This window comes from Pseudopodoces humilis, chromosome 1 (genome assembly GCF_049639895.1).
Source record: "Pseudopodoces humilis isolate 2021_Gansu_Grassland_sample_001 chromosome 1, ASM4963989v1, whole genome shotgun sequence".
Classification (NCBI taxonomy): domain Eukaryota; kingdom Metazoa; phylum Chordata; class Aves; order Passeriformes; family Paridae; genus Pseudopodoces; species Pseudopodoces humilis.
Genome location: NC_142200.1, coordinates 6,457,867 through 6,602,045, shown reverse-complemented (window position 1 = coordinate 6,602,045; position 144,179 = coordinate 6,457,867). Strand labels below are relative to the sequence as shown.

General features: G+C 37.8%; 1 protein-coding gene across 2 annotated transcripts; it reads left to right on the top strand.

Moving 5' to 3' along the window:
• Nucleotides 1-41,062: 41,062 nt before the first annotated feature.
• KHDRBS3 (KH RNA binding domain containing, signal transduction associated 3) lies at nucleotides 41,063-131,055 on the top strand. Of its 2 annotated transcripts, none has more exons than XM_088066058.1 (11): nucleotides 41,063-41,550; nucleotides 66,750-66,868; nucleotides 77,026-77,142; nucleotides 79,202-79,348; nucleotides 85,512-85,651; nucleotides 95,867-96,059; nucleotides 107,940-108,022; nucleotides 123,295-123,353; nucleotides 126,637-126,786; nucleotides 128,165-128,221; nucleotides 130,321-131,055. In XM_088066058.1, exons 1-9 carry the CDS (start codon nucleotides 41,463-41,465, stop codon nucleotides 126,726-126,728), a joined length of 1,038 nt encoding a protein of 345 aa, XP_087922184.1. In that variant the 5' UTR covers nucleotides 41,063-41,462; the 3' UTR covers nucleotides 126,729-126,786; nucleotides 128,165-128,221; nucleotides 130,321-131,055. The 2 variants fall into 2 exon arrangements, with proteins under 2 accessions (XP_087922184.1, XP_005516948.2); XM_005516891.3 differs by having other exon boundaries at nucleotides 126,637-127,746.
• Nucleotides 131,056-144,179: the final 13,124 nt, after the last annotated feature.

Below are 144,179 nucleotides of genomic sequence, written 5' to 3'. Positions count from 1 at the left end.
TGTTTTACCAGGATTCCTGTGATAGGAATTACATGGCCTTTGTGTAGTGTAAAAGTCACAAGAAGGGAGGAATTGTGAAAATAACAAAGAGCTTTTAACTGCAAGCTGAAAATAGAAACCACAGCACTTGACAATCTTTTGAGCAGAAGGGCTTTTTGAAAAAGAGCAGTTTGTAAAGGGAGAAACAGAGGTCAAGAGACAAAGAACAGGTCTGTGTTACAGGGAAAGAAGCTGAAAAGTGAAGGTACTGAACTGCAAAGCAAACAGCAAAGGAATTTACTGACTTTACAAATCATGCACCAGAAGCCCTGCAGAGAAGTTACATTATTTCCTTTTCTCTTGGCCTTTTTTTTTGAGGGGGGGAAAGGAGAATATACATTTCAGAGCAGTGCAGTACGCTGATAGCCACATTCCGCTATTTAAAATTACTCTTTATACCCCTCACTTATTTTCCTTATCATGATTGAGGAGGGTGCTTAAATATGCAGTGAATCCTTTAGCAATCAGCTGAATGACATGTTTAAATTTTGGCAACTATTAAAATACCTAAGTGAAATGGGGCCTTAAATGAGATTTGGTATGTGACTGAGATAGGCCTTACACAGATATGCAGAGATGACATGTAATGGTCACATCCATTTTTGAAATATTAATATACCTCCATGGATTTCAAAGTCACAATGATTTATGCTGCTAAAGACTTGTCTCACTGTATATATCATATCTAAAAACTGTGGGTGTGGGTTGTTAAATAAATACCACTTTTCAGATGAATGAAACACTATGTCAGACAGTATAAAAGCAAAGCTTTTCAAAGAATATTCTGTGACAAGGTCCAGAACAGAAGGTTTAGAGCAAGCTAAGTTAATTTTTAAATTATTAATAAGGAAATTTACACTTTCCCTTGATTTTTTGAAGGGCTAGACACCATTCCTGTCACATGCTGTTGAAATTGAAACATGTCATAATTGAGAAATGCAATATTCCATCAAAGTATAAGAGAAACTGAATAAGGGTCAAGAAATAAAGTCAATCAAAGCAACTATCTATAATGCTGAATTTGTGTTGTTTTCTGCTTAGCACAGATCCATTCTTAATTGGTCTTATTATTAAAACGTATGACTAATAATAACTTAGATTTATAGAAACTTGGAATAACTTGGATGGGTAAAGACCTTGGGATGTCTCCAGCCCAGTTTCCAGCAGTGTCAGTTATGGGGTCAGTCCAGGTTGCTTTGGGTTTTATCCAATTGTGTCTTAAAACCCTCCAAGGATGGAGATGGCACAGCCTTTCTGACTGGGCAGAAGCTCCAGATGGACCATCTCAGTGGTCAATGCTTGCTGTCTTTCTTGCACTGGACTGTGGAAAACTGGGTATGCACTGTCCTAAATGCTTCACAGATTCCTCTGGTATTTGATTTATAACAGCTCAATATTGGGTTTTTTTTTACCACTGACTGTTGAGGTACCATGGTGTAGCTGGTTCCCCCAGGGCTGGCAGCAGGGAGCAGGGTGGGCTGCCCCACAAGGTGGCCAGGGCAGGGCCTCACAAGGCAGATCCTGCCCTCCAGCCCTAGGTAAGAGCACCAGATATCTCTGTGGGCCTGGGGATAGAGATGGGGATGGGTTTGGACAAGGCCAGGCCATTCATCTGTGGCTCAGGAACAGCAGCTGCCACAGCCAAGCAATGCAGGGCTGCATCCAGCACAGCCACAGTGAGGCAGGCACTGAGGACCAGAGCTGTGGGGCATGGCAACTCCCCTGGGCCAGAAGTCAGCCCAAGACAAGGTCTGCCCACGGTGATCCCAGCAGGTTCTCCCCACAGTCACCCAAGGGAAGGGGCTACCAAGGGAAAGGGCCACTCCTGTCCTCACTGGTGCTGAAATGGTCCCCAGCCCTGGCTCTTAAAGACTCATAGGTTGGGTTTTGTCAAAAAAGACAGAAATTTGCCTGCTTAGAAGAATGTCTGTGAAATAAAATCTACATAAAACAAGGTATTAATTTCTTTCAAGTATGATTCCTCAGATGAGAGAGGCAAGGTCCCATGAGAAGGTAAACAGACTTCTACTCATTCAGTTCTCCAATCTGGTGGAGAGATTTAACACCCTGAGGAAGAAGTTTCAGCCTTATGAAAACCAAGGATGCATGCTTTACTCTGGACTCTGTGCTACTGACCACTTGTGAAGTTCAGAGCACACACCGTCACTATTTTGGATATTTTTCCAGCAGAATGGGAACATTCTTTCTTCATGCTGGAAGTGTAGGATCTGTCCATATCAACATAATACAACAGTATTTTCCACATGAGGATGTCACCCCACAGATGATGATGCTCCACACTGCACCCCTTGACGTTTTTATCTCCAGACAGTGAGTTGTAGAAAAACAAGTGTAGAAGCAATAGCAGACCCTCTAGGTCATTCCTCCTGGGAAAGACACACCAGCAAGTCTGGCTTTCATCACTCACAAGCTGGTTGAAGCTTTAACAAAGAGTAAGATCACTTTGTTCATGGATAAACACAACACTTTGGGTAAAAGTTGTCAAGGGAAATCCTGTTTTACCTCTTCAGTCACACTTTCATGGAGATTCAGTATGTGTGTGGCTAATGGATGTGCAGATTACCTTTTGAAAGGTTTTTCATAAGATTTCCATAACATTCCATAACATTATTAAGGAAACCATGTTGTCAAGTGACACTAATCCAAGTTTTTGGACTGAAGCTGCTAAAATAGTAAGAAATCACACATTGCAGGACTTAGCAGTGGGAGGCCCTTAGATCCTAAGTCAATATCTAAGTCAATAATTCTTAAAAGTAAACAGAACATTTGGAGTGGGGGGATAAGACAGAGATTGTAAGGAACTAAACTTGGAAAAGTGCATTAATACACAATTAATTGAGAAGACAATTCCCTGTATCCTTTCCAGGTATCAGGAATTATCATGACCCCTACAGCTGTGAAGAGCTTATGAGTTAACTGACCACTGCTCCCTCCTGTACACCTTCTCACAGTTGGCTGTTCAGGTTTGGTGACAGCATTTGGAACCAACCTCCCTGCTTCTCTTCAAAAAAATTGCAACTAAAGTATTCTACGTCCCTCATGTTTGGTCATAAATAGGCCCCACACTGGACTCCTTCAATTAGGCTGCCAGTGTCAAAACTCAAGTAATCTGAGGCCCTTACCACTCATGGGATAATATCCTCCTGTCTCAGCTTCCCAGAGAAAAATCAATGTTATAAAGAATCACATCGATGTTTCGTCCACAAATAAGCCTTTTGAGCAGAAAAATGCTTGTTTCTAGCTAAACTAGTCCAGTTGGTGTTCAAGGTTACTCACCTCCTCCCCAGACCCTGAATCCCCAGACATGATTCATTTGCCATTTCCTCAGCAGACTGAAATAACAGCTTCTTTACTATTAAGCACAAATATCTCAAAAATCAACAACAAAATCAGAGAGCATCAGTAGGTTTCTCTTGTCCCACAAAGGGTTCCTCCTATCTGAGTTATTGGATTATTATCTGGATTTCTCAAAAGCATTTCTATTCATCTACCAATTCCCCCTGTATTCTCCGAAGATTTAAACTCCACACTTTTCACCTCACACCTTCAGGTATATTCTGAGAGTGAATGCAATATGCACAGCACAGTCTGCATGTGTAACTGTTACAAATCAATATGAAATAGTCATACTTAAATAAACAGAATTAAAAGCTCAATTGAAACTGCACCATCATAATCAGCAACAAATTTAGATGAGAATTCATACTATGTTCTACATGAAATATGGGTATCATAACAGCTGAGCTATTTCCAGATGTCTTTCAGTCTGATAAATAATAACATGCTATTCAGAAACACAGAATCAACCCCTTCAGCCCTCCTAACAATGTGCGAACAAATTTCTCTTTGTTCGGTATCTCATTATACCTATTTTTCTGTAGATAATTTTAGTCCTAAACATTCTCTGTGATTGCTGTTTACATTGTGCTTCTGCACCTCAAAGTGACTATGGAGCTCCATAGGCATTGCATGCCAGTGCTTTCATATCAAATAAGCTCAGTTTAAAACCCAAGGCTTTTCTCCTTTCACTACTTCCAGCTCTACAAAGTCAAGCCAGTGCCCACACTGTGATATCCAGAACCGGGGTTTTCCAGTTAGAGCCACACAGACGACTTCACCAAGGGTCTGGAGGTTGTGTTTCAGGGCCATGTTTGCTCCAGTGTTTTCTTAAACATCCAGTGTTCCTGACTCCCAAAGCCATCTCCCCAAGAGCCAGCTCTCATATCTGAACTCACTGGATACACACAGCTCAGATGTTTGTTTTTATCCTGTGTCAATGCTGGCAATAAAGGTGGTGTCCCATTTTTATCCATATTGTCTTCAGGTCATGTTCCAGCATCTCCACATGATGCCAATCTCCACCCCTACAAGGACATTTTCTGTAGAGAAGTTTTTCCTTGGTGTAACTTCGGGGATGAGCAAATGGCAATAGGGTTATGGAGGTGTTATTGAATTGTTACTGCTGGCAATAAAGTGCCAGCCGAGCACAGCACAGTGTGACTGCCATATTCCAAACTGAGTTACCACCACTGACAGCTATGAGTACATATCTTTGTGCTGATAAAGTGATCACACTTGACTCAAAGGCCCTGGAACACTGTGTATTTGGGATGATATGTTACAGCCTTTATAGCTACTAATCACAGGAGAAACGTGATTTGCTATAACTTCTTTTAATGCAGACATCTGGATGATACAAGCTAACTGCACTCAGAAAATCTTACAGAAACTTAAATTCTGATCCAAAGTTTTGCAATAACCATGAATACCTACAGCAATGGCTTGAGCTCCCTAATCTTTATTACATGTGTAGTGCACCACTGTGGTAGAATAGTATACTTTATAGTAATTTGTTTTTCAGCACTGAAAATTTAAATATTGTTAACCTCCCTTTAGATTTGATGTAAATTTAACTTGCTTATATAGCAAACTGCAATCTTTCCCTGGATAGATTCTGCATTCCTCTTCTGTCTTGACCTTTGAAAATCTTCCCCATGACTACCAGTCAAAACATTCTAAACATCAGAAATTCTTTCAGATCTTGCTGGAAGATTAATCATTCTGTGTTCCAAAATATTCAGTTGAGAGCCTTTTAGTTAGTTAATTTCCTCAAATCTCACTCGAATAGTATCTAAGTACTAAAAATTGACAGGAATGATTAGTGGCAGTACCCTGCAATTGCCATTGAAAAGGATGTGAATACTTCCTAACCAAAGATATTCATTCCCTGAAGTGTACTTTTTGCTTCCTAAGCTAGCTCCAAAAAGAGACTCCTATGCCTGGAAACCAATATATGATATTTAGAACCTGATTCTCCCTAGGCAAAATACTGAACTCTTTCCTGTGTGTCTGAACTCCGGGTATGAGACACAGAGAATCACATACCACAAAATGAGACCAGGGGCAGCAACTGTGCTGAGCAGAAAGCTGACAGGACCATTTATGCCCACAGTGCAGCCACCTAGGAGCTATCATTAAAAAAATGAAAAAAAAATAAAAGAATAACTGTGGACATAGCTTTAAAACAAAACACCTCTGCTCTGGCTCCTTACACAGACTAGGTTCTTTTGAGGAATGCTGAGATTCACAGATAATCCAAGTATAGGAGCAGACAGGTTTAAGAAAGAGCTGTCAAGCTCTATCCAGAAGCTCTCCCAAAGCACACTGGCAATTAGCACAGACACATTCCAAACAACTTGTTGAAGTCAAGCCTCACCATACCCACAAATATGGGATGAAAGTGTGTGTGTGTGTTTGCAGAGGGGGTTCATGCTGACCTTAAGCCCCTGCTCCTTCATCTGTTTAATGGAAGGTAGAAAGATATAAGGTAGATAAAAAGTAATCAAAAAGGGGCTCTGGGATTTGCTGTCCTAACATGACACACCCACTCATGCAGGGGCACACAAGTCCAAGAGATCACTATTCCCACAGGTCTGATTTCTCATTTCTACTGCACTGGAAACACACATGTCCAAGGAAATGCTCTGAATTTAGAGCAGAGCGAGACAAGTCTTCAACTGCAGGTTCATGTAAGTGCTCATCCCCCCAGCACTGCACTTTTCCACAGAAAGTTATTTTATTTGTAATTCCCTTGTATATCAAAAATCACGTCTGTTATAATTCCTCCTTGGAAAGTACCTGCAGGGTCATTCAAGATGAGAGACACTTCAGAAAAAACATTAATTATCTAGGTGATATCAGAATTTATCTTTTTGCAAAGTGTATAACTAATGTCTTTCTAGTAGCTTTCCCTAACTTTATGTTTTTGCTTCCAGTAATTGGTATCTCTCTTGGGATTCATCACCACCAGATGGGTGACCATATGGATAGGGACACTTGTTTATAAACCCTGTTATATATGCACCTACAAGGCTACCTAAGGAAAAGAAACTTCCTCTAGATTTTATTAGGAAGACAGACATTAAAGTATTGTCATTCCATATTGGTAGAAATTACGTTTTTCAATAGGAGTTAGAGAAAAACTTGGGCTTTGGTTAGTTTTTGGAGGGTTTTTATAATAACTTCTTAAAGAAAATGAGGATTTAAATTAATGTAAAAAATTACTTGTGCAACTGCATCACTTTTTCTTCTCCAAAGAAAGAGCACACAGAATGGTGAAAGGAAAAAAAAAAATGGGTTTTGCAAGAAGGCTGACTCTAACAAAGAATAGTGTGTTTGACTATTGGTGGGCGCCCCAGAAATACCAGCTGGAAAACCAGCAAAGGAAACCTGCATTTTAAATCCCACCAGGAAGAAAAAGGGGTCTGGATTCTGATCTATTCCATTAGAAAATATTAAGAAAAAGTTTAGTAGCTCTAAGTTAACAGCCATCTGCACTCACACCAGTGTAATTAAGATCAGCCCCTGCCCTGGAAGCTGTAGTAAAACTAATAATGTTAGAATAGCATTTTAGGCTAATGATAATTTACATTACTTAATTTGCCATCTACCTAAAGTCATTTAATCCACCAGAAAAATTAATTCACTGTTAAAAGACCTCTTATATCCCATTGACTTCAGTGGACATCAGATAAACCTTTGTAAGTTCACAGCAGTTTTCAAAGGGAAATGATGATAAGTAGCAGGACAGTTTAACACTGGTGAACTGAGCAGTACAAACACTGGCACAGGCTGCCCAGGGCAGCTGTGGAGTCACCATCCCTGGAGGTATTTAACAGATGTGTAGATGTGGCACCTGGGGACAGGGTTTAGTGCTGGGTTAATGGCTGGATTTGATGATATCAGAGGTATTTTCCAACCTGCAAGAGAAACACGATGAAATATTTTACGCCAAATAATTTTTATATAATTCCTATAAGCCAACAAAAGAGTTTTTTCTAACATGAAGTTAATAATTGCCTTACAAACACATACAACAAATGCTATTGCACAGTTTTGCATTCCTGTGTGTGACATTGACTCTGTGTTGATACACCAGATGAGGAAACCTTGTAAAACCATCAACCCAAGTAACAAAACATCTATTCATATTTTTTCTGCAAGCATTAAACAGTCTGATGCCAGGGTTGGACTGAAGGACTGAAACATGACCATGTGGCACATGCAATAAAAGGCAGAGTTATACCTACCCATTCCCATGCCATAGCAGGCCTGCTATGATCCTCCCTAGGCATCATTGTCAAACCTCAAAGATCTCATCCAGCATCTCTTAGCCCAGGTCTTCCAGGCTGAACATCCTACTGGGCCCTTCTGGGAGCTTGTTTCTCTTCCCAGTTAATAGACAAAGGAAAAAAAAAAAAAAAAAAAAAAAGGGGTTTCTAGTCCTCATCAGGACATGAGGTGAAACATGAGCAGAGTCTGAAAGTTAATACAGAAGCTGGGAACACACAACTCAGATTGTTTAGGTTTTTTTGTTTAGTTTTGTTTTGTGCTTTCAGATATAGCTCAAGAAACTGCTTGATTTGTGTTTAGCCTCCACAGCCACTTGAAAGTGAGGTTATAGCAAAGCTGAGATAACATTTTCAGATTGTTGGCTTCAGCAACACAGCACTGCAGGGAGTTTTCACAAAGCAGCTCACCTTCAAAGCCCAGTGTGCAGGAATGCCTTACTTCCCCTTTGAAGCCCTGAAAGGGAAAAAACTAGTTGGTGTGAGACAGGGAAAGAATTCTTCTGTGCTGCGATTCTCCACTTTATTTATCTGAAATTCTGCTTTACTTTGATATCAGTTAAGTTAACTCAGCTGTGAGGTTAAATTTAGGTAGAAGGTTTGCATTGGCACTCCTCCCTTTCTGTATAATCCCCCAGTAATGCTCACAGCAAATGTAGCAGCAGGCTGGGTACCCAAGAACTGATTTCTCACAACTGTCTAAAAGATACACACTTTCAATGACAGAGCAGCACAGAAAGTGTTTTCTAAGGTCAAAGGTTTCTTCCTGTTTACCTAATAGCCACATTACTGTAGCTTTCCTGTAGAATTTATGGCTGTGTCTGCACAGTGCATTAAACAGTGCCAGGAAACATCCCCAGACATGGATATTCAATTGTGCTGTTAAATCACTCAGATGGTCCCTGGGGCTGTTTTGGTCCATGCCAACCAGCAGTCCCCTGAACATTTTGTGAGTTAGCACAGCCCAGGGATCACTTCTAAGACGAAGTTTGGATGTAGTCACCCTGGTTTGGAAGCCACAAAGGTTCATCAGGATAATTACTTTAGGGGCAGATGATGGTCTTGGTTACTTTTGACTTTTTAGTATAGCAATAGTCTTTGATTTTGTTGTATGAAAATGTTCATACCAAGAAAGAGATGCTTAGAAAAGAGTAGAATTTATAGCCATCACAGACCATAAAAATCACATTTCTGTTGTAGTAGGCAGCAGTGCATGTTATTAAGGCAGTTTATAAAAATAATGATAGGATGTAGGGGATGAAGACAATTCCAGACAAGATGGATCCAACAGGTCAAATATACTGTGAGGGTGACCGAGCACTGGCACAGGTTGCTGAGGGAGTTTGTCTCCATCCTTGCAGATATTCAAAAGCCATCTGGATGTAGTCCTGAGCAAATGACTCTAGATGGCCCTGCTTGACCTCCAGAGGTCCCTTCCAGCCTCAACCATTCACTGATTCTATGATTCAAATAAAGACAAATAATTTTAATTTCTTCTAATTTAATTGTGTCAAAGGCCACAAAGAAGATGAAGGAAAATATCCTTCCTTCTGGACTGTATGGCAACAGAACTGGATATTTTACTGTGACTGCATAAGGCTTAGGCAACAGAGAGCTTGATCCATGGAAATCCTCTACTCCTGGGTATGCTGCATTACAATGGGCAGGAAAAGAGGAAAAGAGACTGGTGGCCAGGTGAGCTAAGAGAGTAGAACAAAGAAGAAAAAACAGCTTTGCCACTTTTCCCTTTTGTTGATAAAACATCAAACATCAGTACTGACTAACTCCATCTGGAATGTGACATTTCCCTTTAAAGGCAGAATGTATTACATTACAAAAGGTAATGAATCGTTCAGCTTCTGCCTGGAATGGGAAAAGAACAAGGAATAAAAAAAGAAAACTTCTTTGTCTTGAATTGACAAGCATGTTATTAAAGCTATTTATTCTGCAAACATGCCTCCAGAAGTAAGTTGTCATCTTGTCATCTGAAAGGACTGCAGAGGCCAATGAGTAGGGTGGACATCTGACCACTAGAAACAGGGCTGAGATCACTGCACTCACTTTTGAACCACAGGTTGCAGCATAAAAGGTCTCACATCCAATAATTCATCAGTTTTATAAAGTCAGAAACATGGCCACATTTGTGGTCCTATTTACTGAATATACTTGAGCATCAAAGTACTGAAAAATCAACTTTTAGGCAAAATCTGTAAGAGAAACATTTCAAATATGTCTTGATATTTCACAGCTGGAAGAGGATTATTGGCCCCTAACCTCTCAAATCTCAGAGGGCTGAGAGTTTGGAAGACATATCTATATCACCTCCTTCTAATAGCAACTGCACCACGTTATTCCATCTAAATAATCCACATTTTGGACTAAATACATCAATTTTTTTGATAATTAAATTGAAATATTTTGACCTTGGACAATTCAGCAATTGAAGGTACTAGGCAGAGTAACAGCTTGTGAAATGACTGGTGTCAGAGAAATTTGAGCTAGATCAGGGTGGAGGGGGGTGGAAAGGTGTTGGCAAGTGAAACAGAAGTGGAAGGAGTAAATCCAAATGGGGCTCAGACCAACTGGTACCCACCACTGAGGCACCTCAGGCAAAGCAGATTTCTCCTCCTAACCTTGAACTCACTGTGCATACCTAAAATTTCCCTGGCAAATAGGGTAGGTCCCTATCTTTATTTCTACCTGGGCTGGAAGGTGAAAAGACTAAGAAAGTAGGTTTGCAGTGTCCTGATGATCCCATCCAGTCTGTCCAGAGTCACATGATCATAATTCCAACCACTGTCTGGAAGTTTAACATAATCTGCAGATTCTGTTTATATTTGCAGTGATACCTGATGGCACTACCAATATTTTCTGTATAATTTATCACCTAGTAGATTCCTCTAAGGCAGCAGACTGCACTAGCAGATAAAAGGCTTTCCATCCTTATTGGTGGCATAGATAATCCTTGGAGAAGTACAGCTTCTTTAAAACCACTGTGCCTGAGCAGCACCTTGGACCAGGGTCACATTTTGTAAGTTTCCAAAGTTTCCAACCACTTGTATTGAAGATAAAGTGCAGCTGCTCCTGCATCTTTAAAAAGACAAGAGTGAATCATCATCACATGAGCTCTTTGATGGACTGTAGGGGCTTTTCCTAAAGAGGACTTCGGGCTCTACTTTCCAAATAGAAACTCTCTAAAACACCTTTATTGGGACTGCTCATTTCTGGACAACAGTGAAGGTTGGAGAAGCATCGAGATGCTCTGAGCTCTGACAGGGTAGAGTTGATGCAATACCTCATGATAATTAGGAGTGACCTACCTATGATTACATGTTTTCGTTGCATCTTACATCCATGGAGATCTTGCATGTCACTAATTCAGAAGAAAAATGTTCAGTTCTCCATCGTAGAGAGGTTTTCTTCAAGCACAACAGAAGGAAAAAAAGAGAGAGGAGAAGGAAGAAAGCTGTACCTCTTGCTGAAATGAAACCTCATCCATCCTCTGAGTGCACATTCCTAACTTGTTTTCTTTGCCTAAATCTCTCTTTACATCACATGAAAAGGGAAACCTCTGAGGTCTGGATGCAGTCCCAGGCATCAGGGAACTCCACTTGTAGGTACTTAAGTTGTACACTGAATTAATTCAACAAGAGTCAATAGTGCAAAAAATCTCAATGCCCAATAACCACAGGTCAAACCACAGTAAACAGATCTGAGCTCTGCTGCACTTTCCTAATGACCCTCTGGCTAAGTTAAATTTTCTTCTTCATTGCTCAAAGACAGTGAGTAATGCAGAGAAAGTGATATATCTTGGCATGTGGAAAACACTTTGGAAATCCCCCAAGAAATGGGTATTTCTTTGTGTAAGTGAAAACTATTCTCACCACTGTTTGAAAAATAGGCCTTTGTGTCAATCTGACTGATATCATGAAAACAGATATTACAAGTAGATAATTTAACCTTTCAGTAACTCAGTATTTAGAATTTTTATTCTTGTCATTAATAATGTTGGGATCATTGTTAGTCCAGAATCTTACTTAGTTTTGTGCCATTAGGATTAAGTCAGACTGGAATTAGTTTGTTTTTTTTTTAATATGTGTTAAATGGTAGTTGTTGCTCTTAGACAAATCCTAATGGACAAGCAATAAGAGGTGAGTGCCAGTGCCCTCACAAGTGCAATTACTAATGGGAAAGATTGGAGAGCTGAATGGGATTAAGAAGCAGTGTGTGAAAGCAGAAGAGAGGATTTTGAAAATAAACATATTATTTCAGCATTAGTCATCAATATGCATAATTTAGAGCTAATCAATAGTGGTAATTACAACTCCTTACTGACCTAACCATTATCAGATGGCAATATTATATAAATATCCATGTTATTAGAATGGATTGCCACCATTATCCACAGCTGTATTAATTTTTATAGTGACATAATGGTCAGAATCCTTTTCATTCATGCATGGCATATTAAAATTTTAGTTTTGGTACAAAGAAATCTGCACCATCCATCTTAACATAATTCAGCTGCTGATGATTTTTCTGATTACTTAACCCGAAAGAATTATTCCCACTGAACTTCCATTTTCTCTCCTCTAGTCACAATCTGCATTTCAGAATAGCAGGACAAGCACTGGGAGGTGTCAAGCATTTATAATTTGACTTCAGTGAAAGTTACAGATGCTTGATACTTTTCAGGTCATGAACCACCGTCTGCTTCTCCAGCTCCAGGAACACTAATGCTGTCCATTGTAATTTGAGTTCACTTTCAAATCATGGACTTGATTGTCAATTGCTGGAGTTAATGGCTGTCTTGCCATTCATCCCACACAGGCAAGAGAGAGCTGCATGCAAAGCATAACAGATTTATTTTTATTTTTTTTTTTTGCATTATTTCATTGAGTATTCCATGAGGGAACTAAGTAATAATAGAACAGATTTTATACACAAGTCATAAAATTATTTTGGCAATAGCATGGGGCTGCACTTCATATCCAGCTCCCAGTAATTCAGAAACACTCTTGTGGTAAGATTTGGTTTGGCTTTGCCCCAAGGTCAAGGATTCAGGTAAACAACAAAGTATTCATTTACCGACAAAACAAAATTAAATACTTCAGTAAATAATTACTTAGTTGAATTATTCAGTAAAACCATCCATAAAAAATATAAGATTTTGGCATAAAAATTAGATTAAAATCTGAAAAGAGATAAATATATAAAGAAATTATTCCAGGGCTCACATATGGCCATGTGTTTCTGTGCATACAGATTAGATGGTATAATGGAGAGGGTCGTATTAATTTCAGATGTTTATCTCTAGGGTGTACAGTACTTCTGCTAAGCATTTTTTAGGCAAAAATACAGTGCACTGACGTTTCAGCAAGGGTAAGATCTGATGCACCACTATTTCTCAGCTGATCTATGTTTACACAACAGTTCTGAAACTTTCCAAATGGGCTGACCATCCAAGGAGTGGAGTCTGTGAGTCCCACTGTGAATGAAGAGGCACTGAGCACATTGCAGTTGCCCAGAATTGCACAACAAAATCTTCTAACTTCACTGAAACTGAAGCTTCATGCAAAAAAAAAAATGTGACTGAGAAAATGTTGACATCTGGTAGCCATAAACCACTGTGCTCTGCAAAGCAGAGATATGAAGCAGAAGGAGAAAGGTAAATTAAATGTCTTGCATGATGTTACAAATGAAAAATAGTTTCATTAAAAGCTAAGCATTAAGGAAATCTCAGTGCTGAGGTGACAAAGACAGTGTACTACTGTCAAGACCACTGCAAGTTCACAGCTCTCTATTTATTGTATTTTTGGAAGGATTTTGATCTTGAGAGAGATCTTCATCACTTATAAATGAACTAGTCATTAGTAGTCTGCTATGTATCTCCAGAGAGCTATCACAGCTCTCATTAACTGCTGTATCTAAACAACTGAAATCTCCTGTTGCAGTGGCACGTGTTTTCAAGTCTGAATCCTTACCCACTACCATCTCCTATCTCAGAGAAGAAGAATAAAGCCTAAATAAATTAGGGTAAACCACAAATATTTCAGTACTGCCTCAGTTAGTGTTTAGGATATATACAAGACATATTGAACTTAACCATTCAGACTCAAAGATTCCCTCAAGAAAATAAGGCAAAAAGTAAAGGACCATCATGATTTTTTCTTCTGAACTGACAGAACTGAGTTTTTTCCACAAATTGTTGGTGACCTACTTTGTATCAGTCATTTGCTAGCTATGAATGTGATCATTAAGGTCAGAAAAGAGAACTGTAATAAGAAAATTTTTATACAAAACCAATGTGGACAACTATGGAATTCTATCAAGAAAAGCAGCTGTGTTGCTTGTTTTCTCTTTGTCACAGTTTCCTAGAGGAAAAAAAAAATCCAGAAATGAGTTTTCACCTAATTCTCAGTTTCCACATTGCCCTTTGCATGATTCTTTGTCCTAGAGTGTGTGTGAAAACACTCAATGTACTTAATAAATGAAATAATTTTGCTTCTCTCAGTTGTACTATCATGCTTTATTTTAGTTAGAAATTTAAACTATATCCATACTGAGTTAGAGAACAGGTCCAGACTGCTGAGTCCTGTCTGCAAGTGGCCAGTAGATGCTGTTTATAGAGAGGTATAAAATAAGACTAAGATCCAACTGTGTTTTCCCTCAAACACATTCCCAGTTTCCAGCAAAAATATAATGTGTTGCTTTGTACTCATCTTTTTTCCCCAATTTCTTCCCTTCCTGCTAACTTGAAGGATTTTATGAAGCACTATAACTACACAATCACTGTCCTCTTTTATGGGCACAGACAACATTTCCCCCCCACCCCCCTCTTTTATTACATTTATAGTCTTTGCCTGCCAAGATACTTTTTATGGCAGTGGAAATGATTGCCTCACCCTTGATAAAGTCTGGAGTATCCCTTGGTGCTCTGTATAACTTGTCACAGTGCTCTCAACAACAGCTCCTCGTGTGCTTCTGAGTGACTGACACTTGTACCAACTCCCCTGATGTGCTTCCTGACACAGGCAGAGAATATTCTTCTTTACAGCATCTCCCACACAGGGCTCTGCACCCGCTCTTTCCAATGTCTGCTCTTGCTTTCTTCGCTTGTCTTAACTCCTGGGCTTTTGCCTTTGGAGACAATGAAAATTTATATGTTTGCTTTGCACAGTAACTACACAAACAATGTAAAGGAAATCATTTCCTTTGCTGCCTCACATTTCTTTTGAGAGTGTTGTGTGAGAGGTATATCCCCAACCCTTTTTTTAATGTAATCAGAAACCAGGTAAGTTTACCTCATGGTACCTTGTACAGAGCAGCCTGCATTGTTGCAAGCTCTTGGCTTTCCATTCAGCACAGCCTTGTTACCTGGTTCATCTGCATTTCGACTCACAGAGGATTACAAGCGTACTTTCTGTACTGAAATGTGGGACCTAAAGGCAATAAAAGACCAGGCAACAGTATAAAATTGATTCTTCTTCAGAGATCTAAATGGGAAAGAATTATTGAAGATACTTTTAGGGCCCCTTGCTGAATCATCAAACTATTTTGCAGTGGTAATTGAGACAGCATATAAATACTGCATATATATCTCTTCAGGCCCTCTTCATAGAACAGTTGTATTCCATTAAAGTGCTTTTCTTATACAGGTTAATCTCTCAAAATAAAAGTGGAAAATGCAGCAACAAAACAAGATGATATTTTCACTACTCAATAAACCTCTCTTTCCTTGTCTGTAAATAAATGATTCCCAGAGGCACCCTCTCCAGGGCTCCTGAAAACTCAAAAGGGCAAGGAAAGGAATTAAAAAAATATCACAGACTGCGCCTCACAGCGTTTATGAAAATAAACAAACAAACAAACAAACCAACCAGCACATCAAAGGCTGTCCTGCTTTATCCTGAATTTACATGGTATGAAAGTTAAATCAGATTTGGGTCCAGTCTGCCTGGGAGAGAACACTCCTTGTACCCACCCCCACTGATTGACATAAATGTGAAAACAACCTCCCCATTGATATGAAGCAGGAAAGCTGAGGCTTTTTTGAAAATGAGAATGACAAATCAGGCTTAATGATCAGGACGAATCCTAAATATGAAGAAGGCATAGAATAAGTGCATTATGACCCATTGTAATTTTTTGCACATCCTTAATTTTCTTTTTTCTTGTCCTGTGATTTTTTTTTCCCAGTTCCAGAACTATATCTACAGCAACTGAACAGCATCTGATTTATTTTGGATACTAAGACAGTGTAACTACCAGAGACAAAAATACATTCTCATTACAGCTGCACACATAGGAAGGTATTTCAACACTCAGAGTTGGATTGATTTCACATTATATGTTAAAAAATACAAACATCTCTCCTAAAGGAAGTGAATTCCTGCAGTTAATGGTTAGATTCCAGTAACAGGGTGCTTAGATAAATTGCTTTAATTCATAATATATCTAATTAAATGCCATTCTGTTGTGACACCTTTGTCCTTCTCTCCCTGTCCCAAACTGGTGTACTGGGTATTTTTCCAGACAACTGTTTCTTGCTCAAGAATTTCTTCATGGGCCTTCTATTTCCTCTCAAAAAGAGTGTTTGAAGGAGTTCATAAAATGCTTTGGGATATTTGAGGGATGAGAAGAACCATATAAATCTTAGTTCTTATTAAAAGAGCACTGAATGAGTTGTCTGGAGTATGTGGTTTGGATCTTCATTGTAAATCATAGAAACCTGCATTACTGGTCTGCTTTACTGTAGATGAAACAAGTGTTGGATGACACCTTGTATTTCACCAGCTGCTTTCCTGCAATTTTTCAAAGAAAGTAACACAATATATGGTCCACCTGCTGTGAGAACATCTGAAATACCACAGACAGTAAAAAGCCTCTGAGTAAAGTTCTTCCAGAGAGTGTTTTTGTTGATATGCTTTATGGCATATACATATACCTTACATATAACATATACATAACATATACCTTACTCAGTTTTCAGACAGTATCTCTAGTTTCCCATGAAAAAGAACTATGCTTATATCATTATTAACTTTTTTTTATGTGAATGGGAATTCAATGAGAATATTATTTTAAAATGTTCTTTTCCTTTTGTTTTAGGCTTCTGGATTTTTAAAAATTTTAATTTAGATTTCCACAAAGGATCAATCAACCCATTATTTACTCATTGCTATCAAATACAAATTTAGGTACTGCAAGAGTCCTAACAAAGGATTAATTTTGTATCCTTCACCTACGTAAATAAATTGTCAGATGTTGATGGAACTAATTACGAGAACATTGCTTTCTGCTTTCATCAGGACTTCAAGGCCTGATTGAAGCATGGTCAATACACACCACTGTCTTCCAATAACTTTTTTATTTCAGATCTTGATTTAAAAAGTAGTGTCCTCTTTGAAGAGTGTGAAAGAACTTTATAAGAATTAATTCCTGTAGTGACCTGGAAGGGGGCTACAGCCAGTTGCAGCAAGGCTTGCTGGTTCATGTGATAGATCCTCATCAGCCACGTTATTCATAACCCACACAATTCTCATCATTAAATTCAACTCAATTCTCTACAAACACTCTGTGCCTTTGATTTATACTCAGTTCCTTCAGACCCACAAAGCAGACACTAATTGTGCTGTATGTACACAGTGGAATGGGACCTTAAGGGATAGGTTTTTAGTAACTCATACGACACCTTCCTAGTTAGTGTAGTGTAGCAGGATCCTATTTAAGATTGCTTTGTTTAATTATTTAAGAGCCATTATGGTAACTGGATATATTCTAACTGTAATTTATTAACTCATACACTTGAATTATCCAAGTCTCTACATCCACTTCACAGAATTACAGAGGAACTAGAATAAGATAATGGTATTGAAACGCTACAAAATATTCCCTCTGCTGAGAAGCAGAGAAGCTCTCTTATCTCTTGTAGCAAAGGGGTTCATAAGCTTTTTAAAACTATGCACTAAGACTACAAGAATCATTTTATACTAGCAGAAGATGTTCATATAGACACTATTAAGAAAATGTGTGCATTTTCTAAATATGCATATATATATATAAATAAATACCTACACATATATATGCATACGTAGGTAAGTCTGCAATCTAATACTTCAATTTGCTTCCCTATTTTTGTGTAAAAAAATGATACTGCATCAATCTGTTAATTCCTCTTTCTCTGCTCTTCTGGATATGCCTTTTCTTCATGCTCTGATCCTTGTCTCTTTCCACCTTGTGCTTTCTCCTTTCTCTACATTTTATCTAATGTAAGTTTGAATGTTGTGTTAAAAGTTTCCTCACTCACTGTAAACACTGCCCGTTCCCCTGCATCTTCTTCAGCACTATCCTCTGTGCATACTGCTTTTCTGCCTTCTGCCTGCCTACATGGAACATCCTTTTCCTCTGGAAAATGACTGCTCTGGGAGCAGCACCTTGAGAGTGCTCTGATATAGTGTCTGCTCTTGCCATCAGCAGCTGCCTTTTCTTCTTGTCATTTGGGCACTTTTGAGAAGAGCTGTCATTTGCAAAAAGAATAGAGACATACAGAGCAGCAGAAAGAGGAAAAAACATCTAGACTTAATCATGTGATCAGCCAGCCCCCTGAAAGCCATAGCAGGTACTCACAGACCTGTAAGCAGGGAACTGCTTAGAAAGGAAAGTTTTCAGCACTCTGGGTTCTTGTTTACATCAGTCTCTTCAACAGAATATTGCTTTAGTTTCAGCATGTATCTTTCTTAACCCGAGATGCTTCCCACAATTCTGCTGTACTCCAGACAACAGGTCATAAACATCAGGAATGTGAAGCAGAGTTACTATCCAGTCCTGGGTTGGAGCATCCCTGCTGCTCAAATATACTGGCATAGGACAGAAAGCTGACAACAGTAATTCTACAGAGCTTTTGAGCCAGGAGAAGAGGATTGCAAATAATTACTGCCTTGGAGGTTCAGATGTTCTAGAGCAAAAAGGGGGAAAACTCATAATTTACCTGGACTGGCCACTTTTGCAATAAAAAACTAATTTGCTCTAAATTAAGAGCCTGCCAAAACTGGAAAGTTAGACAGGCATGCCTGAGAAAGATTATTAACAGATACAGAATGCTTTCCTGTGTTATCACTAATGCACAATATCCCTCTTACACTTAACCTTTATGTGCTACCAAAGGCCAGCATCAAGATTGTCCTTCCAGCACATGCCTGTTACTGAAAGCTTTTAATATCCTACTCCCATCTCCATCAAAGCCAAGATATCAGGAACATAGAAAGATTTAACTACTTATTAAACAGTGTTATCATGTCAGGCAATATGTTCTTTTCTACAGGGCACTAGCAAATTGAATGTGCAAGAGAGACAAAGTGTCTAACAAAGAGAAAGCTGCTGCAGGACAAGCATTGCCTCTCCTCTCCCAAGTAACTCAACTAGCAAGGAAATGTTACAGAGTACAAACCAGAGCAGACCAATGACAGGAAATGAGGCAGTGGAAAATCACAGAAATAAAGGTGTAGAAAGAAATTTGCGAACATGGACCATTTTGTTTTGGTTTTAGTTTTTGTTTGTTTGTTAGTCTGGGTTTTTGTTTGTTTGTTTAATTGCTTGGGTTTTTTTTAGTTTTTTTCCTTTAGGTTTTTTTTTTTTTTTAGTTTTTTAATATTGCATCAATAGTAAACAAAAACTGCTTAGAATCATAGATTCAGAGAACAGTTTGGGTTGGAAGGGATCTTAAAAATCATCCAGTTCCCACCCTTCTGCAGTGGGTAGGGATGCCACACATTAAATCAGGTTTCTTAGGGCCCCATCAAAACAGGCTTGAGCCCCATGCAAAGTTACTTGTTGGATCCAGCTTAGGATCTAATTGATTTGATTACCAGGCTCAAGATGACCTTGACCCTCCCTTCGTCTTTTTCTGCAATGTGGACTTGGAAAACCAGGTCTCACTGTCATGTTTCACATAACCATTGCCCAAACATGGGGCGCACCAGACCAGGTACAGAACGCAGCTGAAATCAGGCCCTGAGGCAGTCACTGCTATCACAGAATCCCAGAATATCCTGAGCTGGAAGGGACCAACAAGGATTAGGGAGTCCAACTCCTGCCCGTGCACAGGACACCCCAAGAGTCACACCATGTGCCTAAGAGCATTTTCTAAGTGCTCATTGAACTCTCTCAGGCTTGGTGCTGTGACCACTTCCCTGGACAGCCTGTTCCAGTTCCCAACCACCCTCTGGGGGATGAACCTTTTCCTGCTATCAAACCTAAAGCTTCCCTGGCACAGCTTCAGGCCATTCCCATGGTTCCTGTCACTGTCACCTGTCCCTTCCTTTTCCCCTCATGAGGAAGTTGTAACTGCAATGAGGTCTCCTCTCAGTCTCCTCCAGGCTGAACAGACCAAGTGACCTCAGTCACTGCTGGTATGGATTCCCTTCAAGGCCCTTTGCCATCTTTGCAGCCCTCCTTTGGACACTCTCCAATAGCTTTATATCCTTATATGTTTAAGAGCATGAAATAAATAATTATATAACAACAGATATTTAACATTGTGGGAAAACTGTCATCAGGGATGGTTCCAGTGGAAGAAAACACAACAGAGAGCTCTCCCCTGGCAATATTCACATATCTTTATTGTGCAGCACAGATGCATGCACACATACTGACACAGAGAGGTCAGAATGAGCCTGTATCCAGCTAAACTCCCCCACAGCTTCAGCACACTAACACCTGCACTGTCTGAGGACACAAAACAGTTCAAGCAGTCCAGGAATCCTACATTCCCATGCTGGTAACTCTCATCTGCCTCTGAAACTGCTGCTGATACAGATTCACACTACCTGACATTTGTTTCCTGTCTTTAAAGCTGTGTCTAAATCCATAATTACCAGTTGATGCATAGTCATGAATCATACAGACAAAAGCCACCAGCAATTCCAGGCTCTTCAGTTTCTGAAAACCAACCTGAGACATGTTACAACCTACAACATCTCTCCTCTCCTCTGCAAACCTCTGCTAATTGGAGAACACAGGAGCTTGGCCACATTTTTGGACAGAATTCCATCCAGGAGAAAAAATATGCAGCCAATGATGTATGGGTGCATGGCAGCCATGAGTTTTAGACTTATATTTCAAAATGGTTACCTAAAATCAGTAACTATTTAAGACAAATGTTACCTGTAACTTTTATAGACATTCGGGGCAGGCATTTTCTCATGGTCATATGAGATCCCAGGTGCAGTACTAAGGTGAGAAAGAAAAACAATATCAAAGAAACCCCCAAAAACTTCACCCCCAAAGAGAAATTCGCTTTCATTTCCATGGAAAACTAAAATATTAATATAAAAAAAATCAGAATTAATTATCTTGCTTATTTCACTTTCAAAAAAGGTAATTTTTTCAGTCAGCAAAACAGGCATTTAATTATGCTTTGCAATTCACATACAATTGAATAAAATACATAGAAAAAAGGCATAACTGCCTCAACTCATTATGCACTATTGTTTGAATGAATACAGCTTGCCCCCATAGCCCCTTCACAGTGACTTTCCACAAATCATCTCTCTGAGGGCTGAGGGGTTGAGTGGGCTTTGTGCAGACAGGTCAAGTGGACCTGTCTGTTCTTGGAGAGTCATAAACAACACAAAAATCTAGTGCATGTAATTAAGCTAAAGGATAGAGATTCATTAAATCATTTCCACCAAATGACGAGAAGTTCCCAGCAATCAGATTGCTCAGGATGCTGCAAAAGGAATTGCTCTGGATGCAAATTTTTTTTTGAGGAATAGAATGCTTTGTGCATCTTCCTTCAGAATCATGTCAAGGCAGAATGAGAAGAAAACAATATATTGAAGTTTCCAGTCTGAGTCTCAATTACTGCAACTGTAGTAAAATAATCATATAAAAAATTAAGAAAAAAGCATCCTGCAGAAGCAGGTAGGGAGGTTCCTGCAGCTCGTTGAACACAATAAAAGGAGGGTACATGTGTGCATTTCGTATTCAAAATACAAAAGAAACAATACCATTTATTTCAGCCGTAACTAAGCTGTAAAATGTGAAGGCGTCGGGGATGAATGAGCGAGGAAGCCACCGGGAGGCACTATTGCCACTCAGCAAGTGCGTGATCAAAGCCTCTCCCGCTGCTGCGGGTCCTTGGTCATCAGCGAAGCAGCCTCGTGTGCAGGTCACCTTAGGAGCCACAGCATCACTGTGCAGAAAATACACCTCGAATGGTGCTGAAAATGTTTGCAATAAAAGTGATGTGTGACTTCTACTAGTTACCAGAGACTAAAGTGGTTGTGGTTTTTGCTGTTGTTCTTTTGTTTGTTTTTGTTTGTTTTTTTGTTTTATTGTACAGCATCATCTAACCTTATCCTGAATAAAAAAGAGGGCTGTCATGAACAAGCCGAAGTCTTAAGGAATTATGAACGAACTTCTTTGTAAATTAGAAATCTAGGAATGTCAGCAGAATGAATACTTACCTTTCAAATCTTCAAATTGCTATGCAAAAAAGGAAAATGAAAGTAATGATAATATGACTCTCCTTGCAGTTGAAAAAACCCTTTAATTTTGCGTTTTATTAATTTTATACTATATCAGCCACTTTGATTTTAATCTCAGAAGAAAATAACAAAGCTGAGTGCAGTACAGATGAAAAATAAGAAACCACAGAAGCCTGTTCTTATACTGACACTCATCAGAATAAAAGTCCACAAAATCCAACTTCCTTTTTCTTCCATGTACAATTAAATAAAGTCTTCTTTTCCATGTAATTAACAATTCTTTGGCAACTTAGAGAATATTGCACATATTTTAAAACCCTGCATTCAGATATTTCGAAGGAACTTCGTAAAAAAATTTGACCTTCACTTATGAAGCATCACAGTAAAAGAAGGGTTTACCTATTATAGTTGTCTTATGCATTTACTGTATTTTTAAATGTTGCCATAATCTAGAAAAAAAACGTATTATTTAGGATTTTTGTCCTTTTATAATGAAAATAGCATATGAAAATTCCATTTAAAATAATGCTTTATGATGTCTATTGATTCATACATACAAGAGTTTAATTCCTGAATCAGATAACACATATAAAATTTTCCTTTTCTGCTGTTCTCCACAATATTTCAGATGCAGGACATTTCCCCATTTTCACCTCAAGGTAGAAACACACCTTTAATTATTGATAAATGTGATATCAGCTGCCTTGACTGCCCAACAACAATAAACACAGAAAGATTGGCTGATAGCATTAAGTATAGAAATACAATGCCAAGAACCCAAAGTGAACAATTTTAAGGCACACTGTACTTTGAATTATTTAATTCACCACACAGAACTCATTCAGGGTTTTTCAACTGAAGCTCCTCCTAAGTGCAGAGGTGTAATGTTAAAGTGAGTTTGGTAGGTTAATCCATGAAAATATCAGATTTTATCTGGCAAATTTGCCTGTGCCAAGAGCGTGTGCTCAGGCAGCTGGAAACAGCTGGCTTAAATTTACTTCTACTCAAAGCAAGAAGAATGAAAATCAGCTCCAGGTTTGATAGCTGTGCTCCTGAGAGTGTGTCACCTGAGATGGTGTCTGTGAGCACAAACTGGAGTCAATGACACTAAATAGCTTTGATTTTATGGCACAACCACACACCTGGCTTGTGCTCTGCTGTGTGACAACGCAGCAGAGTTAGCCCAGGTCAGATAAGGATGGGCACCAGACGAAGGTGGTTTACTCTGTGGGGTGCCAAATGAAAGCTAATTGCTGCTCTGTCATAGTTTACCTTTGCACAATTTTCTGTGCCTTGGATCCTCATCTCCAAAAGATTAATTCTCCAATTATCATAGTATTGTACAGATAATTCAATTTATGACTGCATGCTCTTCAATAATGTTGTAATAAGCCTCATATAAAATACTTGAGAGAGGTCTTTAAAGCTATCCTCTACGTAAGCTGGGCAGGCAGAAGTTACATGCCTCAAGCACAAGATAACCAGCAGCTTCAAGAAGAGCAAAAATATCTGCTTATTTCAGGTACTTATTTAGTTCTTATTGCTGGACAAAGGAAACAAAGAATAATCATTTAGTTCTACTCCAGAGAGAGAGGAAAAAAAATGCTAAGTTCAAGAATGTATTCACTAAAGAGTGGTGAGGCATTGGAACAGGCTGCCCATGGAAATGGTGGAATCATCATCCCTGGAAATGTTCAAAAAACATTTAGATGTAGCACTTGGGGACATGGTTTAGTGCTGGACCTGGCAGTGCTGGGTTAATGGTTGAACTTGATGATCTCAGAGGTCTTTTCCAACCTTCAGAACATAATGAATCTGTGAAAATATTCTGCCTGTTCTCTTCTACCTTTATTAAAAACACTTATGAAATTATAGTCAAGCTAAATGTGGGATTCAGACCCACTTGTCTTTATGGGGGATTTCAACTTCACAGATAAAATTGGGAATATCATCCTGCTGTGACAAGCTGACAGATATTGAAAATTCTTGAAGTTTGTAGGAGATAACTTCTTGTCACAGGTACTCAGTGAGTCAGCCAGGAAAGATGCCCTCCTAGATCTGTTGTTTGTGAATAGAGAAGGATTCATGTGGGATGTAAGTGGCTGTATTGGCCACAGAGATCACAACCATGATTCTGTTTAAAATTTTCAGTGCAATGAGAAAAAGGGACAGGAGAATTGTTACCCTGGACTTCGGGAGAGAAAACTCAAAGCTATTCACAAGCTATTTTACAGATTATCCTGGGAATCTGCTTTTGAAGACTTGGAAGTCCTCAAGTGCTGGTCAGTCTTCAAGAAAAATCTTTTGGAAGCACAGAGGTTGACAATTCCACTGTCTTAAGTCAAGCAAGTGGGAAAGAAATCCAGCTTGGCTGAACTCCTCATGGGGCTCAGGAGGGAAAACATAACTGTATGATCTTGTAAGTGAGCTCAGGCTTTTCAGGAAGAATACAGTTTTGTATACTGTCCATCACAGCATCTTCTGGAGAAGTTGTCCATCTATGGAAAGATCAGGTACATGGAGCACTGTGTGAAGAATTGGCTGAAGGACAGAGTTCCAAAGGTTGTCATTAATGGTGTTCCTCTGGGTTTGTTTCTAGGGCCAGTCCTGTTCAATGTATTTTTCAACAACCTGGATGAAGTTGGATGCACCATTAGCAAGTTGCTGAGGATACCAAAATGGGAGGTGTAGTTTGCTTTTTTGAGAGACAAAAAGCCTTATAGAGGAAACTAGACAGATAGGGGATATGGTTAACAGGATGAAATTTAAAAGCTGAAACTGTGGATTCAGTACCTAGAGTGCTGCAGTGCCCTGCAAAATCTAAATAGGGAGAGCAGCGGTTGTAGATCAGCCCTGCAGACATGGATCAGCTCTCCAGGAGCCAGCAGTGAGCCCTGGCAGCCCAGAGGGCAAATCCCATCCCGGAGTGCATTAAACACAGCATGTCCAGGCAGGAAAAGAGAGGATTATCCTGCTGTGCTCAGCGTTGGAGCCCTGAGTACAGGGCTGGGACCCACCAGGTGAGGATGTGAAGGTTCACAGCTGTATCCAGAGGGAAACAAAGATGGTGACAAGGCTGGAAGTCATGTCCTGTGAGGAGCACCTGGGGGCTCTGGGCTTGTCTGGTCTGGAGAGGAGGAGGCTGAGGGGCAACTTCATTGCTCTATAACAGCTTCCTGAGCGGGGAAGGGGAGAGGGGCTGAGCTCTTCTCTTTGGGATCCAGTGATAGAACATGTTGGAATGGTTCAGAACCATTTTTGGGAGGTGTAGACTGGGCATTTGTAAGCATTTCTTTACTGAGAGAGTGGTCAAACAGCGGAAGAGGCTTCCTAGAGATGTGATTGATACTCCAGGCCTGTCAGTTACATCAAAACACTTTAACTTTTATCATCCCTGAACTGGTCAGGCAGTTGGATTAGACAGTCTTGTAAGTCACTCCAACAGAAATAGTCTATTTTGTTTAGTTCTATTCTTGTGACTTGCAGACAGTGATTAGAAATCAGTTCTGCCCCCACACTGCTCATTGTGCTGAGAGCCCCCAAGTTCGCTCAGGAACCTGTGACAAGCTGTATGTGTGCTTCCATCCCTGTGCTAATGAGAGTTAAGAGTATTACAGAATACATTGTAAAAGCTGCCCTTTCCAACGTTGATGTCAGAAGTAACCTGCAGGTAGGAAATAGTTTCATTTGTTTTATTAAACAATTTAGTTGTTCACTTAGCCTAAGCCTTCTGGTGTTACAGGTAACCAGAACAGGATTCTTGAACCAGTTGCACCCAGTACATCATCAGAGAACCTTTAGACGATCATATTTCCAATGTTGTTCTTACAAATTAGGCCATCCAGGGCAGATAGTTACAGAAAAATCTGAAATTTTACCAAATGAAACTCACCATTATTTGGAAGATTAATTTGTACAGGACTGATGATTATTTGCCCTTTTTCTTTTTCTCTAAAGGATTGTTTCTACAAATTGGTACAAATTCTACAAATTCTACAAATTGTTTCTGGTGGGAGCTGGTGGGAGTAGAAAGCTATAAACGACTCCTGATGGGTTGTGAACTGAATAGAATAGTCATAATAATTAATAACTTAGTTATATTCACTACAATGTCATGACCTGGCAGAAACTTTAATCTATAATTAATTCTAGTCCTCATTTTGGATAGGCTTTTGTTTTAGAAAAAGGAATGACAGTATTTTTGCTTATCTATTTAACTGCTAACATGAGTAAAATTTTGGGTTTGATATGCAACAATAAAAACTCAGATGCATGAGCCCTGAAAATTACCTTAAAACTAACTAAAGATTTTCTTGCTTTTACCAAGGTACAAAATTAGAATCTTTTTAATATAAAAATAAGTTTAGAAAATATGTACTTGCATACACATACTGTCTGGAAATTGCTGTCCATTTTTTCCACATGAACAATGAAGCTGTTAGAGGTAAAAGATAGGCTTGGAGGACATTTGTTTTAAAATTTACTCCATGGAGAGTTCCTGGATTTATATGCTTTTATATGGGAAAGGGCAAAACAAAAACAATGTTGAAAACTAGGTTATATAAATAGAGCATGCACCTAGTTACATACTATAAATCAGATGAGCATTTTTAACTGGGGGAAGGAGACACAAGAACAATGAAGAAATATAGATGTTCCTAAACCCTAAGGTGATGTAATTCTGTTGTTCTGGACACACCAGAAATGCACATAGACATTGAGCTTGCTTCTCAATGAGAACTGAGAAATGTGGGAAGGCATCCCAAGGGGCTCCATTAGGTTCCCTAAGTTTAATAAAATCAAAAGTACTCTTCAGTACAATGCTTTTTCCTAGCGTCTTTTCTCAAATAAAATGAATTATGCACAAAGAATGTTTATTTCAATTTGGGTGCTTTGGAATTTCTGTTATAATAAACATGGCTCTGAGGACTTCTCTGTAAATGCTTTTCCTGTTTATTTATATCATTTTTATCAATTATGTCAATCCCAACATCTTATCTCCCTCCTAAAAAACCCCACAAACCCAAAGATTATTAAGTTGTAGGTGCTGACATGTTTAAGTTGCCACCTCTCTGCATCTTTCCATCTACAGAATAAATGGAATCAGAAAGTTTACATTCCTGCAGGATTGATATTTTTTTTTTTTTACATTCATTATATACTTAGAAAATGGATTCTCTGGCTGTTTAAGCTAATTTTATAACTAAATTAGCTGTAGGATTTAGGAATAGTCATGCACAATTAAAAAGAAAAGTGCAAATAAAAAAAACAACCTGAGGATATTTTTATGGTAACTCCATTCTTTACACAAATATGGCTTTTTTTTTTTTTTTTTTTTTTTTTTTTTTTTTTTTTTTGCTTTTTCCCCCAAACGGATGTAATTCTGTCTTTCTGTCTTCTTCTCCTCACAGCCCAAAGCACGAGCTCTGTCAGGATCCAGAAAATATGTACAGCAGTGCCTAAGACTCAGACACCCAGCCTGGAAATCGTCTTCTGAGAATAGTCAGGAGACATACTCAGAAGGACAAAAGCTGCCAAAACACATTTGTAACTTTTTTCTTTATAAAAACTGAGCTGCAGCAGTATCTGTCATTATATTAGCCCAGTAGCTGCAATATTTACCCAGAAACTGTTGAGAACTAACTTGTATTCTTTGGGAAGATTTTCCTCTCTTGGAAAGCTACCCTAGTCAGCAATTCACTCTTTCACATCCATTCTCCTCTTGCCATTTGAATCTTTCCTCCTTTTCAACATAGGCAAACCCTTTGAATGTACCCACAGGCTACCAAGTTTCGCATTCAATAGATATTGAATTCAAACAGGAAATAATCTTGAGGGCGAGACTCCAGAACTCCACACTCTAAATTCAAGACATTAAACACTGGTGTCAAAGGATTTCTGATTGGGTGTTAAACTCAGGTTATTTTGCACAAGAGCATCACAATGCTTTTAGCACAATTTTTTTTCTATTTTTTAGATTAGACATCATCCCTCATAACTGGTTTTGACTCTGGACCCTGAGAAGGTTATCTAGGATGTCCTTTACAGAATTCTGTATGGTGCCTGTATCGCGGAAAGGACAGAAGAAATTAACTTCTCCCACATTCAGAGTTTTCCACTGGAAACTGCTGAGGTACCAGCACTGCCCTAGTGAATCTGATTGTCTCCTCAAGGGAAATAGTTCTTCCTGGAGCAATACAGAGAAGGCATATGGTAGGCTCTGGCTTCCATTTCTTGGGACCAGCCACCTAAAAAAAAAAAAATTACAAAAAAATCACTGCAGTCCTTTATCCATCTGTCTTTAGTGTGCTGGTGTGAGACAGTTTCACTCCAAGTTGCTCATACTGAAGGAGTCCTACTTAACTGAAGCACTGCCATAGAAAACAGCTGAGCAGATCAGCTCTTTTGCAGGTTAACTTTGCTCACTGAAGCAGATGATAGTCATCCACAGACTTATACAATCTTAAAAAAAGCAGGAAGACACAGAAGGTTCATTTCAGCTAAAATTTTGGTGGCTCTCTGCTCCCATTATAAATGTGCTCATTAGAGTCCATCATAAGAGGCCTTCACATATGTTTGAAGTTAAACACCTACACAACCTTTTGCACAACAAGGTCATAGATATTACCAGTTATGCTGGTATTTATTTTTATCTGCTCTCATCCTAGTTTGTTTATAAGAGGTTACCAAAGAACTGTAATGTCATTAAATACCATCCAGACATGAAAAGCTTGGTGAAGAACTTCAATCCCTACAGAAAAAAAATATATGGCTAAGCCACAAAGGAACGAGTATTTACATTTTTTAAACATTTTTTAAATCACTATCCTTACAGAGTAGACAATCTGTGAAAACAAATAATCTTATGATAGATTTCTTTGGGGTTAACATCAAGGAAACATCATGTTTTCATTGGATACATCTCAGCCATTTAGAGAAGAATAAATATTGTCTGAAATCAATATATTTGTATCTTTAACCAAGATGAGAAATCCCAATCATTCCAATCATTTTTGTCTGTAAAAGGAGATGGTGTTTCTCAGAGACTTTCCATAAAATACAAAGAAATTCTCCATGGATGGGAAAGGTTCAATTCAGTTGTGTAAGCAATCTAGTGCTACTAAATGCTAAGGTGTAGACAGGTAGATAGGCACAAGAGACAGAGATATCTATATATGTATATATGCACCCTAGGGAACACATATGAGTTATATGTATATATTCTATACAGCTGGAGGTCAGGCGTGCTATTCCAGATTTGTCATGTAACATCAGACATGTGTTTGACCTCCCTGCCAAGTGAATGTTGTCTCACCTTTGTGCTGAAGAAGAGCTCAATCCTTGCTGTGCACTCGGTGCTGAAGCACAGCTGGTGACCTCGCTGCCCACCTTTACTGATGGTCAGTAATTCAAACAAAGAAGCCAGAACTACACCCATGATTGTCAGCAATTCTTACTTGCCCTCTAGTCTTTCTCCTTCACCTCTACAAGATGTGTTAAGATCTAAGCTAGAGGTAATGATTTTTCATATGTGAAATTTAAGCTATACATTTTTATTTCTCAGACATAGTTCATGCAAAACCCAGTTTAGAAATGAGTGTTTTGATTCAAACATTCATTAGTAGGTTTAGATTGACAGCAAAAATAATTCACTGAGAGTTTCTAAAAAAAAAGTCACACAATTTTGGTGACCCTGTTATAAAATGTAAGAGATCACAGTTTCACAAAGTAAATAGCAAATCTCATTTTGCTAGAAATTCTCCTCTGTTCAGATTCAACACACTAAAACTGTTCTCCAGTGGTAGAGCAACACCTGCCTGCAGGGGAGCATTGCAGAAAACTGACTTCTACAATGTACTGAAACTACACCCTGCAGACAACAGAGGGGTATAAACCAAAGCTGTATCACCCCACTGAATATTGAAATAATGGGAAAAATTGAGATTCCAACTACTACTACCAAAAAAAAAAATAAATAAAACCACCCCAAAACAGAAACAAAAAAAAAAACAAACCAAAACCCACAAAACCTACAAAAATCCCAAATGAAACAAAAAGCTCCAAAACCAAAAAAACCAAAAACAAACCCCCAAAAAATCCCAAAATCCACCAAACACCCAAAAAAGCCATCTATCTTAACAAAAGCTTGACAAATTATTTTTTGCATATTGCTGTCAGACCTTATTGTCAAGGAAATAAAGGAACCCAAACCAAATGGTCCTATATTATGCTAAAAAAAAACATGTCTTCTTTGCAGAAAGAAATCAAAACACAGGGCCTAAACCAATCAGATAGCTCAGACCAAATGGACCACAAAGGTATGGACCCTTATTGTACTATAATGCTTCCTCGCTCATGCCACAGTCTTTAACTGTAAGGCAGTTTTACCACACACTACCAACTCTTCATCAATTTTTTTCCCAGGGTGTTAATAAGGATTAATTAGCAAAATAACTATTTGCAGTAGAACTACATTTCCCAGAGTGGTTTTCTTTTGCAAAGCATTTATTTTTCAATACCTGTCAAGATCCATATAACAGAGAACCTTCTTCTTGAACCTTTGTCAGGGAATGGATTTTAAGACCCAATTGAATCAGTCAATACCATTGGTATTGTAGAGTTGTTCTCAATTTAGGATTTTCAGGTATTTGTAAATGAAGACAAAAGATTAAGTTTTTACAGGGGCCTTATCTTGTCTCAGCTTACTCCACTGTTGCATCTGTACAATGTTTTATATTCTGACTACTTCATAACAAAAGTTAAAAGAGAAACACAATTTTCTAAGAATTTCCTCAGCCCAGAAAGTATTAAATGATATTTGGCATAGGAAACATCTAGGATTATATTGCGAGATTTTTGGGAGGGGCTTAAAAAGTTTTAAAACACATGAAGAGTTTTTTAATATGAGACAATATTATTTTTCACATTTTTAATGCATATTACCTTTCATTTCTTCCAAGATTTCTTATATTGGAGCTAATGGCCCTTTTGGTGGGTTGGTTCTAAGACTCGGGAGAAGCAGAAATGGATTCAAAATTTCAGGGCTTCTTTTTCTCTCAATTTGGATAAAGAAATACATTATAAATAGCAATAGCTCTGTGTGAGGCCTTAGGGTTTTGTGGGTCTTAAGGGTGGACATTAATGGCTTTTTTTAAACCATGTTAGAAATTATTCCAGTAAAGACTCCTGCTGTGTCAGCAGATCTGGATAAAAGTAATCAGTACAAAATGATGTATGGGCTTCTTTTCTTTAATAAAAAACCCATACTAAACCAAACCAAACAAACCCCCAAAAGAAAACACAAGTTGAGAGCTCAATGTAAATAAGGAAAAGCTAGCTCCTACTGCCACGAATGAGAAGTTTAGGTTGCTTAAAGAATCACCAGCAAGGGATCAGCAAAAGCAGGTTTGATATAAATTTGCAAAAGCATGACAAAGTTTGATGGCAAGGTTCACTCTAGTACTGACTATATAAATAAAGCCCACAAATAAAAAATGGTTGAGGAGTAACCTACAAAAACTTTTGCTGAGACCAGGGACATAAATGGGTAAGTAGGGAAAAGAGTAAAGGACGCAACAGGTTAACAGAGATACCCAAGGTTCTGAGTGGCCCTTGCCAAGCTTATCCTCAGACTGGATCAGCAGTTTAGGTCTAATGGATTTAACACAGTAATACCACAGAAAACATTTTCCATATACAGGGAGGAGCACTACAGTGGCTGATGAATTTAGGCTTTTATCTTTTGTTAAATATAAGAAAGGGTAACTGGGCACTTCAATAGATACTAAGTCTGAAAAATATCACATTATCGTTCACATTCTTTAGGTTGGGTGAATATTATCAAGCAAGATACACTGTGCATAAAATCACCCTGCATAACCTGACCAAGTGGGATAAACTTTATTGTGTTACAGCTGCAGGGCAGAAGCTCAGCTCCTGCAGCGGAGCTCTCTCCTGGAGCACTCCAGTGCCTTACATCAAAGCAGGTGTCTGAAGGTGCAAGAGAAGGCCATCACTGGGGGCATTATATCTGAGTTTTGGCAAGGCAGTTCAGCAGATATTAGTGTTCCCTGGACTCTTTCCTTGGGCAAACTGTTGGATTAGATGATCTTGTGGGGTCTGTTTCACTCTCCTTTTCTTTGGTTCTGTATCATGTAGGTCACTGTAAGATTGCGCTGTCATGAAAAAAATATTCACGTAGATATTTTTCCTCCCTGTAAAGGACAACATCTGGCAAAGCAATGTTTTATAAAGCTGCACTTGACCACTAATCTGTTAAGGACATTTGAATAGTCTTCCATATTGAAAAACCAGTAAAGACTTTAACACTGCTGTAGATAAATACCATAAATCTTGAAATGAAAGCATATGTTTCTTTCACACATTCCCACTTTTTGCTTCAATTTTTCCCACCCTACCTGAAGTGTTCTTACTGAAATTAGATCTGTAACTAGTATAAAATTATAGTTGTTCTATTTCTGTGATATTAAAAAAAAAATAGAAATGTATCTGGTTATACTTAGCATTGTATATTTTTAGTAATGTTTCCAAATCTTGCTGTGGAAATCTAATGCAATACAGAACATAACAGATCACATCATTATACTTATAGCTATAACATAAGCAATCAGGAATAAAACAAATCAAACAACAAACAATAATGGATATTAAAATCTAATTATTTGTGTCATTTTGAGCATAGTATTTGTTTTATAATACAACTGAGAATATGGCACATTTGTGTAACACATTCTGTTTATTGAAAAACAAATCCAAGATGAGATAATTTTAAATGCATATGGTATCATGGGAACAGGAGATTTGTGGCAAAACACCAGGAAAAAAAATCACAGTAATGAATGAAAAAATCAGTAGCTGAGAAACTTACAGCAAGGGACTCATTTCTTCTTTAGGATTGTTATGCTAATTTTTGGGACTTGCTGGAGCAGCAAAGTAGAGATTTTAGGATGAAGGCATCAATTACCAAATACTAATGCTATAAAGATATCATTAGCTTCTCAAGGTAATTTCAAAAACCCACTCATACCCTACTTTTCAAGCACTGCACTTTTACTTGAACTCTGTAATTGGTAAAACTCTTCAAAAGTCAATAAAACTTAACAGTTTCCTTAAGAAAACAAAAGTGGTTTCCTTGGGAAATGTTATGTACTAATCCCCCACTAATTTGAAAAAATATAATAAACTATCTAGAGGCCCCTAAATAAGACCCAGAATTGAGATATTAAACTACTGTTGTATTATTTTTAAGGAAGTGTGTGCTTGGATACATTTCAAGCCTTACTAAGCACTTCTTACCTGAGTTTACCTTTCTGGCTGTTCACTGCCAAAATAAGGCAATGCACGAATAAAATTCAAACTATTGATTTTTAGTAACTTATTTTGACAACAATGTATTTCTCAATATAAGTCAGATAACTGCATTAAGTCAGAATCCCAAATTATTAGGGGAAATGATGGGGTGAGGGGGGGGACACTGCACCTAATGAAAATATTCTAGCAGGAAAGCAAAGATATATTTTTGCCTTAACATTTCACTTTATACATTGATCTTTAATGAAATAGTCTTGCTATAATGAAATAGTCCTGCTTCTTACTTTCCCTCATTTTGTGAAAACTTAATACATAGATGGAAGTGCTGTGATACTTCCAAATGTATGGTCAGGACTATTTTCTTTCCATTTGAGTTCTAAATTAAAAATCTGAAGTCAGGCCATTATCACCCATTGAATTCCCAGGCATAGTTTATAGAAACAGGTGTTCAGGGGTTTTGCTGGTTTTTGTTTGTTTTGTTTTGTTTTTCCAGGGACTTCTCCTTCTCTTCTCACAGCTACATTTCCTTTAACATCCCCCAACGCAACAGCTCTCCCAACTCTTCTTACAGTATCTTGCAAAGCCAGCTCTTCTTAGGGTGTCCTGTGCAGGGCCAGGAGTTGGGCTCAATGATGTATTTGGGTCCCTTCCAACTCTGAATATTCTATGATTCTGTCTATGAACTGTCTAAAGCTAAAGAACTACTAACTTAAATACAGAAGACATAGTTTGCTTACTGCAAAAATTTAAAGTCAACTTAAGTAAATAAACATTTTATTTCAAAATATAGGAGCAAAACAAAATTATTAGAAGTTTCAATAGAAACTCTAAAGAAATTCTAAAGAACTCTAAACTTAAGTAACAGATTTAAATAACAGATTTCTTGTGAGATAAAATCCATAAATATAGAATATGACAAAACTCTGCCTTTCTACCCAAGATATTTTTTAAAATTATTAGCAATTACCAATGTATATACAGCTGAAATATTTTTAAAAACAATTGTTTTGCATATAGCATCTACCTGGCTTAGTGATATTAAAAAATTAGGTCATGACATACACATGCAACAGTCAGATCAACATTGTGGAGATGGTGTTGATGGGTAGGTTGACAGAATTGGCCTTAGAAAGCAGATATATTTTGTGTTATAAGTGCAAATGACATGGTTTGGAGCTGGACATAAAAACACAACAGCCTTCTCAGCAATTGCTGCTGAGCAAACCTCTGATGGCAAAGGCTGATGATTCTCTTTCTGGTCCTTAAGTCTTTGCATCACAAAAGATACCAGGAGCAGGATGCTGAGAACATTTTGCACTGCTTGATCCTTCCACTGTATCCTGGCAGAGTGTATAAAATCCACATTTCACAGACTGATGTGCATGTGTGCTTTGAGAGGGAGCTAAGTCTTGCTCTCTTACATGGTGAGTTTCTCTTCCACCTGTTGCCTTGTAGAAGGTACAGAAGGAGCATGGTTCCATTTCCAAACAGAAAATGCTTTATGTCTTTTTTGTTTATTTTTCCACCCCCTGATGCTTCCTTTGGGGCTCTCCCACAGCTGCTGCATTGCTTCATAATCTCACTTCAAGTATGCAGACTCTTGAAGGTCACTACAAAGCAGCATTACTTTTGTACTCTCTTTGGTCTCAACATAGTCTGTGAAGTTTTCATGAACTATGTTTTGGTTCACCCTCCAGCTTTTCGAATAAGACTTTTATTCCAGGAGAAAAATGGACATTTTACTGCTATCCCTCCTCCCTCTTAAGAGAAGCTTAAGAAATGCTTTTTATAAGACTGCTTTTTCACTACTCTGTAAAGTTAAAGTTTAAAAACAAATGCAATAAACCACCATCACCAAATGGCCTCTATTATATAATAACTTTAGTTTACTCTGACTCTCTGAGGATCTGGGCACTCTGAACAATGTTATTTTCTGATATATTATCAGAAGAAAAGAAACTGTGGTTTTCATGCAGAATAATGAAAGAAATAGGCCATGGGTAAATCAGAAATGAAATATTGCAGAAAATAGTGGTATATAGAAGATATTAATGCAGCAGATTTATTTCAGGGTTGGAGTAGCTAATATTCTTCACCTCGGTTCCATGAGGTAATAAGGAAAAAGGCATTGATATTTTCAAAGCTCAAGTATCCAGTAAACTTGTGCAAGCAGACAGGAAAATACCGATTGTAATTTTGAATTGAGTTCTGTTTCTTTTCCAAGGAAACATCACCATACAAAGATAAATGTTGGGAAACACATCACGGTCTTACCAAGACAATGGATAACTTATGGCTGATGAAGCCTTGGTAGTTAGGAAAGACAGTCTGTGAGAGACAAGCTTTTAATGGATTGAATATAAGAAAAAAATAGCAACAAACAATTTCACCCTGTAAAAAGCTGTCTTAAGAACAAAAGAGAACATTCATTAGCACACAACACAATGTGCTAAAAGATGTGAAAGCAGGAAGAGGACAGGTATAACAGAGATAAGGGTATACTGGATTTGACATCACCCACGTTCAGAGCAATAAAAGAAGTATGTGGGAGGACCAGATGCATCAAGGTTTGTAATCCACATTGATTGTCCCAGCACCAGAGAAGGCAGTCACAAAGTGCTCAAAGCAAACCACTTCTGTAAGCATACTAGGCAGGAATATAGGAAATTAGAGTGTACAATTTTGCAAAAGCTCCTAGCAGAGAAATTTAGCAATAGTATAACATTCCTTTATGGCTACAGTATAAAATCAAGGAAGAGTACTAAAAAAGTATTTATATTCAAATATGACACAAGAGAAAAAAACTATCTAGAAAAAGTGTTTTTTTGCCATGATAATGTTGAAATCTTTTCCATCATTAGAACTATAGGAAGTGTGTATTTGCAAGTACATAATAGAAAATGACAAAATCTAGTTTTTTAACAAATACTTGTACAAAGCAACAAGTTTTAAAATCATTTAACATCATCAATCAAAACCTTGTTCAAAACAAGATTAGAAAAGACCCTTTTGATATGACAAAATGCTTCAGAGCAGAGAATACAAAGTTCATCAAGATGCTTCCAGGCACATCATATGACCAAGGCACATGTGTGTGCAGCTCCAGGACTATTTGCACTGCTACAACTGCCATTAGCAAAATATCTAGGGGGAAAAAAACCCCCTTCAGATGATGGCATACTTGAATATAATGACAAAGGTGGTGAGCTCACCGCTCAATGTATGACTCAATTACTGCACTAGAAATTGTAGAGACTGCTCTGATACAGTGTGTTAGCCTTTAAGACCTAGAAAGAAAGTGACCTGCTCCAGACAATATAATCGTTTTGCTATACAGGTCTCATACATTCTGTGTACTGTGTTCTACATTAACTTGGCTGATTACCTTGATTAGGTCCAAAAAAAGCCTAAGCTTTGAGTTCAAAGGCAAAATGAGTTCATGAGGCAAAATTTGTAAAATGTATAAAAGAGAAAGATGTGAATTTTTAGAGAAAACTCTTGAAAACAATTTGTAATGGATGTTTTGATATGACTACACTCTTATTTGTTTTTTTTATATTTTAAAACACATGCAAGCTTAAACTTTTTTTTTTTAAATTAAATTAAAAAAAAAAGAAAAAAGACACAGGGATATTGGAGAAAGGAGTGCAGTGGTACTTTCGTCACGCCTAATAGAAATTGGCAAGTTACACACCGTAATATTAAGGAAGCCAGAACCCTCTTAGCAACATGCTAGTCAGGACTGTGGTGAGTCACATCAATCACTAAATGTGGTATTTGTGACACACTATTTCCCCAAACAGACCATGCTTCTATAGGTCTTCAGCTGTGTGCATTTTAGTGAGTTGAAGTCTCAAATAAATAATGATTCTGTAACAGTCTGCTGTGGTCTAAGATTTAAATCAGGAATCCAGGAGTTAATCAGAGGCAAGAACCACATCAGAGGTATGTAAAATCTATCACAGAATTGGAAATGACCCCAGCAGGGTGACAGCCCATGAGTGCAGTGCCTTCTGTATCTGGAGTGAGTGTGCCTTGTAGTAGATCCCACCCACATCCCAACCACAAGGTTGGTCTTCCCTAAATTACTGTCTCCTCTGTTTGGTTTTTCTCCTGTGACAAGTGTTCCATCTATTCAATGATCACACCAAGCTGTAACTGACTGTGGTGTGCTTGTATCCCACAGAGCCAACCCTGTCCTGGGCTGCATCCAAAGCCCCGTGGGCAGCAGAGAGGTGATTCCAATCCTCTGCCTGGCTCTCATGAGACCCCACCTGCAGTGCTGCATCCAGCTCTCGGGTCCTCAGGACAGGAAAGAAATGGATCTATTGGAGCAGGTCCAGAGTAGCCCAGAAAGATGGTCAGAGGTCTGGAACACCTTCCCTGTGAAGACAGGCTGAGTGGGTTGGTACAGTCCAGCCTGCAGATGAGATGGCTCTGGGGAGACCTTATAGCAGCATTTTGGTACTTAAAGGGGGGTTATAAGAAAGATCAGAATAAACATTTTGGCAGGAGCTGTTGAGACAAGGGGTAATGGTTTTTCGGTAAAAGACAGTAGACTCAGACTAAAGAAATTCTTTACAAAGAGCGTGGTGAAACACTAGACCAGGCTGCCCAGAGAGGTGATAGATGCCCCATCCCTGAAAACATTCAAGGCCAGTTTTGATGGGGCTCCCAGCAACCTGATCTAGTTGAAGATGTCCCTTGCTCATTGCAGGAGCAGAGTTGGACTAGATAACCCCTCCAACCCAAAGCATTCAATGATACCATGGAAATGACAAATTTTTAGCTGTACTTGCAATATTTGGAACAAAGACTTAATGGTGAAATTACTGCTTGTAATCACTGCTTGTTATATTGATCCAACAAATAAAGAAAATTTAAGTTGATTAATTTGTACAGAATCCATATTCCAGAGAGAGGACACAGTTCAGTTTCTGCCTCTTTACACATGATCCCCTCACATCCTGTTGGTATAAGAAAGTGCATCTCACTCCTGAGAGTGATGATACCAACACATACTGATGTTTCTAGCACATATAAGTATTAATTTTGGCACCTACAATTTTAGCTTATAGATAGGCAGGCACACTGTCAGGTCAGATAACTGGTGCTTAAAAAGGAGCAATAGATATTAGTCTGACATGGTTCCTGACTGATGTCTCCTACCAAACTAACTCCCTGAGACTACCACATGCATTAAACAGCAAAGCAGATGTTTGTACAGTTTGAGAGAAAACACATTTAAGTCATGAGTTATAAAAGTTTGGACTCGTGGCTTTTCAATATTCATGAATCCTAAAGCTAATACTTACCAGGCAGGTCCTTGAGAAAGCTGCTTTTCAAGCTTTGCATACATTTCAGCAGGAAGAAAGCAATCAATCCGTAAAATGGTGTTTCCTGCCTTTCCTGGACAGTAAAAGTGATTCTCAGCAGGCTTTTCCCAGCTAACCGCATCCTGGGCTGCTTTCTAGGGCCCAAGGCTCTTAATTTCCCATCCTTTCTGCCCTCGTTGTATTTTATTGCATCCTAGTGAATTTCACTGAAGAAAACAATATCCTGCACTTGTTGTGTGCAGGTTTGAGTTTGAACGATAGGGTACAATGTGGATCATTTTATAATTCCTATATTATTATAGACCTAGAGAGAACCAAGTCTCTAAGTCTTTCTCTGTTGAAAGACAGAGGGAATTGGTATAATTTGGGAAGAAATACTGTGGTTTCTTGAAACAACAAATGTTTATTTAATCAGTTACCAGGGAGAACATGACTCTTTCCAAGAAAGGTGCATTGTGTTTTACACAATTTGTAATAACATAGCTACCCTTCTATCTGAGGTCCTGCACACTTTAGTATGACTTTAAGTACATTTAGGCTTAACTGGCAAAATACAGATTTTTTTGATCCAGGTCACTCAATAAAGATTAGACTCCTACATATTGTTCTGTGTCAGAGTTGTATGTGCCTGCCTGTTTCACAACAGATGGCTGCATTTCAGTGCTTTTATATAGAAGACGTATATGGAAGGTTGAAAAAAACATTCATTTTAATTCAACTTCTTCCAGCTGCTTGTATGCTTTAGTTGTATCCATCGAGCTTGATGTCATGCAAGTGAATTTTTTTAATAGAATTTTGCATTTTTTTTTCTGTTCATTCTGGATTAAGATTTATTTGGAATGGTTGTACAGAAAGTGTAAATCGAGCATGTTTCATGTTGGAATGTACCAGACACTGTTTCATGGGGTATTGCAATCTGTGAAATACAACAAAGAATAAAATACCTTAAAATATAGTCCTTTGGTTTTCGGGGTGAAAGAGCACTTGCAGTTCTGAGAAGGGAACCTTAACCTCTGCTTCCAAGCACTCACTTTGAGTGACCATTTCTCATGCTGGTTTACCTTTTCAGAGCATTTTTCCTCCCTGTATTGCAAGGATATGAGTAAGATGCATTGCAGATTTTTTTTTTTTCATGAAATACAGAAGTAAACATATGATTATTCAATTCACAGATATAAGAATATTTTCAGTGGTCTTTTAAGTCTAGATCATCAAAGTTCCTTATCGGCTTTTCCAGTAAGCATAGATTTAAAATGCTACTTTATGGGTTTGGCTTCAGTGATTTAGTAATTTTCCTCTGCTTTGCCCTTGTGCTCTGTGACAGAGAAGAGCTGGGCTTGGCTTCCTCCGGGCTTTTGTCACCCAAGATTCATTGATGAGACACCTAAGGACTAATAAGGAAGCGATGTAAAGCCTCAAAGCTAAAGAACAGAGTGAATCATGACCTTGTATAACAAATGCGTTCTCTGAAAAAATAGAAAAAATAGGCTTGAGCAAGGTCTTTTCAACTTTGCTTCTCTTCACTCTTTTAGAACAGGGTGAGTCCCAAACCCACTTAACAGCCGCACATCTGGACATCTCATCCGAAATACGGTTTTCTGGCTGGTATTTATAAAGTGGTTTGTATTACTAGAGGCACAAGCACAGAACTCTGGATAGAGGATACCGCTGTTTGGGTGAGGGAAAAAGAAAATAAAATCGCCTTTGCACTCCTCTCAACGTAAGATCTGCCTTTCTCCGTAAGATCTGACAGGGACGGAAAGGACGCCGTCCTGGATCCGCGACCCCTCTCACAGATCCTACGACCCCAGGAAGGGTTCCAAAGGGGACTTGTGTGTCGGAGGGGTCACTGTGGGGTCTGAGGGGCTCTACAATTCTCGCTGGTCCAGACACAGCCCCGAACCCGCCCGGCTCCCGGAGCGGAGCCGCTCTGGGAGTGCTCCCTAAGCACCGGCCCCTCACCGACAGCGGGGAGGCGGGGCCAGCAGCAGCGACCAATGAGAAGCTTTGGCTGGTCTCTGATTGACAGGCCACGTCTTCCAATGGGAGCCTTCACTTGAGCAAGGGGGCGACACTAGGGGGGCGCTGCTATCCCCGCCCATTGGAAGTAGCAGGGGCGGGGCACGGCTCCTGGGCGGGGCTAAGGGCCGCTGAGGGGCGTGGTCTGGGCGGTTTATAAATGTGGTGCGGAGCGTTTCTCCCGCTCAGTCCGCGCAGCGTCGCTGGGCGCGCTGTGTTTGCTGCGGGTCTGTGCGCAGCGCCTGCCGTCGCCTAACACTCCTTTTATTGTGTGCGCGGCCCCCGTCTTGCCTCGGTCAGCGGATCCCGGGGCACGTCTCTTCCCTATCTTACCTCCTTGTGCGCTTCCGCAGAGTGATTTGTCCGCGGCCCTTGCCCGCTGAGGGGGGGCGTCCCCCCAGCCCTCTCCCCTTTTCTTCCCCCCTCCTGGCCGGGGGCTTGCGGCGCTTCCTCCTGGATGCGTCCCCGCAGCCCCGGGCGGGAGGCGGCCAGGGGGAAGCGCTGCCTCCGAGGATTTACCGCTGCCTGGGACTCGGACCCTCTCCTTTCCCGCCGGCGCACCCGGCGCCCCGGCTCCGCTGCCGCTCCGGGCCGCTGCCATGGACGAGAAGTACCTGCCCGAGCTGATGGCGGGGAAGGGCTCGCTGGACCCGTCCTTCACCCACGCCTTGCGGCTGGTCAACCAAGGTGAGGGGCGGCGGGGCGGAGCGGGGCGCCTTGTCCCGCGGTGGGGACGGGCCGGAGTGAGCGGCGGCCGCCGCGGATGCTCAGGCGGGGGTTCACCCTTCCTTATTGCACCGCTTGGAGGGGTTTGTTGTGTTCAGGCTCCTGGTGAGGTTCTCGGTGAGGGCTTCACCCTTGCCTTGTACCGCTTGGTGGGGTTTGTCTGTCAGGCTGTCGGTGTTTGCCGGCTCCCGGCACCTTCCCCTGCCGGGCAGCATCGCGCAGGCAGCCGCGCACGCTGGACGCCTTCCCGCATTGCCCCTCTCCCACCGGTGTTTTCTCTGCCATCGCTCACTGCTCGAGTTATAGATTATTCCGAGTTGAATGGCTGCGTAAGACGGCTGGGTCTGCTGTGCTCTGATCGCTCTGCACGTCAGTTACAACCCCAGAAGGTTTTCCTATTTAACTCGTTTCTGAACAATGAGCAGCCGATTGTTTACATGTGTGAGAGCCTTCTTAAGAACGAGCCTACTACCGATGGCCTTTCCTAGAAACTTTGGGCTCTGCTGCTAAGATATTAAGGAACCAACAATGCATTTTAGTAAACCTTTTAAAAACACAAAGTGTATTTTATTTTACAATTATGTAACTCCAAATAATAAATTATTCCCACTCCTTCTGCATCTCTCATATCAGATGTGGTTTAAAGAGCTATCTTTTTGTTTCGGTGATGTAATACTGACTAGAAAAGTCATTCTGTGTGAATTAAAGTATCAATTAATGTACCTTTGGAGATACTGTATAATTGGCAGGTTACTTTCAAGTACAGCACTGGAGAGATAAATGCTTGATCTGGTGCTTAGGATGCTCAAGTGAAATAAGCTATGAACTGATCCTCTAATACACCAAGCAGTGGCAGCCAAAATGATTCTGGCTTCAACTGCAATGATTACAATGGTGTTCTTTCCATCCTTTAACAGGAACAGGTTTAAGTTAATGTGGGTTCTTCTAAAGCATTATAGGCTTTGGTGTGTAATAGATGGAAATGCCTGTCTCAGAATCAGAAGGAGACCTGCTGTTGTCTGAAATACTCTGGAGTTAGAGGTAGCTGTCAGTTTCAACTGTGGAATGCATTTACTAAGTGAATTGAAGGTCCATGTCCATGGGTGGTTGTTGTTTTGCATGTTTTTCAGAACTTTGAATCTGTAAAAATGTCCCTGTTGACTGTGGGAAAAGGAGAATTATGTTAAAAAAAGCAGTTATTTGCTGTGTTTGCTGTAAATGAAAAAACTTGTAAAAATTAAACTTGATGGCTACAAAGTATTGAAGTTCCCCTCTAGGTAGTGAAGAATATTTTTGCATGTGTAAATTTTTCCAGGGAGTTACAGAAGTATGTGATTTAGTCTTTTGTAAACAGTGTTAAAGGAACTAAATCTTTGGAGGTCCTCATTGAAATGATAAATTGGACCACTGAAACTTTTGCCTTTCATCACGGTATCTGTATGTGTATATTCAGCTCCAAAAAACAAAATTATATTGTCAATGAAAAAATGTAGGTGTATGTGCATCCAACCTCTGTAATCTGTTAGGCATCTTGATTTTTTTATTTAGTTTTCATTGATTTTTTGTGAAGTTTTGGATTATATCTGAAGTGTTTCACATGTTAGAGGTGGGGAAGAGAAAGACTGAAGGTGACTAAACAACTGGTTAACTGTAATTTGAAATGTAAATTTGTATAATATCAATGTAGAGTAGATAGTTTAGTTGTAGAAACACCAAACAGCCAGATATAATGAAGTGACTATATAATACAGGTGAGAAATATAACTTCAGGAGGGGCTGATTTACAAACCCTTCCTGCCATGACACTATCTTTATCAGGAACTGTTTTGTTTTTTTTCAATTGTAATAATTCTCTGCACTTGAATGACAACTATAAGGGAAAATGTATATATAATGGTTCTGGCTTGGATTTTGTGTACCAGGTCCACTGAGTATTTTCTATATTAATTCATGTGGAGGCAAATGAAATAGCTTGTCTAATTTTTTTAACTGGATTTGTTTATCTTTTAAGTTTAAAATGAAACATGTTTCCAAGTTTGGCTTCTTTTGGGTATCTGTGAGAATGTCTTAGCAGAGGTTTTAAGTGCTTTAAATAACCAGCTTAATTATGTAATAGCATTTTGGTGTCTTAGTGGTGTTAAAATTTCTGTCTGTATTTACTTAAACTGAAATATACTGTACATCAGCTGGCTTTCTTTAAAAACTCAAGACTAGTTTTTAAGGGTTTCTGTGGATGAGGTAGAATCCTTCTGAGGTGCTGAAGTAATTCAGTAGTGTTTACTGCTTAGACAGAAGAGCCAAATTGCTAAGAAATTTCCAGTCATGCTGAAATTTGGTTTCTAGGGAAAATCCTGTGTCTAGATTTCTGAAATCTAGTAATTATAGTTTTCAAATTGAAGTGGATGGATTTGCGTATTATGCTTATAATTACACATTATAATGTGTACACAGAAATTGCATTATTTTAAATTAAAAAAGTTGAGCTTGACCTGCTTCAAGTTCCGGAGTATCATTTCAGTTAAAAAAGAACAATGTAGAAATAACTGAGATGCTGTAAGAATATTTTCATGGTCAGTATTATTAAACCGTCTTTCTGAATTAAGATATAACAGAAATTTCTTTGCCTTAAAGCCTTATTTTAAAGCACTATAATCAAATATCATTATCCTTCAATGTTCCTGCATAGTAAATCCTAATTTTTCTTGTTGAGAACTCTGTCCAAGGATTTGATGCCCTGTCTCCTTGGAACACACCTATTGCTTAAATTTTGTTTTAAATATTTGGCTACTGCTTAAATTTTAGAATATTGGGAATCTTTTCCAGGAGACTAGACTTGATCTCTTGTTCTAATTAAGAAGATGTATTTGTACACTTGAACATGAAACCGTCCTAAAAAGGGGATTTTTTTTTTTGCCTATAAACCATTAAACATGTTATAGATTTGAAGTAGACTTATTTGCATATGTAATAAGATGACCATGCTAGTGAGATTAATTTGCAGCTGGTACCAGACAGTGGGACCTGGAACATTTTGTCCAGTTATTATCTTATACTTAAGTTCTGTAAATGGAGGACCTTGGGAAAGACGAGATTCTGTGATGAAGCAAGAGCTTAGTGCATTTGTATATTTCTTATTTTCAACTCTCATGTGCTCATCTTTATGCAAAATCTGAAAATTATTTGTCTGTGGGAGTGATGGTAGTTGTGAAATCAAGCCTTATTTTGAAGACTGACTTTGCAGTTGTGGTTGTATGTAAATGTTGGTAAATGTGCAAGTGTAGTGTTGTCATAACTTGGTTCGTCAGTGATGCTCTAAAAATACTGAAGGATCCGTGAGAGATAAATTACTTTACCTTCTTTCACATTTATTTATAGTAGCGATTCAAGCAGTTTGTGAATGTTGAATGAAGTATGTGAAACTGCAGATGGAAGAAGCTAGCTGTAAATAAAACATGGTGATACCAGACACAATTCTAGCAGGGGAGACATGAAAATGGGTGCTTGGCAGTTGTTTGGTTTGTGTAGATAATGAAAGTTAGGGCTACTATCATTGCTGCAAGACAACTCTTTTGTGCAAGCTGGACTCTGGAATTCTTCCTTACAAGCTCATTTTAGCTGCTTTGAGATTTGAGGTAATATCTGAAATTGGCAAGGCTGCCTTTAAAATGTCAATGAGATGATGTACAGGAATACCAAGCCTTCCTATCAGTAGATGGCTGTATGTGGTAACTGTGTGTTGAATAGCTTTCCTGAGCCACATATCTAGTGGTGATCAGCAGGGGCTTGCTGTTTCTTGTGTCAAATTTTTCTTGGGAGTTCAGCAATCAGAGCTGTACCTCCCTAAATATCAGGGAGAATGGAGTGTGAGGGAGTGTACTTGCTTTCTGCCTTGTGGAGAATATGAGTGGTGTAATATTTATTTTTTTTTTCAGCAGAGATGGCTTTGTCAAAATAGTTAAGTAGGAGCTTAACAATCAATTAAGGTTCCATATATATATTACTCATTTTTGTTGTGGTTTAAGCTCAGCTTGGATGGTAGATACTGTGCAGCCACTTGTTCCCTTTCCCCTGGTGGAATCTGGGGAGAATTGAAAAGAGGTACAACTTGTGGGTTTAATGACTAAAATAAAGTCAAATATAATAATTGTACTGGAAATGAAAAAGAGGAATAAAACCCAAGAGAAACAAGTGGTGCGTAATACAGTTATTCCCTGTCTGCTGACTGATGCCCAGGCTGTCCCTGGGCAGCAATCAGTGGCTCTGAGTCAACTCCCCCGGTTTATGTACTGGGCATGCATCCTGTGGTGTGCAATATTCCTTTGTCCAGCTCAGATCACCTCTCCTGGCCATGCTCCCTCTGGGCTTCTTGTGCACCTGCTCCCTGGGAGAGCGTAAGACACTGCAAACTCCTTGATTTAGAGTAAGCATTACTTAGCAACAACCAAAACATCACTGTGTTCTCAGCTCTCATACTGAATCTGAAGCACTGCACTCTACCAGGCACTAGGAAGAAAATGAACTCTATCCCAGCCAAAACCAGGACAATTTTCAATAAATCCATTTAAATACACGAGGGATGTCATGGTTTTCTTCAGTTTATCAAAAATAAATGTGATTGTGTAGTGACGTGCATATGTTGTAATATAAGTAATCAGTTTGCCACTGAGCCATCCACTTTCCCATGTGGACAAGTTGTGTGGCATGGCACAGACACATGGTGCTGCTTATTCGTAGTCTCTAATGGTGTTAAATGTACTCCATCAGTGTAACCTTAAACTCTCCTTGTTGTCATTATAGTATCAATCACAGAAACAATACTTGTTTCAAGTGTCCTATTCTTTGAGAATTTCAAAGCACTTCATGAAGGTCATAGGTGTTTTGAAAGTTGATATATGGCTGTGGAAAGCTGATGGTGTTTTAAAATTGCTCAGAGCATCATATGAAATATAGTAAATCTTGTGCTCCTCAAATTTTTTTCAGACAGCTTTCAGTTGTCATTCTTAGAGGTTAACCAGAAATAAACTCTTCTGATTTTAGTCTGATTACTAGAAGACAACAGTTTAAGCAAAACATTTTGGTGGAATTGGATATTATCCAGGCCAAGTGTGATGAGAAATTTAAGTGACAGTAATGGGAATGGATATGATGTAATGGTTGCACCATCAAGCTAGGGAAGGCCAACTTGGATTCTATTTCTGTTTTCTTAAAGCAGCATAAAAAGTAATAACTCTTGGAGGGCAGAAGGGATGTTTCAGAGTCTCTCATCTCACCTATCTGTATTTGGTAAAACTTCAGAAGTTTACATTTTTAAGGTTGCTCTTTGCCTTTACTTCAGTGAAACTGTATTGGAACAGTCAGAAGGCTTCCTAAAAGTTAGATTTCAATCTTGCTCTCTTAAAAGGCTGGGGAAGAGGTTTATCAGATATTCCACTCATGGTAACAGGGCTTCTGCGAAATGCAGCTGAAGATAATCATACATTCTTCACCCCTGGGCTTGTCTGTTCTGAAGCCTGACTGAGCCTAGAGCCACTCGCTGTAATCACAGTTAGTGTGAAGCTGACTCCTAATTCACTTGCACACTCACTTTGGCAGTCAATGAGAGAGATTGAATTTAAAGGTTTCAAATGCAGGCTGACATGGTTTGTCACTTTCAATCTTTTTTGACACCAGCCATGCAAATTAAAACTGTAACCTTCTGAGTACTTATTTACTGGGGAAATCAGAAAGAAGGTCACTGCACTGTTCTTCTGGCCTGTGCCTTGTTTGACATTTCTTGCATGTACTTAAAATTTATGTATGTGACCTTTCTGCCCTCTGACTTCAAGTATAATTAAGAAACAAAAGAATTTAGGATACACTTCTGTTTGAAAGAATTGGGTGTCAAAGTTCAGAGTTGAGAAGCATCTGTAAAGTATTCAGTGTGGTACTTCATGACTTTTTAATTAGTATTTAGCAGGGTTCAGTAAAAAGCATGTTTAAATAGATTAGCTAGTAACTGACACCTAATATTTTATGGTGAATTAACAGACTGTTCTTAGCTGAGCTCTGCAAGAATCTTGCAAGCTTCATGTTTACATTACTAATACTGTTTTTCAAATAGAAGATACCAAAGGACAAGGCTTCTATACTGGGCACGTGGAGTATCTTGATAAAGTGGGGTTGTCTACCGCGAATCATGGGAAGGCAAGTCTCACCCATACCATGAGAGCTGTTTGCTAGGGGTGGTTGTAGTTCTGGGAATTATTTTAGAGCCGTATATTTCTAGCCAAGTGTAGCACTAGCTAGAAAATTAATATCTTTATGGCCTTAAGCTAAGGCCATAAGGGCATATGGACTCGGGAATTTAATTTTCTTGTGGCATTCTAGTTCCAGAAGTCCATATGTCTTAATCTTTGAGGAAATCATGGAAAAAATACAGCGCTTTGCAAGCTTGAGAAGGTCTGTAGGCCTCTTCCTAGTCTGATTGGTGTGTGAAAGTGATCATTGACTTGTCCTTTGAGAGCCTGAGTGCCTTCAGGAGTGAATGAAGGTATGAAGAGGCCTTTTAAACTGTTGGTGAAATGTCTGGCCAAGAAGAACAAATGAAAAATGCACAATACTTGAGCAATGGATGATTAATTCTTAAATCAGATCTAAGGACCAGTAGATTTTGCATGTCTTGACATCTTCGGTTCAAAATGACTTGCATTTATGGACATTTGATCTCTGCTAAATTGTTAAGCTCTTTGAACTGTCAATGTCTTGGGCTGTACAGTAGCTGAATGTTGCTTGTTTATGCCAAGGAGAAAATTAAAGAGCAGTAACTGGAGAGGTAGCATGAAGGAGCATTGTTAGACTGACTGATGTATTTTTGTACCTCAGCAGCTGAACAGTGCATGTTTTATTCTTTGTGTGTTTATCCCATCTTAAAATTTTCCTTTGCTTACTCACCTTTATCATATTTATCACTTGTGGTTCTCGTGTTGTTGTTTTTCAGCATTTTACTTTATTGTCAAGGTAAACTTACTAAGAAACTAGGCAGTTAAATGGATTTCCTTTCTATTCTCCATCTCTAGGTGCTATTTGCTGGATGCCTTTCATTTCTTATTTTGATGTGTTTATCAGACTTTTGGCTGCAGGTAGCAACTCAACTTCAACAAAGTTGCAAAGCAGCAAAACAATGTCAGTTCAATTCTTGTAGATGGTAAATCTTTCATTTTTTTGGCTTGTATAGGTGTTTTTTTTTTATAGATCTTTATTTTCCAGGAAGAATTTGTTGACAAAGTAATTGGAAATGTAAAAGATTAGAAATCATTTCAGTAAGGCCATTGTACTTGATCCAACAGAAAATTTGTTGCAACAACTGCTGCTCTGCTGATCTTGGTATAAATATAGTGACAGTGAAAACCTGAAGTTGCAAATCCTTTGAGGATTTACTGATTTTATTCAACTTCAATAATCCATCAGGATTGTTCAGAAGGGGTAGTCTGAGGAAGATGCCTTTATGTGGACAAGACAAAGAACTTAGGAAAATGTCTTAAGTACTGTGTGCAGTTTCAGACACCACAATATAAATCAAAATACAGGAAAGATATAAAACTGCTAGAGGGTGTTCAGAGGACTGTGAAAATGATGGCTCTGGAGGAGAAGCCATATGAGATGTGACTGAGTCTTGGTCTATTCAGCCTGGAGAAGAGGCTGAGAGGAGGCTTCATTGCAGTCTGCAACATCCTCATGAGAGGAAGAGCAGGAGCTGGCACTGATCTGTTCTCTCCGGTGACAGTGACAGGACCTGAGGGAAAGGCCTGGAGCTGGGTCAGGGGAGGTTTAGGTTGGATACTGAGAAAAGGTTCTTCCCCCAGAGGGTGGAACAGGCTCCCCAGGGAGGTGGTCACAGCACCAAGCCTGACACAGCTCAAGAAACATTTGAATAATGCTTCAGCCACATGGTGGGATTCTTGAGCTGGTCTTGTGCAGGGCCAGGAGTTGGAATTCAGTCCTTGTGAGTCCCTTGCAACTCAGGACATTCTGTGATTCTATAAATTGAAATTGCTTCTCCTCTCACTGCTGCTACATTTGTTGAACGCTTGGAGAGTAAATGTGTCTGTAGCCTTTTACTGCCTCAGGCCATTCAGTAACAGTACTCTGGGACGCAGATGTGTTTGAAAGCAAAAGGTTTTAGATGTTTTCAGCCAATTTTTCCTACTGCTTTGGGATAAAAAATGATGATTTTCAGATAGAGAAATGGAAGGATGCTTTAATGTGGTCATTCTTCCTTTAATGTGTCCTTTTCTGTTTGCTGGTAGTGGACAAATGTTTTTGTTACTGGTTCATTTTGATCCATGTCCTAATTAACTAGAGGTGGTCAAGTACCAATCCTGATGTGTGTCCCTGGTCAGAAGCCCAGTTTCTGCTCCCTGCAATCACATCCACAGTATTTGAGGTTAAGGAGATTTTTGTTGCCTTTCTTCTGCTATTAAGCAGAAATGCTGTGGTGCCCTCTATGTTGACTTCAGTGATACTGCTCCATGGGGTAAAGCAGTGAAGTAAAAAAATCACCCTTTCCATTTCTACCCACCTCCAGACTAATGCTAAATGATAAATTTCACTCCTGTGAAAGGCACTATGGTTCATCGTGTCTGTTTGGTTGTTTGAATTTTTATTGTGTTTAACCATACCCCATCTTTCCTCCTGAGCTTGAAGGAAAGCAGATTTTTCTCAGATACAGAAACACAGTTTGGGTATGATGTTCTTGATCCATTTGTAGAGTCATGAAAGTTCAGAAAGCTTTTTTTTTCACTTTACTAAGTATCCAGCTGCTTCACGACCACTTCCAGCTTATTATTTTAGGCTCAAGAAGCCCTAATGTTGACAAAACTTGGTCACAAATCAGTTTTCTGCCTTCCTTAAAAGAGTTCCCCAAAATCTTTGTGGTAGGTGGAGATGTTCCTCAAAGCAAAAGAGTTGTTTTTAATGATTGATTCAGTTTCTCCATTTAAGCCTGGTGTATCTGGAGGAGATGCTCTGCTTCCCAGCAGATGGACCACAGTGATACCTTTGGCCCTAGATAACTCTTGCTCCCTGTGTGGAGTTATGGCAGTAATAGCCTAGGCTGGATAGTCTGCGTGGTGAAATGCAGCACCTTAGTACCAGATCTTAAGGACTGCTAAGACACAGCTGGGACAGCTGACCCCAACTGATACAAGACATGTTCCAGACCATATGGCATCATGCCCAGCATATAAAGCTGAGGGGAAGAAGGAAGAGAGGAAGTTTGGGGCAATGGTGTTTGTTTTCCCAAGTCACCATTATGTGTGATGGAGCTCTGCTTTCCTGGGAATGTCTGAACACATGGCAAGTGGTGGATGAATTGTTTTGCTTTCCTTATGTGCATGGATTTTGTTTTACCTACTGTTAAATAAGCTGTCTTTATCTTGACCCACGAAGTTTATTAATTTTACCCTTGTGGTTTTCTCCCCCATCATCCTGGGAGGAAGGGAGCATCTCTGTGGGGCTCAGCTGCTAGCTGGGGGAAAACCATGACAGAGAATTAATGACCTCTGAAGACTTCTTCCAGCCGTTTATCACCTGTGAGTTTGAGGATCTTGGGCGACTATGAACTATTAATATGGGCAATATGTTCTTTGAAAAGAATCGAAGCCTTCCACAGTGTGCTTTTCTACAAGATTCTAATACAGCATCTTAAATGTAGCAATGCAGAACTCCTGACGATGTAGCTTATGCAGAAAGGCTTTTGAATGCTTCTTTGCCAGGCAACTCTATTACGATTAGGGCACTAGTTTTTAGAGGAAGCATTGTGTGTTTCATTTCTGGGGAGCTATTCCGGGGGGGCTTTAGAGCTTTTCGGGATTTCGGGAGCGGTGCCGAGCGCTCCGAGCGCTGCCAGCAGGGGGCGACAGCGGCCCGGCCTTGGGGGGCTCCTGGGATCGTCTGTGATACCCCCGGGAGGGGCGGGGGTCGTCTGTGTTACCCCCGGGAGGGGCGGGGGTCGTCTGTGTTACCCCCGGGAGGGGCGGGGGTCGGCTGTGATACCCCCGGGAGGGGCGGGGGTCGTCTGTGTTACCCCCGGGAGGGGCGGGATCGGGGCTCCCGGGATCGGCTGTGATACCCCCGGGAGAGGCGGGGATCGGCTGTGATACCCCCGGGAGAGGCGGGATCGGGGCTGCCGGGATCGGCTGTGATACCCCCGGGAGAGGTGGGATTGGGGATCAGGTGTGAGCCCCTCGGGAGGGGCGGGATCGGAGCTCCCGGGAGCGGGTGTCAGCCCCTCGGGAGAGCGGAATCGGGGAGGGGTGGGAGCGACTGTCAGTGCCCCGGGAGAGACAGGACTAGGGCTCCGGGGAGTGGGTGTCATCCCCGGGAGAGCTGGGATCGGGGGATGGGAGTGGGTGTCAGCCCCTCGGGAGAGCGGAGTCCGGGCCACGCGGTGCTGGGTGCCATGGGTGTTTGCCTGTCACAGCAGCTGTCGCAGCCAGATGTGTTCTGTCTGTTCCGTGTCTCAAGGCGCAGGTGTGTTCCTGTCCTGCTGTAACCCCAGCCCGCAGCTCGGCCCCCGCAGCCGCTCGCTCCCTCCCCCGAGAGGGAATGGGGGAGGGAGTCGGAAGAGTAAAAGCTGCAGAACTCCGCGTTAAGATAGGATGCTTTGATAAGCAAGGTACAAACTGCTCACACAAGCAAATGAAAATAAGGAATCCATTCACCACTTCGCATGAGCAGGCAGATGTTCAGCCATCTCTAGGAGGGCAGGATTCTATCACACCTGACTGTGGCTCGATGAGACAAACGCCTCCACTTCGAACATCCTCCCCCTTCCTTATTCCTCCCACTCCGAATGTCCACCTCTTCCTTCTGCCCCTCATTTATATATTGAGGATGGCAGCATACCATACACGGGGATGGTTTTAAACTAAAAGAGGAGAAAGTTGGATTATATATTAGGAAGAAATTCTTCTCTTTGTGCTGAGGCACTGGCACAGGTTGCTCAGAGAAGCTGTGGAAGCCCCTCCCTTGGAGTGTTCCAGGTCAGGTTGGATGGGGCTCTGAGAAACCTGGTCTAGGGGAAGGTGTCCCTGCCCATGACAGGGGGTGTGGAACTAAATGAACTAGAAGGTCACTTCCACCCCAAACCCTTCCATGACCTCAAGTAGCTTTGGCCTGTGGTGTTTTCTTCATCTATGCTTAAGACTGCTGTCAGTCCAATTTGATAAGTGTTGAATAAAATTTTAAGATAAACTTTCCCAGACTTTTAAACTTTAAGCTCTTAGAATATTCCTTTATTATCAGCTGATGAAATGGAGAGTACAGGGAAATTACCATAATGGTATTTATAAATTATTTATTTATAGATGCGCTTGTACAGTTTGTAGACCTGAAATAATAGGCCTTGTTTGAAACCCTAAGTAATAGTTCAGTATAAGGTTAATTAAAAATGCTGGTGTGTATTTCATTACTTACATGAGTGGCAAGTAGCTGTCTGTGGGATCAGCTCTATAAAGAATTCTTAAGCCAATCATTCTTTAGATTAAAGCCCTGACAGTGGAAAATGGATGTGATTTGCTTTCTTAACTGGTAGATCATAGTTTCTTTAGACTTCAGTGGTGTGCTGAGCATTGTGCTAACATAATGTATTTTCTGCCTCTGAGTAGGTTGTAGGTCCTGAAGGCACCAATCCCTTATTCCTGTTCATGTGTTCAAAGCAATGACCAAAGCTTCCAATGACTGCCTGGGCTAGGAGGCTGCTTGCTATGATGCCTTGCATGAGGCTGATGCTGAGTATTTATTTAGTTACTCTAGGCAATAGCTAAAGTACTCAACTTGCTGGATAGCTTCCTTTTGGTCATTTTTCTGGGGAAAGCAGTGAAATGGATATCAAAGAAATGAATCAAAGAATTTCTTTCGCACTTGGATAAAGTGTAAGGTAAAACTGTAGGCTGACTTTTTTACAGCTCTTTCAGAATATTTTGCTTAATTTTATATTACTGTGCTGGAGTATTAACAGGCTAGAGGTCCACCCTGTAGCTTGGATTTCAGTAAATGTTTTAGCAGTAACTATTCATGATTTCTAGGTCTGTGCAAATGATGCTAGTCACGTAGATACGTCTTCTCAGAATCTGTATGAGGTATTTTTTGGGTCCTCATTTGGAAAGGTTTCATTGCTGTTATCAAAGCTGAGATTTGAAGTTTTTGTGCAGTAATCGAAAAAGCTGAGTGGAGGGAATGCAGAAAGCAAACATAGTTCCTTTATTCAGGTTTGGTACCTTAAACATGGCTGTGCATACTGTTAGTAATGGATGTCAAACTGTGCTGTAATAAAACAAATGTTAGCATTATTTTTCTTTCATTTTATTGATGACTAATTAGCTGTTTGAGCTGTATCAATTATAGTCAATCAACTTTGTGTAATAATACCTTTTCCCCTTACAGTATTTCATCCTCAAGACAGCCATCCTGACATGGAAGAAATTTTACATGTACCTAATTGAAATACTAACAGAATAGTGAATGCAATTTCAAGCTAAGCTATAAAATGAAGAATTAAGAGCAGATGGCCCCTTCAGAAAAATAGATTAAACAGAATAGATACTCCTGGCCAGCTACATAGTTAATCTCATGCTTCTTGTTAAGGGGTACTGCCAATGGATAGTTATTAGGCAAAGGTAAAGTAAAAACTGTATGAATTTACTGAAAAAAGCTTTTCTTCATTCACAACTCTTTCTGGTAATTCAGTCTTATGTATGTATTTTTGAAGTTAGTTATAGCAAGTATGAGTAGTAACTTACTAAATTTGTTGTGCTTTGCTTTAGGAAGGGATCCTGCAAAAAGAGCAGCTCTGTGAATGTGGCTCCGTTTATGATCAACAAAAATTCATTGCAGCATTTCTGGTATTTTCTGGCTCTGTGACACAATGATGATTGAGTCTTTAAACTCAAATGTCAGATTTGGTAGAGGGATTTGTGAATGTGTCTTTCCTGTTGGCAGGAGAAAGAACTTCTATTCCCTGTGGTTAAATGTTCCTTTCAGGTGTATTAGTAGATAGTCAGATTTTTCAGTTCAGTGAAGCACCTTTATTTCTTGGGTGTATGCAAAATAAGACATTCCAGCCTTTTTAGGCGGCTATTCTGTATGTGGCATTTCATTCCTGCACTTGCTCTAAGATCAGTGAATGGAGAGGGGAAGTGAGATTTGAAACTTAGTAACACATGATCCTTCCTCTAGGAAGGGTTCTTTATGGGTGTGCAAGTATCCATTGTGAGCGAATTTCTTCCCAAACTCACTTTTTTGTTTTGTTTCTCTCTAGTAGCAAGGAGCAATAAAAAAATCTACCCTATTAATTGGTTATTGCTGTCTCAGCTGTCCTTCATCTTTTAGGTACACACTCTAAATTTCTTAGGCGGCTGTATTTTTTAAAGTTCATTCCCTTTGTCCTCTGCCACATCTAGAAGTTAACTTCTTTCTGTACTTTTGGAAAATGGAGCATCAACATTTTCTTTCCCATATAAAAGCAATTTAAGCATCACTGAATCAAGAAGTAATGGCACCTCAGGTAGTTTGCGTTGGCACTTTTCTTATTGTTTCTTGGCAGACAGAAGTGATGAAGGAGCAGAAACTTGAATATATGGGGCTGTGAAAGCAGGTGGGGGACAGGCAGGGCAGCTGTCTGGTTAGAAGCAGCTTCTGCCAGTTCCCAGCACTGTTGTTAAAAATATGATCATTTTTGTTTTTGCTGTCGCACCTTGCATATAGGTGAACTTCCCTGGCTGTGATTTGTCTCACTGCACTTAAAGGTGTCAGCTGTCTTGTGCCTGTGACACTTCGTAGCAGTTGATTTTTTGGTTTGTAATTTGTAGAAATGTACTGAAAACTGCTATTTAAACTATTGAATACAGGAATTATTCCCCTAAAAGCACACATACTCATCACTGCGAAAAAGTTGTGTTTGGTAAAAATTGGCATTTTGAAATTAACTGGATTAAAACTAAAACCAGTAACGTGTCTAAAGTTAATTCATTAAATACCTACATGACATAATTTGGCTACAGTAAAACTCAGGAATCACATTTTAGAATTCTATGTAAGCATTTGATTTTAAACTGTCTTCAAAACAAATTAGCAAGATGAATGAATTTGCTATGTCTTGACTGCTGAGTAGTTGCATAGAACATGCAGTTTTCCTGATTCTTACAGTTATACCATAACCATGTCTGTTGGAAAGAAACTTAGACCTTTAAAAATACTTTTTACTGAACAAAGATGCTTTCTGTAAACAAATTTACTAACCTGAAATACAACTTACTCAGAAGGAACTGCTTAGTTCTTTTTAAGGTAAACATGAAGGTACTTTCTTTGTGGAAGAATTTTGAGTCAGAGCTGTTTCTTACAGCAAGTAAACCCATACCATAAATGTTATTAAACTGTACTATATTTTAGCTTTGTAAGGTGTGTTTCAGAAAAAGCTTACTGGCATAAGTTGATAGTTACTTCAGATATTTTTGCAGGTATAAAACTTAGTTTGTTTCATTTTTTCTTAAATATGGAAAGATGAATATGTCCTATTAGGTGAATGCTAGAAATACTAGTTTGAGGAAAAAAAAAAAACCAACCCTTTCTTCATAGATGCCATGGAAGTTGGAAGATAACCTTCTTCAGGAAAGGTGCTCTGTGGACAGGCACATGGTCCTGCAGAGGCAGAGATTCACTGCAGCTGTAGATGTTGGCTGCTTTCCTGCAGAAGCAGGTCTTGAAAGATGTTTGGTCCCTTCCTTATGATTTGGAGCTGGATTGAATCCATAAAATGGAATTTCAAGTTTTATGACACTTCTTTGGGAGTCTGATTTGTGAGTTCCACAATTCTGTGAAGTGGTTCAACGAACTTCATGAGGATAAGTTTAATAGCACAGTATTTGGGAAAAAAAATGGAATGTTGTAGCAATATTCATTAATTCTGTGTAATGTGTGTCTTCATACACAGAAAATAATTTGGATTTCCCTGCTATTGAGCATTTGGAATGCATTATAATTAATGTTATCCCTATGCTAGTTAAAAATTAACTTGGATGCTAGAAGTTTTTAACATCCAATTTATGTTGAAACTCATACATAAAATTACCACACAAATTTCTTTAAGCAGCACTTTCCCATGGGACAGTAGATGTGCAAGCTGCCTTTGTATGTTTTTCTTGCCAAATTACATTACTGCAGCCCAGGACTGTAATGGGTGACAAAAAATAAAAGGACTGCCTACAATAATTTTGTCAAAAGAGGTGCTTTGCCTCTTTATCTGCTGGCAGTGGAAGTCCCTTCCTTCTGAAGGAATCATGGAGTGGTTTGGGTTGGAAGGACCTTAAAGGCCATCTAGTTCCAATCACCATGGGCAGAAACACCTTCCACAGGACCAGCTTGCTCAAAGCCCATCCAACCTGGCTTTGAGGTTAGAGGATTAAGGGTGTGTTAACCTAATCCAGGATGGTGTGTTGGAATTAGTCCCTTTTCTTTCACACATGCCAACTAATGTCCATAGGTTTGTTTCCTACACCTGTGGATCAGAATGCACAAATGCTTTAGGATGCTTTAGGTTGTTACCTTTTCCATAAATATTATGAAAACATTTTTAAAATTTGTGATTTTTTTGTTTGTTTTACAGAGTAATATACAACTAATCTATTTTATGACCCATGACATCCACCTGTTTTTGTGGTTTTGTGTTCTTTCTGTACAAGATTACTTTTTCACAGCTTACTTGCACTTCACTAGTTTCTGTTTTAAAAAACAAAGTTTCAGACATTTGAGTCTCAGGATTCTGAGAAATTTCCATCAAAGAACCAGGAAGCTTGTTTTAAAATTCAGCAAGGTGAGAAAATTATGAACAATAGGTTGAAACAAGAGATTATACAAGAAACAGTGTACACTGTTTTCAATGGCTCGTCTTCTTGAGACTTTAAGCAGGGATTGCATTCACTTTGAGTTCACTTCATCAGTGCAATGCCACAGAATATATAGATTTTTTTTTAATCAATTCTGTAGTAAGATTGAGGTTATACTTGGTGGTAGCGGTTATACTTGGTGTAGAGCTTATGTAGGATCAGTGGGTGTGAGTTTAAATCATAAGTGTCTGGTGCTAACTCTGAATTTCACTGACTTAAATATAAGAATTAAAAAACATTAAAAAACTTGCAATAGCAGGTATTCTATGTGGAATATGGACAGTGACAAGTTTTTATTGGACAGAAAAATGCATTTTGCACAATGTGGTGTTCTGGGAAGCAGTGGGAAGAGCTGCATGCTTGTGTGCATTTTCAGCCAGGCACAATGGAGCGAGAAAACAATGGACTGCTTTACCCTGAGTCTGTCCATATCTGTTTTTCTAGGCTGTTTTAGCATTCCTAAGGTGAGTGAATAACATTAATTTCTACTGTGCTTTCAGGTTACAAATCATGGCTTTCTATGTTCCAGTATTTCATGAGAAATAAATCTTGGGCTGGAGGCAGAATTTATTAGAACTAGTATTTTTTCAAAGTACCAAAGATTGGAAAAAAAATCTTTCCTTCAAAAAATAATTTCAAAACTCTACAGCAAAACAGAAGAAATCAAGATGCTTGCTAAAACTTGCATGAGATGAAGGATCACCACTTCCAAAGTGCTGGCAGTGCTGTTCTGGTGTAGCCCAGGTTGTGGTGGCCTTTGCAAGTGCAACTTCCCAGCTGGTGTTCAGCTTGTTCGAGCTTCAGGTCCTCTTCTGCACAGATCCTTTCTGGCTGTTTGGTTTCCAGGCCATTCTCTTGTATGGGATTACTCCTCCACAGGCACAGGCTTTGCACTTCCCTTTGAGCTGTGTAGGACTGCTGTCAGCCCATTCCTCCAGCTCTTCAAGGCTGGTGTTTCTCTGGTGTTTGAATCGCTCCCAGTTTCCTCTTATGTGTAAAGCTGCTGAAACTTCACTCTGTGCCATTAAGCCAGGTCATTGATGAAGTTATTAAATATCACTGACCCTCAGAGCTCACCACTGCTATCTGGTCCCTGGCTGGCCTGGTTGTGATACCCCTGCCAGAGTCCTTTGAGCCAGGCAGGTCAGTTTTCAGTCCACCTCAAGGTCCATGTCTCCATCCTGTGCCTCATCAGCCTACATGAGGATGGGGTGTGGGAGGTTTACCAAAAACCCTGTTACGGATGGGGTGGACACATCAGCTCTTGTCTCATCTCATATTGTTCACAGCACTGTTTAGTACCTGTGACTTCCCTGCCATAAATTTGTGCAGACTGCTCTCATCTTGTCCTTCTATGCTTGGAAATGGTTTTCAAGAGCTGCTTACTACATGACCTTCCAAGAGATCAAGGCGAGTTTTACCACACCGTGGTAAAGATCCTCCTCCCTGCTCTTGAAGATAGGACTCATACTTGCTTTGCCTCAGTCCTCAGGGACATTCCCTGGTGACCATGACCTTATGAAAACAGTGGCCTGGTGATGGCATCAGCCAGCTCCCTCAGTATTCGTGGATGTTTCCTGAAACACCTACTTTAGTGATGATTTCAAGTAAATTGTGACTTAAAGAGGTGTGAGTTGTGTTTTACTGGTATTTATCAGCGGGATATGACATGTTAACTGAATTAAGGATTGCCAGAGTGTGAGGCTCTACCTTGGCCTTCTGTCATGGGGATGGAGGCTCCTGGCAAAGCTCTAGTTGCCTAAAAATGATCTTTAGAGAAGTAAAAGATAACACTACTTTGTCTTGCTGACGGCTACATAAATCTTGCATAATGCTAAGTAAACAGCTGTACACTTTCTTGTGTAACTATCAATTATACAAAACACAGGGATGTGTTTTGTTAGCATAGCTATCTTCTACTATTAAATACGGTTTGTTTGAATCTGCTGGCAGATTTTTAGACTGCAGTCTTTGCTAGTGCCTTAAAGTGTGGTTTTAATAGTGCTCAAGTCTGTCTGTTTTGAGGGTCAACAACTGGATGTGCTTTGGCTACTGCTTCACCTTGGCAATAGTTTAAAATGGGATATTTGCATATTGGGAGCTGCAGGTTGTATCCGTTTTTCAGTCGAGATCTGACTTACATGTTTTCTTGTGAAAGTTGTCAGAGGAGTCAGAGAAAGTTTGTAGTACTCTGCAGTTCCATGTACATGATAAGGAAGAAAGATTATAGACCCTTCTTGATGTCTCACCAAAATGTCAAGTGAAATCTTGTGTAAGAGCTACCTGCCTGTGTTCATATGCATAAATAGAAAAGGTGGAACAGCTGCTTGTAAGGACTCCTGATACAGAATATTATCTTGAGTCCTGTGCACCAAGTAGTGTAAGATGCTCTGTATATTGGATTTTAAGTCACAAAAGAAATGAGTTGACTTTTTGTAGTTAGTGGATGCCTGACTTTGCTAATTTAAAAATATTGGTGCTTAAAGAAAGATCTGCAGTAGGTAAATGTACAGTAGGTAAATCATACAGCTGACTTCAGCGTTTTGTTCCAAGTTATCTTCACAATGAGATAAATAATTTTCAGTGGAGTAGGTTGAGGATATGGGACTGAAGTCTATGTATACATCTTGTTTTCTTCCTGAACAAGACTGATTAAACATCCATTAATACCTTATACATGATTTTGACAGTTCCTACTGTGGTACTTCCTACCTTCCTGCTAATATTAATCAGTCTAAACAGATTTTAGTGGAGTAATTTTTGATGTGAAGGTAATAGGTGTTCAATTAGTTTTGAATTGCTTAAATAAAAAAGCCCATTCAAAATGTTTGTCATTTTGGTGACTGAAATGTATTTTCAGATCAGTGCAGATAGTAGTACTTAGTCTGTAAAATAGAACTTATAATGCCTGTGAATGCAATTTAAATAAAGATTGGTTTGAGTTCTTCAACAGGATATTATTATTAATTTGAGGATTCTGAATGCTGTAGACATCATTCTAGCATGAACTGCTTATTTTATTGTAAATTGAAATTAGATTCATTGTCAGTTGCTTTTACAAAATTAAGGTGGTGTATGAAAGACAATTATTCGGAATTCAACTGTTGTAATAGTATGCATTAGTTGAAGCAAATTAGTGTGGTTTTTTTATGCAGAATTCATGCTCTTAATGCATTATTTTCTATGCCAGTTCAGAATTAGGACCTATTATGGATGCATAACTTGTGATTTTTAAAAAGACTTTTTGGAGGATTAAAATGTTGGCTGAGGAGAATTGGTTAAGTTTTCTGAGGCTCTTAAAGAAATGGGTGTGGGTGCAGTAATAGAGTAACAGCATTAAAAATTGAAAATTCTGTTCCATTTTTTATTTGTGTTTTAGACCCATTCAGGACGAGTCTAAATGTTGCCATTCCACATATATTTAGTTTCCTCATTTTAAATACTTTGAGGCTATTTTTGTTTGTTTGATTACTTTAGTTTTCTAATTTTCTTTCTTTTTTTTTTTAATGAGGATACGCTAATTAGTATTTACTTCGGAAATATCTTGGAGGGTGTAAAAAGGATATTTGTCTAAGCATTTACTCATATCAGAAATTGTTTAGTTGCTGAACTTGTGTGTTTTTCTGAGGGATTGTCATGCTATATACAGTTGAAATTGGGACATTCTGCATTTTTTTGTGAATGTCTTCACAGAGAAACTGCTTTGAAGCAAACTAGACTATGCTAGACATGTTTTAAGATATTCAAAAGTAGGAGGCTAAGGTTGCCTCTTCTGTTTAGTGCAAAAATTGGGAAGGTTGTCCAGCTTCAGGCTGATCAAGAGGACAGGGAGTGAGTAGTAGGTCTCTTGGAGGCTGCTGCAAAGAAATCTGTGGGTTTTATTTCAGCAAGTCTTTTGAAATGTATTAAAGCCTTGGTATGGTGATTCTAGTTCAGGTTCATGCTGTGCAGTACTGTTTTCAGCTCAAAAGATGAGAAATATTGGTTGGAGAGGTGCTGATTCAAAGAACTTTTAATCATCCCCTAGTAGAACAGGGAATAAAGGAGTTGAGGGTAAAAAGTGTATAAACTGAATCAAGACCATTTTACTACAACAATAATGAGATTAAGCTTTCATCAGTTTAATTGAACTTGGAATTGTAATTGGGTTCACCATCTTGTTTTACTGTACTCTGGTTTTACAGAACTCCTGGAATTAGTCAATGTGAGCAATTAGTCAGCATCTGGCACAGCAAACTTCCTATGACTTGGCTTAGTTGGGAAAGTTGTAATATTTTTTTAAGAGTAGGTGTTCTTGAAATGTGTCTTCTGAGATAAGTTATGGTTTTTGCCACAGCAAAAATTTCCAAATAAACAGTATGGAATGCTGATATTCCATTAGGGAAAAACTTTTTTTTTTCTGAAATCCTGCTACAACTTACTTGGAGGTCCCCGTTTTCCTCTGGGAGCTTGTCTATTACCAAAGCTTGAATGTGTTCCTTAAAGGAGGTCTTCATAAAATGCAAACTAATAAATCAAGGTCTGTTTTTTGTACTACCATCACTTTGATTTTTTTTTCTAAGGCGAAACCAAAAGGAATCCTGCAGCCAGAGGAGCTGGCCATCCAGCTCAATGTTCTGTCTCCAGCAATGTTGAAAAGCAATGAGTTTTCAAGAGCTAAAAGTACAGGGGAAGTATGTAAAGATACTCAGCCTTCAGTTTGACTGAAGAGCTTTCTGAATTGAGGAGGGTGTGATTTTTCTAAGTCAACTGTGAAGGTTTGAGGAGTCACTGAGAAATATTATTGCTATTGGGCTATGCTTCAGTAGTTGTATAACATGCTTGATTGAGTCAGTCTAAATTTTGATGTTTCCTTTTCTCAGATACAAGGCAATAAAATTGCCAAAATAAAGCAAAATCTATTTCTTCTATTGTATAATGTTAGTAATTTTCAAACCAACTTGATTTAGGAGTATTTTTAAAGGATAATGTAATTCTTAGAATATCTTCACTTTGAAAATGGATATAGAAACTACTTCTAGTGCAATTGCAGTGCAGTTCCATCAATGCCCTGTTCTCTTAAGCCAGGATCATGTGGATATGCGTGAGTAGCCTTGCATTTTTCACTTGTTCTTCCATCTGAAGTAGGAAGAAGTTAGTACAAAATTGTTTGGATATTATGGAGTATTTGGTAAGACATCTGAATCTCAGGAAATATAGTAGGAACTTTCTTAAGGATTTGCAGGCAAATTGACCTGGTTTCTGCTTCTCCTGATCTTGTGTAAAGGAAATATTGCCTTAAGGACAAATGCAGTAAACATTTCTGTTTACTTTGAGGTTGACATTTGATCTTGTATTTGTTATATTGATTTACTACAGACAAATAGGGCATCACTTGGCTCAGCATTAAACACAAGTATTTATATTGGCTTAGCCAAGGGATCTGGAATCCTGGATTCCAGTAGTTCTGCCCCAGGAAGATTAATTCTAACTGAAGAATAATATGAAACAATTCTACTTCGTCATTATCTGATGTATCTACCACTGTTATTTGGTGAATTAACTGAGGACTAATCATTGCTTAGATCTCTATGATTAAATGTAAAGAAAAAAAAATCCATGGAGTTAAATTCCTGTTGCATTAGCTGCATCCTTGGTCTGAGAACATGAGATTTTAATCTCTAGCATTATGGGAAGCTTTAATCACATGTTTATTTACTGTTTGTGATCTAGGAAATGGCATTGCTTCATATAGCTAAGCAGTGCAGAATGTAATCTAAGGATTAAGAAAAGGCAAATCTTCCTATCCATTTGACCTTGAAAATCTGATTGGATTTCCTGTGTGATCTGGCATGATTTTTCCCTAATTATCTAAAGCTTGATGTATGTGAATGAAATTACAAGAGCTGTGCAGATATGGTTAAAATTCTAATGCTTAGCTGTATTTCCCGTTTATCTTGGATTTCAAGTTGAAAGAAATAAAAAAAAAGTAAAAGCTGAGATAAACTGTGATCAGTGGACTGGACTTCGTTCATACAAAACTCAAGTCCTCTACAATACCAATGAAGAGGTAGAAAGTCGTAAATAAGTTTGATTAACATTAGACCATAACAGGAAAAAATTACTTAATCTTGCTTTGTACTGCTTTGGTAATGGACTGTGGCTATTTGTTGGTAAAGTGATTTGTCTTTAAAACAAATGGGGAAAATTGTGATCCATTTTGCTGAGAGCTTATTTTGCAGCCTCTTAATGGGTTTCAGTAGCTTCTTCAAGCAAAAAGGAAGTTGTTTAAACAGTGCAGGTAAAAGAATAAAGGGATTTTGCATAAAACGTTCAATAAAGTTTGTAGATACTTGGCGTAGAACTGATTTTTGGAGTAAATAATGTGTTTCTTTTAATAATGACTTGAAGCTCAGTATCTACTAGAGCAAGAGAACGGTCTTTTTATGATTTTTATTAGTTAAAGTAGTCCGATATTATGAGCATATTTAGCATTAGTCACGTTGTTGCAACCAAATACCTAAATTCAAATACCTAATTCAAATAACTTTTCTAAGCTAAAGTATTTAGGAAATACAATTAGCAGTTTATTGATCTCTTAAGGAATTTATGCAGCTGGCTCAGCTGAAGAATGTTACTGAGGTAGAATTCTGTGCTTAACTCTTCAAGTGCATTTTAAGTGCTTCTGAGGTGTCTGAAACAACTCATTTCCAGGTGTAATATTTCTTGGCAGTTTTTAGGAAGTTCCTCAAACCACTGTTGATTCATAAATTTGTGGTTCTCACTTTTAGGTAGGCAGGGGGATTGCATTGTATGCCATGCTGTGTATTTGGGGATAACAGCATATGACTCAACATGAGAAAACAAATTTTTAGCTTTACCAGTTCATAAAAACTTGGTGGGCTTTGTTGTTGAAGGTACTTTTATTTTGTAAGTTTAGATTCTTCAGGAAAGTTTTTTACTGTAACAGTAATTGCAGTGACTGAGAACTTGTAAAGGTCTTGTATCAGACTAGGATCAATTGAACTACATGGGGGTCTTAGAGAACTGCTCTGTCACAAAAAATACAGCAAAATGCATTAATGGAACTCAATGTTGAGTGGAGTTTCATTGTGCTTTTCGGACTTGGAACAAATTTTAGCCCTAACATTTAAAATCAATATTTAATGAAGAAATATCCAATTTTGTTGCAACTGCATTTGCCTCAGTCATAACAAATGGATGTATTTTTATTACAGTTTTAATTATCAGCATTTTATGGTATAAAATATTGCTAAAGAACAGCAGATTTGTGGTCAATTTTAAGCTTTGAATGTTTATACTGATAGTGTAATACCAACAGCAGCCTTAAAAATTAGTGTTGTGTTTTTACTTGTAAAACATAAAAACCTCTAAGTAACTAATCTTGTTTTTCAAGAGAAATCAGAGTTTTGTCACTACTGCCCTTGTTACATGAGGAAAGAGGGGTGTTAGATGTATATCTGTATTTGAATGCTGTGATAGTATTATGCTTTTACAACTGAATGTGGTATTTGGAAACTTTGATGTATGAAAGATACCAGTCACCTGATTTCTGAGTGGGAGCATCACACTCTATAAAATTTTAGTCTTATTTTCACCTGGAAATGAGTTCCAAATTAAACTGATACAACTTTACATCTGTTTAATTGCCTGTAATTCCCTAGTCTGTAATTGTGGCATTTCCAGATTTCCATTTTTACCTGGATCTTGACTATTACAAAATCCTTCAGTTGTTTTTAGCTGGTGGGATAATGGTGCTGGAGGCTTTTTTTTACTGAGCATGATGAAACAAAGAACATGCTTGAGCATGGAGGTTGCTTTGAAAGGGCTCCTCCAGAATTTTTACATTGCTACAATCCTTAGGAATCAAAAAATTTGTAGAGACTTGACAAGAAATTTTGAAAGTACAGGTGGGGAATTATTTTCCTTCAAGAAACCTTCAGATAGTCCGAGGCTGGTTTGACTTTCTTAGTTTTCAGACACTGAACAGTAAATTAGATAAATTGTTTATTTCCTGTTATGTGTTAGTGAAATTAAAACTTGAATGGAAGTTTCAGTTAATAAAAAAGATGTTGGCATCTTAATTTCTGTACTGGTACATGGAAATGGACTGGTATTCATTAAACAAATCTGATAACGGTGCTTGGATCTTTTTCCGTAGTTAGAATTTTTTTGGTTTATTCTGGTTTTCATTGGACCTAATTTCAAACCAGATTGCCTTTGAAAGTGTACTAAAGGCTGGTTTTGCCTATATTTTTGATTGGTTTCTTTGCTCAAGTTTTCATTACAGTCTCCTCTTTGCGTAAGACCACATTCCCAGTAAAGAAATTATAAGGTCTTGATGAATGTCCTTCATTTCTAGTGGTTGAGTAGAGTAGAAGGGTGTTTTTTGTTGTGGCAAATTAACAAGGTATATGGAGGTGCTTGTGAAGGAAAAGTGCTAGATTCCCAAAGAAGATCTGATGTGGCAGTTCTGAATTGGGTTGGGTTTGGTGTGTGCTAGCAAGTTTAATGCTGCAGCTCCCAGAATGATGGACCCAATCCAGCAAATACCTCAAGAAGTGCTTCAGTTTGTCTCCCTGTATGCTCCTTGTTAATCCTCTCTAATGAAATGAAATCTGCAATTTTTCATTAGCACCCTGGAGAGTCAATATTTTGAGGAAAGTATAATCAAGAGTCAGTTTTGTGTCTCTCTGAAATGAATAGAGTAATGCAAGCCAGGGTTTGAACTTCTAAATCCCATTCCTAATGTCATTGTTGGTAGAACACTAATCTCAGGTTTTTAGGTATGATCTCTATGCCTCAGTTACATTCCTGAAATTCTGAAAGATTAACTTGACATTTGCTTATAAGTGCACAGTAGAAAGCCACCATTGAAACTGCATACTTTATTTATAGAAGAGGAATAAAATTGTTGAATATTAAACTGTTATGTATTTTTAATTTAAACATGCTTAAAGGTATCTAGGAATAGTTTTCACTTGAGCCATATAAAAGAATGTATACTAAGTGTTAAATGAATAGTGTTTGCAATGCTAATTCAGCATGCTGATATAAACATGAATATAAAAAAAGGGAAACGTGCTTTACTCTATTGGCCTTGTATAACCAATTGCATGTATTAATTACACAATAATATGTATGCCATACATTATTAGCTTTGAAACTTATACTTAATTTGAAGATTCTTAACATTTAGGTTGTTGCATTAAACTGAAAAAATAACTTTTTCTTTAACAGAAATTGAAAAATTCCAAAAAGGGGAAGGAAAGGAAGAAGAAAAGTATATTGATGTAGTCATCAATAAGAATATGAAGTTGGGACAAAAAGTTCTGATTCCAGTTAAACAATTCCCTAAGGTAAGCCAAACTTTCTTTTGATAAATTTAAGTTCTTATAAAAGATATTTCACTAGTATCTTAACTCTTTCTTTTAATGTGACATTTAAAACTATTACCAGTCACTACTGTTAGTGTTCTGCAATCTGTTCTGTAGATACTCTAAGGTAGAAGTAATTCTTGTTGGAATAAATGTGCGGGAAAGTGGTGCTGGTCACACAAAATGGTATGTTGAGAGCAAAAATTGAACCATATTTTTGGGATAGCAGGATCTTCTTCAGAATATTGAAAGGAAAAACAAATTTTGAAGTTGAATCTGATGCCAGGCTTTGAAACTTCCTTATTGTAGCTGGAAGTGCAGCTTAAAATGCACCATTAAGGAGCTATTTGTGTAAGTTTCCTTCTCATCCTCTTAAGTTTCAGCCATGATTATTCTTGAATGAATTGTAGCTTGATGGCTAAATTATGCAGTCTGTTCTGGAGGGGTAGAGACTGTTTCATTAATATTTTTGCCCACCATGAATTCTTAACACTTCTTTAGTGCCAAGTATTATCCTGCACTAAAATATTGCTGCCTGGAAGCATTTATGCAACATTCAGTAGGCTCTGGAACTTTATTATTTTGGTGCTGCTTAAAATTTTAAGGTTAATGTTATGACAATCAGATTACCATTTTTTAAATTTGTTTGAAATGGCTTTTTCTTCCTACTAGAAATTTCAAGACTTTCTGTTCATGGAGAAAAAAAAAAAATCACCATTCCTTCCTCTTGTTTAGGAAAACCTTTTATAATTGGGGTTTTTTTCTGCACAGTATCAGTGTTTTTCTCTCGGGCCTTTGCAGGGTAACTTGTATTGATTTCCTTGCTGCTGTTCAAAGTTTCGTGAAATATTCCTTGAGTGAGTGCAAGGCGACACATCATGTGTGCACCTCTTTCGAACTATGACTTAAGTCATCTTTATGACTAAGTAGAGCTATATACAAGCATAAAGAAACATAAAGATTGGAAGGTAAAATATAGGAGCCCCTTACTCCATGGTCAGTGTTTGCAAACAGGATGTTTTTCTTCTAAATGTTGAGATGTAGATAGTTGAGTTCAGGGGCAAGAAAGGCAAACTTCTATTAAAAAAGGAAACTGCCTTTTGAAAGATACTTCTGCTTTATCTAGTGTCAACTTTCTTTATAGGTCTGAACACTGAAATTATTTGGGATAGCTAGTAGGAAAGCCCTTGTATATTCTGAATGGCTAGAGATGCTCTGCTGTTTGGTCAGTACTTCTGACCCATGGAGACACTGAACTGGAATAAAGCCTGGTGTGTGCTATGGAAAGAAGCCTGAACTTAGGTCCAGGTAGATCCAGGCGTGCAAAATAAAACAGCTGTGCAGAACAGGCATGTCGTGTGAGTTCCTCCATTTCCACTAGGACTGCTCCACAGAAAGCAAAATATGGTTATCTCTATTCACATGAATTTCTCTTCTGTCAGAGTGAAGAAAATCCTAGATATTTTTACCATCATATTTGGGGGATCAACTTCTCTTAGAAATTTCCATTTTATTATGTATAGATGGATATTTGTTGAAGGTTGCTCATTAAAGATTCTGTAGAGTCAAAAAACTAAAATTTCTCGTATAGGAGTAGTCTGGGAGGTGAATATCAGCTCAAAATTGTGATAGGTACTCTTGATATCTCTGAAAAGCACCTGCCCTAAACCACAACCAGTCACTGCAATTTACTATCACTTGGTATTAGAACCAGGCTTGTGGTTTTGTTTTTGAGATCTAATAAATTAGGATACATTGTATGAAGTGACATAGCTTCAACATGGCAAACTAAGAACCTTGTCCTGGCGTACTGTAGTCTGCAGTAAGTGACATGAGTTTTAAATGCCTGTATGTGGGAGAACAAAGTCTTTTTGCATCAATAAATTTTTGAAGTGCTAGTCCTATTTCTGTTTCATGTGTTCAGAGAAGGGCCCAAAAGTTAGAGATGCTTTGTGGAAATTTGTGGGATAGATATGGGACTATTCCAATCATCTTGGTTCCCCTGAGCTGCATGTAGAGTGCAAGTGTTGGATGTTTACCTGATTATGATAGCAAAGATGACTTCACTAAGGCAAGTGCCTGACAAAACTGGTGAACTCCTTTGACAGTGTTACAGGGTTGGTAGATAGGGAGAAATGCAGCTGATGTCATCTACATAGATTTGTGCAAAGCACTGACACTGTCCCATGTATCACTCTGATCTCTCAACTGCAGAGATGTGGACTTGATGGATGGACCACTTGGACTTCTTACCAAGGGCATGGAGTTATTGGACAAGTGGGAATGGCTTTAAATTGAAAGAAGAGAGATTTAGATTAGATAATAGGATGAAATTCTTCACTAAAAGAGCAGTGAGGCATCTGGTGTAGTTGCCCAGAGGAGCTGTGGGTGCACTCCATCCCGGGAAATGTTCAAGGCCAGGCTGGATGGGACTTTGAGCCATCTGATTGAGTTGAAGGTGTCCCTGCCCATGGAAAGGAGGTTGGAACTGGATGATCTTTAAGATACTTTCCATGCTGTACTTTTCTGTTATTCTCTTCTGCAGAATTTACCAGAAAATATTGGTCCTCATAAAAACCTGAAACACTGTTGCACATAAATGCTCTGTGCCTCTGCACTGCTGTTCTCGGTGCTGGTATGCAGTTTCCTAGACCATTTTACCTGTGGTAGGTGTTGGTATTGCTGCAAATGTGTTGTTGGTTGAAAATAATAAGGGAGAATTCCTTGGAAAAATGCTTAAAATATTTTTCTCATTTCTGAGGTTTCTTTCTTCTGATCAGTGTTAGTGACAAATGTTTCAGATGAATGAAATTCTAGACTTATACATGGATGAAATCTGTGCAAAATAATCTTCTGCATGTCAATATTGAATTCAGAGTTCTCCCATCATTCTAGCACATTTGCCTGCAGTCCACACTAATGCTGTTACCTATTGCACAAGATCCTGAACAAAGACATCTCTGTATTTTCAGGAGATAGCATATTTATGGGGTTAGTGACCTGAGAATCTGCTGTTTGGAGCTGACAAAATCATTATTATACTTGATAAATATCTCAAACAATCATTGGGTTACCAGTTTGGGTTTAGTCTAATTAATTTTGGTAACCAGGAAGTAGTGAGAAAAACCAAGTTTGCATCAACTTCATTTGCAGAATAGTCCCCTAAATAAACAGTCCTGCTTTTAAACTAAATCTAAAAATGCTGAAGTTACTAAAATTGTTAAATCCTTAACGGGGTAATAGATGAAAATGAAGCTAACCACAAATATAAGTGATTTTTTCCCAGCAGAAACTATTCCTTTGTTTGTGTCTGCCAGGGATGACTGGGAAAGAAAGATGCCTCTGCTGTTTGTGTATTGATATGTTATTAATCCTATCCTAATTTTTTGTTATAAAAGAGGTCTGTGAACAGAACAACCCATCAGTACCCTGCCCCCAAGCAAGACAGCTTGCTAGAACTGAGATGTATATTACATAGCCTTTTCCTTCTTTAAAACTTTTCTGTAACTCTGACTCCTTGAATAAATCATAATAGCCTCAACACAGGTCAGGCAGTCCAAGCTCTATCAGATCAGCCTGGCATGGTAATGCTTGCTCCCATTTCCTGTCCTGTCAGATACATTCTCATGAGCCCATGGCTGGATCCTGTGCAATTACCTCTGACAGCCCTGGAAGGTGACAGGTTAAGTGCAGCAGAAACTCTTCAACTAAAGTGCAGAGCAGCTGGGTTTTGTTGGAAAAGCATCTGGTAGACCAGATTTAAAAGTATCTATTGCACTTTTTTAAGCATCTTTGTTTACTTTGAAAAAACACTGAATTTCTGGTCCTTCCCTTAGTGCACAAATAGCTGAGTGTTCCTGGTGATGTGCTTAACCTCCTACCTAAGAGCTCTTGGTTCTTTCTGTGATACTCTGTAGTTACATCCTTTAACTGGGAGCTTTTGTCTTAATCCTTGATAGTGTTATTTAATATGCTTAATCTCATGCTACAGATAGTTGGTCTAAAAGTGTTTTGTTGGGGTTTTTTTCTTATCTGGACCCTGACAGGTGACACAATAAACAAGACAACCTGAATTTTGTCTGTGCTATGAAATAACTCAAGATGGTTAGTCCCAGGAGTTCTGCTCAGTTTCTCCTTGAGGCTGGTTGTGCATTTGAATAAATTTCTTTGTTATTTACAGACTTATGTAAAAAAAGTTCCTGATTTAATATGTCTTGATATGGTGACAGTCTTACCTGGTAAGACAAAACCTTGTGGAAACTCCTTTATAGACTGCAGGCCTAGACACCTCTTTTGAAAACACGATTGTGTAGAGTCTTAGAGGTTTTAGCTTTGGTCCAGCTCTGCAGATGCCTCCAAGAGTCCTGAAGTGCTGTGATACGGAAATTAATCTGAGGTATTTAGGTGAAGCTTGAATAAGCTTTGGTAATGCTGTCTGCAATCCTGTTGTAACTGGGACATCTACTACAAGTAAGGATTAGAGAGGTTGGGCTTTTATGCAATCTTACAGGAAAAGGGCCAACTTTTTGAGGTAGAACTGATTTCTAACTCAAGTTTCCTATAGATAGAAGTCCATGTGGATGCTGGATGTCTAAGCTGCAGGTAGTGGAATGAGGTCTTGTCAGTTTAGGACATTGAGGTTAGAGTGACTTGCTGTTTGATCAGCTGAATATCTCAACTGACTCTGGGTCACATGTGGAAATGTGACCCTTAAACCTGTGTTTCTGTTTTGTTTCATGCTTGAAAATCATCATCGAACTTGCACCAGACTTAAAGGCATAATAGGTGAGCTGGCCTCAGGAAGGTCCTGATGAGGTTGTGTGGGTGGAGGGACTCTGTGAATCTGTCCCAACTCTGCTATGAAGAGCCATCCATCACGCGTGAAAGGTGTTTTAGAGTTTTGTTGTGTACTTCTGAGGCAGGGAGGTGTTATCCCCCTCCCATACATTTAATGAATATGCATTGTGAAGTAGTTTGGTCTCAGAATGTTGATTTTGCTTTGACAGTTTGCTGAACTTCGGTGTTCCGAATTAAGTGAAAAAAATAGCTTCCATGGATGATAAATGGAATCATGATGGTCTTCCATGAGAGGGGTCAAAACTGTGAGGAACAATAATTTCCATTTTGACAGGCTACCATTTTAAAAATTGCTCATAGATCTACACTTAAATACTGGGTAAATCTCAGAAGTTAGGAAGAAATGGTCTGTTATTCCCCAAAGTGATACTTTCGATATATTTTCTCAAAAGTTACTGACTTGTGGAACTGGTATCCATTTAAGTCTTTTAGCTCAACTTTTAAAGTGAAATACATGTTTTAAAATGTCATTGTCATATATATCTGCTGTTGTTATGTAAAGTCATGGAGAGATGAATATTTTAATCACATGTCTAGTTAGAAAGCAGTTTTTCATAATACCTCAGCTCTAAGGATTTCTTAAAGCAGAAATGAGAAAATGTGGTTGCAGAACCAGAAGTGATGTGGAGGAACAAGCATCAATTGTAATAGCAGGGATAACTTTTGAGCAACTTTATGGTAAAATTGACTAAGCTTTCTGCTATGAATAAATGTTTAAAGAACTACTACCCTGTTACATGAAGGAGAGTAGTTTGTGGTGTAACATAGATATTTGAAGCATTTACCTTTCTATAGAAACTTTCTGAGATGAATAGAAAAAAAGCTTGAAGTTTGCCTTTTTTCAGGTCATTCTAAGGGAAAGTGCCCTGAATCTTAATTAACTTTCCATTTTTTTTTTCTAGTGACCCTGTCACAGAGAAACCATTGCAGAAAACTAATATGTCAAGAAAGCTTTCTATGGCTTTAATAATAATGGAGTGCTTAAAGCTTTACAGGAAAGCATTTGGTCAAGCATTTATACTTTCACTAAGTATTTTAAGCTGGATGAACCATTCTTAGCAGACTTGCCTTGGTTAGGGATAAACAAGGATTACTTTTTCTATTATATCCCCTTTTCTGCAATATATACATTTAAAAATACTGTAGCACTAGCACTAATTCTTTTTTTTTTTGGCTGTAATTCATATAGTAGATGAAATGGTTCTAAAGATGATATCATGTTCTTTGAATGTTCTTTGTAACTGTGTTTTTCCAAAAATGTTTTCGGGGGAAAGTGTCAAGCAGTGATGTGGTGATAAGGAAACAAATCTCTATACAGCTGTTCCAGTCATGTTTTGATTTGGTGATTTCTAAAGAAGTGGGTGCCATGCAGTGATGCCCATAATCTTTTGTATGATAACTGAAAAAATGCTTCTTTAAATGAGTATTTATGAATATCTAAGAAAGGAAAAATATTTGAAGCAAAAACCTTATAATATTTTTTTTGTTTCTATTGTGAAAGATGTTTTCCTTTTAAGATGTATTTTAAATTTGCGATTTTTTGTTGCAGACTTTAGGATAATTGGTAAAAGAGAAACAGATACATTATTTCAGTACAGTTAACCAGTATTTGCCAGCTAATGGACACCATGATCAAGAGAAAATCCTGTATCCCAGGAATTTGAGGAAGGGCTATTGCACTGTATGGTGTATCTTTACCCACAAAGCTAACCAGAGGTACAGGAGGATGTGCTTGCAGCGATCACAGATTTTAGGAATAAGAATACCTCTCAAATCTTGAATCCTTTTGCTCAAACTAATGTATTATCAGATGATATTTTGTTCAGAGGGTACCATTTATCAATATTTGGTTAGAAGTGTAGCTGAGATGCTAATTTTTCCCATTTTATCTGTTTCCTCCCTGATCTGTTAATCTGAATATTGATACTGTTTTTGCAAAGATGCCTGTAATTTTGCTTGAGATACCATATTTGCCAAATCCTTTGGAGCTGGTCTAGAGGCAAATTTGAATTGGGGATTTTATCTCCTCTCTTATATGCCACTGTCCATAGTTTACTAGTACTTACCTAATGCATTAGAAGCTGGCTTAGTGCAGAGACAATTTGATTTAACAAAGGTGATCCATGATTTTGGTTGACTCTATGGTGGAGTTCATCTGTCCTGTAGAACTGAAAACTTCACCAGCTTGCACTGGAATTCAGTGACTGCTTTAATACCATATTAAGCTGAAGCTGGTGAAGGTGAGAATGATTTTTGGTATTTACATCAGTTTGGAGGTGATTGTGGTGTATTGAGAGGGGTGAGTAAAGAGGAGAGTCTGGCGTGTCTGATTCTCATCCAGCACTACTGAATGTGACTGCTCTGACAAGGGCAGAGCTGCTCAGATGTCCCATTTTTTACTATCCAGTGTATCTAATTCAGATATAGTTTATAAGCTTCAGTTCAATAATAAACCTGAGTTTCTTTTGTTCTTGTGCTCTTGGGGCAAGTAAACCCTAAAAGTGGAACATGGGAAGCACCTATGCAGTTTGTATATGAGCAATCTTGTGTAAGAGCTAACCTGGATCTTCCAGGCTTACTCACTTCTGTAACACCAGCAGATAAACAGTATTTGCTAATTTTGTAACTAAAATTTGTTTTACTGTGTGCTGCATTTGTACACTTAGGTTTGGGTCCTTCTGCTATTTGATTGAAAGCAGTGAATAAGTAATAATAGTAAGTTAGTGACTGATACTTTGAGTGTTTCTATATCTATGAAATATTTCAAAATAAACCTTTGATCAGATATTTCCAATTTGATATAAAAGGGAGATAAACCAATAGTTTGAACAAAATGCAGTACCTGCTCAAATTGAATAATCTGTTTTCTACTGAAAGTATTTCTTCAATATCATAAATGGGTTTTATTTATGGAACAATCAACTGAAATGTTCCAAAGCCTTTTAGTTTTGTTATGTGGGAGCAAAAATGCTTTGTGACTGCATTGTAAGCCATATTTTACTAACCTTTGTGCTTTTAAGCTACACCTAGAGGTACTGTGCTTTAAAATCAGCAGAATTTCAACTTGCAACACAATCTTCTTATGCTTCAGACTTGTCAAATCAAATATTTGGAGTCTCAGTGCACAGAAAAGAATAGTTCAGTGGATCTCAGGATACAGACAATACATTTTCATATTCATTAAATGTGTCTAGAATATGTCATCTGTGCAGTCCTTGTATAGCTTCTGTAATGTCTGACTTTGGCACTAGAGATTTCATGGTTTTTAAAAGATGACAACTTTTGGAGGTATTAAAGTTTGGTAGGTTAAGTTTTAGATTTACACAACATTAAGCTACTTGGTTTTAACTAAAAGAATATAGCTGCAGTAAAGAGTTAGTGCTTCTTTTTGTTGCCAGTAGCTTAAAAGGCTATTATAAGTAGACATAAGTAATCTTAAGTAATGCTTGAAAAAATGAGGTGGTATTTCACTACATGAAAACTTTATTTTGAGCTAAACTATGAGCTACACTGAACTATGAGCTTCCTTTCAGGCAACTCTTGATAGGGAATAATTGACTCTCAAAGTTCAAATTTGTAACAAATTGTTTCAATTTGTTTGCTTTCCTTAGTTATACCTTCAGAAACAATAAAATCAGAAGTCCAAGTTAAAACGAATCTCTAGAGAACGTCTGCACCTTCAGATGTTCAACCTTCTGTTGAAATGATGGTAAATTAAATTGCCCAGGACTCCATCAGTGGCCTGAGTCCTGAATATTCTCAGCAAGGGAAATTTCTACTTGTATCTGTTCAGTCTTTCTGATTAATATTTTTCTTGACTGTATCTTAGGACCTATATAAAAAAAAATTAAAGAAATTTCCTGAGAATTTCTTGATGTGACCTGATAATTTAAGAAAAGACTGGTTCATGGAAGGCCTTAAATTTAATAGTTTCTGTGGACTATATTAATCTATAAGCCATTTTCTCAATAGTATTATGACAGTTCTACATTGGGAATTGAACTTAAAACTAGTAAGGGGAATAAACTTATATTTTCATATTTAGTTGACCTTTAATGCTTGCTTTCCTTTCTGTCTAAAGCTGAGAGAAAAAGACTGTACTGGAGTTGTAGACTTTCTGCATTGTAGGGTGAGTACAGCTGGGCCTTTGTTCCACCAGCATTTCCAGCGTAGGAACAAGAGATTTGGGACTGCCGTTGCCCCATTGTGAAGTCCTTTCAAGTAACTCCAGCTGAACAGGGAGATTGGCCCATCTTGGCTCTTCAGTGACATGGCAGTAGAAGGACAAGCAAAGAACTTGCAAACTGTTTTATAAATTTGAGGCCACAAAGCTTAAGCTTGTTTGCTGTTCAGCAATTTTATTTCTGCCTAAAACTATCTTTTTAACATGATTGTGTCACTTCAGTTGTTGAGTACCTCAACCTTCTAATCTGTTGTAACCAGTTTTCCATTGTGATTTGTCAGTGGGAGGTAACATCTTTTTAATCTTCTTTTTCTGGTTGGGACATCTGGAGGAGCCTTTTCTGTTACTCGTTGTGTCCTTTGCCAGATTCAGTTTCAGCTTCATCTGGGCCCTCCTCACCCCCAGCTCTACACATCCAGACTTCTCTATATATTATATATATTCTTCTCTATAGACCCTGAGGGCAGTCTCTCAGGATATCCTACTGATCCCACTGCTCCCCAAAGAGCAGGAAATCTGCTTTCCTGAAGTTCAGGAGCCCAGCTGTATTCCTTATGTGATCCATTTCCAATGCACCATCCCTCTTGGTGTCCCCAGTGAGCTCATCTGTGTTGGTGGCCAACAGGTCCAGTAACACCTCCCCTCTGGTAGGTCTGTCTGTTACCTGGCTCAGGAAGTTATCCCACATGCATTCCAGGAGTCTCCAGGGTTTCCTATGGCTTGTCTTGCCACTTTTCCAGGAGATGTTGGGGTGGTTGGGAGTCCCTCAGCAGGACAAAAGCCTTGGGCACGATGCCTCCTCTTAGCTGGAGCAAGATGACTTTATCAACAGGCTCCCTTTGATCTGGCAGCCTGTAGTGGACACCAAGTCATCCGTGAGTTCAGATACTTCTGTGTTGTTAGAGCCACTGACATTCTATTAATTGTACTATATGATTGCACTTAATGTTTGTTTTTTTTTTAATTTATGGTCTAATCATTTGCACCTATGACCAGAAGTTGTTTCAGCAAAATGTCTCTTAATTTTCTCATTGCCCATTAATTTACAATTAGAAATCCACTGAAGTTAATGTGTTGGTTTTTTTTTGTTTTCTTACAGTTCAACTTTGTGGGAAAACTTTTGGGTCCACGTGGTAATTCCCTAAAGCGTTTACAGGAAGAAACACTGACAAAAATGTCCATTTTGGGAAAAGGTTCTATGAGGGACAAGACAAAGGTAAGGCCTCAGTATGTCAGTGGAATTTTGTTACTTAACTTAAATTTCTGAGGAGGGGAACAAACCTTGTAATGATAATTGGAACAAATAAAAAGCATAGGAGATCCTAATACTGTTTATTGGTTAATGTCTCTGGCCAGTCAAGCCAAGATTCCACATGCAGTGGGCAAACCAAGCCAATAGATGTCAAGTAGTGCAAGATAGAATTTTATGGGATCTAAATTACTGTCAAAAAGGGACACTGGAATGGGAACAATGTGGCTTCTGTATTGGTATTTTTGGGAAATGAAAAAAACCTGAAATGCTTCATGTGTTCTCAAGGTTGTGAGATGTAGCCAGTGAGTGAGCTGATTTTCATTTGTGTGGTGTTATAAGAGCCTTAGTGTGTAGTGTTTTCATAGAATCACAGAATATCCCAAGTTAGAAGGTACCTGCATGAATTATCAAAGTCCAACTTCTGGCCTTGCAATGAATGGAGAAAGTCATGGAAGCATTGCCAAGTCATGTTACAGAACTAAAATAAAATACAATAATAAAAAATAAATTGGCAAAAAAAGCACAGAATTACTTTAAAAGTTTGGTTATGGGAATGATCTTATAGAAAACCATGAAATTCTGTATGTTTTGTTAAAAGTGCTTACTGAAATGCTTTTTTTACCAGGTCCTACGCAGAAAATTGTGACTTTTTCCTTATTGCTGTTATCAGCCAACTTGATTGATAAACACAGAAAGAGGGTTTCTTAGCACTCTGTCTTCTGCACAAACTAACCACACAGTGATTTTTTTCTCCTTTAGGAGAAAAGGACAGGGAGTGTGTAGTGCAAGTATATACCAAAAAACAGTATATGGGATACTCAACTTCCAATGCTTGTGGCTCATGTGTTTTGAGTAACTGTGCCTCAAGTATTTAACTGAGAAGCAGTTTCTCTTAAAACTAAATATTTGAACTGTCACATTTATATTAGGTTACTTTCTATTTTTAAAATCTCTTATTTGTATTGGCAAAATAATGATTTTGCTGACAGTCTAATCCTGCTGAGTGACCTCTTAATATTCTTGGTCTGGGTGCACTGACAGTGATCTAGACTGTTTTTTTAAAAAAAACACCTTCATAGTTAAACACAAATCATGTTGATAAGAATGTTATGCATGAGGAGCAGAAATAGATTGTCACATATAAAACTCAGCCTTGTAATTAGGGGTGTGCAGGGGAGGAGATTTCAGCTATCATTGCAACTTTCAGTTTTAGTAATCTAAACGGTGAAGTGCTTACCTGGCACTTGCCAAATACAGGAAATTGCAGGGGAGTGTTAGTTTTTTAGACAGCAGAACTACTAATTATGTGACATAATGTTATCTGATAAAACACTGAAATTATTTCTAGTGCTGGTTTCATCCCTTGGACCTGTCAAGTGCACATGGGCAAGGGGCAGCCCAAGAAAAAGCAAGTGCTGTCCTTTTGGTCTGTGAATATCTTGCATGTGAATGTCAGTATTTGAGAACTGAGCTCTGCTTCACTCTATTGAACTCAGCTTTGCAGTCATTGAATTGGCTTGGGTGCGGGAAGATGAAAGAAATAAGCTTGCTTCTGAAATAGCTGGTGAACTCTTTTTGCTAATACTCTCTTCCCTCATCTCATATGCTGTTAGCTTTATGTCCAAATAGCACAGTTCTGTGAAGGATGTGCTCATTGGATAAAAACTTCAGTGAGAACAGAAAATAAGTATCAAAGCAGCATAGTAATATTGAGATTGAAATAATATTGGTAAAAGTAGCTTGCTCGTGTGGAGTATTAGATCAAACCTGTTTCTGTAGACTTTAAAGAAAAGTGTCTTCATGAAACTAGTGCATCTGGAAAAACTCTTGGAAGCATTCCTCCTTGTGCTACAGTTTCTGTATGTGAGCAGAAGCTGTTGGCTCTTAACTTTATGTTACTTTTTCAGTTGTAGGCATCTGAATATGAGTGAACAGTGTCTGCAAATTCCTTTAGAGAAACTTCAATACTTGCATTAGAATGTTTTGAACAAGAATGTGTAAAACCATTTTTCTTATTTCCTAGGAGGAAGAGTTAAGAAAAAGTGGAGAGGCAAAGTATTTCCACCTAAATGATGACCTACATGTTTTAATTGAAGTATTTGCTCCACCTGCAGAAGCGTATGCCAGAATGGGACATGCATTGGAAGAAATCAAGAAGTTCCTCATCCCTGTTAGTATTTTATTTTTTTTTATTGATAATTCTGGTGGTCTTGAGTGAGAAGTTTTATCTCTAAAACTGAGTAAGCTGGTCTAGTGGAGGTGTCCCTGCCCATTGCAGGGGGTTGGAACTGGATGATTTTCCAATCTAAACTATGATTCTGAACAGTGCACAGTATTGGTCAGGTCTTGTTACTTAATTTAATTTATGAAAGAAATTGACTGTCAAATACTTTGCATTTTGATAGAAGCAGTTGCTGGGTGAATGTGTAACTGCCCACGCAAATTTCATGACCTGACCTACAGTAAAAGAGAAACTTATTCTTGCTTAACTAGTCATATGCAAGGTATCACTTTTAGACTGCAGATAATTGTAAAAAATCTGTAAATGTGTGCCTTTTCTGGCTTCTTGGTACATATGAAGCATCAATTCTTTTTAAGAATTAATATATTTGAAGCTGTAGTATTTCTCTCACTTGTAACCCTGGTTTAGTGTTGAGTGCAGAGAATCAATACAGGTTTATCTTGTATCTTTATTTTTATCACAATACTAGTGATACACGAGCTATACTTGCTTTCTGGTGTATACTTCAGCTTCTGTTATATGGATATAAGAAATGACATCTGGTTTCCAGTACAATTTTGTACTCCAGGTTTGGGATATATCTAGGTAATGGGTTTATAATGTCTTTCATCAGAAGGTAACTTCATCTGCTCCTCATGTAAGAACCAACCTTACTTCTTTGCAATATTAAACTGCTTGAAAAAATCCAGCCTCTCTTAGGAAGCTCTGGAGCACTTCAGGTGATGTTTGTGTGTGAAGTTCCCAGCTATTTCAGCTCTTGGGTGAATGTTTCTTCAGTCTGTATTGGTGATCAAAGGATTAGTATAGAAAGCAAAGCATTCTCAAGGTGCATTGACTTCTGTTTATTTTTACTGCTGAAAATGTTTAACACCCAAGTGTTAATCTTTATTTGTGTCAGATCAGGGAAGTGTGGGGACCTGGATAAGGAAAGTTTCCTGAGGCATGTATCTAAGTGACAGCAGCTTGTATATGTCTGAGTGGAGCCAGAATCTTGTATTGGGGACCAGTTGGGGATGTCTCTTGTACAGCAGTTGGTGCTGATGGTTTAACAGTGCTCCTGTATGTATTTTGGGAATTATAGTTTGTACCAAACCTAGTCCACATCTATGAAACCACACAGAGAGTGGTTGGGCACCACACCAGGGTCCCCAGGGAAATGGTCACAGCACCAAGCCTGACAGAGTTCAAGAAATGGACAGTACTCTCAGGCACATGGTGTGGGATTCTAGGGGTGTCCTGTGCAGGGCCATGATTTCGACTTGAAGGATCCCTGTGGGTCTCTTCCAGCTTGAAAGTATCTTATGAAACTAGGTCCCAGGTGACTGGAGCTGTGTGCTACTTGACTGTTTCTTCTGACCTGTTTTTGTCTGAATGAAGCGAGTTCATGAGCCCCAATACTACACTGTGGTATGAACCAAAGCGTGATAAATGACAGCTGTCAGGAGGTTCACTAGGAATATGTCCTGATGTGAAGTAACCCTAATGCAGATGTACTTTAGGACAGTTAAAAAACAAAGATGTCCTGGGCATTATGTTGTCATAAAAAAAAAATCAAACATCACATTGTACATTTCTCTGCAGGTTCTAAATTTCTTTTTTCTTGATGCACATGAAAAGAGCTGAATGAGCATACTACTGTTCAGGCATCCTAACTGATCCAACAGAGGATACTCAACAGAATATTTGTAGGAATGCTGGGCTGTCATAATGAAGGTTACTCTGTTTACATGATTCATGATTTAAGGGTGGGGAGGAATAAGGGAGAATTAAGTTCTTGGCTATTCTAGACAGCAAACAGCTGCCCTTTTTTAAATAGAAATATGTTCAATTTGATAAATGCTTCTTGCATGTGCTGGAAGCAAGGATGTGTCTGATCCCCATGCCCCCTCCATTAGAGGTCTTTTTTTTCATTCAGCTTGATTTCCCTAATGTTGACATAAATGAAGTAATCTTATCAACACCTCGTCATTAGTGTGCTAAGCCAGTAGAATTATAGACTGATAATGAGCAATCTCATTGACTGGTGTTATACACTTTTCCATCTTTATTTTTGATCATTGCATCTTATACTGAGCTGAACTGATGCTACATAATCTTTCCTGAACTGTGGGATCAAGCCAACACTGTTTTAATTTCCCTTTGGTTTTTCAAATGTAAGCCTATCAGAATTGCTCTAAAAGCCTTAATCTCTTTCACCTGCCCCCTCCCCCCTTGCAGCAGCCACTGAAGGAGCAGCAGCTTTTCCTTTAGAAATAGTGTTTGGTTCACTGCTGCCAAATGCAACTTGGTTTTTATTTTCTCCAAGGTCTGTTGTGGCTTTCTTAAGAAATTACCTGTTTTATTTCAGGAAAGATGTCTTGCTATGAATATATATGATTATGATCATAATTTGCATTATCTGTACAATGTAGGGTCTCTGACTTCCTACAGTTTTAGATGCTAGATCAAATTTATGAATATGGTTATTGTTCATCTTTCAGATCAGTGCTGAACATAACATCACATTTGGTGCTAGAATACAGAATATCCTTGTGGTAGCTGACTATAGCAAAAATGCCTCAGCCTCTCTTATTGGATCTTCAGATCCATGGGCAAGTATCGTTGCATTCAAGTTTAACCTCAAGCAGCTGCAGTGGTGTAATTTCATTTAAACTATTGGCACAGCTCAACCCAAAACATAAAAACTGGTTTTGAGGGTATTTTTGGCTGTGCTGATGTTGCCTTGAGTGTTAACTTTCTTCTGCAATTAGAATTGTGTCTTCTGACTTTTAAGTACGTTCTTCCATTTTCCTTTAAATTAGCCAGTCCCTTTATTCTGGCCAGACTCTGGTCAGCACTCTTGTTTGAGTATTAGATTGATTGGTGGGTGTTGTGCTTGATACTGGTTATCTCAGAATTATTTCTATCAGGTCAAAAAGCCAGGTACTTTCAATCTCACCCCTCCCTGGTTGCTGTATTATGCCAGGGTTTCAAGGCCAGGCTGGATGGGGCCCTGAGCAACCTGATCTAGTGGAAAGTGGGAAAAAAACCTCCCTGCTCATGGCTGGAGAGTTGGAACGAGATGACCTTTAAGGCCTTTTCCACCCCAAACCATTCTGTGATTCTATGGTTATGGCAGTTTGGACCATTAGAACTTAGTCTATTTTGCTTAACTTTTGAGTAATGGCAGTCATTTGTCTTCTGACAGATACAGCACTAATTACCCTTTGCCATTGGTTACCAGAGTTCGTTTTCCTTGTCTTTAAAGCAAAATATAGAAATCGCTTTGAGAGAACAATCCATACCAGTTATGACAATGTGAGCGGAATTCACAACCTTTTCCTGTAGCCTGTCCTACCTTCTGCACATTTAGTTTGTATGATGTGGTGATGATACAGCTTTTGATGGCATTTTGAAGAGCTCGGTGGCCTTTGGAATCTCTCGAAGACTTTTCCTTAAGCTGGCAAGTAAGTGTAAGGTATAAAAAAAAGGTGGCTGGAAACCTGGTAATTATTGATTGCTCACTGTCAGGATAAAGATCTACTTGAGTACTTTGCAAAGCTGTGAAGGGTTTTGTGGGGATCTGTCCTAACATGATATAAATAAATAGCATTGCTAATAGTTTGAGTGATAAATTGAAATAAGGTCTTAAGCTAGAGTGATCCCAAGAGATGCTGCTGCCAATACCTTGATGTGGCTGGGTGAAAATCATAGATAAAATTTTAAAGATTTAGTTAGATCATGTAAGTATGGGGACTTGTGAGATGAAAATGTCTTGCATGGATCTTGATGTAAATGCAGCCTCCATGGCTAATGGATAAGACTGTAGCTAGTCAGGCTAGTCAATTTATTCATAAAATCAGAGTACACCTGTTCAATTGAAATTCAGCAGCAGCATTTGACTTAAATTCAAGTGCTGCTACTGCCTAAGATATTCAGAGGAGGGATGCAGTCTAAAGAGTTTCCATGTCCATCTTCTAGGTGAGGAAAAGATTGTCTGCTTCATTTGACTTGAAGTGTGCTGTTTCCAGCAGTGAGTATTCATAAATTGACCATCTGCTACTTTTAATTGAGGAATCCATTTCAGCATCTAATGGATTAACACTGCAGCTTATCGTGGCTGCCTTGTGCTGCCCCTTCACTCTGCATCCTCCTGCTGCCTCTGGCGTGTGTGATAAGGGCCATGTTTTCTGTTCTGTCCTGTGCACAGCAGAGCCCTTCTCTGTGACCTAAGGCTGCTGCTGTGTCTGGTAATGTGCTGCAGGAAAGTGAGAAAGCATCAGGGGGAAAAGAAAAGGGACCCAACACACACAGTGGCAACCTGAGCATGTCTTTGCTAAGGAATTGAATTAACTGAGTATAAAATCATCAAAGGCATTTTTCCAGGGGCCCAGTTCTGAAAAAGATGTTTTGTGAAGAAATTATAAAGGGCATCTGATACAGGCTGTCAGAACTTTGATATTGTATGTTGGTGGTACAGTTTCTTGGCAAGGTTTCTTTGTATCAAGGTTGAAATTTTTCTCTATACAGGGCATAGAATTTTGCATTTGTAGCCAGTTCTGATCCAGCAACAGATAAAAAATACAAAGTGGGTTTCTGTACAGTAGCTGGCCAGAATAGTGTTCAGTTTCCTGTTTGTAATCTACTCCCTGTGATGGACTGGCTATGTATTGGGTCCTGGCCATTTAATAATGAAATCTGTTTATCAAAAGCTTCAATTATGTCATTTGAAGCAGTTATTTCAGTCTTCTAGACCTTTCTCATATTTGGTTTCTGCTGCTAAATAGAGGATGATCTCAGGTGGGCAGTTGGGAGTTAAATTTCAAAACCTATTTAAGGCAGTTTGGACAAAATGCTGTTATAGTGCTTCTTCTTTAAACACCAGTAACATTCTTCAGCAATGGCATATAAAGGACAACTTTATTTCCTTTTATAGAAGTGTAGGAGAAGCAGAATGTTTCAAGGATAATTGAGAGATTTGAATTCATGGAAGTTTTAATCTTCTTTCAATGCAGGGTTATGTTTCAAAGTCTGTAAGACTGCCTGACAATCTTTTGGTCCCTGTCTAGTGAATAAATGTAATAAACTCAGATTTGCAGTGAGATGCAGATTCTTTGTGTTGTCATTAAATTGTAAAATGGGTGGTGTTAGAATAAACCTTTCTTCTTGAAATGGGAGGTTTTGCAGAAGAGCTGTTGTATCTGGAGTATCCCTTTGTTCCTATGAGAGTACCTATTAATATTTTGATAGAATGGTTGCACCTTGGGTAAAATAATTATCTTTAATTCACCTTTATGGCTGCATTCTGCATGGCTCACTTTAAGTGGAGGAGAAATGACAGGAAAATACTTCTATCTCAAGAGTTGAGTGTTGGGTCTGTGTTATTCCTGTGTGCTCTGCTTGTTTCGGAGGTTGACTCAAGGTCCCTGAAAACTTGTGCTTGAGAAGTACCATATTAATTCTGTGTGTAAACACCTGAGCTTTCTTTTTCCTAGATCTTGAGAGTAGAGGATTTGTGCAGACAGAAACAAGTCATATGTCCTTGGCATTTTTACCATTGCATATTACAGAACTTAATTTTTTGAGCTCTTCTTACTAGATAACAGTTCTTGTATGTATTGAATGAATTAATGTGTTTATTCTGTAACTCCTGACTTTTAAAGTGTGGATTCCTAATCTATTCCTTCATTTTCATGTGCTGTTCTCATCAGTGTAGTTTTTCTCTACTCTTTTACAGCTCTCTCTCTCTCTCTCCCCTCTTTTTTCTGATTTTAACACAGTCATTCTACAGCTGGAACTACAAATTTGATCTCGGTTCAGAATATGGGATCTTGATATTTTTTTCTGGTGTTCTCCTATCTCTGCAGCATTTTAACATTGCCATTTTAATTGGTAAAGCTACATAAAAATATATGCAAAGGGAATGAAAAAAATGCTTGAGCAAAAATGGCAGTTATGTAGAATTCTGTAATAAAGTTTGGACTGAATGTTATTCTTATTTACTATGCATATTAAACTTTTTCAGTGGAATGTTCAACTTTTTAAGAGTTTGCTGACAGAGGTGGGTAAACAATTTAATTTTTTTTCTCACTCTGCCTCCCCCTTGTTTTAGGACTACAACGATGAAATCAGACAGGCACAGCTTCAAGAATTAACATATTTAAATGGTGGCTCAGAAAGTGCAGAAGTTCCAGTTGTCCGTGGAAAAGCATCAATTCGAGCAAGAGGAGTACCTGTTCCTGCTTTGTCCAGGTATGTGGAATTTCATTTGAATGTGTTTCAAGCTTCTTTCTTCAAATAAAATTCCTCCCCCAGATATAACACAATAACACACTAAAATACATGGATTCCCAAAAGAAGAGCAAAAGGTTGGGGAAACAACCTTTGTTTATTAATGAAAGTTGAGTTCATTTGGACTGAACTAACCATGGCCCTGTGGAGCTTGAGTGCTGCCTTTGTCAAGAAGCAACGCATAGCATAGGAGATATTCAATCCTACTTGAACAACTTGATTTTTAGCCTTGTATTGCTACTTAGGTGCAGTCTGTGTTTGGAGTTCACAGCAGGAAATGTGTTACCTGGATTGTCATGAATTTCAGGCAGTATCTCCAACTTATACAGTATGCTTTTCTTTTTTATGTTAGTGCTTTGTTTTCATAGTCATGATGAAATGATACAGAAGTGCTCTGGAGGTAGAATTTAGATTTTCTTGTCTGAGTGGCACTTACTTTGTGAAAAGTGGCATTTGTTTGTTTGGGAGTAGGCAACGTCTACTGCTTTTGCTGTTTTTCTTTGTCACAGATGTTTTATTTTTACTCTAACATCCTCCATCTTCATTGTAGTACTGAGATGACAGTTCCAACTCCTTCAAGTTCTGAAGTGTGAAAACAAAACCTAAATAAAGTTCATAACTGTTTATATTACAGAGTACAGCTGTATTCTGCAGTACCTAAGTGTTGCTGTTAGCTGTGGTAATCTTTTGTTTTGTGTGCAGTTCTTGTTAATGCAACTTGAAACTTTCATTTCTGAATGAAAGTTGTAAACTTTCTTGTTTCTTGTTTCAATGCATTTCTCAAACTAATTTCTGAATAATACCCTGAAGCATTTTACCTCAGGTGATAAAGCATGTTAGAAGAAGCAGCCCTAAGGAAATATTCTATTTATATAGATCTGCTTAGTTACATGTATCCTGACAATAATTCAAATGCAATTCAGAGTGAATCTTAATCTAAAGAAATTATTCTTACTGTGGATTGTGTCCTGGGAGAAAAAATTTCTCTCAATCATCAAATTGCTGTTCTTCTGTTTTGTAATATTGTGTAAAAATATATATGTATTCTGCTTTTCTTGATTTTAATGTTCTGAGTAATGTTAATTATGTACCAAGGTTCACCCCTTGGCACTGTAATCAGCCATACAAGAGTTCTTTCACGTTGGAGACCTCATTTGATTTTGGAGGTTTTTTTTTTTAATAGCTTTTTGTTACTTTCTCACAGAAGTCTGTAATGATTCTGCTACGGATGCTGAGTACAGATACATTTGCAGTACTATTTCAAGTTTGTTTCATTTTCCATATCCTTCAGCTAATATTTCTGGGGCACAGAAGCTACTGTTTGGTCACATCCTGTCACCAAGGCATGATAACTACTTTACACTGTTAGTACCTAGTATGTGCATATGTAAATAGTTTTTTTAGAGTACTACATTTCTAGCATTGCTGGTTCTGTCCTCTGGATTTTGGTAAATTATTTTTTCAAATCTGTATTTTATGCAAGAGATACTGTTACACAGCTTACAGAATCCAGCATAGTTGGTCTACAGCTCTTGAAGTGTCTTCAGGGTAAATTTAATTGTTATTACTGTTTGATTTGGAGATGACAGTAAAAGGTTGTTGTTTTGTCATCACCATTTTTCACATATATTCTAAAGGAAAGTGAAAAAGTGTCTGTTTGACTTGTCCTTACTCCAAGGCTTATCTTAAACTCCAAGACACTTTTCTCTCAAATTGAATTGCTCTGTTAGCATGTTCCTTAAGTGAAGTTCAATTCTGTTACTACTGAGATTGTACAGCCATTGAGCTGCAGATCTCGAACTCAGTTATAATGCTCTGATTCTTTTTTAGCAGAAATGGATTTCAATGGATATTACTTTTGTTGAAGCAAAGCTTTAAAGGCTTTGTCTCAGCGTTGGATAAAACAGTTTCAATAGGCAGCATCCCTGAGATATCCAGGAGAAGTTGAAGCAAAGCCTCAGAAGACTCGCAAAACAAAGTCTAAAACCTTGATTCTAACCTTTCTTTGTGATCTGCAGAATGGTTTTATGATACCAGCCTTGATACATGAAACATCTTGAGTGTGTTTAAGTTCCCACTTTTGAAACCCTTATTACTCCTGAATAGTTTCAAAGAAAAAAAAAGTACTAATTTATGCCTTTTTTGCTCCTTATCAGACATGTGGGAACTGGATATAATACATCTTATCAAATCTATTTTTAGATCCATAACAAAATTTTATTTTGTATAGAACAGCACTTTTGTGTTTGCATACAGAAAATCTAGCTTATATGCAGACATTCCTGCGGGGTAAGTAATTGCCTATTGGTTGTGGTTTGGCAACTGTGTTCTTTTTTCTGGATTGTTCCAAATTTTCTTGACAAATTTTTTTCTGGCTCTAGAGCCAAGTAAGGTTTTGGGGGTGACTGGATGGAATTTGTTCTGGGAGAGCTGCGTGTGTGTTGCAAGCTTTACATTCAGGAATGTTCTTCTCTTATTGTTGATCTTGGAGGATACAGCTGCTTCCTTCAGCTATTCCCTTTTTCACCACCTTGCCCCAAGTTTTTGTCCCTAGTACTATTAAAGATGACCTTCAGATGTAATCACAGCACTTCTATTTTCTGTAGTGTTCATGCTGAGTTGTTAAGCTATTTTGACATAATCCCACTTCTGTACAACAAAGAGGGAAAGTGGTGAAAGTCTGTTTTCTGTTTTTATTCTGATCTTAAATTCTTTTCTGGAGGCAACTGTATAAAATGATCATATCAGTTGCTTTTTAATTTATTGTGATAGCAAGCTTAGAAGGATCCATGGTATTTAATATGATGTTAAGGTGGAAAACTAGAAAATATAACTCATTAGGCATCAGTGTTTCTTTAGTGCATTTGTGTTCCCATCTTGAATCAGTGCATTATAAATGATAGCAACCAAAATATGAGTTTTGATCTCTGGTTAAGTAAAGTCTTAAAACAAAACTAAACACTTAAGCACGTGTTAATGTTCTTGTGGAAGGTGTCCCTGCCCTTCTTCCCAAGAGAGCTGGAATTTGATGATCTTTAAGGTCCCTTCCAACCCAAACCTTCCGATGACTCAATAGATGCTAATGTACACATCTAAGGAGGTTTTGCAACTAAAACAGCCTTTCTCTCTGAAAGTTCATGCTATTTTAAGAAAAAAAAAATAAATTCAAGGATCACTCAATTGTTACTCCAACTGTATGCTTTAGAAAAGTGAAATTCTAGAGTATGATAATAATAAGTCTCAGAATTTGGCTAAAAGTTCCTTAATGCCTTGGCATGGCACGGAGGGAACCATTTTGTGTCACTTATGGCTAGAAATCTGTGCTGGAATCACAGAATGGTTTGGGCTGGAAGGGACCCTTAAAGACCATCTCATTTCACCCCCTGCCATGGGCAGGGCATCTTCCCCTAGCCCAGGTTGCTCAAAGTCCCACCCTGGCCTTGAACACTTCTAGGGATGGGGCATCTGCAACTTCTCTGGGCAACCTGTTCCAGCATTGTCTCACCACCCTCATCATAAATTTCTTCCTTATGTCCGATCTCAACCTGCCCTCCTCAACTGAAAGCTGTTGTCCCTTGTCCTATCAGTACAGACCCTGATAAAGTTACTCTCTTATGAGCAGTTCCACTTAGTTACTGAAAGGCCACAATAAGGTGGAGCTGCCTGACTTCACTCCCCAGACTGAAACAGATTGTATTTGAAAACAATACTCTCGTTAAAGAAAAGGCAGATTTCTGGTTTGTGCTTTCAAGAGGGTGTGGAGTTGTTTATTTCCTTTTACTTTTCCATTTATTATTCATATTTCAGTCTGTGCATGGCTCGGGTCCTAATGGTTGAATGACTGTCCCTGTCTGGGGAAAAATAAAAGTGCTGCAGAAGCTGTGAGTTAGAACTTGCTGTCTTACATGTTAGAAGTAAGATGAGCTGATGTGGATCACTGCTGCATTGTGTTCAAACCTTCCAGCTGCTTTCCTGCCACCACTGGAATGAACTGGTTTCTTTTTTTGGAGAATAACTTTTTCTTGAGAACATGTAGGTAGTGAAATGCAAAAGATTCTGTAGCACAAAATAGATATTTCACAAAGCCAGTTTGGGATGTAGGTCAAAGGCAGATATTATTATTGTTCACTGTGTTTTCTTTTGCTTTTGTGATCTCCCTTTTTCCACAAAATTGAAACATGACCATATGTGTTACTGTTTTAAAATATAAATATGAAATAAATAACACTCCTGTGTAAGAGTGTTAATTCACTGATGGCTTTTTTTTTGTTCCAAAAAGGATGAAAAGTCGGGAATCTGAGTTCTGAGTTGAATCCAGATATCAGTGTTGTAGTATTTTAAAATGCCAGCAATGAAATAACAGGTTTGTTATTTTTCAGATGTTTAATATAAAATAAAAGTATTTATTGTTTGAAGAACACTGGATGTAGCTGGCTGTGCTCAAATGCCAATAATATATCAGCATCTGGTAACCAAATCTGTTATATCTATTTATTGAGCAGTGTAAATCCCTGCTGATATATGGAACTATGAATGCTAATATTAAATAATTTCAAATGTTTCCTCTTAAGAACTGGTCCTAAATTTTCTGACTATTTTTTATTTTAAAGTTATTCTTCCATTTAATGTTTCTGGGGGAGACAGTGAAAAGGATCTTCATACCATCAACTGTTCCAATTTTTTGTTTCACTAAAAGTGCAGGAAAGCTGTGAACTGACTCTAGTTGTGATTTCATGATCAGAATAATTTTACTAACTCAGCCATCCAGTGATAGGCTAAGCTTGAAATAAGAATCAGTGTGATTCTAGAGCGGAGAAAGTGCTAAATGAGATGTGAAAGTGTCTATTGGTGAGGGCATCTGGAGATGAGTGTGAGGTACTGTGCCTGCTTCTGTGGTCAAGGGCAGTAACTTAGTTTCCTGGAAATAAATCCTAGAAGCACTGTGGGACTATTAGAAAGTAAAAATGTCAAATATTATTGCTAACAAAGGCCAAAGAGGAAGTAACTAAGTTGTATAAGTTGGTAAAATACTATTTCAGTGGGAATCGATGATTAGATTAGTACTTGTGAATTCCTTCTGAACATTCACACAAGTATTTTGAATCTAACATTGTGTAGCATAGTTCTAAGTGGTGTTAGATTTTGGTATTAGATTTCCTTGAGAATGTTTTTACACACAATAAATTTAGGATTCAAACAATGAGATGTTAATCACAAAATTCAACACTTCAGTAATACTATAAGTGGATACAGTTTCTATTTTCACATTTTCAGACATTAACCATCTTCTATAATTATTCCACAGTGTTCACAAATCACATTAGCACCTTCTGACACTTTTGTTAGAGGCTTTTTCTCCCCTTCTCTAGTGTGTTTATATTTTTACAGAAATTGTGCTTCACTTCTTATTTTCTTTTTATACTGAATTGCAAGTATAAGTAATGAAATAATGTCATGAGAGGAGAGTTGTATTCCAAAAAAAAGAGTTTTCATGACAGTATCTTGAAGGGATGATGTGGTATGTGAGTTAAATTAGATTATTCCTCCTATTTTCTAGTGAAACAAAAGATATTAAATGAGTTACTGGGATTTATTTTACTTGGTCTGGTCCATGGTACAGATATAGATATAAAAGATACTGATATAGAAGCATTTTTTAGTGCAGAGCCTACAAGATAATTGTTCAACTTCGGGAGTAAAATTATTCAGGTTTTAACAATATGAATTACTTATTGGAGTAATGGAGAAGTGTTAACTTCTTCACTGGATTCACCACTGCCAAATTAATAAAAAAGTGATTATGAAGATGAAACAAATACTTCAAATTTTCTTAAAGCAGTAATAATCTGGTAATAAAATGTTTCTTTGAGAGCAGAGCACAATGGACTCAATGCATAGATGAGCATTTTTTTGCTAAAGCCTTTTTAGAAGTGACAATAACGGCACATGGCTCAGCGATAGGATTTACTGTGTGTTTCCTGCCAATAATTAAGTACTTTCCTGCCAATAATTAATTTCACCTTTCCTGAAAATAAGGCACTTGAACCCTGTTCCAAAGTATTTGCACAAAGTACTCAAAAAGTTTGGAGACAGATCAGTGGGAGGTTCAGTGCTTATTTGTGCATTCCATTGGCCTTGGATATATGGACTCAGCGCTGTAAGAAGTTTTTATGGGTTCTTACTCATAAGGGGTTCTTCTTGAGGACATTGAAAAGATTTCTGACAGGGACAGAGGTGACACTGTGATAGGAGAGAAAATAAAGACAAAAATACCCATCTTATATTTTAGAATATGAGCTGGTATCCAAGGCTGACAATGGCCTGACAAACCAGCTTTGATAATGTGTAACTTGTTACAAAGGTTTTATAAGGAAATAAAACTAATCAGCAGTTTGGTAGCAAAGACAAGGAGAGTTGGTGGCACCTGAAATTTGTCCTGCAGAAGGATGTCCTTGGGGCGAAGAAGCAAGCAGTGGAAGTAGTCTAGGAGTCATGAGAAGTTTGATTTGATGGCAAGGTATCTCTCAATGTGATAAAACAGCTGGAATAAAATATGTATGATAATTGTTCTAATTATTAGCAGTTGCACAAAGATTCTTTAATTTATAGCTGTAGAAGGGAAAGGGTAGCGAACAAGACCCTCTGTGCAGTTTCTTCAGAGGTTTTGGAAGCAGATGGATACCTCTCAAAAGTAGTTGATTAAGAGATGAAAAGTTCAGGAAAGAACAAAATTTCAAAATTGGTTTCATTCAATTTTTTTTTCATTCAGTTTCGTTCAGTACAGTCCTGTATCTTGTTACCAGAGAGGAGCCCAGCACCTCCTGTTCCACTGCTCCCCTTGAAGAGGGTGTAGATTATTCTGAGGACACCCTCAGCCTTTCCATTCCTCCAGTGTTTCTGTTGGCTGCATCAGATAAGCCTTAGTTGTCATTTGTAGTATGAAGTGCTTTAGTCTACTTAATTGTTCCTGATACACAAATGGTTCTAGACTGCTCGTCATCTTTGACATAGTTTCTGATGTACTTTCAGTTATTTTATGTTTGGGGTTTTTTTAATGTGGAAATAAGCTGATTTAGGAAACAAGTCTGTGAATACACAGTGGAGCTGTGAAGTTTTGTGTGTACTCTTACGTTTTCTAAAACTGTAGTTTTTAGTGTCCTGACCTCTGGGCCAGTCTTAATTCTAGATGTTCTATAGGCAGTCACAGTGCAGAACCTATTAGTTTGTGTAATGGTAGGATATATAAATTTATATGTGGGTATGTATTAACTCCCAAGGGTCCCTTCCTGCAAGTTGGACTTTTTTAGCTATTTTCTTTTCTAAAACATTCAGGTTGGGATTCAGCTACAGATTAGAGTAGGCATCTGAACCTCTGCTGTTTATTGAAAAATAGTGCACGTACTTTTATTTGTTCCTTTTTTCTGTAATTTGTCTCTAAAGTATTGGCAGCACTATCCAGTGGATTACTGTAAGAACAGCTCTACCATGAGAAACTCCTTCGGTTACTCTTGATTGCATAGCAAAATCTGCATGTGCATGTAGACATTCATATATACAAATTGATCTGCACTGGAGATTGAGGCTCACTCTGGGAGGTTTACTGATTCTGGGACAGTTGAAGGACCTGCTTTTCGGAGTATTTTGTTTTACTAGGATTCTTCTTTTGAGGTTAGAGTTGGGTTCAGCCTTTTAAGCGATACCTCTTAAACCCTGTTCTTGCCTTACTGAGCTCCTATTGCCCTTTCTCAAGCTTTTTCTTTTCTGATAATTGTGTATTTGCTCCGACTTCCCATAGAATTGCTGACTCCCCATACCACAGATGTACATTTTACTCTAAGTATTTTTAAACATAATTTTTATAGCTTCCCTTTTCATATTAAGGAATACTTGGGCAGATCTGTTGTTTTTGCAAAGGTGTGCAAAGGTTCCTGTTCAAATGGTTCCTCAATATTTTGAGTCTGTTCATTGTAAATATCCAACAAGCTTCTTTAGTTCCCCTACAACTTCTCTTAGAAATAACAATTCTTAAATTAAAAGAATATACAATTTACAATACATCAACTTTTATGCAAGTTAAAAGAAATACTAATTCACAATTTCTAAAAATTTCCTCCTAGCATCATAACCTTCTACAACTCAAATCTGTGGTGCTGATTGAACTCTCCTGTTCAATCCTGTTCTGAGTTTTGTCTTGGTGCTTTTCCAGTTTCCTCCAGCCTGTTGCAGTAACCACAAGAACCATACATCTCAGATTGAGATCCTGTATGAGGAATGAACAAAGCTATGAAAAGATAAGATTATAAATGATCTCATAATACAAGAGAAATACCATTTCCCACTCCACCATTCCAATCCTATTAACTGCTTTTTGAAATGCAGAAAAGACCTCATCACATGGATCTGGTTTTCTAATTTCTTCTCAAGAATAAATCTATGCTACCGTGAAAAACTGTACATTTTTCTTCCCTTAAATGTTTTTCCATGTTTTTCAGCATATTCTGTTTCCTGTTTTCACTTGCACCCTGCCAGAAGGATGCTGTCATGATTATGCCTAGTGATTCTTGAATCTTTTTAATGACCTTTTTCGTTCTTTTTTTTTTTTTACCTGATATTGGCTATAGTCTATGCCACTAGGTTCATTTCCTTTTCTCTGGCTTCTCTTGGAAAGGATCACATTTGGTATTTCTTTATATTACTTCAGTGGGCTGTGTCTGGGAACTTCACTACTCACCCCTGCCCTCACTAAAATCAAGTCAAATAAGCAGCTGGTACCTTATCCTGAGGAGGTATTCTACAGATTAGCCAAAACCCAGTAATAAGCACAGTTTTAAATCACTCTCTAGGCTTGTTTGAAATACTTTGTGGCTGTGTTTTGGTCAGTAATTAAAACTAATGAAATCTATCTGGGTTGTATCTTTACATTTTTTGCATTCCTCATTCAGTGATGCAGTTTTTAAAGTGCTACTTATTTGCGGTAAAAGGATTGCCTTTTTTGTTGTTTTCTGATTTGTTTATTGATGTGAAATTATACGAGATGTATGAAATGGGATAGGAAATCCTAAGGCCAAATCTGGATCTTTATAATACTCTTCAAGTTGGAAAATTTCTACTGAAATGAGAACATTTTTACTCAGTTATTGTTCTTGAGATTAATTAGATAATGCCTTGGTAGGTAGAAAGATAAAGCAGAGCTTGTGCCTTATTTCCTTCTATGTATCTGTTAGAGTACATAATAAGGGTCTGGCTTCTTTGGAACAATTCTATTGCCAACAGCAGTCATTCAGACTCAATTATAGTTCATGGGTTGAAATTATATCCATAAAAAGATGTCTATTAGCAATGTTTTAGATGTCCTGTTTAAGAGAGTAAATGATGCAAATTTCTCACAGATTACTGTACCTCTAAAGATCTCTCGCTTTACTAAAGGGAGTCGGAAGAAAAAGCCACTTCTAAATGGATCAAATGTTTTTTGAAAACTGGTTCAACTGATGTCTCATATGTTAACAGGCTAAAGTAATAGGATGCAAGTTAGTGCCTAGCATGCTTTCAGAATTTTTAGACCAAATATACTGTTACTTAGTGTTCTGAAATACATGTAGGGCATAAGGTTACATCCTATAATCACCCTGCACGTTTTATTATGCTTGGGTTTCCTGAAACAGATGGAAATCTCTTCAGAAGCAGAAGAAAATGTATTTTTTGTGACCCACTCAGTATCTCACACCCAGTGGGATTTTTAGGTTGTGTTCAGAAGCTTTCACAGGATCAGAAGGGAGTGGCAACTGATTCCTTTGTGCAGGGTTTGAGTATGATATGGCCTGACACCTTCAAATGAAGCTGTTATTATTCTGTGCTTGTGATTTCACATACTAGAAGTCAAATTCCAGTGAAGTTGACTGATTCCAGCAGATTGTTTTGGGTGTGTCTGCGTGTGTGAGAATGACTCAAGCCAGGACAAGGTACATCACTGAATCCCATGTCCAGTTTGTATCTTCCGGCATTTTTTGCAAAACGCGTGTAATCGGATTTAAGCCTACAGAGAAATGACAAACTCTAAATCTTTTTAGACTTTTTCTGGCTGTAGCAAAGCAGACCTGTCATGATGTGGGGGAGGGACGTGTTGGAAGGGGAGCCCTGGGTATAGTGTTTAATGGTGAGTGATCTGTGTGTTCGCAGGGGCCGTGGGGGAGTGCCTCCACCACCAGCAGGAGTGCCCAGAGGGGCACCAGCTCCCAGGGGAGTCCCTCCTAGCAGAGGACCAGTCAGTCGGAGCCGGGGACTTCTGGCACCCAGAGCACGAGGAGTTCCTCCCCCAGCAGGGTACCGGCCCCTGCCGCCGCCCCCGGCACAGGAGACCTACGGGGAATATGTAAGTGGAGCTGTGGATGTGCTGTGCATGGACCATGTGTCATTCTGGAGAGGTCAGATCCCTTCAGAACTCTGTACAGTCCCTGTAATTAGCCCCTAATTAAGTCCTACACCCAGCATCTCTGACAAATGTGGTCATCTCTCTTTACCATTTCAGACTTGAACTGTTTAATTAAAAAAAAAAATCAGGTTATATGTATACAGCACCATAAAGACATTTACAACACATTTGGCAAAATAGTTATGTACCTCTTAAATGTTTAATATTAGGTTTTTGCTTTCCAAAACATCTGAGAAATCACAATGTTGTAGGCTTTTAATTCTCAACTAAAACAGAATAATATTCTAATCTTCCTAAGCCTATCTTTGTGGTCATGTAGTTGTTTAATGATTGGACAAGTAAAATATTTTTATGAAAGCTTTAGAACTAATCCTAAAATTTTAACAGTTCACAGTTTATCTCAATAAGCTGTACATATTCATCTTGATTTTACTGTATTAAATATTAAAATCATATCAAAATACTTTTTATGTTATATATGACAAAATTATGCAGTTATGAATTAAGGAAAGCTTAAATTGAACTTACAAAGCAGTAAGATACAGAAAAGAGATCATTAAATCAAAACAATAGTGATAAAAATGAATTTACTCTTAGAGAAAAATAATACCTTCAAGGACAATGCTTTTAATGCTTTTTTTATATAAATGTTTTAGTGTTCCCTCTTTACAGCTAAGAGTGTCTGGACTTTGTTGCTTAGACTAGCAGGAAAGGAGATTCTGCATTCCTAAAAATGGTTTTGCTACTTAGATTTTTTTTTTTACTTTTCTCTAAACCATTCTTTACCTCCATTCTTCCAAAAATCCCCACCAAAACCATCTAAATCAAATAACAGGGTTTTTTTTCCTTTTGCCAGAAACCCAGTTTTCTATATAACACTTGTAGCTTTATTAGGGAAGAAGTTTAATGTTGTTAATGTAAACATTTATGGATATAACTGAACAATTCCGAAGAATTTAATGCAGTTCATTAATTTTGAGGAAGAATACTTAAGCAATGTGTCTAAATTTCCCCTGGCTATACTTGACTAGTCAGAGTGGGTACTGTAAATAAGTGGTTCTAACACAATGCTTTCAAAAGAATCACTCCTCATTGAACAGCCTGTTTCCAGGACATACATTCTAAAACACAGAGGTGGTAGAATATAAACATCCTTGAGTAACTTAATATTTATATATAATCTATTATTTATAGCCTGTGTCTATAGAGGTGGTAGGGAAGTAACAGCCTTTTGCCTCAGTATCCTGAAGTATGCTTCACTTTTGGGAGAATAATTAGAAAATAGCACTGTACAGAAAAATAGTGCTGTGCTAAATAACTTCTAAAAAATAATTTTCTTTAGAACTAGATCACTTATTTTCTGAAAAAGATACCTTAGCTGGGATAGATACAGTTAGATAGTTAAAGCTGTAGTTGATAAAGCAGTGCTAGGTGGTCTATTTTTTTCTTTAGAAGAAATTCAGCAGGGATGTAAGCTGCTGGTGTATTGCATGTTCAGTATTAAATTTGATGCTTGGTATTTTTTTAATCTGTCCATCTACAGTACATTATCTAAGTGCCTTAACTATGTCTTCTACAGGTTAAGGGAGCATGGTAGGAGTCAGTAGTAGTATTTCTGCCCCTTCTTTACTAAGTCCTTTTTAGTTATATCTAATACTAAAACATTAGTTTGCCAATCTGGACAGAGTAAGGTTTTGCTGAATGAGGAGTGTCTGTACAATGAGAACATCAGAAAGACTGGGGGGTTCCATAAGTTATTTTAAGCATCATCAAAGCTTTGGAGACTGAGATACCCAGAGAGCTTACAGAGAAACCTTTAGAAGTATATTGGGCTTTTGTGGCCAGGTTTTGGTAACAGAGGGGTGCAGGGGTGGCTTCTGTGAGATGCTTCTGGAAGCTTCCCCCATGTCCAGCAGAGCTTGTGCCAGCCAGTTCCAAGGTGGTCCTGCTGCTGGCCAAGCCAAAGCCCAGCAGCAAAGGCAGTACTGCCTTTGGGGTAGCATATTTAAGAAAGAGAGGGAAAACCCAGTCAGGAGCAGTCTGTTCCTAAAGAGCTTCACCCCATGGAAGGGGCCTACACTGGAACAGTACATGGAGAACTGCAGCTCAAGAGAAGGGCTCATATTGGAGAAGTTAGTGACTGACTGTACCTCTGGGAGGGATCTGATGCTGGAGCAGGTGAAGAGTGGGAGGTGTCCTGTCCCTGAGGAGGAGCAAGCGGAGACAAGGTGTGGGGAACTCACCACAGTCCCATTCCAATCCCCCTATGTTGCTGTGAGGGAACAAGTAGAGAGTTTTGGAGTGCAGTTGAGACTGGGAAAGAATGGAAGAGTGCAAGGGAAGGTGTTGCTAAATTGAGTTTTTATTTCTCATCATCTTACTCTGATTTCACTGGTAATATGCTAATTCCCCCCAGCTGGGCTTGCTTTGCCTGGGACAGTAACTGGTGAGTGATCTCTCTCTGCTCTTAAGCCGTGAGACTTTTGTTATGGTTTCTCTCCCCTGTCCAGCTGAGGAGGGGAGTGACAGAGTGGCTTTGGTGGGCACCTGGTGTCCAGTCAGGGTCAACCCATCACAATAAGACTTTCCACTGAGGATTGGAAAGTCCTGAGGATTCATGAAGCTTTTCATTCCCTTAGGCTTACTAGTTTTTGCTTTGTACTTGTTAAACTAATGTGAAACACCGTGCAAGTCCAGGAGGAAGCAAACTGTGTGTGAATGGAAGCTTTGAACTACTTACTCCTGTAACTGTGAATATCTCTAAGGTGATTTAGGATTTTCAATATGTAAAGTTCTTGCCTATTTCCTCTGTTGAGTGCTATTAAATCTACCTTGTTGCAGACAATGAATTACAAACAGCTTCCCTTTTCCTTCACTCCCTTTGCTAACTCTGTGTAGTTCTTGAAATCAATGAATTTTTAACATCTATGACTAACTCAGTTCTGCCTCCTGCTTATCCTGATATCTCTCCTTCCTCTTCTTGATTAAGGAGCTGGGTTATTTTTGAAAGTTATCATCAAAATGGGAAGGGAATGCCTATTTCATACTGAAAAATTGGAAGGTTTACTTCTGGAGGCAGTATTTCACATGGGAAAAATATCATAGCAAGAAGTTGTTAATTTGAGATGCATTTTAATGTGGGCTCAAGATCAAGAAAACTGTGTGAACATTGCTGTCCTTTGTTTAGAGCCCACAGGGAAGTGTTCCAGAACCTTGCCCATTACAGAAAGCTCTACTCAGTGAGCTGCCTTGGTCTTCTGTCAGCATTCTGGGGTCTTTGCAGTGGTGGCCTTTGAATGCTTTGGCTTTCTCTGCAGAAGTCACACAATATACTGGACTTGCAGCAATATTTGTGCATCTTTCCAGTTCAGTATAAGTAATTTTCCCACTCCACTGTTGCCAGTCTCATTTATGTATGAGTCTCAGCTGCAGAACTTACTCCTCCTGAGACCCCACCACACTGTTAGTACCGTGATGAAGCTCTTGAAGCCACTAAATAACAGTTCCTTATCATTTTCGCTGAAGACTGACTCTTTAATAGCTGTAGCATCAGCTTAGATAGGAAAAATTCTGGCCTCTATGGTCAGCCAGCTTTATAATCGCTGCTCTGACCTCACTGCTCTGGTTGCTGTGATAAACTTTCTCTGAAGACTAAGAGGACTCTAATTTTTCTTTTCTTCAACTCCTCAGGTCAGGACAAAACGTGTTGTGATGTGTGAAGCATGGCCAGGATTATTTTTGTAATAGTTGGGTGAAGTGGATGCTACATTTGTTGAAGCACTTACAGATGGTTTCAGGAACATTTTTCTCTTCATTAAATGTGAATTTTTCTTTACTCATTGAACTACACTGTGTAATAGAGAAAAAATATTTTTCGTGGATTTTTAAGCTGACAACTTATTCTACTAAGAAATAGAAACTGTATATAACTACTAGCTGAAAAATTCAAGCTTTTCCACAATTTTCCAAAAAGCAGGAAATTACTAACAGTGTAAGGTCAATTCCTTAGCAAATGTTGAGTCAAACATAGGTTAAAACAGAACTGTTCAGTCTCAGTTCCTGTCTCAACATTTGCTGCTCTTGGCCTCTTCCTGCTGTCATCTTAGCAGCTTCCAACCTCTGAGGCTTTTTTCCAAATTAGCAACACAGCAGTGTGACTGAAGCTTTTTAAGAGTAGATTTTTATTTGATGCTGTTTTCATTTTACAAAGGCAAATATTTTGCAAATATTCTGTTGGTCTTTCACTTCTCTACGTTGCATGAATATATTTGTGATGATGATGTGTTAAGTCCTGTTTTGGCTGCTTAATTGTGTTAAATGCAAAGTGAATTTTATCTGAGTTCATAATCAGATTTTTAGGCATTAAGAACTTTAAACATGGATTTAAAACCCGTTGCTCTGGCATTGTGGAATGTCTGGACTAAAAATTAACTTATTAGTCTAGCATGTTGTGGTTAAGACTTATTTCAACACTGCTTTGGAAGGTAGAGCTAAATATTCCTCCCTGTTCTGGGGAAGATTTGTCAGAGCTTTATTTCTGGTTTTGGCTAATTTTATTGGTATCTTATGGTGTTCAGACAAGGGTTAACTGATGCACTGACCACATGCATAATTTCTGGCAGCAAATGCTTCAGTGACATTGCTTCGTGTATTAAGAAGTGTAATTAAGATGGAATGTCTGCTAATAAGATATTGGTATTTAAGTATAACGTTACTTCTAATGTTAAGTAAATTGTAACCTAAAAAAGAGCACTGTGAATTATTTCCAATTAGATTTCAAGATTATTTCAATTTGGATACAGATACAGGCCTCTCAAAAGGATGTATGGAACAGTCACATGCAAAAAAGTTACTGGTAACAACAAACTACAAAATCTACTTAAAATATACATTTAGTTATTTTTTTTCTGCAAAACCATGAAGGTTAGGCATGTTTTTAAGCTTTATAGTTCATGAAGCATTCATTTGTGGATATTTCCAGACATGCATTGTTTTAACTGATGAACAAAGCAGACTTCAGACACAAGATTGTAGTTCTCACACTAAGTCTGTATTGTGAGACTGTAATTAGCACTATGTGTACTTCAAAGTACATGTGTATTACAAATATTACAATACTATGAGACTATGCTTGTCCTTTTTCCCATGAGAAATGGGGAAGATCCAAAACATTACCATAACCTGCTGTCTAACAAGATCTTGCCCAAATTAATGAGATGATGGTGTGTTGCTCTGTCTCTCTTTGTAAGTGAAATCTCAGTATATTTCTAGTAGTGGAAGGCCTGTGGTTCAAATTCCTGTTACAGGTATTCATATTCCCTGGGCTCTCTCTGGAGATGATGCTCTGACCACCAGGATACTGTCCCAAGCATATACAGTGCTTTCTGTCCTTTTCATTTTGCAGGAAATCCTACAAGTTTGGTAAGCCTTAAACAAAGTTGATTCACAAATAAGTATTTGTCTGGATGGCTGAGAAATTAATTTCGTAATCCAGTGATTATTACAAAATACAAATATACATACACATCAGAGAAAAGAATGATTGCAGTCTTACTATTTACAGGGAAGAGCCCATTCATTGAAGACCTAGAGCCTGTTATTTAGTTCACTTCCTTAGAAAGCCAGTGCAAATTCTGTTTTAATCTCCAGTCTTAAGCTTGAATTCCCTGTCTCCATGTTGAGATCATAATTAATTTAGATTTTGAAAAACTGAAAATTAGGATTAATGTGGAAGCAATTTCTGGGAGCTATTAATACACTGCTGATTTTGCATGGTGAACTGTTTTTAAAGCATAGTTTTCTTATTAACATTCACTTGCTGTTTGGGGTTGAAAAAGGTAATATCTGTTGGGGAAAAAAAAAGAAAAATCTCTGTTTACCATATAAAAAACCCCAATTTTTTTTATTTATGATTAAAGACTTATTGAAGTTGAGGTAGCAAAATATTAGTGAAAGTAAGGGCTAGTCCAGATGACATAAGACTTTGAAAATAATTTAAATTCTTGAATGGAGTTCAAGTATCATTTCAGTGTCAATTAGCAAGATCTACACCATGTTTTAATCTATCTTGGTCTTGTGAATGTTGATAGCTTCCTAATGGCATGCAGCATTTTAAATCAGTGAGTTTATTTGCTTAGTTGTTTTGAATGTGAAGCTTTTTGTTTGGGTTCCTGGAAAAGGGCTTGTATTAGCTTCAGTTTCTAAGAACTAGAGAAATTATCTTTTGTCCATGCTGTCCCTGTTGCCATCTGTGGATAATGTTGTAATTTCCGTTTAGGTATTGCACCATTTTTTAAGCGGTTTGTTCACTTTTTCGTTCTGGCTTTTTAGAAGTTCCATCACTGTTCTTAAATTCAGGGGGAATTTGTGTTAGACTTTTAGAAAGCAAATTCATAACATGAAAACATTGTCTTGGCTTTTTCTTTCCAATATTATGTTCTTTTTCATAGTAAATAAATAGGAAGACAAAATAAATGTGGGGAGAAAAAAAAAGATTTTGTATTCTAAACACTTCAATTAGTTGTTTTGTGTAATTTTAAATGTTTTATCTTCTCTGGAGTTTTCAGGGTGAGATAGAGAATGCAAAATGTTTCAGTTTTCCCAGGAACTGGGGTGAGTTTGGCTGTGGAAAAAGTGGAGTGTTTTGGGGGAAAGGCTCGGGCTTTTCCTCTTGCCTAACTCAATGTTCACCTATTAAGTTCCTATAAAATTCTTTTCCAAGTCTTTTAGGTTAAGCTGCTTATCTGAAACTTGGTATTATTGAATGAATCCTCCTGGTTCTGACACTGCTCCCTGCTGTTGTGTATAGAAAATCAGACTTGTTTTGGTCTGATAGGAATTTGGTTTAAACATTGCTGTCTATATTCATTAGCAACTCCTCAGGGACTTCTGGAGGTGCATGAAAAACAATCCGCTCCTGCATCTCTCATTCTAAAACCTTATTTGTTCTGGTTGGAAATGCACTCATTCCTTCATGATGAAAACAGATGAAAATCTCCGAAATAAGAGCTTACAGTCTCTGTGTGTTTGCTGCTAATATCCTTGATGTGGGCACTCAGAGTTATGATTGTAGCTACCCATATTTGTTTTGATTGCCCCATATTCCCTGTTGATTAAATGAGGGGGGATGTTATTACCGTGTAACAAAAGGCTCTTCCTTCCCTTTACAGTTCTAATTTGCCAAAAGAAGTTCATTGCAATGCACTTATGTTGTTTTGTGTTTTCTCCTTCAAGTTCATCTCTGCACAAACTTTTTTTTTTTATTTGATAGTTTCTATCTAAAAGGTATATGCTCATCCAGTGTTCTGGAATAAAGTAGTGGTCTAAGTATTAATTCAGGAGAATGATGAGGAAAAGAAACAGTGTAAAAATAAAACATTTTAGCTGTTGTGGTAATGGCCTTATTTTTTTTCCCTTGGATGGATTTCCTTAGACGGGAACAGCTGGAAAATTGATTTCTTGTTGATTACAGGATCTTTTTTCCCAGTTCTGCAAATGGCCTTTTTGTTAAAGGCCACTTTTACCTTCTTCTTTCTCTCTGTTTCTGTCTTGTTCTTTGAAACACTGTTCATTTTCCTTAGAGAGAGTCCAAACAGTAGTCTGTCACTGTCACTGCCAGCAGATTACAATTTAAAACCACCATTTCCTATTCTTCACATGCAAGGGTTTGTTCAGAGTACTGTTGTAATTAAAAAGCACTGATGAGCAAGGCTTAGTATGATTTATAATGTTTTGGGGAGTGCAGAGGTTTTGGCAAAGATTGTTTTTATCATTTTTTGACCCATGATAGTAACTTAATATATTTGCATGGTGCATATTTACACATTGTCTTTGATTCTTTTAATGAAAAATGTCTGTATTTTACATGGAGCAATTACAGCTACCACTGCTGCTCTTTGGATTTATTTCACCTGTGGGCACCATCATTTAAACCACTGCAAGCAGAAGCTCTCTTTAAGTAGAAACGCTTATACGTTGGCTTAATAAAGGACTTCATGAATAAAGATTTTACAGAGTAATTTCATATTCTTTTTGGATGATATGTGTTGTAACTCCAATTTTTCTGTTACTTGGGGGGAAGATCCTTAAGCCTGGAGTCAGGACAGTTGCTCTTGATACCTTCCTGGTGGATACTTTAAATGTTGGGGGATAAATACCTGTAGTTTAAAAGAACTTCAGCGTTTTCAGCTCTTTTTTCCCTGCATTTCTGTTGTAAGCACAGACTGTCCAGCACTCTTGCTGCCTTTTGATCAGACTAATCTGATAAGAGTTAAGTTTTCTAGGTTATCCTGAAAAGTAGAATAATAAAGAAAAGGCTTCTGTTCATGGAATGAAGACATGATCTGGTGTGGGCTTTTGGGTTTTGAAGAGGGAGATGAATATGTAGTATGAATAGAGAGGGAAGTCCATTGTATTACATTTAGTAGGTGGAAGAAATAGAGACACTGTCATCTATATGAAGAAGAATAATGACTTTAAATATAAAAGTGAATGCTTTTATAAGTACCAAAGATGCCCAAAAATCAGCAGGAGAAATGTAATGAGACGGTTCTTATGAAGGTGTGATTCTTTTGTTATTGCCTAGAAAGAAATCTGTGTAGAGATGCTTGGGCTTAGTAGAATGTACTTAGTACAAAGGTGTACTTTAGTACAGACTTTCTGTGCATTTAAGTTCAGTTCTGTCCGTTTTAGTTATTTTCATTTCAGTTAGCATGGTATTTTATAGCACTGAACATGCCAGATGGTCAAGGATATTTCACCTAAATACTAAATAAAGAAAACATTCACTGAAACCACTAGAGACCTGATTCAGAAAGAAAATACTCAAGTAGCGTAGATTTAATTTAAAATGTAAAAAAATCTGTCTTGGCTGACCTTATTTGTAACCTCCTGAAAGAGAAAGTTTTCAAATACTGCATGACTAAGAGCAAATTCTGTCAGACCTAGTTCAGGGAAAGCTCAGAAACATACTTCAGCTGCTCCTGCCTAATTGCTACTTCAAAGGAATCGTGCAGAGCAAACATGTATTTTGGAATTTGAATCTTATTTCTTAACAGAACAAGCTATTGAGACCAAACCCATTTTATTTTTGGAGCATATTGCAAATATTTATGTTGGTTTTACTGTAAACTTTGAGGCTTATAGCTAAATATTAGGGAAAAATTCTTTCCTGTGAGTATGGTGAGGCTCTGGCACAGACTGTCCAGAGAAGCTGTGGCAGCCCCATCCCTGGAAGTGTTCACGGCCAGGTTGGATGGGACTCTGAGCAGCCTGGTCTATTCTGGACATATGGAAGGTGTCCCTGTCCATGACAGGGGATGGAACAAGATGATCATTAAGGACCCTTCTAACCCAGACCATTCTGTGATTCTGTGAAATACATCAATAAAAGATAATTGATCTGTTTAAGCAGATTATAGTTATCTCAAAAGCACAGGTTGACAATTTTAATTCTGACAGAAATCCCACATATAAACTACTAACCAGATATCTTTCCATGAAAGCCTTCTAAGAGCCACCATCAACAATATCATAATGCAGGGCTTACTTTCAGCAGTTGTCAACTTACTAACACACGAAGTGGTGAACAGTAATGAATCTTGGGCAAAAATTCTCTGGAAGACAAGTGCTAATAAAGTAAGTAGTTCAGTCTGACACAGAATAAACCTCCCCCAGATTTTCCTTTTGTTCTGCTGAACATCTTATGAAGGATCTTCTCATTTCAAATTTATTTTGTTCCTCTGTTTTCAAGAAGTCATAGAAACACAACTTCAAAGTTGTCTCTTACCATCTTTCTTTCATGATCCATTTTTTCAGTGAACTAGTTAGTATAAATGTGAACGAGAGGACTGATTGCTGAAGAGGTCTCTAATGATTCCTTAGGGGCAAAGCTTGTGTAACACATTAAAAAGTTAATTTCAGCCCTTTGCTTTCGTTTGTTGCCACTGTTGGATGTTCCCAGTTTGAAGTTTGGAAGCCTCTCTCAGGGATGGCTGGCTCACAGTTGTGAGAGTCTATGAGAGGAGACCAAATGTCATGTAAATTTTCTGGAACAGAGCAAAGAAATTGGCTCAGGCAGCTTCTGCTGTTGGTCAGGGTCTGTATTGTTAACAGATGTCTGTGTATTGCATCAATAAGGAATAAAATGCCTGATTGGAATAACTGCCAGGAGGCATTGGGGTTGGGGGTTTAGTCTGTGGCTTTTCAAGGAAAACCCATATCTGATGGACAGAAAAAAAATCTTAAGAGTCTGTTTTAACTTTTAGTTTCAAGGCAGTGTATTACTGAAAGAGAAAATAAAATTCCTTCTAAGAGTGACTATTATTCATGGATTTCCATGCAACTGACAGTTGAAAGAATCCTAGTTTCTTCTTCTAAATCAATAAATAAACTCACTCAACTGTGCTGGCAAATGTTCACAGTCCTCCTTCTCCTAATCACTGCTGGGAAACAGTCATGTGCACTGATCTAACAGTGGTGAAGCTCTGTTGATAGGCAGGTTGCCTGTTTTCCATAGAAGCAATTTCAAATGACTGGAAAACTTGCTACAAACTCATAGGAAATTAGGTTTTCCATCAATTATTTTGAGGATGTTACTGGCTTCTGCTATAGAAAGCTGTCAGAGTCCCATCACTGGAGATGTTTTCTACTAGAGTTAGACAATCCATCATTTGTCATTCCTATCTAAATTGATTCTATTTGTTAGTTTTGTTTTCTGTCTCTGCTGAAAGATTCTTAAGTGTTCTTTTTAATGAAAATGTTGGCTCTTTCATGAGGCTTTATCCTTTAATTGTCAGGGCTGGATACACACTTATTCAGAAAACACCATTTTTACTTATTTAGATATATATACACTCATAACTATATGAAAGATGATCCCCCAGTCTTCAAAGTATCTTCTCTTTAGGTCATTCTTATCTGGCAACATACTCCTAAATACCCATCATTGAGGTCTTTGGCATATTTAGACAGAATTCAGATATTAAGATTTCCTAGGAATCAATGCAGTGGATGTGCCATTTCTGCTTTTCCTGTGTTTAGAGCAGTTAGGTGTATTGTTGGGCAAAACAGTAAATTGAGTACAGTTCTTCAGGTTTCTCTAGCCCATCCTTCTCTTTGAAAACACAAAATCACTGTCACTTGTTTTTATCCTAAACTTTTACATAGCTGGGGTTAGTAGTTTGTTCAAATGGGTGTTGAAATACAGCACTGTTTTGGGAAGATTATGGTGCGTACTTAAATAGTGTGAATATGTGGAGACAAGAAATCCTTACTTCTAATTTCTTGTTCGGTGCTGAACTCCAACAAGTTGAAGAGTATTCAGAGGGCATTCAGAGTGGTAAAACTATCATTCCTGCTAGTCTTATCTCCAGGAAAGTTCTTTCCTATTCAAAGTTACGTTGAATATTGAATTTATTAACCAGAAATAAGTCAGGTATCTGAGTCAACTGTACAATATTTATTCAGATGTTTTGATTCCTGAGATGCTTCCCAGAGCTTTCTTGAAGATCAGTAGCTCACTCAAACGCAAGAACATGGAGGCATGATATGTTTGTACTGTCATCTGCACAAGCCAGTGTTAACTAAAAAACAAGATCTTCTCAAAGCACATTGCCAATAACTTAAAATACCTTTAAAGAAATCATGGTCTAAGATTTATTGATAGAAGTAGTCTCAATATTAAGATTTTGCCACTTCATGGTGTACATGTATACACGCATTTCAGGAGAGTGTTGTCTTTCACACTTACAAGAATTAGGTTACTGCTCTGTTTCTGGAGGGTGATTAAAGTTAATATTTACATCTTTTGCATCATTTCAGGAGTATGATGATGGCTATGGAGCTGCTTATGATGAACAAAGCTATGATTCCTATGATAACAGCTATAGCACTCAAGCACAAAGGTAAGCCTCCAAATCAACTTCAACTATGTTTGAAAAATTCGGTGGTTGACCAGTTAGTTTTACTTAGTGTTTTTCAATTCCATCTTTAACAGCAAAAATTTTATGTTTTTACTATCGCATAAGTATAAATTTCACAGTGGCTGAAAAGAAACAGAACTGACAACTTGTAACAGTTTTAGTGATGCCAAATCCTAATTCAAAATTTTCAAAGGTTTAGGAAATTCAGGGAAATTTTCGGATTCATTGTGGGAGGGAGGATTGCGTAAGGAGGGGAGAGGAGAAAAAAGACAACTTTGCAGAAGGTATTAAATTTTCTGAAACACAATTGATGAAATTTTCTTACTACTTTTATAAAGTTATATTTTAGTATTTTACCTGTATTTGACTGTTGCACAACCCCGGGAGCAGATTGGTCAGGGGTGAGTGGCAAATAAAAATAATTGAGATAGGAATGATTGAGACTCTTGGAAAATAACTTTCAATAACAGTAAAACAACAAATGAGTGAAGCTGCACCACATATGGGGTACCAGGAGGTTGGGCAGACACAACAATATATGTGGAACATCTGAGGGCAGAGAACCAATCACGATCTGAGATTAGGAATATGCAAAATAATAAGGCAAACAGCAACCAATCAGAGGGAGAATTGAGAACATTCTAGAAGCATAACCATATGTGAAATAACTTTATCTACATAACAATTCCTGTGATACCATTCTTCTCACCACAACCTAATAAGAAGTTTCCCATGGCCTAAGGCTGAGTGAGCCAGTGGGGCTACCCCACTGCCCATTTCAACATTTGGCTGTAGGAAAAATACACCTGCCAGTTTGTTTTAACCCTATGTGGAACTTCTTGTAAATTTGAATCTCTTGCCATTTGTTTACCTTCTCCCACTTCATTTTCAGCAGTATTTTTAAGCACTTTCTATTTATTTTTTCTTAAATTTTGCTTTCTGTTTTGCTTTCTTCAAAGGAGTCAGACAATATTTAGCAACTCCATGGGTAGCAATCTGACCCGTCCATGGGAAACATGCTGTGAAGTACAAAATACTTCCTTTATGTGGTTTGAACTTCATGGCAAAAATCCCATTACAAATGTAGCAGTTTGGATGATAATCTCCACTTCTGAGTATTTCCAGTGTGCCTGTCTGGAAACAGAACTTCTGTCCACCTTTTACTGAATTGTAATTTATTTTCATTCTTTTTCTCTCAGACCAAGCATTCATAATTTGGTCAATAGTAGGTGTTTTAATGTTTTTTAAAATGTCCCAAAATTTTATGATAAAGTTATGACCTGCCTCTGAGGTAGGGTTACTGAGGTTCCTAAAGGTTAATAAATCCCTTGTGGTGAATTAAACTGAAGAGTGTATTTGAGACCTATTTGTTCTACCTTCTGCCAAGTATATGTAAGCTTTACAATGCAGCTTTATCTGAAATAGTGCAGATCTGTTTACAGCAAAGTTGAGAACAAAACTGTTTGCACCTGGCATCTGCTCTGCTGTAGCATTGTCACACACAGCTTCAGTTTTGTTGTGTAAATGAATATTTTTCTGTGCTCAACAACTTAGTCATTGTGAAAAAGCATAGTGGAAAGTTCAAGTGTCATTATTGTTGAGAACTAAAATAATGAAATTACCTTTGTGCCTCATACTTGGCTCCTGCAGACTCTAAGCTTGATAAAAATGTGACTTAAGAAATCTGTAGTGTAGAACCTTCAAAATTTGAAACTCTATAGAGTGTTACATTTCAAGAACAGTTGCTGGTAATGGATTTATTTTTTTTTCCCAAAAGACAATTGCCAAAGTACTCCTCAACTTTTTTGTTGGCAGTTCTGTTCTGCCTTTCTGCTTGTACTGTTAGTAAATGTGTTTATTGCACACAAACATTTGGACTTCATTACAAAGTCATTTCCCTGAGCCAAAATTAAACATTACTTTAATTTTTTTTCTGCATTAAGAAGGTTTTTACTGAGATTTTTCTCCTTTGAACTAAAATTAGAAAAAAAGTAATTCTCCCAAGGAATGAAATTGCTCTTGCAAATGATTAATATATAAGAATATGTATAACATTCTTAGGTACATGTGCACATGCTTAGCTGTCTAGAAGGAGGTATTTCATAAAATGATTGCTTTACTTTGTATTTTACCTGTAGTTTCACAAAACATATATTGCTAGATTTTAACGAATTTGTTAACCTTCTTTATGATTACTTGACTTTTAGTGCCCTGTGGTAAAAGAAAACAAATTATTCACTTGCATGTTTCTCAGAGGATATCAACACTCATTTTCTGACATATTTTCTGGCTTGGCAGAAAAATTTTTTAGTATACTATTGGCAAGCAAAAAGTAATAACTGTAAACAGCCATCTGAGCTACCTAGTCCAGCATTCCTGTCTTTGATGTGAATGTCAAGTAATAGCCCATATTGCAAAATATTCTATAACCACAGTGAGATACCATATTTAGGTGCGTTACAATGCCCTTACTATGGAGGAAAGTAGGGAAAAGTCCATTGTTTTCATAGTTTACCTTTATTTATTCTTGATTTTTTTGCCCTTATAAAGCATGGAAAGAAACTGCATTTGTACATGGAGAGCAGTGATGTGTTTAAAATGCGTCATTTGGTGACCAGCATGTGGAAATAACTTATTCTTTCCTTTACTAAATTGAAAAGAGTAATCTTGAAGTATTTCTAGTATGTCTTCTGATACTGATTTCTCTAGAAATACTGTGACATTAGCAATACTGTGTGTTAAAGAGGAAGTGAGAGAAACAGGTAGTCAACTGAAAATTAATTGTCTCATTAAGTTATTTGCAGTAGTTTTTAGTATATGACTAAATTTGAGTGCAGGAACAGGGCTTAATGCTCCCAATTGTATAATGCGTGATATGGTGGAAACAGTTAAAAGTTTTCATTTTTGTTTTAAACATTTTGCTTATTTAGTTATTCCTCTGTTAAAGACAGAAACTTGCAATAGAATCTGAAATATCTTTAGGAATTTTGGAGATCTCAAAGAGGTTGCATGACAGCAGATCTTCAATTTTCACAACACAGTTTGACTCTCCTTTATCGCTCTTCCAATCTGGACATTTCAAATGTATGTCCCAGAAATGGCCAAATCTGAGTTGGATTAGGATGAGTGACATGTTCAGATATGAAAAATAGGAAACTCTGTAGTTCTGTGTGCATTAAGGTAGTTGAGACTTTGCTTATTCTGTAAAGAAATGACTCCATTCTGTGTACTAATTGCTAGCTGATATGTGTTAGCAGTTAGAAGTTTAATGGGATTTCATTTGACATTGTGTGAGACTGTATCCTTCCTTGTGCCTGGCAATCTGAAGTTTGAGTTAAAACCTGCCACAGCACTAACAGACAGAGAAACATGAGAGTTTCCTGAGTTTTCATCTATCTTAATGCCCTGTAATCCTATAAAAAAATGTTGTTTTCCTTTAGAACATTTTATTATCCACTGCTGCCTGTTCAAGCAACAAAGCCCCAAATAGTGCTTCAGGATGTCCTTTAACAGAATTATTTTTTATGGTTGGAAAGACTTAAAATATCCCTTGAAGCTGTATTGTGCTTTACTGGATACCTAATTGATTTTTAGAAGATTAAATTACTTGTATAGTTTTTTGCAGTGGGATTGTTAGATAATTTTGTGAGTATAAACTGGGATGTTTAATCAACTGGATTGTTTACTTCTGTTTTAAAAAACCAAAACAATCTAAAATTTAAAAAATATTTTGCAATTTCTGAATATCAGAGAGTAGCAAATGCTTCATAAAATCATGGAATAGTTTGGGTAAGAAAGGACCTCAAGGATCATTCAATTCCATTCCTTCCATGGGCAGGAACAACTACCAGGAGACCAGGTTGCTCCATCCAACCTGGCCTGGAGCACTTCCTGGGACACAGCATTCACATATTCTCCAGGCAGCCTCTGCCAGTGTCTTACCACCCCCACAGTAAAGAATTTCTTTCTAATATCTAATCTAAATCTCTCCTCTTTTAGTTTGAAGCCATATCCTCTTATCCTATCACTTCATGCCATGATATTCAATTAGGCTTTAGGATTACATGATATGCAGTCAGGGCAATGTTATGTAGTCAGGAATTCCTTCATAAAATTTCTTCTATATACATATGTATGTATTTCATGTGTGCAGTTGTGTGCCAAAATCCTTTTTAGGATCTTATGGTAAAATATGAATTGTAATTGTGAAAGCCAAACTCGTGACTCCTGGTGCTGATATTTGCCTATGTGAGACGCATGTAGACTTGTCACCAGCATGTATGCATCCTTATACAACTTAGCTCAGTCTTAAAGGACTTCCCAAGCCTGTCTAGCATTTTAACTATTTACTTGCATTTATTGCAGAAAACAATGGGTGCTTTAACAGCCTAGTGTTAATGCCAGACCAATTTCATTACGAAAATTCACCTAATAGTATTGTGGAGGAATTAAGAGGATTTAGTTGAATCTTCATTTAAAACTGTAGTTTAAACATTTTCAGCATGAAAAAAAATCTAGTTATTTTAAATCTCCAAAATAGGCTTCAAATTGAGCCAAAGTGCTTTTGGTCCCTTAGTGACTCCATACATGATCTGCACAAGTGTTTGCGAGGACAATAATATGGCAAAGGGAAATGGATGCTAATAAATCAATTGTCACTGTCAGCTCACTGTTTAATGTTCTCTAGAATACATAAGATTTATCACTGAGGAATTGTAGAATAATGGTGGTGTATGGAAACAAAGTCCACCAGGGAGATGTACTACATCATTCGGATTTAGCACTGCCATCTGCTTAATGGCATTGAGATGACTACAGAGGTACTTATGATCAACCATTCATAGCAGTGACAGATGCTGCAGAGAGTTAACATGCCAGGGAACGACGTTTGGTGCTGAAATCCAGATTATGTGGCAAGGTTGCTGAGAAAGGGGGCTGGGTTTGTTACCTCTCCAGTAGCATTAGAGGCTTTACTGTCTGCTTTTAGGTTTACTATTGAGAGAACGACTAACACAGTTACTGTAGTGCAAAAAAGAACGTAGACAAACCCCATCTGTCTGCTTCACACACTCAGAAGTTTCAAAGAACTTCTTTAGGCTTGTCTGCTAGCATTTAAAATGGGATACTTTTCCTAGGGGAAAAAAAAAGGTTTTTCTAGATTTATTTTTCAGCCTACAACAGAGATCGAAGCCTAAACTATAAGAGGAACACTTTGTGTAGCTGTATGCCAGTGTCTGATGAGGGACAAGAATGAGTCATTTATGTAGTCATTTTGTGTTTAATTATAATTCATAATTTTAGAAGTATTTTAGATCTTCAGTCAAAGCGATCTCACCTTCACTCAGTTGCAGAATTTAATCTAAATGCATGCATAAAAATGGAAAAATTAGGACTTGAAGAAATTGCTGGATTTGTTGACAGTTTTCTGCATTGTACTGTGGTTTCCACATTTACCTAATAGTGCTGTAGATTTCTCTTGGCAGCAACCGTTCTACCACTGGCTTAACTTGTGTTTCTCAACTGCTCTTTGTGAATGTCTAACTATAATTACTATCACTTCCAATCATACCAAAATGCGATAAATTCAAATCCCTTCAAGTTACTTGTGAGCCTTGGAGACATGCAGTTAACCTAATCTAAGCTGAGGGAATTGGGAAGTTCTCTTTAGTACACCTAAGTTTATTCAGTGCCAGTAAATCATTCTGTGCTTATTGTTGATGAGTTGGGAAGTAAGAATTTGCATGCTGCAACTTCGTTAGATCACTTACTTAAATGCATAAAAACATAACTGTCCCTATGGTAAGTCCTATTCATGTTAAAAACATGGTGTTATGAATTATATAATTGTTCAGCTTGGAAAAGGCCTCCAAGATGAAATAAAATTGTTAACCCAGCACCCCCATGTTCACCACCAAACCACGTCCCCAGGTGCCATATCCACACTTCTTTTAAGATTTTCACTGTTTCCTGGTCAGCATGTTTCTGTGCCTGACCACCCTTTCAGTGAAGGAATTTTTCCCAATATCCAGTGCTTCTCACATGGCAGAAATCACCTTGACATCACAACCTCCTTTCAGGTAGTTGTAGGGAGTGATAAAGTTCCCCCTGAGCCTCCTTTATCATCCATTACCTTTTTTACCATTTATTTCAAAAGTGACTGATTCAAGACAGAAAATTTTTTTCTAATAGGGAAGACTATACACAAAAGCCCTTTGGTGTGAGAGGTTTGAGGAATTTTGTTTGGTAGCTTGTGGTAGTTACCTAACAATGGAGAAACTGGATTTGTGTTGAAAAGGACTTAGAAAAAAGGACTTAGAAAAACACCTTGAAATCCAGCCCATTTTCCAAGTGCCCATTGTTCAACTGATGCCTGAAGAATACAACTAAATTGGTGTGCTAAAATCCTTCAAATCTCGAAGTACTGCTTTTTATGTTATACCAGAGGCACTTCAGTTATAAGAGAAGCTGATTCCTAGTATGTTCCTCTTGGAAATACCCTCCTCATTTCCCACTAGAGCTTAAATTTTCAGGTGTTTTTTGAAACTATGCTTAGTAGTCACACAAAAGATGATGACATTCCTGTTTAATAGGAGGATTTTCATGAAGAGCTGAGCATATGGATTTGAAATTGGCTTATGGAGATGTTGCTATTGGTATTTGAAAGTTAATTGCTAACAGTTTGTTTGTGATGCTCAGTGTTTTAAATTTACATTGTTGAGTTTGTCAGCAATCATGCATTTCCAGGATATATAAATATGCATTATATGCAAACGAGTGTCTGTTACTGTAGTTTTCCAAGATGTAATTCTCTCCATTTTAATGCTTGTAGCTGTTTGTATTTCATGCTTTGACTTAAAAATCAAATCAGTCTGCAGGAGTTTGATTTCTAGGGATCATGCAAAGGGTTGGCATTTTGTGTTGCTGTTGTTTATGAACACCTGGTATGTACCAGAGTGTACTGGTGGTTATAATTCTGCAAAATAAAGCCTTAAAGCATTAGCATAAATAAGCTAATGTAGCTTTTGAATGAAAATCCTGGCATGTGGTTTCCTGCTTAATTTTTGTGCTTGTATTATTGAAAAAGATTATTTACTGCAGTTTTTCAGATCTAATTTTTCAGGTTTAGATAGCTGTTTTCCTTTTAATTACACGTTGAGATGTGACAAGGTAAAGCATTCAGAAGTGCCTCAGTAGGATAAATAGTTTTAATTGTGAATCTAGTGTATTTTAATTTTTTTAATTGATTTACAGAAATCTGGTTTGAAATGTCAGTAAAAAAGAATAAGATTAAGATGATTCAGCTGTAGTGGTGGAAAAAACACAAACGTATCTCTTGGGGCACTCAAAAAACTGGAAAAGGTTTTTTGAATCCTTATAGTGATATTGGTAGATGGCTTCACTAAAAATGTTTAAAAAATGTTAGGATTACTCTTCATCTGTGCTAATTATAATCAATAAAATTAATTTGTTTTTCTTCATGGTTTTGCTATTAAATTTAACTGTGTCTGTGCCTCCATATTTAGAAAACAAGTAAAAATGCATTTGAAAATAAATTTAGAAAACAGCTAGAGAAAACTAATATGCAGGTGTTCCAGTAATACAAAAGGTGTTAACATCAAATTACCAAGTATTGAGAAATCAAGAAAAGTCATTAGTTCATAAAAATTGTATTAATTTTGCATGATTGGTTTAATATTACTTAGGTGATTTTACAGCATCTTAATCTGGGTGGTTAAATTCCACAATACAGTTAAAGAGGATTAGTAGTTGGTAGGATTTTGATTTTTTTTTTCCTTGACTGATTACACAAGTGAAAACATGAGGGAGAGGTCAAGGTGGATCTTCCAAGTCCAATGTAGGAAAAAAAAATTCAGTAACGGGGAATATTTTTTAAGCATGAAGTGCTGTATTTTACCTGTTAGTGTGACTTGTGGAATCAGTCACAGTTTAAAAAATCTTAATTATATGATAGCTTCAAATTAATTACATTTTGTTTTAAAAATAAGGTTCTGTATGCTTGAAGGATGGAGGTAACAAAGAGAAAGGGAGAATATCCAGTTGCCAGGCATCAGCAGGATGCTATAGAAATGGTGCTGGGTGTATGGGCTTTGGAGACAGAACACAGATAATCAATCTTGCAAATTAAAGTTATTCATCTAGAAAGGACTTCTCAAACATCTCACATTGTAATTAACTTTCCAGCAGTTTGATTAAGAGATACAAAGAAAAGGGAAAGAGACTACATATTCTCTCCAGACTAGAGAAAGGACATCTTAAATTTACGTTTGCAGACTAGAGAATGACACGTGGAAATATATATTTATATATATAGAGAGAGAGAGAGAGGGGAAAGGCATTTTGTTTCCTCTGGTGTGGGGTGAAGAAGGAACTTCACTGGAAATGCACAGTTGGAAGCCAGTGCCTATTAGCTGACTGAGAAATTGGGCTGCATCAGCTCAGAACATATTTTTGTCATAGAATATGTTTTGTAGTTGAAGATTTGACACTGTTTTGCTGGGTGACAGTCAACACACTTTGGCTGCTTACTAGCAGTAATTGCAGTTGCAGTTTTCTGAGTACCCTGTTGCATTCAGTTTGCTTTTGAAGGAAGGAAAAATATTGCTTCTTTCTGTTGGTAAGGAAATATCTACTTAATTGGACAACTTAAAACTGGGAGATAGTTGCAGGAAAACTTTATAACGGTCTTAATTGTTTGTCCTTGTATTTGATTTCAGTAGAAATATTGAGGGCTGTAAATCATGCTCTTAAGCACAATTTTGATATAGTTCAGGTATAGATGGTGGAAAATAATGTATTAGTAACCATCATAACCACATTTATCTTGGTGGAATTGTGTCATGAGTGCTGTATGTAAAGCACCTGAAACATGTGTGTGGATAGAAGTAGTGGAGCTTACATGAGGCCAGAAATGAGTCTTTGCATTTAAATGGATTGAATTGTCCTTAGGAGGAAGAGTCCTACCTTACTGTACTTGGAGAGGCAAGGTTTGGACCCAGCTGGTGTAAAGGATGTTAGGGAAGTACTGGAAAGATTTTGAAAATGGTAAAGCTTATGATTATGCAGCCCTAGAAAATTAAACCTTTGATCTAATGTATTACTTGATGGCACTTTCACTATTTTAAAGTTATATAAAACCAGGATGGAATACCTTTTCTCTCAAATGTTCTTCAATTTCAACTGGTAAGGCCCCAAACTTTTAGAAATGTGTTGAAAGTTTGTTCCTTCAGTAAATTAGAAAGATAAGACAGTATGATGTATATTTTCTGGAGCAGTATTTGTGATGATGGAATGGTGACAAACCACCTGTGCACTTTTTGAGGACAGTGTGTTAGAGGCAGTGTTGTCTTGTACTCCATTCTGTGAAAAGTGACATAATTTTGGATCTCTGACAACAACATATGCAGAACTTGGCAGATAACCAAGAATTAGCTGGAATAATATCCCAGATCTTTCCACTATTTCAGTGAATACTCTAAGGATTTTTTGACTGCTATCTCTCAGAATTATCACTGTTCTCTACTGCTTCCACAGCCCAGAGTAATCTTGTCTGTTTGGAGAGAGAGTGAAGTAAACATCTTTTTTCTGATGTTAATGTTGTTTCATGTCTTTTTTCTCCATTTAGCACCTGGAATATGATTAGTACACACCTGGATAGTTAAAGACTTCAAGTTTAGCTTCCTCTGGTAGCAGTTCACAACCTGCTTGCAAAGCAGATAGGCAAGGTGTGGGGTGTCTGGGGCTTGGTTCTAATTCACCAGCCAAACCAAAATTCTGAATTTAGGCAACCTGAGTTTATAGCTTTTCTGCTGTGAGTAGTGAGTTTTAGTTTTAATGTAGTGAGTTTTTGACATTCATATGGTTAGCATTTCTCATGTTCAGGGATGTATTATTGCTGTGTCCTATTCATAGTTTCAAGGTAAAGCTGTAGCTCCTGCTGCTGCTGTTCCTGAGAAACCTTATTTGCCCCATGTGCTTCAGTTACCTCTTAATTGCCATTTTCCTTTCCTCTTTTGAGAGATAGCTCATGAGAATGTAGCAGGCAAAGACTAATTGAGTTGAGACAGCAATAACTGGACATTTCAGATGGGAAAACTGCTCTAGGCAACCATGTGGAGTTCTGCTAGAAGTATCTAGATAGGTCTGTGCTTGGTAGAAAGTACCAGAATGCACATGCCTCTGAGAATGTTTCACTATTCAGAGGTGAAATTTCTCATTTCTGCCATAAAAAGTAATTTCTAAATAGTGATAGCTAAGGGGATCCTTGAGAGGGCACTCTGGTCACCTTTTAGGATTACTGGTAATAAATCTGCTGTTTGTATGATCCATTTGAGAGTATAATAGGCTATAATTCAAGAAATATTGTGCAGTTTTTCTGTATTTTATAAAATGCTCACATAAGGGTCTCAGTTGTTGTCTGCGTTCATTATCTGTTTGACAGACAGAAACTGAGCTGCAGGGATAAAAGTATGTACTAAAAAAATCTCTACTAAGTAGCAGCAGAACTAGGTATTAACTAAAAATTTATCTGCAAGGTGCAAGAAAATGTGTGTCTCCCCTTCAAACTTGGGATTTCTGCTGTCCTGCTGTAAGCTGGGTTCCAGAATAGGGTGTTCTAGTGATCCACAAAAGCAGCTACTCAGTGTTCGAGACATTATGGAGATAGGAGAAGCTTTGCTGCAGTGATTGTTGGCTTGGTCATTCTTCCTGTTTGCTGTTGACAGATGCTTTTTGTTATCAGAAGTAGCTGAGCATGAAGATCTGATAGGAATGATGGAAAGATGCTTATGCTTATGGAAGAGTTCTCTTCAGATGTGATCATATCAGTCAGGGTCTATCATTATAGAACTGTGGTTACAGAGATCCTCATTTGCTTTTTCTGTTTAGTTGTTCTGTTCAACTCTGGGTGGAAGCACAAACAAAGGGTGGTGTTTGTTGGAGCTTCCCTTGGCACAAAAGGAAACCTTGGTGTTTGCAAGGGTTTTATTGTCACTTTCTGAAACTGCCCTGGTTTCTGTCTAAAGGGATCAGAATTACTTGTGATACTCATGTGAAAAAGAAATAGCCAAGATTTTAGTCAGTTTGTCCCTAATAAGCGTTACTGGAAGCTGAACTGTTGGCCAAGGCTGTTTTTCATAAGAAGCCAAAGTAAGTTTCAGATCATTCAGTGCTTATACCAGGCTTGTCAGTGCTTAAGTCTGGGATTTTCCAGTAAACTAGAAGCTTTCAGTTGGAGACCTTTTAGTCTTCCCTTTTGCAAACAGGCTCCCTGCCACACTGCTTCTGTTTCAAACACAGAAATGTCATAATGGCAATTCTAAAAGATGCCTGTATCAAATATAAAGAGCTGTGGCAATCACATGAATTAAGTACAATATATTTTTACTACCTTTGTGCATTTTTGGAAGTACACTTGGACTGTGTGTGGTTGATCTGCCTGTTTTAGGATTGTCCCAGAAATAGCCTAGTGACCTCTTCTGATATGGAATCACAGGATCATTAAGGCTGGAAAAGACCTCCCAAGACAAGTCCAATCTTTGACCAAACACCACCAAATCAGTTAAACCACAGCCCTCAGTGCCACATGCAGACATTTCTAGAACACTTCCAGGGATGGTGGTTCTACCAATGAGAGCTGGGTTGAAGCTACTCTTCTGTTGATTCCTGTCCTATGTGAATATTCCAGTATCTCTAGGTAGAATAACGTAAAAGTTAATAAAGTATAAAAGGTAAAGTTCCTTAAGGCTTTACCATCATGTCAGGAGCAGTTACTCCTATTTGGTTTTTATAAACATTTGTTCTATTACGGTTCATCAAGATACTTTCAGAAACAAATCAGCTTAGTAGAAAAGCCTGAGAAATTGAGGTCATTTTTCATAGGGCCTTTGAAGGCTTATGTTGAATACCTCTAAATTAAAGTATTTTAAGATACTTCTGTAGTGATTCTAGAGAAATTGCAGGAAGCTTCCCAGTCCTCTAGTTTACTAAATAAAGCCTTAGAGAAGCATTTCTGCTTCATCAGTGCTGCTGTGCTAAAATCTGAGCTTGCTCCTGTCTGAAGCTTTTTCTCTTAACACAGAAAATAGGTTCTTCCCCTGGCCTTACACTATTCAAGCCTCATTTCACACTTCCTCTGAACATTGTAGGATTACTGCCCAGCCCTCAGAAATTAAAAGCAACATACTTAAATTTATTGTTGTTTTTTAATCCTTCCATAGCATTAAATGTTTTTAAGTTTTTATGCTGACATGGAAAATCAAAGCAATTTTTCTTTGCCATCTCTGTCTTCTTTCTCTCTTGTCAACCCGCAGCCATTATTCTGGAATGGGAATACAAAAGAAGTTAAAAAGAGGGGATATAAGCAAAAGGTCTGTGTGTACAAAAGATCTGAATCAGACCTGATACTCCAGTGTTAATTGCTGTAGGAACATGCTTGACAACACAGCCGGCTATGTCGTGTAATCCAATTATTTATCTAAAAAAGCAGATGCATAGGGAATGAGGAAAAATAAAGTGGTTTCATGAAGACAATTCATATTGTAAAACAAAAGGACTCCAAGCAGAGTCCACATCTAATCTTGTTGGGTTAAAAAGGAAATAATGATCTGTGTCTTCTCCTTTTTTTGTGAAAGGAGGGAGTCACATGAGATAAAGAAGAAAATTAACTGTTAGAAGATTTTTTTTTTCCTTTCTATGAGACAAAATGAAAGGAAATGGAGCAACATGAGCTACCTGGTTAGTGGAAGGTGTTGCTGCCCATGGAATTAGGTGATGTTTATGGTCCCTTCCAACCCAAGACTTTCTGTGATTATATAAAAAGGCCTTTCCTTGCAGAATAAGTTCATTAAGGGAAATAAAAAGTTTAATAGTCTTTAGTCATACTGATACGATGTCAGAGAATTTATATATAAAAGAGTCTAAATGTAAAGGATGATTTTAAAGCAAAAATGTATATTATATCTTTCTTCACAGGAAGAATTTTTCAGTATAGCTACTTAAGTCTTTGCAGCAGAAATTACCTCAACTATCTCAGTTAATGAGTTAAAATATACAATTTAGAAGTTTAGTATTGCTGTAGGGTGCTTTGAATAAGTTTGCTTTTTGCAGGCAGTTGCTTTGAAACAAAATAAAATTCTGTAAACTGTGGGTTCATATACAGTGCTAGAATTTTTTGTAATTTTAAAACTCAAACCCATTAGCAGTGGTCTTGGTTGTGAACACCACAGAATAGTCACACTCTAACAAATTAAACAAAAAATTATCTTTAAAGTATTTGGGTTTTTTTTCACCCAGACCTCCTTACACAACCATCTGTACCTTTGCTTTGGGTCTTGGGGTTTTCTCATTAGAAGCTTTGGATTTGTTTAACACAGAGTTGTCTGGAGAATGTTGGCATTATTCATAGAATATGAATGAAGTAGAGCAGGGAGTACTGAATTGCACTGGGCAAGTTTATGTCTCATTGTACCTTGTACTTTCCAGACAGGTTATTAGTTTTGAAGGGTTTGTCTGTTAATAAAGATGAGTTGTGATGTACTTTCAGTATAAGTGAAAGGTTCCTTCCTTTCTGATATTTGTTTTGCAGTTTGTGTGCTGGAAAATGAGTAATTTCTTTGTTTAATAGTTGTATTAGTTCTATGAAATGAGACCCCACAAAGTCATTCTGACAGAATTGACAGATACAGAGATGGAGCTCAGCTGCTTTAGACTTCCAAACTCGATCACAGTCCTAAAATAAATAAGTTCTCTGTGGAAGGGTAGTGAATGTCAGTTTTCAGTTCATTGTCAGAATAAATACTTTTATTACTGGCTGCTGCAGGGAAAAAATAACTTCTTATTCAAACTTTGCCCTTATTCTGGGGTCCTCATCACCTGAGAAACAATTGAGAAAAGGTTTTGTAGAGATAATTCTTTCTGAGTCTTCAAAGTGCAGTTGGTTAATTTTTTTTAGTAAGCATTATACCAGCAATAAAATATACTCATGCAGCATTTTTAGGTAAGCATTTGCACATGCCAAAACTGAATTTTTTTCTGGCCTGGTTATTTTGAGGGGTTTAAAACTTTTAGTTTAAAAAAACAAACAAATAAACTAAATCAGAACTCAAGCGCAGCAAACTCTTTTGTCAGCTCAGAAGCAATTGTGATGTGTTGTTTGTTTTATATAAATGCTTTACCTGCTGATTCATGTTAAGGCTATTAATTGTTTATTTTTACTCTGGTGTTTATTTTGTTAGCAATCAATCTAATGTTAGGAACATTTTGTCAATATCAGTAATTACTTGCTAGCGATCATATATTAGTGATTTCCTTCTCACTCAGGAGGTGATTCTATGAAAAGGTCTTTCCTTGCAGAATAAATCCATAAAGGGAGATAAAAAGTTTGAGTCTGCTGATCTGGTAGCATCATTTCATAGAGTATTTTCCAAATACTGTCAGCCCTGAGGCTGGCTGTGGTTAGTAAGAAAGGGAAAATAAATATTTAGGCACTTGCTTTTCACATTCTACAAACTGTGTAAAAGACTACACGTACCTAGACTTGAATGAAATATGAAAGCATAATAGAATGATGTGTAATAAGGGTTGTTCTTCTGTTTCCATTCAGGGGTCTTAATACAAATATAAAAATCATTATGAAATGGAGGACTGTTTCAGGCCATGAATATGGAATTCATCCACTCTTGAATCCTAACAACTACAGATTTCAGCTTTTAACATAGTTCCTATTTAATTTCTTCCTTTTAAAATAATAGTCCTTATATTTGTGTTCCTCTGTCTTGTTTTGAAGACACTGAAACTTTGTACACACACAGCAGATGTATAACCCTCCAATCAACAAATAGTTTGCTCTTTATTGCATTCTTATCAGTGAGTTTGAAGATACAAAGGTGAAATACTAGGTAGAAGTAGGTAATGAAAAGGAATTTATAAAACAAATGAATTGGTTCAGTACCTACATCTCCCATTTTTTTATTAAAAACCATATTATTTGGTGTGTTGGCCGGGAAACTCAAATGTGGATGAGCAGCCAACTGATGGGGGGAAAAAAATCCAAAATGAAATTAAATATAGTTTCTAATTAATAAACAAGCAGGACCTCAGTTATCACTGTCACATGGATACTTACCTTTCTTAGGGCATGTCCTATATCCTTCAAGCTTTCTTTTCAGAGGTAGAATGTGTAATAAGTATTTATTCTCATGTTTTCTTCTTCTCTCCGTGCCCCTCCTGCCCTGCAGTGGAGCAGATTACTACGACTATGGCCACGGACTGAGTGAAGACACCTACGACTCCTACGGTGAGTGGCTTTGTGAGCTCAGTCACTGCAGCAGCAGACTCTCGAAAGAAAGAAAAAAACTTAATGAAAGGATAATTTCTGTGAGGCAAGGCTTAGTCCTGCAGCAGGTAGTGGCTTCTCAGCGATTCCTGAGTTGTCACAGAGCTCCTCGCGTGCTTATTGAGAAAAATGCCCTCTGTGGTCTGTTAGCTGACGCAGTCATGGGAAACTAAAACCAAAGAAGTAGAGGAAATGAAACTTAAATCATGATGCATGCAGCCTTTTCATATCACATTCAGTGAGATTTATGAAAAAAAATGGGGATGGAGGACCTATTTCCAGGAACTTCTGACTGCCAAAAGCAAATGCTTCTGGTGTGGCACAGCTTGCATTGAGACTTCATAGAAAGAAGGTATCTGCTGAAGCTCGCAGCTGAATTAGGGCCTAATTGAGTGTGTTTTAGCCTTGTATGGTCCTTTTATTTTCGTTCATTTCCATGCATCAGTCTTGGGAAATCAAGCAGAGAGTCATTATGTAAAGGTTAGGGAAGTACTTTAGGTAGCTAACAGGCATGGGGCAGTGGGTTACTCTGTATAGAGACAAAACAATGAGTAATAAAGCAAAAAACATATGCCAGTTGTAAAGATCACTTTTTTCTTTTTTAAAATGTAGAAGTGTGGTGGTGACAGGTTTAATTAAAGAAGTCTGTTACAGGCTAGAAGCATAAAGCATTTTAAAAGGCACCTTTCCTTAAGGGATAAATGTTAAGTCTCTGGCTAGAGATCAGAGAAATAAAATCTAGGTGTCTCAAATCAAAACATTTGAGGGTTGTTAGTAACCTGTGTAAAAGTTGTGATTCTGAGTAATGAATGCTTCAGTGACCACTTGAAATCTTCTGAGGTCTATTTCTTTAACTCCATGTGGAAGTGCTTCCTGCTTGAAACTAAAATGACGTTAACTAAGTTGTGATAAATGCACCTAATGCAGTAGTTTGCCCAGTGTATCTGCTTAAACTAATTATTTTGCTTAAGGAGAAAGATAGTTCGTCAAAAGAAGAGGTCACCTGAAATTCCTCTGTCCCTCAGCACTTTCAGTTGGTGTTGATAGATATATAACTTAAATCGTTATTTCAGCATTAAAATAAACTGATTTCCATTATATACCTGATATTTCTAAGACTATTTCATTAATGTAAAATTGATGGGGGAAAAAATGTATGAAACTGCTTAATGTAGATAGACTGATGGGGGAGAGCTATTGATTGCAGTATTTAAGGTTGAAAATATGGATTTTTCATTGCTTTTGCATTTAAAATTGGTTTTCTATTTATCAAAACACAGCCACTTAGAATATTAAGTGATATATTTATTCAAGTTGAGAGAAAGACTATAAATACCTTGAAGAATGATTATGGGTTGCAGCCACTGTAGTTTTTGTACATATAAATAGTTATACACTTAATTTCTTACATATATCCCTTAAAAGCAGAGTTAGAGATTAATAACCATCTTCACTGTATGTAAAGAACATTAGATGCCTCAAAATAAGTAACACTGCCTAGCGAGCAGGTAGTTGTGCTGCCAGGAGGAAATTCAGTTTCTCAGGAGGTATCTGAGCTTTTCATGTGAGAAATTCATGTGACAACCCAGAGGATGTAGGAAGAATTTCAGTATTTTTAGTATTTGGAGCTCTGAACATTACCAAAATGAAAACTGAGAAACTTTAAGGTAACTCTTTGCACTGCTGATTTGATCAACTGCTTGAAAAAGAGCAAGTATTTCCCTTAAACTGTAACTACTACTTCTCTTTTCATTTAAACAGTTCTTGCAGGAGTGTTTAAAATATTTTTAATTCCTACCCCTCAGTCAGCTGCCCATAGATTTAGGTCTTTTTTTTAATGTAAGTCTTGCTTTCTGTGTGATGAAGAAGCACAAGAAGTTGTTACCAGATGCCTGTGGAAATCACCTGAGGTGAAGGTTTAATTCTTTCAGCCTTACACCGAATTTGAACTTGTTCCTTTTGCCTCCTAGGCAAATGTCCTGACCACCTGGGTATAATTTATAGCCTGGACCCTGCAGGCAGCCACCTACCACCTACATTATTAAAAAGCAGTTAGGATGAGGCTTCTGCGAAGGGATTGTGAAACTGAGCCCTTGACATATGGGATCCTTGTCATCTAATTTCAGATATCTCATGTCAGAGCAAGTTACCTCAGCGTTCAAAGTGCAGGGGTTCTTTGAGTTCTTTTTGTCTTTCTAGTCCATTAAAAAAAAAAAAAAAAAGTGTTGTCTACGTTTTATTCTACCAAACATTTGGATTCTGCCTTTAGTTTCTGGATTGCATTGGGTCACTGGAGCACCTGTCTGTTTAGGACAGGGCAGTTCTGCAAAAATAAGTATGGAAGCACATAGACTGTTCTAAGGTGTGTTTACTTTTGGGGATTTTTTTTTAGGTGCTGCTTTTTTATGTTTTCTCTGGCAGATGTGACATAATACTCTCAGTTGTTTACATCATTAAACTGTACTAAAGTACTTCTTCCTTATACTCTGCATTTAGTCCTATGTTTTCCCTTTTTCAACTGCCTGGCATAGAAGGTCTGACTCTCATTTAAGATAATTTTTTCTACTTTTTAAAAATACTTATTTCCATTAAAAGGTGGTAGGATTATGAATCATTAAATATAGCCCAAGCTTTTTTACAAGCTTATTTTATAGCCAGAATTCAAACAACCAATGTTCCTTGTGCTTGTAATATATTTTTTTTAATAATGTGCCCTCCTATTTCTTGCATTTCAGAGAAGGTGTATGTTTGCATATCATTATTTACATGTTTTCTTTAGAATGTTAAAAGCCTCAGGTGTTTGTAGTAATACTTAAGGCTTGGTTTGCATGTTTGAATTAGGCCTAAATTGGCACTGATGCAGAGAAACTTATTTCTGAGGGCAGCTTGTTTCCTTATACATATTTCATACCTTCCATTCATTTCATCCCATTGCAACTATTAGTGTGCCTGCTATGGGAGCTGACATTTCTGTGCATTTGCAACAAGCAGGTCCAGCTGAATTTCCACAGCCGTAAATATTTTTGCCATTATCCTGTCACATTCCCTGCTCCTGTGTGCTGAGAAATCACTGTGGGATAGCTCAGATAGATGTGCTGTTCCCAGATTTTTTGTTTCAAGTGTTAGACTTGTACACCTTGGTTTCTGTTAACAGGATGTGGCTGTTTGGTTCACAGATAAGAAAAATTACATTCAGCATCCGAGAATGTTGGAGGGGCTCTGACCATATTTTCTTTCCTTGTAGGGCAAGAAGAATGGACCAACTCGCGACACAAGACACCTTCTGCAAGGACAACAAAAGGAGTCTACAGAGACCAGCCATATGCCAGATACTGATTGTACTGTCTGATGTTGTGAAATATCCAATCTCCACCAGTCCTGTATACTGTTCAAAGTAATTTTTTCTATGAACAATCCCTTTTTATTAACTCAAAGTGCATAAAAAATCTGAATGGATGGACTGAACTTAAAACATTTTGTTGAAAGAACAACCTGGACAGAAAGATATGTAAAACAAGGAACTTTGTTATTTCCAAACTGTGTTTGAAAAAATAGGTGATCAAAAAAATAACCTTTGATTAACTAGTGTTAAACAAAAAATAGGTTTACTAAATACGTTAGTCCATTCTTTTTAACATAAGCGTAACCTTTTATTTTAAAGGTTTTCAACAATTTAGTTTTTAGCTTTTTTTTTCAGCCATTTGCTAGATTTTCTCTTTGCAAACATGCGTAAAAAGGGAAGCAAACTACAAATGCGAATAATGTGGTTTTTGTAACTCAAGTCTTGAAATGTTCTGTAGTGTTAAGCAAAGTTTTACCCTTGCTTGATACTAAATAAACTTTTGAAAGAAAATCAGTGTGTGTGAGATTAATTTTATGCTTTATCTTATAATAAAACTTCATAAATAGTAGTAAACAGGGAGAAATGTTTAACAGCGATCAGCATAAAAGGCTCATATTAAACGTTGTGCAACTTCTTTTAAAACAAAATGGTTTAAACCTAAATGTATCTCTCTATATACTCACAGTAGATATAAATGCTGTTTAAAATATCCAGATGGTATGGATCTGCTTGAGTGCCACATTAAATCAAAATACTTTTGTTAAAAAATGGTTTAAAATAGCTAATGAATTTTCTGGAAAAAGATGTGACTAGTTTTCACCTTGTTGAGCATTTTTTCACTAGTGCAACTTTGGAATTTTTATGAGAATTTTGGTACGTTAATGACCACCTCGCTCCGTGCCGGAAGCAATAAACACAAAGCTTTTAAAGAATTTCTGACTTGACTAATTGAGGTCGCTTTCGTCAGAGGCAGAGGATGTGTAACCCTTAAAACGGTCTTCATTTGCAAAGGTAAATAAATCAAATAAGATTTTAATCTCACTTAAGTTATCTCAATATAACCAATAAAAACAGGGAGGCTACAACTTAGAAAGTTTCATTTTAGAATGTAGGAAAGACTTGTGAGGACACCTAAATTCTCATTTTAAAACGTTTAATTTGTATTAGTCATCTAAAAAGCCTTAGCTTAGCTAGTTAAATTTGGACAAACTATTCCCTATTAAACTTCTGTAAAACCTCATAACCAATAGTTTGTAATATATTATTTTTCCATAAATTCTACTAGCTTAAACATTGCAAATGTTATCTAAAGCCTTTTTTTAAGCATTGTTTCTATTAATTATAGCTTGATTTACATTGTTTTCTTTAGATTTTATTTGAAATTCTTTGAAATTTAGTAAAAACATATTTTTTTTCTCTCTCTCGTCAGGAAAGTCACCTCCTTGGACAGCCAAGAGAACAAAAACCCTGATCTTCTGATACTTTGGTAGGTATCTTTACTCATCTGTGAAATTATTAGATAGATAATGGAACTTTTGATCGAGTCCTTAATTTTGCACAAAGCTTTAAGTTAGGTGTTACTGTCTGTGTCAATTCTGGTAGGGAAAGTAGTAGTTCAAAACTTTCATTAATCAGGACCTTGAGCTGTCTCAGTGTGTGGACACTCCCCTGGCAGTTTATTGAAGGGTGTGCATAGCTTTGGCAACATCTCAAACAATTAAGTGTTTGATTGGACAGAGGAAGCTGAAGAAACTGAATGTAATTTGATGCTTTTAGTTTTCAAACAGGAGTTTAAAACTCATTTTGTGAGTTGTTTGCTGATGTGTCAAGAAACACATCTAAAATATGAAAAATACATTCTGTGAACTGATTTTCAAATTCAAGCATTTCTGCACAAGTAGCAGACTGATTTTTGGCATTAATTGAAGGAGAACAAATCCATTAAGAAACATTAGCTAAAGAAAAGCTGGCTCTACTGTTTATGGTCAATTCAATATATAAAGTAAGACATAATTGAACTGATTTTATGCTCAGATAGTGTATATTTTAAATAAAACAGATTTTTTTTCTACTTGGAATAGTAATTCTTCCTGCTAACCTCATGATCTCAGTGCTTTTAATTGACAAGGCTCAGATAAATAGAGCTCTATACTGTGAAATATTGCATAAGTTGCACTGCCTCTGTGTACTGCAGTAAATTTAAGAGGCTGCTGTCACAGGCTAAAGGAACCTTTTGTACATAGAAAATGGCTTTAGAACTGTTTTGAGTGTTTTAAGGGCTTAAATCAAAGGACTCTAAGAGTAGAGAGCTTGAAGAAGATTTCTCCCCTTTGGGGCTCAGAGGGCAGAGATTTAATAACAACTGCTAGAATTGCTGTGCCAGAACTGAATATATAAGTATCTTTTAAAAATATTTATAACAATTGGCACAATCTCTCCTTCTGGTCACATCTTAAATCACATAATATGATGAATTACCTAGGAAGTGCTCATCTGCAAACATCATGTATTATATTAAACAGACAGAATGAAACTTCAGGGGTTGAAACTAAAATACCTAGTGGCAAGGGTGGCTGGTAGATAAATAATTGAATCAGAAGTGGATTCAGTGTTCTGTATTGTTTATCCAACTCTCTTTTATTTAGTGCCATATTTTCTTATTGCCTCCAGTATGGAGGATGAGCATGTGATCAGCGTGTGTGATTTGTGCCACTTCTCCGCTACTGTGCCCTGAAGTCCTAGAGAAGCTTAAATTGTTTAAGGTTCCCTTTGGGGCAGAAAAATGTGTCTCCCTGATAATAGGGGCTGGCTCTAAGTGCACCAGAGAATGATTACCATATGAATTAAGTATTCCTTTTTCCAATGCTCTACATTGATACATCTTACTTCTACTAAGAAAATGTATTTCCATGCCTCTTAAAAAAAAAAAAAGTATCAATTCTCATGTCCTGTGTGTGCACAGTAAATTGCATCAGTTCAAACAAATCGTGTTGGATATTCTTCAAAACTATATTTTTGCAGTGCAAAACTTATCTTGGCATTTTGTCAAATAATATGCACTAGCATTGTTCTACCATTACATTTCTCTTGTGGGTTGTTTTTTGTTTGTTTGTTTTTGGGTTTTTTGGTTTTTGTTTTTTTTGTTGACCAATCTCTTAAATCCATTAGATTTTGAGCAGTGGGAAAAATAAGCTAGAAAGGTGTCTATATGAAAGGAAACCAATGTAGAAGGCAGCCTTTCTTCCATTGCGACAGACTCAGAAGCGTGTTTTCATTCCAGTAGAGATTTGCACTCTGACACATGGCTGTTACTGGTGAAAAAAGTAATGTTAGTGGTCATAATTATTCGTATCAATTATTTATCTTTATTGACAATTTTTATAAGATTTCCACTGGATTTCAATGATAGCAGTTTCTGCAGTGCTTTCCTAGATCTCCATACATTTATTATGTGCATAATTGTCTGATTCCTCTACTTGCAATCTACCAGGTTTCAGACAATTCATGCTCTCTAGTCTCAAGATATTAAATAATATCTTAAATATTATTTAAATCTTAAATAAAGTGTATTTTTCTCTTTTTCAGGAGCTTCTGCCATGTTAATTACGGACTGCTTAGAGCACTGTACTTACCCTGTGCTCAGACACTGATGAGACCGAGTCTGAAAATCCTGCTCAGCATTTCTTGTATGAAAGCCTTAAAGTGTATAACAGCATACACTTTTTAAAACAATTGTATATTGAAACTCTTAACTGTATAGTGATGCAACAATGTTTTATTTGGAGCTCAATAAAGAATTTCCATCTAAGTTCCTGTTACAAAGCAATAATGCAACCTCCTGTTCTTTAGTGACTCTTTTTAGCCTTATGCAGCAAGTGTAAGAGAGTGTGTGAGGTCTCATGACTTAAATGCTTTTGGAAATAGCTTGTCTAATGTATGAATGACATGGATAAGTTAAAATGAAGATTGGTGTTTTCTGCTGAAGCTTTTCTTAATAGCTAATTATAAACAAGTCTGCTCCAGACAAGACTCTTGGGTAGAAATAATGCTCCAACTTCCATTTCCTTCTAAAACTTGTATAACAAGATGTTTAATCCTTGTCAGTAATACTATGCTGCTTATTCTCTTTCACTTGGTGTTTGATGCATAGAAATGTTTTCTCTAATTCACAGTTACAGGTTTTCTAGTAGTAGAGTCTTGGATAAGGCTTTTACACCTTGATAAATCTTGTATCCAACAGTCATGTTTCCTCAGTGCTTTCTGTTTTATATTAATTGTGATTGTGATAATTTGTAACAGAAATAAAGTTCTGATAATTTATTTACTTGTGTTCTTTTTTGTAAATACAAGCAGAGCGTGTGTGCCCCATTCGTCAATTATGGTTCCATCAGGTGCATTTTTCTTTGCTGAATCTCAATTTATTGCCAACAAAAGCATAATTTGTTTCTGTGTTGTTGCTGTTTTGAACATAAACAATACCGGTTGACAGTTTCACAACAAAATGCTGCCTCTTCAACAGTTTTTCATAACTTCTAATTCCACATACTGACTACTAAAAAATAGCTTTGAAGTTGTAGGGATATGAATAAAAATAAGATTTCCTATTAATTGTGGCACCAATCAAATTATCTTGAGTAAGGCAATTTTTAATAGACTTAGAAAACTGACCATTAAAAAGTCTGTATTTTTAACCTTTGAATATTTAAGGTGATTTTGTCAGTTAATCTCACCATCTGGAGAGGTTTTCCGTGCTTTCATCTCTCACTATGCTAAAACTGCATTTCTAAACAGTTTTCTACAGCCAGCAATAGTAATTATTTAAATAAGTGAAAGCAAAATAAAAAACAAAATTCTTTGAATAAGCTGAAGAGATGTATAATAATGATTCCTAAAGACTGACAGGCAGGAGCCTCTGGTGTGGAACAGCACCTGACATTTTAAATGCAGGCCAAGTATAAAAACTGTATATAGATACTGTGTGGGGAATTTAGATAAGCAGAATGCAATTTCACTTTCTGTAATTTGGACATCAGGACTTTCCAGCACAAGCTCATTTGAGGAGTGCTGTGAACTACTCAAGGAGTGAAGTGTCACCTTCCACTCTGGAATCATGAACAACAGGGCTGCTTAATGGCAATGCTAAAATATTTTGCTAGTATGACTTATGTGGCTACCAAGGCTATCTAGCATAAGTGGTTTTCCTTGGCTCTTGTCTGATTGTTGAGTGGCCTCACAGGAACCACTGGGGTCTGGTCAAAGTGGGCTGGCTGTGGCCATCCAGCTGTTGGGGTTACAAGAACTTGGCTTTGTTTCACTGAGAGTTTGAGGAGGACTGGCTGTCTCCTGTCTTTGCAGCCTGGACTTCAGGCCCTTCCAACCCAAACCATTCTCTGATTCTGTGGCTCTATTTCTGCCGAGTTTTATCATCACTAGGTAAAAATTTAAGTTGTTGTGCTGGCATTTTGAGTGAGATCTGGGTCTCATTTGTCACTCACTTCAAGAGCACACGTGCAGCCTCGTGCTGCCTCAGTGATGTCACACAGTAGGACAGTCCTGATGTTCTGTTCCCTGGTGCCAGTTCTGGGTGACATCAACTTACTTCAAAGGTTCTGAGCAAGGATAGGAGCCTTCAAATGTTTCCAGGTCTGCATTACAGCCTTTCCCCTTGTGTCTGCTCTTCTGGGGATTGTGCTGAGGTATATAATAAATCTATGAAAAGATGTTTGTTCTGGGACTATGAATTAGAACATACTTTGAGGTCAGACATCTAAGTGGTGCTGAAGAGCATACGTTTCATGTTGGAACTTTATCCTTCTGGTAATGAAAATTTAAAGATCAGAATGCAAAGCTCAACTTGAAATGCATATATCATGATTTGATATAAATAAAAACAAATCTGTTCTTGAGTGGTTCTGCTCCAATTTCCCCACACAGAATTTTGTAATCTTTTTGAAACTATTTTATCTATTGTATTTCTGTAGTGAGTTCACAAATATGTACTAAAAGGCCAAATTGGTAGAAGAATTTCCAGATTTCCAATGTTCAAGAACACCAGCATTGTTGGCAGCTGAAGTAAATGGACACCAAGTATTTAATGTCTTTGACTTTATGAAAAAGACTAATTGGGTGAAGGGGCTGAGAATTACTTTCACAAGATCAGCAGTTTTGTCCAAGACGGCTGCATTTGTTTAATGGGGAGAAAAAACCCTTTGGTAATGGAAATTATTGAAGGTATTCAGTATTAAAGCAGATATTGTGAAGATAAATGTTTGTGCAGCCTTAGATACTTCATTGTTCATTGACCCTTGTCTTCAGGCAGGCTTTCCACATGATTGCAAGTCAAGAGAACATATCTGGCAAACCTGGATTTTAAAGATGTTTAAGCTGTAGCCAAGGTCTGAAATAAAGCAGCTTTCCTGCATAGTTCTTTTCTAGATCTTTTTTTCTCATCAGTTTGAAGGTATTGAAAAAGTGTGAGACGTCGACACTCCTAAAAATAGGACATTAGGAAATAGGCTTAATGGACAGTTTCACTTTTTGATCAAATATGTACTTGAAAAATATATAATTGAAATAATTTATATATAGTAAAGGTTTATGGCAAAATTTATCAGGAATCTATATATTCAGTTATCAAAAAACTCATGCTCTTTCAAGATACCCACTGAGCCAGAAGTCCTGACTAAACAAGATTCTTATCTTATTACCCAGAGAAAAATCAAATGTAAACCAAACATAAGTCCTTGGAGTATAGTTTCTGCTTTTGCAAAGCTAAATACTGAACCCATTCTTTATGCATAGAACAGTTTGGCATGAAATAGCATAAATAATTTTATCTTTATGTTCTTAGTGAAATTTAGAATAAAATAAAAATTTCCACCTGAAGTGAAATTCTGACCCCTTTGTAAAGATAATGGGAAGTTGTGGGATTTTTCACTGACCTCCACACAGTGGTTTTTTTCCTCCCTTAGACAAAACACAATAAACTGCTCCAAATGCTTACTCAAGCAGTAAACCAGGAACTCAAGTTTTCTGTCTTCAGTGGTGAGTCAGTGGTGCTCTTGCTGTTCATCTGGTTGTGAAGATCAACACAAAGATCCTGATGTACTAAACATCTCAGGAGGATTAAACACTTTTTATTCATTTGAATACCTGCCTTGTTTTTTTGTTCCTCTGTTAAGAGTTGTGGTTTCTTAGTGTGGAGCTAGCTGTTTGTTGTCTTTCTTACTGAAAGAAGATATGTAGACTCTATCTCAGAATTAACTACTTTTACTAGGAAAAAAAAAGTAAAATACATTTGTCCTTGAATTACTTCTTCTGATGGTGCAATTACCAGTTCAGAAATCCATGGATGAAGATGCTCTTGCTTCAGATAGTGAGACTGATACAGGATTGCCCTGTTAAATCTGCATGCATGAACTCTGGCCTTTTGCTGAATCATTTTGCAACATTTATATTACAACATAAATATTTACTATTTAGGAAATTGTATGGATCTTTCAGGATAGTTAATTACAGTTTAAAATCTAATGAGAAGACTATATAGACTCATGCCTGGGTGCATACTAGAAATCATCTGGCTAATGTTGATTATCAGAATTATCCACGTGTGAAAGTTGACCTTAATCTTTTTAGTAGAAGTTTACAGATTGACAGAAAGAGAGTTGGAAGGGACCCACAAGGATCATCAAGTCCAGCTATTCAGTAAATGTCCCATACAGGGACTGACCCCACAACATTGGTGTTACCAGCACCGTGCTCTGACCACCTGAGCCAGTCTCAATTATAAGGAACTAATAAGATTGCACAAACCTGCTTTCAAAATTTAAAATTAGAGCATATGCCATGCACAGTTTCACTATTTTACAGCACTTGAGGCTCTAACTTCAAATGGTTTGAATAGAAAATTCCCTTAGATATTTAAAATACTCCAGTGATGATTTTCTCATGCAGCTTACTAATAAGAAAAGTGTGTGTGGTTTTTTTCGTTATTCACTTGAAGACTATATTTTTTTTTCATCAGAAATAGGATCACTCTAAGACTGACAGAATTAATAAGTCAAGAAAGCAGAGCTGATCCTCAGGCAGTTCTCCTGAATGAGCTATGAATGCATAAGGGATTGTGGCAGAGTTTTGTGGTGTGTTTGATGGTGGTGACCATGAAATGCATTTGCCTTACTAAACTAATTATGGGCTTGGGGAATTGAAAATGTAAAAAATAATATAAACATATTATAAACACAACAGAAAACTGAGAAGTGGTTGTTAAAAAGAAGGCTAAATACTAAAAGACAATTTGGATTTTAAAATCTGGAATAGAAGAGGAAAACCACCATGTTCCAGAACATATCTTCCCTAAGCCAGCTTGGGGAGCCATGCAGTAGCTGCTATTTTTTATTTTTAATTTTTTTTCTAGGCTATTCCAACTATTTTTACCTGAAGTTCACTCTTGATTTAAACATATTTGATATTAGGAAGTTAGAGTCCTAATCCAGAGTGGCAAGATAAACACAGGCCGCAGTTATGGTCTGTTGTAACTTTTTTTTTTTATTCTGTCTATATGTAACTGGTCTTGCATTGAAATTCCTCACATAGTAGGAACAGCAGGACTAGTTTTTGGTGATACACTTCAAAGATACAAGCATATGACTTTCGTAAATGCCACAATCAATATTCCTTTGAAAGGTCACTTTGTGTACTGAATAATATTTATAGGCACGTGTACATAATTTAACGGTTTTGGTAAGGGCCCTTCAGAAGAATAATTCAAAGGACAGAAGGTGATATCTTACTGTGAGAGACTTAAAAAGCTTGATTATGGTTTATAATTGCTTGCACAGGGAGAAAATAACAAGTACTAAATTACTCTAATCTAGTAGTGAGAAAAAGTTAGAACTAATGCTGAGTAAAAACCCTGCAGTCTTAAATGAGAAATTAGGCTGAAATGAGAGTGATTAACCACAGCAGCAAGCTACATGAAAAGAATGGGCTTCTCTTGTTTTTACTACATAGCAGCTAGATTGGATGATCTAATAACTGTGTCTGAGCTTGGGAGTCATGGATCAATGATTGTTGTATAATAATTTTCACTGTTACTTTCTTTAACTGATTTTCAGACTAGTAATATGTGAGAGTTAAGATGATCAAAATTCCTTTTATTCACAGGGGTGAATTCTCCATTTCTGTCTGTTGTGTGCACATCCTACTGTCCTTGCAAGCTGGAAGAGATATCAGTTGGTATTTACTGGTACTGACACACCAACAAAACCCTTGTTCCTCCTACAGGCTGCACCTAGAAATTCTGGGTATTGCTGTGGTAGCCCCACAAATTGCACTTTTTAAAAGACACTATCCACTTTTTAAATTAACAGAAGGAATTCAGCTTTTTTAAAGAAATAGGCTGGAGTTTTTTAGCTCTGATTTATGTATGTAGAACTCAGATGAAAAACTCTTCACCATTTGCCCAGGCTCCCTTATCATCAGCCAAGAGAAGGAATCTCAAGGTATAAATCAACTTTTTGAGAGAGAAATACATTGAGCTTGGGGGACTGACTCACCCTCTGAAAGCACCTGGCTCTTCCCCCTTGAGCCATGTGGGTGATTAAACTTACTTGGATGTGTAAACCTTAGATGTCTGAAGTAAATCATGATGGATATCACTCAAATTTCTGTTCCAAAACCACCTTTGTTGGTACCTTAAAAACAACAGCGAGGAACAAAGAAAGGCAGATGCTTTTTTGATGGCTTCTGCTCCAAATACTTCTCTATCAGCCTTCTAGTATATGTATTGATCAGAGGATTTCATGCTCAGTATTTGTTTCCAGAGCCTTCTGTTATACACAGCCACATGCTTTTGGTTGTAACCATCTTAAATCTCAGGATTAGGTAGAATATTGGCTGAAAGGGAATTTCCCTTCCAATTCAGGATATTCTCTGAATCTATATTCTTGGGGCTATCCTGGGCAGGAGCTGGACTTTGGTGATCCTTGTGAGTCTTCCAGCTCTGGAAATGCAATGATTCTATGAGTTTATGGTTATGTTGTAAATGTTAGTCGCTGTTTAAGTGGAAGCTTTAAATTCTGAAGGAAGAGACCAGAAAAAGCAGATTAATTTCTGTGCATAAATACTTAAAACAATATGAAGTTAAAGTTTCTCAGTCTAGTGTTTAAAATATTTGTATCCAGTCACCACTAATAACCATTAGATGTTACATAGAAGGAAAATAAAAACCTCCAGTGTACTTATCCAGTTATCCAGAATGGTTTAAATAACATTATCTATCCTTTGGAATGTGTGCAGGGTATCTTTCAACTAGGAAGGAGAAAATATGCAGCTCTTCTTCTTATGAATATCTAAGACTTTATACCTCTGTGGCTCATAACACTTAAGGAATTCACTAACTTCCAAACACTGTTCTGTTAAGGGAGTGGTGATGCAGGTAGATAATTTTTGCACTACACAGAAAAGGAGCTAAAGCAAGCCTGAAGTTTAGCATTGGTGAAATATTCCTCAGAAGCTGCAATTTTCCCAGAAAAACATGGGTTTGCAGAAGAAAAAACAATGGGAACAGAGTTACTGTTTAATTTAAAATAACTTATTTCAAAATTTCTTTTAAGAAATGTATCTTCTTAAAGGATGATGTTCTTTCAGGACAGTGCACTAATCAGCATTTACCCAACACCCAAATATAGTTGTGAGGAACCTAAACCAATACAGGTCCTTCCTTCTTCCACTTCTGTAAAAAAAGTGCATGAGAAGGAGGTTAAAAATACTCTGCATGCTTTCTTGCTGTTACTTTTTCTTATCAAATCCATCAAGGTGAATGAAAGATGTTCACATATCTTTATTTCTCCCTCAGCCAGCAAGCCTTAGGACCATTAGAACTTTTATTTAATAGTTTGGAAGCGTCTGCACAGCGCCGGTGTCTATTGAAGCTCGTGTATTTCAGGTGTGTTAGACCCAGATAATGTGACCCAAAGTCTGGCCTGTAGCTGTTCTGGGCTCCCTTACAGACAGATGTGGTAGAGAGCCATCAAAGAGAGGGGGGAGCAGTGTGCCAGGTGTGATTTGGATACCCTGGGAAACATCAGGAATTCTGCTCTGAGGCCAAGGGTTGCTCATTTGGTTTGCTCAGGTTATCTCACATCTCCTTACTGACTCAAGGAAATGGCTTTTGAAATAAGTGCAGTTCTTAATAGTGTAAAAAAAAATAATTTAATAATTTATAAATGCACTAAATATGAAGATGGTGCTCCCTCCTCTGTTTTCCATAGTGTGCAAACAGAGACTTTAGGTGAGCTGATCAGAAATAAGTTCACAGTGATCAGTATATGTCAGCAGGAAAGAGTTTCTTTCCTTAATGCTACTCCACCACCAGTCCTGTTATTGTCCTCCACTGCTGAAACCTTGCTCTGCTCATTCCAGTGAAGGACTGTGTAAGTGGAAATACTGTTAATCAGATGGTGCTTGAGGAACAGTGCTACAGATTAATTATCCCTGCAGATCTTTTGTTCTACTACAGGTACATCTAGAGAACAAGGCAGAATTTTCATAATAATATGGGCAGGCAATTATTTTTCAAGGAGCTTCTCAGTATTAAAGCATCAGAAAATTTAGCAGACTGCAATATATTATTTATTTCCTTCTCAGCACCTACTGAGTATTTCAGGTCGAGTGAGCAGGACACAACTCTGCATCAGTACAAGTATCTGTGAATGACTTTTTCCTATTAGCTCCATGTAAGAGGCATTACAATTTAAAAGGCCCAAAATTAAAAACCTATAGTTTAGGACATGCCTCATGATGTATCAGCATCTTTCAAAAGAACAATCAGAATTTTAATTCCCTGGCCACAATATATTTAGTTACAATGGAGACAGGCCAGGAAGATTTGTAGCTTTGAATTAGAGAGATAATCATCTGAGCACAGGTCACTGACCTTTAGGCAAAGTTCAAAACTTTGGGGACATATTTGCAAATCAGGGCTGAAGGGAATAGAAATATTGAAAAAAAGATAAAAAAGTAGAAAAAACACTCTGTAAAGGAGATATGATCAAATAAATTGCAATTGGAACAAAAAAAAAATGGAAATGGGGTGACTACAACCAAATGGACTGAAATTAAATAATGAGCAGTGAAAAGGAGAAAAACTTGCCGAAATTATTCTCATGGACATCCCAAAATCAGGCAAGAAAGGTAAACAAAAAGAGAGGAGTAGTAATTGAAGAAATTAAATGCTCCAAAGTGATGAGAGAAAATTCTGAAAAAAAAAAGTGAAAACAAGAAAAGTGAATGAGATGACATGAAGTGCACAGAAATGGCCCAAACCCTGCCCAATTGGTCTTCATTGAAATCTTAAAATCAGAGAACAAAGTGGAACAAACACTTTGGAAAGGAGATACGATCAAATCAATTTCAATCAGAAAAAGATCCACAAATCTGCAAATGGAGTGACTACATCCAAATGGACTGAGATGAAATGAGGAGCAGTGAAAATTACTAAAAATTGCCAAAATTATTCCCATTGACATCCCAAAATCAGGCAAAAAAGGTAAACAAAAGGACAGGAGAAGAAATTGAAAACAATAAATGCTTCAAAACGATGAAAGAAAATTCTGAAAAAAGTGAAAGCAAGAAAAGTGACTGAGATGACATGAAATGCATGGAAATGGCCCAAACCTGGCTCACTTGATCTTCACTGAAATCACAAGATTTCATTTTCTTTTCTGGCCTCTAAGCTACTCTTTTAGCCTTCTTCCTAACTGCTCAGGGGAGAAAATATAATGAAAGGCTCATTTGTGTGTGGAGATTTGGATAGGGAGTGATCACTCAGCAATTACCACCACGGTGTTAATTGAGGTTGATAAGCATTGTTTACCATGGAAATTTCCAGACTGATGGTTTGAATGCCTCATTTCTTTGGGCTGCTGGACCCTGTGTCCAAATACAGTGAATGGGAAGAACAGAACTGACTCACAAATTGCTGGAAATGGTTGGGGTTTTTTGGGTACAGATCAGGTCTCCAGTGGGACTTGGCAGCATCAGTTCAGCTGTGTCTCCATCTTCACTTAAGCCTTAGATGGATATTAGGAAAATTTTCTTCCCTGGTGGTCAAGTACTGGAACAGTCTGCCCAGGGAAATGATGGAATCACTGTCCTTGGAAGTGTTCAGAAAATGTGTAGATGTGGTGCTTAGGGGCATGGTTTAGTGCTGGACCTGGCAGTGCTGGGTTAATGTTTGGTCTCAATTTTCCAACCTTTATGTTTCAATGATTCTTACCCTCCTGAGCAGGTTAGTTATAGTGTGCCACTCCCCAGCCACCCAGGCTGCTCAGGCAAAGGCCATTTGTACAAATCAAGGACAGCTCTGGAATGACCTATCAGATCCCCTCCACTCCTCCTGGTGATTTGTGAGCCCCCCACTGCCTCAGTGTTCCTTCTCTGGGTGCCTTTTACATTTACCAATGCTTTAATTAGGTGTAGCAAAATTCCTTTATGGGCAAATCCATCCCCACCTCCTAGGCGTCTGGTGAACCTTGTTATTTGTTTCTTAGATTTCCAGCAACAGTGTTAATTTTCACCCTGCACTTCCCCCCTTTAAGAAGCGAGTAAACCACATTGATGAACTTCTAATATTCATCCAGAGCCAGGTATTATCTCATTTCAGTTTCATGTTGCCTCAGTAGGCAGTACATTTTTGAGTCATATTTGGATCGCTGCCTTTCCTTTTCTTCAAGATTTTTTTTTCTTTTTTTTTTCTTTTTTCTTTTCCTTTTTTTTCCCCCCACCCCCTTTTTGAAAGCAGCCAAAGTTATTTGCAGCAGCAAACTCTGTCTTTAAGCAGACTTTGCTCGTGAATGAGCTGCATCTGCTGTTGTGACATCAGAACAGCGCTTGCAGCAGCAGCAGAGCAAAGGGCTCTGTGAGATGGTGGTTGCCTGGCTTCAAATAAGATATCAGACTTCAGACTTTGCCACAGAGGAATGTTTAAGGGCCCTGTGCTACAGGAAGCCTAATTTCCATCTCTGTCCCAAAAATCTGAAAGGGTAATGACTGCACAGTTTGTCTAGCGAAGTTCCTGGTGCTGCTGTGCTTTCACGTGCAATTTTTCCTTTCCTGTCAAGTTCCTGTGTGGCATCACTATGTGTTATTACACAGCTGCTTCTCTTTACCCCAGAGAGAGCAGCATTTCAGCAGAAGACAAAGCAATTGCTGTTCTTCAAGCATGTGAAATTCCCTGGGAGTAAAGAGCTCCTAATCTTCTGCCTTATTTGACTTTAAAATCTCTTTTCAAACATCTGCAGACTTAAAATCCGATGTTTGGATATTGGTAGGGATGCATCCTTAAATTATTATATCCTTGCAGATGACTACTTCTTTTCACCTCCCCCCACACAGAAAACATATTTTGCTGATCTCTTCTAGATGAAATAGATCAGACTTTCAGGCTTACTAAATCAGACTAAATAGTTGTAATTAAATATCAGTGTACTAGAGGTCATTTGTATCTGAAACTAAAAAAATATCTTTAAAATCCTACCAGATGTGCTCCTTCTGTCTGTTCTTGGGATGAGTTATGTTTAATTTGAGTTTGTGTTTATTCCTACTGTAGTTTTTCAGCTGACTTCCTCCACCTATACCAGAAGATCTGACTTAAGTGTTTTGGTAAAATTAGATAATAAGTAAACAACCTATTATGCAAACAAGATGTTAAAAAAAAAAACCCCAAAAAACAGAAAAAAACCCACAAATACATCCATACACCAAATATCTATTTTTTTCTTTTGAGAAGGGAGATGTATCATCAATTTCACATAACAAAGAATGAGGACCATGAAATGATCCTGATGCAGCTCGTTCAGATTAGCCATATGTGCTGTGCAAGCTCCTTCCTGTCACAGAGAAAAGTCTAATCATGAGCTGTTTCTGGTTTTCAGAACCAGCCAAGCCGAGCTTAGAGGTGGCTCCTACAATATTCAAGGATGTTAATTTTCCCAGACCCTCAAGATTGGTCTTTGTGTACAGCTCACCTAAAAAATAGTGTTCACACAAAGAGTCTCTGTGCATATATGAAATTCATTTTCCTGCTGTGCAGTCTCCATAGCTTGCCTTCATTTCAGCAACTTTACCTTTTTTAAAGTAGAGGGTTGAAAAAATTTCCACCATGTAGAATAAGTACTTGACATGTTAAAAGGGTTGTGTCTCGTGAACTGGACAAATCATGGTCATGATTGGGTTGGATGATGAGTAGGAGTGCTTCCCTGAATGATGGATATCAGATAACAAATCCAAATGAAGAAAAGACATAAATTCAAGTAGGTTAATTAAAAGCCATTCAGTTTTATATGAGATTCTCTGATTAATACAATGATAAAATGGTTTGGATTGGAAGGTACTTTAAAGACCATCTCATTCCAACACCCCTGCCATGACCAGGGACACCTTCCACTATCCCAGGTTGCTCTGAGCCCCATCCACCCTGGCCTTGGACACTTCCAGGGATGGGGCATCCACAGCTTCCCTGGGCAAAAGAGCTGAACAGGCTGTAAGAAGTGGTGAAAGGAGGCAGGAGTTTCCCTTGTACGCATCTAACAAAACTTCTTTTGGTTCTGGTTCACAGTGGTGGATTCAACAAACCTCAGTTTCAAATCTGGAAATCAGCTGCTAAAGCTCAGTGAGGTGGTGCCTGGTTTGGACACTGAGCTTGACTTGGGGTATTTTAGCCAGGAAGATTTAACAGTGACAACCAAAGCCAAGTGCTTTTATCCCTCAGCACTTCCATCCTATTTCCCACCTCTCATAATAAGTATGTTGCTATGGGACATGCTAATGGACGTGTATTTCTGCAATGTGTTCCCCTATGTACAGAGAGACATATTCTGCATTTATTTCCTCTCTAACAAAATTATAAAAGGTCATTCTAGCTCCCATTTGAACCAACAGTAATTGCAGTTTGCTCATTAACAACTGTAACAAACTGGAGGGAAGGGCCACAGCAAGTGGAGCACAGAATACCTAAATCTGATCCCCTTTCTCTTTGTATTTTAAGAATGTAATGAAATCCTTATGGAAACTATAAGTGCTAATCTGATAGCATTAACTTGTACTGCAAGAAATTATTAAGCCTTAGCTAAATTACTGTGCTATGATTGCACTGGGTGCAGCACAAGGAATCTCAGTCCTGCTGCTGGCACTCGTATTCATTCAGCAGAATGGGCTCAAATGTCTTTTCCCCCTCAAAAAATGTAAATTCAACAATTCTTTCCAAACTTGGATAGAAGGATCTCAAACCTTGTTTAAAAGACCACAGAAGGCATTTCCCGCCCTTCCTTTCCCTGTGTAAGTATTGTGCTTATTCCAGCTCTTAACAATATTATTTCTAGGTTATCATCACTGATTTTAAGGTTGAATTTTATAGTCTCTAGCTTCCAGCTCTTGTTAACAGTGCCAAAATAAATATTAAGGTGTTTGCATGCAATCTTATGGACTGAAGTATCCCAGACCTGATACCAACTATTTATATTTTACACTAGGAAAGCATAGGTGATGAGAATATTACATTCTGTTTGACTAGGAGATGCAAGTCTAGAAGGTGGCACAGTAATATATTTTCTAAAATTCCATAGCATGTCACTTCACAAATGCCAGAACTGACACAGTAGAGGAAGTCTGAGGAAATCAAGTAGAATCTGTCTCAAATAACAAAAACACCACAGGGAGAACAGCTATTAGGAGAATAAACTCTTGGGATAATATATAGGAAGGCTTCCGGGGGAAAAAAAAACAACCAACAACCAGTCAAAACCTCCCAACAAAAAAGCTATCAAAAACCAAAGGATGATATTCAGATAAAAGGTGTTTTGGATGTTAAATTCCCTACCCTGTTCATTAGCCAGCACCTTCACAGAGCTGCCTGTGCAGACGGAGGCAAGTGCTGTGCTCCATCACCGAGAACAGCACGGGGACAGAGGGAGCAGCTCCACTGCTCTGGTGGGACTGGGAGCTCTGCTTAGCAAAGCCAGAGCTTTCGGTCCTTTCAATAAAATGACAGCAATTTGATAGTAATAAACATTAGGCTGTCACGGTAATGTAGCAGTTTGCAAATAATGGTGACGTTATCTTACGTTTCATGTCAGAATGTGGGTCTGCTTCATCAGCTGATTAATGGGGAAATTGGATGAAATTCTTTAAATCTGACAAAGGGAGCTTGGATTGCACTGAGAATAAATTTTGTTTTCACCTGTTCCTTTTAAGCCCTGGTATCATCTGCTTTTGTTGTTTGGGGTTTTGTTTGTTTGTTTATTTGTTGGGTTTTTTTGTTGTTTTTTCACTAATATTGAGCATTTGAACAAAGTTGTGACAAGTTCTATGTAAACGATAATGTTGTCTAAACTACTGGAAGTGCCAGTTAAAGAGGTTCTGGATCTGTTTGGTATTTTTTTTTC

Bases quoted from the DNA above. Each gene is read 5' to 3' on its own strand.
- KHDRBS3 (XM_088066058.1), top strand. From the start codon at position 41,463: ATGGACGAGAAGTACCTGCCCGAGCTGATGGCGGGGAAGGGCTCGCTG. The intron at 96,060-107,939 runs GTAAGTGGAGCT...GCATCATTTCAG, and splicing joins AGGAGACCTACGGGGAATAT to GAGTATGATGATGGCTATGG. The intron at 123,354-126,636 runs GTGAGTGGCTTT...CTTTCCTTGTAG, and splicing joins AGACACCTACGACTCCTACG to GGCAAGAAGAATGGACCAAC.